The sequence below is a fragment of the Electrophorus electricus genome, chromosome 3 (assembly GCF_041902795.1).
Source record: "Electrophorus electricus isolate QZ-2024a chromosome 3, ASM4190279v1, whole genome shotgun sequence".
Taxonomy (NCBI): domain Eukaryota; kingdom Metazoa; phylum Chordata; class Actinopteri; order Gymnotiformes; family Gymnotidae; genus Electrophorus; species Electrophorus electricus.
In genome coordinates, this window is record NC_137499.1 from 35,231,959 (window position 1) to 35,351,761 (window position 119,803).

Consider the following 119,803-nt stretch of genomic DNA (forward strand, 5'->3'; position numbering starts at 1 on the left):
ATTTGTCACACAAGAATCAATTCCCCATGAGGAAAGAGACTGACAGGAACTAATAAATGTAGCTCTTGGTGTGACTAGAGTGTATCACAGCAATAACAAACATCTCAGAACTAGAATAAAAGAGTGCAGTAGAGAGTGCTCTGGCAAATATTATTGTTCTGTAATGTCATATGGGAGCTTCAACAGTTATCCAAAGATCCCTACATTAAAGATGTCCAGGACAGTCACATTTTCTGCGGCCGTTTACTCTTGAATTATTCTTGTAGCATGTAGACACATTATCTGCACCACAATGACCACAGTTAGAGAGATGATGAAGCTCGGAGACTGCAGGGTTTCTGTGCTCATCCGGCCTCTCCACCAGGTCATTCTGGAAGGCAGCTGCCCCACATTCTTCTAAAGAATACAGAAAAGATGACACACGAGTGCTACAGACAGAACAGAGGTTCTGCGCTGGTAATAGCGGGACACAGATGTGTGAAATGCTGTAATGCTTGTCACAAACACATACCTCAGCACATCATTTAGACTGCTTCTTCATTTAAGTGAAATATTTAAATCAACACATGGAAAAAATAGATCAAGTGAATTTCAAAATTATATCACACAGACATCACATAACAGCCCCAAAGCTATTCACTTGAACCAATAATATATGTTACAAGGCCTGTCAATCATGGTAACTCAAGAGCTACCTAACTATTGTTAAACTACAGGTTTACATGTTAATCCACAACATAGCATGTTCATGTAAGATAATGCTGACGTCATTACATGCTGTTGTGCATATAATGGATAGAAGCGGTAATCTAACTGTCTGTAGCAGATTACACTGCAGGATTATATCAAAAACTCAACACAATGAAAAAGTCAACACATCCCTTTGCTGAAATGCAACAAAGAAAATATTAACTATGTAGTTAGTCAGATGGCTGGTGCAGAATAATCACTGAAAATCTGTGTGTGTGTGTGTGTGTGTGTGTGTGTGTGTGTGTGTGTGTGTGTGTGTGTGTGTGTGTGGGTGTGTGTGTGTGTGTGTGTGTGTGTGCGCACGCGAGCGAGAGCGAGGCACTCCATTTAAGAGTTTGTAAACGTATACACAAGTTGATTGAATCTGTTTATAAATTACTGCATAGAAAATAGTTATCCCAAAATGTACCTAAGACAAAATGAGCTGTAACAATCATCTTAACAAAGCCTCACACTGAACACAATCCACATACATTTTTAAACATCATCATGGAAATGTTTTCAACTTTGGACATGACTATTTATTGATATAGTATATGTTTGTTTTGAATTTTATTACACGTCCCTAGCTGCCCATACAGTGAAGCTGAATTCTGAATCAGTGAGGGCTTCACAGAGGTTCCAACCATTTAAACACACTGCTCACATACTAAATGCATAAGGAACTGACTCACCTGAACTCCTTTCTGTTGCTGCATGGAGACCCGCCAGTTTTTAGAAGCTGAAGGGGGGGGGGGGGGCGCGACTGGACGCCTCCATACCACGGGGGCAGGGTCCAAGATGACCTGCAGCCCTGCAGGAGTCAGACGCACCACACTCATCTTGGGGAGTGGTAGAGGTAGGGAGCTAGGTGGAAGGCCACGTGCTCGCATATCTGCCAAAGCGCAACAAATGTGTTTGCCACAAAAGCCCAGCTGATCTAAAGGGACCCTCACTGGAAAAGACAAATGATAAAAGTGGAGAGGGCAGAGATCTAGGAGAGAACACTGCTAACTGGCATTCAGCGCTGCATTCAGCAGCACCTGTCAAGAACCTTGTGGAACTGTAATTTAGATACCTGAAAAGAATTCCCTCTTTATTTCTGTAAACCCCTATAAATCCTGAACTAATTGGTATAAAGCAGTAAAGCAGGATTTATGTCTCATTTCCGACCATGCTGCGCACCCAGCTGAGACAGCGTGCAGGCGTTCTGCCAGGTTGACTCCCGTTACACTGTAGGATGCAGTGCTGGCCCCAACTGCCATTTAGCTCTTGGCAATGCACACACTGTTCCTATAGTCTTCTTCCCTCAGTTCACATAGCCAACTCCCAGTGACTCTAGCTGCACAGACATCAGGTTATATTCTGGGTTGACAATGGTACAATTGGAATGAGAATTGACTGGTATTTGCTGTTGTATTTTCAAGGAAATTATAACAAATACCAGCATAGCACAACTCATTCATACTGAGAATAACTACAATGGGTTATATTTTGGTGTAATTATTCTATATTTTTTATAATCCAAATTGGAATTACCGGAGGGATGTGTAATAAGAGCTCATGAGAAACATGAGATGTAAAAAAATAAATAAAAAAACTAAAACCCATCGCTGGTGTACAGGAGAATAAAGCAAATGCTAACTCTATTTATTTCAGCTCAGAGTGCACCTTCAGCTAAGCAGTCCTGTGGCAAATCCTGACCTTCCCCAGTGGGTGGTTGGCTCGCTGTATCTCTTCTTCCATCTGATCATCTGTTCTTCTCGATGACTGGGTACTCTTAAGGAGCTGACAGACCTGTTCCACTATGCCCATGTTCTGTAAGAAAGTGACCCCAAACTGCAGCTCATGTCGCTTCTCTCCCGCTTCCTCTTTCTCCTCTTCCTCAAGCTCCTTCTGCTCTCTCAGGATAGCTACGCTTTTGGTTCTGTGCACTGACCCACCAGGGAGGAAATGCTGAGACACAGATATGGACAAAGACCGGGTTAGATTAATCAGGATTTAATTCGAAGAAAATGTAATGACATCCAGTATTTGATATTAAAGATAATTAACCAGGGAAGTAGAATACAGAGATACAGAGGCCTTAGTTCCAAGATAGATCTGAGTGTCAACAGCATGAAAATAAAAGGGTAAACTAAACTGGCAAATGAGTGGAGAGAGGGCATGTAAACACAAAACAGAAGAAAGCGCTATAGAAAGTGCTGTCCTGGGAGACCAGAGCAGTCAGAGAGCTATATTGGCCAATGAAAACAAAATGCTGCCTGTCAGTGACGTAAGACCTAAATCAAGAAAAACAGTGTCACAGATTCCTAGAGACACTGAAGATAGTAGGACATTGTGACTAATGATAACAAAAACAGCACAAATATACTGAAGGGGTAAAATATTAATAGAAATAGCCTCGGCAGAATACAGGAGAGCATTGATCACTTGGTGAGAGCAAAATCCTGACTAGAAAATCTTGTACAACACAATACTAGATGTGAGTTGAAAGACCACCCGCCTTCTTTTGAAAGAAAAAGATTATAGAGAGGCCTATAATTTCTAGGAGCAGTAGAGTCAGGAGAGGGTTACTGGAGAACGCAACTGAAGGGGCAGTTTTCAGAGACTAAGAAACCAGGGTGGATGCAAGAAAATGGCTCGCAACAGAGAGCTCGGACCTGAAATGACAGTGAGGCAGTCTTTAAGAAGTGATGAGGGTGCTAGAGCAAGCAAGCGCATGCAGGTACTTTATAAAAAGTTTCATCAAGTGTAGTGAAAAAGAAGGTTGGAGTTAGCCTTTACTTAATCACAAAAATGAAAAGAATGAACAAACAAGAGTAGATGTAACAGAAAGTGGTAATGTTGATAGACTGCTGCTATACAAGATAAGGTGCAGTTCCTGCAGCTGCCGACTGGACGTGCACACATACAAATGACATATACACAAGTACACTAGAAATGCACCAAGCGTCCAAACATGATAAAAAACACAGCTACATAAACACTTCATACAGAAACATTTAAGCATGTAACACTGAGCTGACAGTATATCATGAGACATTTTTTGGGTGCCCACCTCATGCACTTCTCTTGAGCCCGAGAGGCAGCGGTCTCCTGGAAGAGCGAGCTGCAGTGTTTGAGGTACTTATCATAGTCTGTGCCATTTTGGCGAGGAAAGATCCTATAGAACCTGCCCAGGTGCTCATCTGCTCTCTTCTCCTGAGAAACCGGATTCATTACTCCACACCCAAATACAGCCTGTATTCTAGATCTGAACAATACTATGCAAAAGTAATATTGTGATACTTAGGGCTGTAAAATATATGTGCCTGCTAACTTGTGATAATACAGCTACATACTGGTTTCGAGATCTGAGGTATTTTTGGGTCATGTCCGGCAGCCAGTCCATGCTCCACTTTACTCACTATGCAAACGTGAAAAACCTGCACCTGTCCCCCTTGGAGATGGGCTGGAGCTTGCCCTGTAAGCGTCGTCTCTCTTCCACCTGGACCTGCCGCCGTTCGCATGCTCCCAGACTGACAAGAACCAGAGCGTCATACAGCAACTCATCCTTCACCTCCCGGTCCAGCCATGAATCGGTGGCAAAGCTGGGTGAGTGCTTCACCTGAACACAGAACACATGCAGCTATGAGGACATTAAAGGTGAAAGTGAAAACATCTAAATTGTATCTGAAATGTATAATTATATACTTTGGGGACAGAGAAATACTAGGCAAGTTGCATATATTCAAGATGTTTTCTATTGCCAACGACTATTCTTGTAGCTACAACTAGACATGTAAACAACAACTAAATAGCATGTGCAGATATCCAGCTCGAAAAGCCAGGGCTTAAAGTGATGATCGAGCGTGACATCGAAGCCAAGCAGTTCGCAGCAGGGCCCTGCTGGGTTAACCGCATGCCGTGGGAAGCAGGTGTGGTAGTTGTGGCAGAGTACTGACTGTACTGAAATCAGCACTTAGATCACCACATCCTCAATATCTGCCCAGAGCTTCACGGTGTCACAGTTCCTCTCCTCCAGTAGACGCCTCAGTGTGGACAGCTTTCTGTGAAGCACAGGCCAGGCTGGGAGAAGTCACTAACTGCTGGTGATCAGAGACCATCAGCAGTAAATAAGGGCCATGGGAGTGTAGTCTCTGTTAGTAATTGACTTTGTCAAAATAAGTATATGTAAAATAAGTGTAATTGGGGAGCTTTGTTTAGAATGAGCTTGAGGATCTCAGTGGAAGATGGACATTCCAGGATTACCATCCCACCATGTTTTGTTCCTTGTTTCTTTATAGGGTATACACTTACACTGTAGTTGTTAATCCACAGGATTTTAAGGTTGACCTCAAAATCCAAAGGCGGCATGTTTCTCTGTCCTATTCCATCACCAGATCACACTAAATTAAGCGCACAGTGGAAAATTACAAGCGGACCTCACCTTTTGCTACCTGTATTGTCGTCTCGCACAAAGTTCTCACTGTGTTTGTTGATTGAATAGTTAGTTAAGTGCATACAGACATCACCCTGAGAGAGTGCGAGAAAGAGAGATGAATGATTTTTGTGTATCTGTATTGTTGCTAGTAGGATGCTTTATGGAGGCAGTAAAATCTACAACTCTGGCCTGTGTAAACTGTGGCTATTTAAAAACTGTAAAGCACAGATATAGACATTATGATAGAGAGTGTGTTGCAATGGAACCGTCTCACAGCTGCCTTTTTGAACTACAAGAACAAAATGAGTAAAAGGTTAAAATTGACATTTTCATGCTGCTTAGTCATAGTTTTTCTTTGTCTACTTGGAAAACTGGGCCTTGGCCCTTTCCAGAAGTTACCCAATATGCACTACCATCATCTGTTTGTCTTCAAACTAAAAAGCCCTTGATTTATTTCCTTTATACTCCAGTTATATTGAGGACAATAATCAACACACAATAACCAGATACATTTAAAATGTACAAAGTAAGTTATTAACTCATCTGTGTCTGTCAATCAATTACAACCTGAAAATTTTAGAAGAGCCATGGTAGTCTATAGTTCTGGTTGTTTTTGAATGTTTACAAATTGTTACCCTTTAATTTCCAGACAGTATTTCTGTCTTTAAATAACTTAATAAGCAACAAACCCACCCTACAAAGAATTTTTTTACTGGTTTAGAGCAAGCCAAGCCATAAATCAGAAGCACGCTGAGTTACATCTTTTTACTGACCTGACAAGGCATGATCCAAAGAACAGTCAAATGTTAGTCAAATATTCAAACACTAAGGGGAAAATGGCACAGAACCAAATGAAGGGCAAGAGTGCGGCAGGCATTTGAGAAGGAACAACCATAAAAGTCATGATGTCCTTCTCTGAAATTCCAGTTAGCAACATGCTCTTTCAAAACATCCATCTTTTAGGTTCCACGCTGCATATCTCTATCACTGTTTCATTTTGTAAATAACAGAACTGGTATAAAACAATTTTAAAATCATACTGATTTTGTTATATAAAACCCATGTGTTTTCTTTTTTTGTATAGGTCTTTCTTTGTCTCTGTCTATACATTGATCTAATAAAATATTTGAAATATATTCGAATCCTCACTCTCCTGTACTTTCTTGAGCCTGTCCCTAACCAAGTTGCTGCGGTTTGGGTAGTTGTACTGGGTGGTTCAGAAGTGGGCCAGGCCTTCCTCATACAGAAACACCTGCAGTGGGTCACAGGATGTCACCAGCACATAGATGCGCAGGTCAAACTTGAAGCCGTCAATGAGAAATGGCTACAGGCGACAGCTGGAAAGCATCCTAAGACAGCATGGAAGAATCTTGGAAGATACAGAAAAATTTCAAAGGAACTGAATCTCATGAGACAGTAAAGCTTGGTGCTTCAATGACAAAGTCCAAGTTATGGATTTCCAGCAAGTTTTGGTGTTCTTAAGCGGTTACTGGCTACGTTTACAGGTTGCATATTTTGCCATTTCAATTCGCTTTATTGTCATTAAAGAACCACAATACTACTTTAATGTGGACCAAATTAACATTGTTAGAGTCAGATAGCAGTAACATATTATCTGATTTGAAAATATATTGAAATGCTATATTAAACATTACTTCTCTTACTTAAGCCCCATGGAAAAGTAGCCAGTCAATGATAAAGTGTTCAGTCAGTGATAGATTTTTTTTTTTTTTTTTCCTTTGGTGATCAAGGATCGCACAATATGTTGTTTGCTAACCATTACTGCTACTATATTCACCTTTGCAACATTTATATTATAAAAGGCTGCAATAAGCTCTGTAACTAATTACACTGATCAATGAGTATATGAAAGTATACTGACCCAATGATCCATTTAAGTGCTCTGTGGTGGTTTTGATGAACCACATGATCAAGCAAACATAAGTAACGATCATACCATTCCATTTCATGGATTGCAATGTGCACTGGTAGCAGAAGCTGCTTTTTGTGGTGCTATAGGAGTTCTGGCATTACAAAATACAAGTGCTCAGAAAGCAGTTTCTGCAACTAAGCATGAATCTGACCCTGGAAATGTAGAGCTGGCAGATCCTGTGCTGCTCGGGGCAGATGTCCCTGCTGCCCTTGATGAGGAAGATCCCACGGCTCTGGCAGCCTTGCTCAGGTTTGCAGATATATGTCTTGTGCTCCTGTTGTAAGCCTGCAAGTCACTGTAACTGCAGTAGTGGAAATAAAATGCAAAACCAGTAACTGTGAAGTGAAAGTCTGCTTAATAGCAAAATGGTCAAACAATATCACAGCATTTAGGCATGTAACAATGTTACTGCATATATAGAAACACTGCATATATAGTATACTGACACAGCAAAAGTTATTTTTTGCAAAGTGAATGGGGGAGGTAAAGGCACATGCTAGCTCACATATTTCACTCTGCTGGTAAGCACCAAGTATTTGGAAAGATGTTGTAGTCTTTGGGGAAGCATTTCAACATTCGATTCATATTGCGTGCAAGCATGTTTTTCCTGCAAATCTCACTCATGCCTGGAAAGTGATTGATCTTTTGAGAAGAAATTAACACTGAATATACCATCATACTGCTTTGAATGGTGGGAACTTTTTATATTTATAGATATTTATAGAGGAAAGGACTGTGTAATGCAATGGTATTAAGGTTTGGGCCTCAAATCCTAATTTGGTCCTGGATTTTGTAATCTCTTGTAGTTGATTAAAATGTTTAATGTAACTGGACACTTGAATGCACCTGACTCCTAAGTAAAGGAAAGACAGAAAATCTGTAGGACCTGCACCTTGACAACTGTGATTTGAATACCTCTGGTGTACTGGGTGATTACTTTTTATGACTGCACACATCATCGTGAAATCTACTTTGACATTAAGATAATACTTAAAAATAAGTGGACATACATGTTTTAGGTGCACCTGTACAAGTAAAAAAAATCTGTCTGCATGCGATTCCTGGGTTTGTGGTCATTTGCATGGGAATGGCTTCAGTGACTAAATATGAATGAGGTGAATCAGGAATGTACAATACACCTTGTAGAATTTCATGTCTATAAGGCAGTCCAATGTCACTGAGAGGTCTGTCCAAAACAGTACACTCTTCCGCATCCTCTGCTTCTCTAAGACCATACCCGTGTGCTGCGCATGGAACTGATCCAAAATAAAAAGAAATTAACAAAACAATCAGATTGACACGTGTTCTAACCAAGAATAAGTAACATGATCCTCTTTGCACTCCAGTTTTTGGAGCTACAAATCCCTGCAGTACTAATATTGCAGGACCACATGCACTGAGAGGCATCTACATTAACAAGATAAAGGCTTTTGTGTTAGTAAAAGTCAGAGCTGTGCAAGGTGCCTCTGATTTACAGACAGCATGAGAGTCATTTCACTAAATACCCAAACATTTTTTCAAGGCTTTATGAAAAAAGTAGGGTTCTCAATGCTTTGTTTGTATGTTGTGTTTATCTCCATATAATGAGGTCTGGTGGTTTCAAGCAGAAATGGAGGTTCTACAGGGCAGTCTAAATGCAATGTTGGTGTGTTTTTGTATATTTTGCTTTTTGTCAATAAACATGTGGGATGAGGTGCATACAGACTTGTGGTTGGCAAGACATGTCTGTATTAAAGGCCCAGTGCTATTACGCTGTAACTCCGTTACCCCCTTTCCTTATCTTTGTATGTGGACATAATGCTCATATTTTTAAAGCAAATACAAATTGAGTTCAAATACTGTTGTAACATTTTGGAATATACCTCCTAACTTGGAGTATGCAGCTATATTATCAGAATATAGCATGTTCATATTGTACAGCCTTATACAAATAAGCCTTCACTTGGAATAACCATTTTGTCATATTTTAAAATTATAATTCAGCTCAAACTAATAATAGAGATTGCAGATTCAAGTGGTGATGTCCATGTCAGCGGGCACTTTGTTATTCCGAATTCTGCATGTGTTCTAATGCAGTGGTGTACTGCAGTCGCACACGTTAAAATGCAAGGCTTTTCCATGTTATTGACATATGCAGTGAAGGGGGGGGGGGGGGTGATGTTTCTAGGAGGCGCAGTAAGTTAAACACACAGCTGGCCCTGAATACAGAGCAGCCAGTCTGCCTCACAGCCTGCCAGTGAGACAAGCCACACTTTTATTGGCCTTTCCCAGACAAAGGGTCTACCCAGGGTCCTAAAGACCACTGATTCACCCTATCCCCATGCTGTCTGCTCTGTTGGTACAGTGTGAATGTAGCAAATAATATAACATTAGACTAAATGTATTTTACTGTTCACTGCAGACAACTTCACATCATGACATTAGAATCAGCAAATTACTAAGTTGCCTATTTAGAAGTTAACTATTTTAAATATACATCATCAGTACATTTTAAATGTGCTAAAAATATATTTTCTATCCTTTGTACACATCTATTTATACAAGATCTGTGAACACTTCAGCCTGCTGACTACAAGGGAGCCTTGCAGGTGAGATGATGCAAGTAGCTCAGAAGCATTCCAGGTCACATTTCCTATTGTTACATGTAAAACTGTCGCATAATTAAACCCATACACTGCTTTTATTGAGAGTATATAAGCATACATCTATTCAAGTTAACTATTTGCTTAATGAGCTCTGATTAATTTCCTTACCATTTCATAACTCAAAATATGATTTTTTAAAATAATGCAAACAGAGAAGTATATCTAGAAATTAGAGCTTGCTAATTGCTCTTTGGAGTTTCTCCAAGTGCTCTTACAGGTATATCACTGTCCTGAACAAACTATTTTCTAATTTTTTAAAGTTGGGTCACAACTTCAACAGGGTGCAGAGCATCCTGGAAAGACCTAAACTGAATGCTAAATAATAACAAAATTCATTTCACATCTATAATGTCCAAGACATACACTGCCTGGCCAAAAAAAGGCCACCACCTGGATTTAACTGAGCAAATAGGTGAGAGCCTCCCACTGGATAATTACTGCATGGGTGATTATTTTTCAGATGGCAACAAGTTATTTAACCCTAACTAATGCAGTGAGTAGCTTCTCATTTGTTAAAAAACCATGTCGAAAGACACATCCTGTGGTCATGGAAAAGATGTTAATCTGTTTCAGAAGGGTCAAATTATTGGCATGCATCAAGCAGAGAAAACATCTAAGGAGACTGCTGAAACTACTAAAATCGGGTTAAGGACCGTCCAACGCATTATTAAAAAGTGGAAGGACAGTGGGGAAACATCATCTTCGAGGAAGTAATGTGGTCAGAAAAAAATCTTGAATGATCGTGATCAGCGATCACGTGTGGTGAAATCAAATCATAGAAAAACAACAGTAGAACTCAGGGATATGTTTAATAGTAAAAGTAAGAGCATTTCCACATGCACAATGCCAAGGGAATTCAAGGAATTGGGACTAAACAGCTGTGGAGCCTTAAGAAAACCACTTGTCAGTGAAGCTAACCAGCAAAAACGGCTTCAATTTGCTAGAGAGCATAAAGATCAGACTCTGGAGCAATGGAAGAAGGCCATGTGGTCTGATGAGTCCAGATTTACCCTGTTCCAGAGTGATGGGCGCATCGGGGTAAGAAGAGCAGTGGCTGAAGTGATGCACCCATCATGCCTAGTGCCTACCGTACAAGCCTGTGGAGGCAGTGCTATGATCTGGGGTTGCTGCAGTTGGTCAGGTCTAGGTTCAGCAACCTTATGTGCCCAAAGAATGAGGTCAACTGACTACCTGAATATACCGAACGACCAGGTTATTCCATCAATGGATTTTTTCTTCCCTGATGACACGGACATATTCCAAGTTGACAATGCCAGGATTCATCAGGCTTAAATTGTGAAAGAGTGGTTCAGGGAGCATGGGACATCATTTTCACAGATGGATTGGCCACCACAGAGTCCAGACCTGAACCCCATTGAGAATCTTTGGGCTGTGCTTGAGAAGACTTTGCGCAGTCGTCCAAATTTCCCATCATCAATACACGATCTTGGGGAAACATTAATGCAACTCTGGACAGAAATAAATGTTGTGACATTGCAGAAGCTTGTGGAAACGATGCCACAGCAAATGCATGCTGTAATCAAAGCTAAAAGGCGGTCCAATGAAATATTAGTGTGTGAGACCTCTTTTTTTTGGCCAGGCAGTGTATGTTAGAATTCCAAATAGCTTTTGGCATTCATTCTGTGGAATGTTATGCCTTTATGCTCCAGCATTAAACACCCAGACTAGTAACCATAACATATGTTCAGATGAACTGTTTTGTTCTGCATGAGTCACATTAAACATCTGTTGTTTTCCATTACATTTTAAACATATTAACTATATGTCTCAACAGCAGATAAGCATACTTATTGTTGTGACCTGTGGATGTACAAATGCTGCAACATTCGTTTGTAAACATCTCAGCAAGCATATTAGAATGGCTATCTGTTTATCCATAGTGAGATTACAGTATACTCACGCTCTCATATTTGCAGTTGGTGAAATTAATTAACAGTCGTCTGAAAGTCAGACAAAATATGGACAGTCCTCAACTCTATAAAAGACTAAATATTGACCAATACAAAATAAAGCGAAGAAAAACAACAAATAAGGTGCTGATTATTAAATGGTCAGACTTTTATAAGACTCATGTTGCTATCACAACTGAACAACAGTTCCTACTCACAGACTTGCCTAAACATAATTAAACAATTAATTCAGCAGCCTGATTCATGATCAAACTTTCATGTTCAGTTGCCATATTTGGTATGAATGACGTTAACATGTAACATGGAGCAGGGTAAAGTTCCACTTCTCGTTTGTACTGCGTGACTGGTGCCTATCCCCACTGTCTCTCATGCCACCTACTGGCCAATGCTGCACACTTCAACAGACCTGGAAGCCACAGCCCAACTTTCCATGACAAAATTTGGTTGAGCGTCAGAAATCAGAGTTCCTTTTGTAGGTCAACTGATAAGGGCTTCATAAATACCCAGACGAGCTCTTTTCATATAGTTTTAAAGGTTGAAAACCTCCTACTCATAATGTCAGGAAAATATTCACAGATATGAATGGCAATGGACAGATAAAAGAAAGTCCAAACTGCACAGAGAATGGGTGAATGTGTAAAGAGTATGTTTCTTGCTTTGAAAACTGAGCAGGCATGAAATAATGCTTTTAAGTAAAAGGTGAATGAATACAACAATGGGAGTAAGCTAAACTAATAAATCCCCTTATAATTCAGATATGTCACATTCAAATAAATTAATTTTTAAAAAGCCAACACAAAATTGTTGACAGCATCACATTTTGATCAGACCCCCTGTAAAAATCATACACTCCGACAATAATTAAGCAGAGGTTGATCTGATTTTCCATGGTTGGGGAACAGACTCTTAAAAAGGCCCAGCTCTTGTAAACAGCATCAGAGGACCTCATTCAGATAGACCTGCAGTGTGCACATGGCGCTTATTACTCCTGCTCTTTTTTTTACTTTTACTGCATGGAGAGCACACCACACCACACCGTAAAGAAATCTGCAATAAACAGTCTTCACCAGAGCTACACAAGAGTCTTGGCTTTAACTCTACTTCCTCGGGAGTCCTTCAGTGGCCCCTGAATGTCATGGGGAACGTCAGATATTTTAACAGGGGGGTTGCAATTCAATGGGTGCAAAGAGATGATATACTTAACCCTTACAAGACAGTTGTTACTGATTAAAAAGCTCCAAGCATCACATCATTTTAGTCAGATGTACTGCTAATCCTCTGGATTTTGGTGAGGATGAAACATAAGCATTGCTCCACAGCACCCAGGTAACATGCCGTTTCGCTCATAATAACATGGAGGTAGGCATTAAACAGACATGTTTATCAAATTGACTACCGGATATTCTTTAACACCTCCTCGAGTTGATGGCTCCCAGGGTGCACAAGTGTTTGCCATCCCGCGTCCACTCAGTCTTATCTGGGTAAGCGAGCCCTTAACTGGATGCAGACATCAAAAGCGAGCTAATAAATGAGGCAGGTTTGTGGGACTGAAACCCCAGATGTAGCTTTCATCACTCATGCGGTTCTGGAGACCTGGGGGGGCTTGGAGACTTGCGGATGCCTGACGCATGGGCGGGTTTTATAGACAGGTACTGTAACCGGAGAGGCACGCTGCTGCCAGCCATATCGTCACCCACTGTCTTTACAGACAAGCAGCTGCCCATAAGCCATGGCTGTCTCCGGGCTTAAGACCGCCACTCACGACCTCCCTCGATCTTCAGCCCTCCAGACTGGATGATTCAGGGACAGTGTGAACAAGATCACACGCAACAATGCACAGAACACCCATACTTACTGCATCATGGCTGCAGCAATGTGGTAATGCAGTAATCGTGTAATATTTGTAGAATGTCATTGAAGAATGTCACTCAGAACTGTCGTATCTATTACTAACCACATATGACAACAGAGACATTGTTAGCACCTTTAGTGAACCACTATCAAAAAGAATGGATGCCATTAAAGGCCCTCCTAGTACCTCCTTCTCTTCTTCTTCTCTTGGTGTTGCCCCTCTCTGGTGGTGTGGTGAGATGGGGAGGTTTCCACCTGATCTCCTCCTCTCCCTCTGTTATATGCTGAGGGTCTGACACCTTTAATGAGGGCCACTGTTCACCTGGCCTTTCCTTTGTACCACTCATTCTGAAGAATGAGTATAAAAGAAAGGAATAAAACACAATTTATCTTCCAAAGATATAATATATCTATATGTTTGGGCACATGCTGCAGATTCCAGTTTATCATGTGATTTTCAGAACTATCACATACTTTTTAATTCCCCAAATAAACATTTAAAATGTCCAAATACAATCATATCTTCAAAAAGGTTCAAATAGGTCTCTGGTATTATATTGGAAAATCCATAGCATACATTAATACTTTATCACACAAACAAAAGACAGCATCATTTATATGGTCCTGGCCTAACCCTGGAACCCACTAAGGGAGCAGATCTGATGAAGGGAACACAGTGGTGTAGCTGGGAAAACTCTGAATCCAGCTTAAACAGAGAAGGTACAAGCCGGAAGTAAGAGAACGAAAATAAGCAGCATGTAGCTTGTAACAGACGTTTAAAGAATCAGTGCATGGTGGCTTGGTGGTTAGCACGTTTGCCTCTCTGCACTAGAGTCTTGAATTTAAGTCGATATCTGGGTGGAGTTTCCATGTTCTCCCTGTGCCATTGTGGGTTTCCTCGCACAGTCCAAACACATGGAGGTTTTTTTGATTTGATACTTTTGTCCTGTGCGTGTATGTGCGTGCATGTACGTCCAATGATTGTTGGTGCTCTGTCCAGGTCTGAACCTCCTCCCCTTTCCCTGCACACAGTGCAGTCCCCCACGGGGCTGCGGTTTCTGATTGAGTGTGTGTGCAAAATTGGCTGCTGCTTCTCATCAGGTGTGTGTGTGTGGGGGGGGGGGTTGGTTTTTTTTTTAAAGGTGTTATTTCTAAAAGCATCCTTGAGTTTCAGAAAGGTGCTATATAAATGCAGCTAATAATAATATACATTTTATTGACAATAATAGATTCAGCAGAATAGGTTCTATTTGGAGCTGCACAGAAAACTATTTAAAAACACAGCCAACTTGGCAAATGAATCTGAAATCTTCAAAGAGGTCATGAAGCCAATCTATTTATTGTTCTCTATCATACACAGAGGACAATGTTATGAGCATTATTCAAGCTGATCAACAAGACAGCACAAGGTCTTATCTGTGACATCAAACAAAGAGCTGTCAGGGAAGCTGCCAGCCACCTTTTATGGCAGTACTGGTGCCGTTGTGGTTTATCCTTTAACTAACACACCTTTCCCCCAAAAAAAATGTAAAATTACTGTGTGGAGTACCTCAGCTGAGGCAAACGCAAAATGCATCTCATCACAGGATTACAGAAGTCTTAGAGTTAAATTTGGAAAAGTCACAATTTTAATATATTTTTTTTAAACTTTAAAATCTTGGCCTGAAAATACTTTTGCAATGAGCACAACAGCTAGAAATTTTACTGGAAATTGTTAACATCTCAAACAGGGGTATGAGACAGGTTTTTTTTTTTCATCAATACAGCATATCAATTTGCAAGCTAGATAAATGGCAAGCCATGCCATAATGAATTTAAAAGCACTGAATAAAACCCATGACGTATGGTCTACACAGTCATGTACCATTTTTATAACCTAAACAATAGATAGTAATTGACAAGCATTTCCAATCTTTCACACTGTCATGTTACATTGTCATGTTAACAGGCTACTTCGCCTACTAGTTAATCTAATGATAAGTCAATAAATACATTATATATAAACAAACAAATAGATAGTATGTAAATAACAAATCGACATTTGGTATAATAGGGTGACGTTTGCCATGGTGGATTTGTAAAAGAAGAACTCACAAGACGTACTTTCAACAGCAACACCACCTTGGTAACTACAATTTCTTGAATGTAGGTTTTGTCCAGAAACCTCATCCTGAATCAAACAATTGTGTTACAATTGCATTTTTCCTTACCTCATCATCACTGTCCAGAGACCGGATATGGGCCTCAGTAACAAGGCGTGCAGTGAAACTGGTCAGCGTAAAACCAGCTAGATAGCTAGTTTAGTCAAACAGCCGTGTCTGTTTTATTTTTAGATTACATAGGCCTAATAAAAAGTTGTTATTACATAGGCCTATTTTATGGAGCATACGTAGGCTATAATTAAGAAATGCGTAATCTTCACGGACGTAAAAATGTTGCACTGAAATTTTACTTTACCCCCACGAGCAGTCCATAATTTTCTTCACTCAACCTTAGGAACTCAGATTCTAAGACTCATGCTAATGTGCACAGATAGCCTACTTTCCGACACCCTCGTTTCTATGGAGGATTCAGAGTTCTTGGGGGAGAAAGACAATCTGTTACATCAACTCTCTGATTACTAACATTCGAGACCCGCACCATATCAAATATGCATATCATTAGATTTACACACTGGCCGATTCGATGTTTGAACGCAGGCTATGTTATCTAGCATGTCAGCCTACACGTTTTATTTGCATACAACTAAACATTAGTCACTTTTTCGTGGAGAGTTGATGAACGTGAAATCCCTTTGTGATCAAACTGCCATTTCTAAATAAATCCTAAATAACAATTTGAACAATATAGTAGGCTACCTTAGGTCTGTTCAAAACTTTGTCATTTTAACGAAATGTAGTATGGAACAACACTGCTACTCTACACTCTTTCTTCGCATGTCCCAAGAAAAAGTCAGGTTTTTTTTCTCGTGTGTGCCTTGACATCTGATATAAACTCGGGTGAAGGAGAGACGCTATTTCCCCAGAAGCAATAATAAACAATAGTGAAACAATAGCTGCTAAACATCTGATCCTCTTTATATAGAAACCATAGGAGGCAGTATTGAGTAAAATTTTCCATATTTCAAGGCTAATCCTAGGACTGGAGATTTTGGTGGTATTTTGCGTCCGCATCTTGAGGTTTTCCATGTTCTAACCTTGCCATACATTAATAAATGATTTCTATAAATCAGCTGAGATCACTAAATGAGTAATTGACCAGCATTTCACAGTAGCTCCTTAGATGTTTCAGCAGATCTTAAGCCCCTGACAGCATGACTTTCACATTTATTGAACATCTTTAAAGGCTAAGGTTTTTGCTTATGTAATCATATTTAAGATAAGATAAGACAAGACTTCCTTTATTTATCCCCATGGGGGAAATTCATACAGCAGGTCCAGCACAGAATAAACAAAATTAAAGGTAGAATTAAAATAAAATAAAGTGTGTGGGTGTGTGTGTGTGTGTGTATGTGTGTATATATATATATGTATATATATATATATATATATATATATATATATATATATATATATATATATATATATATATATATAAACCATTACTATATTATACACAATTGCCACAGTACCACTCCATCCCCTAGTGATATACACTGACTAGTTATAGGAAGTGTAAAGAAAGTGATAGTGTGAAATAGCTGCAGGTATACAACATTGAGGACTAATTGAACAATATCAGTTCAACAGTGGTATATGGTATAATATTGTAACATAATGTATAGTATACAATAGTAGTAGAACATATATATATATATATATATATATATATATATATATATATATATATATATATATATATATATATATATATATTAGATGAATACATCTAATATGTGTGTGTGTGCTGCGTGCGTGTGCGTACACACACACACACACACACACACACACACATATATATATACAATAATAATAATAATAATAAATAGTGTGCAGTTATAATATAACAGTAGTATATGTAGCTACAGGAAAATATATTTAGGAATAACTATAAAAAAAAGTCTAGTGCAGTAGGAAGTCTTAGAGTTATTGTATGAGGAGGGTACTGGTCAGCATGACGACAGACCGTGTCCTCTATTATATAGTCTGATTGCAGTTGGAACAAAAGAACATCTGAAGTATTCCGTCCTACACTTAGGTGGAATGAGTCTATGACTAAATGAACCGCCCAGCTTCCACAGTTCCTCTTTGAGAGGATGAGAGAGATTGTCCTCTTATTATTATTATTATTATTATTATTATACAAAATTCAATGCTCTATAGCAGTTCTTTAGTTTTGACTAGAAAGTTATGTGTTCCTTGTGGGGGTAACTTTTTGGTATGTTTTGATAGTTTTCTAATATTGAATTGGCATATCTGATTCCTAGTAATTTAGATATCCCATTCCTCTTTAAAGCACTGGACCAATTTGCATGGTCTCTGACTAATTTTCTAATTTACTGACTTAATTATATATATTATGTACACAGCTTTTGTAACACAAGGAAGTCCAAAATCTTATTTTTATTGCAAAGCTTATATTGTTACCTGCATAATAGTCATTATTTTGGTGATTTATTTTTGCCCAATGCCATTTTTTTTCCCAGGGGCATGAAAATGTCTGCCTGTCAATACTAACTCTAAGGGCAATACGTATGGGTGAATGACATTCAGGGCGAGGCCCGCCTCCTCCTGTCTTCAATTGTATGGCAGCCATTTTCTCTTCCTCTCTGAGCAGGGCCTATAAATTACGGTGCTCCTTATCCCCTCCTCCCCTCTCTCCGGCCCATGCTTTCAATTAATCCAAATGATTTCCACGAGAAATCCGATGGACCAATCAATTTACCTGCACATTTCAATACAATGCCTGATCCATCCACCACCTCTGTGTGCCTCCATTGCTCCTGTAAAAACATTATTAATTGCCGCTCCAGCAAGTCATCCATCTCTGCCATCCCCGGCGCCGGGCCGAGCAGGCGGTGTGCAACCCAGGAGCATAATAACACTGGGACTGACTGACTGCTCACACTCCACACATCCTGTTCAGCCTATTAAAGCAGCAGTCCTCGAGTTGACACTAACTCACAAAACTGACACTGGGCTGAGGTGGGGTGGGCTGATGAGTTTGTAGAGGATTTGTGGCAGGTTGGTGGCAATAGGTGGGGGTAGCATTATTCATTGATTGTTCTTCTAGGAGCAGATGAAAATCTGGTGAATTCTGAAGGGGTCCAGGGACATCAAACCATCTCAAGTGTATGCTTCAAGAGATTCACATTTCTGTGGGGAAAAAAAAGAATGCCACCCCTGGCTCATTTCTGGAGTAGAAACCCAGCTGTCCTGAAGTATTACCTACTTGCATAAGCCTGTGTTGGGATTCTCACTAATTACATACTACCACTAATTGTACAATTACTAGTAGTACATTCCCTGGTAAAAGGGATTTCAATTTATGGTTTTAGGCTAAGACCTGATAACATAGGTCTAAAATCACCTAATAGTCCATCCTTGGGTCTCATCAATATCAGTGGAATGAGTCTGATTTATAGAGAGCTATAACTGAGCCTTCCCCACCGGTACCTCATCCTCTATTCCAATTACAGCTAAGAAGTGAGCAGCTGGTGTGCCTGCTCATTTTCTGAACATAGCAACCTATACACAGAGTGGATTAACCAGTGGTAATCACTAATAAAGCTTCAGTACATACATTCACATTGACACAACATTGAAAGGTTTAGCACCATTGACTTGATTAATGATGGTTAATGAGATGCAATAAAAAGGGGTTGCTGGTTTTACTAGAGGATGAGTCTCAGAACAGAAAATAATGAGTAAGGTTAAATATTCCCCATCTGCTTTTCAGCTTGATATCCTTGCTGAGCTCAGCTACATTATTAAAATGGAACTAAATACAGACCTGATCTTTGCTTTAAGGGAATATGCCTTTTTTTTGTTATAATTATCTGACATATGAAGATATCTGCTGTAGCTATAATTTATGTCATTTGGATCAAGTATTTCACTTTTGAGTTTAATTTTGATTCATGCTTTTGACATTTTGAAAGGACAGTGTTATTAAACATTAGCATATGGGCTACACCTAGAGGCAATCAATTAGTCTTTCTCCTGTGTCAAACGCACAAAGACCCAGAAATATTTAACAAAAATATGGACCTTGTTCTTAAAGGTATATGGTAATTAGAAAATAGATACAATGGGCTATTTAAAACCTGGTTGTTCTTGTTCTAAAGTTGATGTCTGATGATTTGGGTAGGTTATGTTGGTACTAGAACCGCAGCTAAAAGCTACTTCTATGAGGCAAGCATGTGACTCTATAACTGACACCTGCTCCCTGCCTCCCACCCACAAACACTACCAACACTTCACAAACCTCCTCATCTTTTCAGTCTCTATTGTGCCATTTTTTGTGACTTTATCCCACTGAAGGCAATTTACAAGGAGCAGTCTGGTTTCCCTTTTGCTAGTCTCTTTGAGGGAACTGGAAACTGTTTAATGGCATGATAAGTTAATACTTTACCTTCCATGTCAAACATATGAATCACAGATATATTTCTGTTGATCCAATAACATGGACTTGAGAATGTGAATGTGAAGTGTATTCAAAACCTATCTGCTAGAGCTTGTTGACAATTTTGACAAAAGAACAAGTACTACTGTACACAGATAAACTATAACAATAAACAAACTTCCTCTCATTTTGAGTGTATCATTAGCGATAAATTACCAACTGGTGTCACTCTTACTGAAATATGTAAGCAACAATACATTCAATTTCTATAGAGCCTTTCAAAAACCCAAGGTTGTTTTACATGGGGGGGGGGGATAAGAAGGATAAAGAGCAGTAAAGAGGAATGTTTTCATTTGGTTTTTAAGAGAAGAGCAGCTGTGGATTATGGCAGGAAGATCCAAAGTTTAGGAGCAGCAGCACTGAAGGATCTGCCACGCATGGTTGTGAGTCAAATTTGTGGGGCAGTAAGAAGACCATGTGGGTATGTCATAAACAACAATTAATACATTTGGTCTATTTGTAAATTTCACAAAACATTTTGTTGTTAGTTTGTTGAATAAAATTGTTCTGCAGCTGTATCTAGAATAACTCTGTGATTACTCTGTTTCTCTTAAATAGGTACGCATTAGCAGCATTTAGGCCATCTTGAAATTAGCTATGAGAATGGGAGAAATTCAAGAGTAACTTGTGCAGGTAGTGAGAAACTATAACCCAAGACTTCACTTTATGGCATATAATAACTGACTTTTTCTCATTTTACTGAAAAGACCTTATCTTGAAGACCTTACAGTTAAGTGATAGTTGATGCTACTGTACATTTCAAATTCCAGCAAGCCAAGAGTGGACATGGATGCAAGCCATGACATATGTAAGCCATGTAATGAAAAAAATAGTGAAAAATCATATATACTTAGTTTACTTTGACTCTGGTAGTTGTAATTTCTGTGTTGGTAGAGTATCATGCTCCTGCACAAGGAAACACCACTATTCTGACCAACATTCATAACCTCTGTAATATGTCAACTACAGCTCTTCCTACAGTGAAGAGACCTGAGGAACCTGAGAAACCTTAGAATTTTCAATACTGACTGTCTGAAAAAAATACCAAATTAAATGAAAAATACCAAAGTTTTTATAAATATCACATAATATTGCATGGCCCACCACTTGTTCTCCAATTAGTATTTTGGGCAAGCTTGCATATTTGATGTTTAGTTTAAAGGCTTTTCAAAGAACATATAGTGTATCAGTTCCTACCACATTTGTTTACTAAAATCTTTCTTTCTGCACCTTTATGTATGCACATGTCAAATTTGGTGCATTAGCCTACTGGCCCTTATTTCAGCTAACAGAGAATTTTGCTGGTTCCAGTTTGTTAAAGCTCTATAATTTATTACCCCTGTCATCGGTAACTTATCAAATCCACCTCCCACTGAGAGAGAACAGCTGCACACTGCCTAATGCTAAAGAGCATCACTTCAGCATCATCATAAAACCTTACATTTCCAATCTTAAAATGCAGGCCTGCTCTCATGGATTTTTCCTGAGTGACCTTTTTTTTCCAAAAGTATTAATTAATTATTTAAATACACATATACATATACACACACACTTATGTATATAAACAGGCTCTGACTCTCTGTGATGCAAGGCTAAGTAATTAATTATTAATATTATTATTAAGGAAATCCTGTTCCAGACCAGTTGAAAAGAGTAATAATGCATTTATTTGATGTAGGCTGTACGTAAACTATTTTGTGAGTATGATTGAACTGGTAGTCAGCCACGATAAAACCTGGTTAAGAAAGACAAAGACACACATTGTTTTCAATTGACACTGCTTCTGGAGTACCATGTGCAGGCTTGTATCCATAATTAATAATTATGAGGGCCATTTGCTATTTTGCAGTGCTATTCAAGTTCATTATTCTTCACTTTGTTTCCTTAATCTGAAATCTGTTACCGTGTTAAAGTGTTAAAGAATGAAGTAAAAAATAAACATGGATGCATACTCAATCTTAGGCTATTTTAGAGGCCTCTGATGAGTAAATACATTGCATTTGTTTAGCTTTTGCTAGCTCCCAGACTAGCATTACATTAAAATTGTCCTTGACTACCTTTGCTAATTTAAATGCTGTATACCTGTTTGTTTAATAACCATTTATCCGCTATTGCTCAGTAATGGGTTGGCTGTATATCATTTTTACAAGGTAATTTGTAATTTTCAAACCATAAAATAAAAGCTATGACCATTCCTCTTCTAGACAACCGCAGGTCTTTGGCAGACCCATGGCCCGTCTAAGATTAACGTGCATGTCGCCACCTACAGCAGTGGAAAGTGTGTTGCATGCTAACGAATTTAAGTTTATTTAAGGCGGAACCTCCGGTAGCGGGCCCAATGGTCGCAGGCAATACCGGATAAGTTTCTACATTTACCGGCAAAACTATCCAATTAAATTAAAGAAGAGCGGAAAGGCCCGCCTCATAAACCGATTATAACCAACCAAGATATGCACGTCTTCTTGTGAAATACCTTATAGGCTATGGTTTATACTTTGGTATCGCGCACTGCCAATCACAAAACGATGTCGCTTACTGCTGTCCAATTGCTCTTGAGGACGTAGCGCATATGCTTATAAATGACAAGGTGAGTTTTACACAGTACTCATTCACTGTAGCTTCAAGCTTGTCCCCCAGTTTCCCGGGACTTTATATATCTATATCTCAACTAGGTGAGTCAAAAGTGTTTTTGTTGGCTACATTTTTAAAACTAGTTAAGTAACTATCATGCGTCTATGCGCTGGTGTGCCTAGCTACCTTTAAATTCTAGTAATTGGCATGAGAGGTTAGGGGATACTTTTAGGCGGCCGTTCATTGAAGTGAGACTTCTAGCAAGGCTGTTAGCTAGACTCCTGCTAAAGTCGTTGTTCAAAATGGTAGCGTTAGCTAAACAACGTTCACTGTCACGTAACCGCAGGTAAATGCATACAAAATCAAAACGTAACAAATGCGCACAAGTGGTTTGTCGTGACCAAGCTAACCTAGCTGTCCTAGCTATCTTACTCACCGTCTCATCTGACGCTGGCAAAATGTCTGACTTTAGCTGCCTAGCTAGTTGTAGCGGCCTAGTAACGTAATGAGCCGACGCGTTTTACAAGTTAGGCGCCTATCTACGGTACGGACTGGGATAGTCACGTGACTATTATTTTGTCGCTTTATTAACTAGTTATGAAACGGTGTAGATGGCCTCTGGCTCTCAGAGGACAAACTACCTAATAATTAGGTATTGGTGACCTTCACTGGTTGCTAACGGTGTCTAGATTCCTTCATAGCTATCCGGTTGAATCTCGTGGAATCTGGACGCTGATTTCTGTAATCAGTTTAACCAAGACCTCTTAGCACAGTATACATTTTGACTGAAACTGTTCATTTTGTCCGTTGTTTGGCATTTAAGGTAGGTTACATGGCTAGAATGTAACTGCATCACCTGCAAGCATTTTTTTTCAAGACTTAAAATATTACACTTGTAATTAGGATACAAATGTTGGGCTCAAAAATAAATGCTACATCACAAACCTTTTGTTTAGCATAAACAGATTAGCTAAAATATCATGCAATCTGCATCACTAAACAACCAGACCTACATTGCTAATGCTGCTACATTCTGATTTGTACAAAAATTATTTTGAAATTCAGTAGAGACCCTATGCTATGCCCACACGTTCTCAGTCTTTTACACTGAGACTTTAATCTTATCACAACTAAAATGAACAGTTGTGGCAAAACAAATTTAGGATGGGTGTTTGCTTGTCTGACTTTTAAACCCATCTTCCTCACTTCTGCAGGCTTCAGACATGTACGCCTGTGCTAAGTTTGTCACCTCACCTTCTGTGGTATGTATTGCTCTGGGTGATCAGTTACTACAATAGGGAAGGTCAGGAATATTTTATAGTCAAATTCATTTAGCAGTGTCTCGTGTGGGGGTTATTTCTACAGTATTTGTCCAGAAATTCAATTCTGAAATTGAAGCCCAATAATAACCTTGCTTACCATCATAATATGCATGTGGTGTGAAAATTGAGTTGACACTGGTAGTGTGTTTGTTTTTGTTTTTTCCCCTCTCCTCCCCCCCCCCCCTTATTTTGGTGCCCATCTCTTGCCTGTGTGCATGCTCCCTCCCTCCCAGCTACGTGGAGGCTCGAAGATCCTGGCCCGGCCTATGTCAGTGTCAGTCTTCAACAGACCTGAAGTCAGAACTGAGCAGGTATGAGTTCACAGTTCAAGAGGAGAGCTGATTGAAGGCGACAGGCTGGAGCACAATGGCTTGGCCTGTCTCTGCTTTGCCAATAATTACATGATTGTGTCTACTGTAATTGGGAAGGTGGTCTTTCAAACAGTTCTAATGTAATGTCTGCTTTCATAACCTACCTCAACGATGGTCAAACATGGCTAATGTGAGTTACTCTGACAACTCCTTTAAATCCCCACATTTCATCCCTTAGGCAGCCCTGTTGCCAGTGAGTGATCAGTACCTTCTGAATGTGAGCCGGAGCTTTCAGACCAGTGCTGTGTCCAGAGACATCGACACTGCAGCCAAGTTCATTGGTGCTGGGGCTGCCACAGTAGGTGTGGCCGGATCAGGAGCTGGAATCGGAACAGTTTTTGGCAGCCTCATCATTGGCTATGCCAGGTATGTTCTCCCAGCACTGATGACCATATGAAAGGAAGGAAAAGGCTTGCTGCAGAATCTTGATGCCAACTAATACACCATTAGTTTACCAGGAAATTTGCCCGTCAGCCTTTCTTGCTTAAACATGGCACAATGCAGGAATGCTTTCTGCATTAGCAACAAGCAATATTTTAAAAGTAAAGTCTTGTAGTGTTGTAAATAGTGCATTTGTACCTCTGTAGGAAGTGCTGAATTATCAAGTTATTAATGGTTTTGTTGGTATCAAAGTGCCCAAAGCATAGAAATGGTGTGTTTTTAAATTAATTGTGCATGTCTCATCTCAACTGTACAGCCACATTAACCATCTCATCTGCTTCTGTTTGCTGTCACTGCCACAGGAATCCCTCCCTGAAGCAGCAGCTATTCTCTTATGCCATCTTGGGGTTTGCCTTGTCTGAGGCCATGGGGCTCTTCTGTCTCATGGTGGCATTCCTTATCCTGTTCGCCATGTAATCTATATGCCTGCGTGCCGTCCTCCTCCGTTACCTCCCTGAGTTCAGGGATTGGAATCTGACGGGCAGCTCATGGGGCCATGGCGTTGCCATTCCAGCAAATTAGTAGAAAGCTCTATCTTTTTATGTTCCTCTGTATCTTTTCCTCTTGAAGTTTTATGTGAAATCTCCAATGCAGTTTGGACAGTCTGTCTAAATAAATGATTGGGATAACTATCCACCTTCTTTGGCTTACTCTTTTTACTGTCAAAATGGTTGGAGCTTCATATAATATATGCTGAAGGGGCCACATCACCAATCATATTTGCATCATTAGCCTAGTAACCTTATTTTACACAAAATTTATAAACTTACTTAGGAAGCATTGTTGGATTGTCAAAGGGACACGGGTTTCTATTTGACATTCTTCCTGATTGATCTTCAGTTTTGTAAAATTAACATGCCTTAGGTCCAAATATTCCTCAGTTGTCACTATTTAAAAAGAAACAAATTGAACTGCTGTTAACTCTGGAGTAGTTACTTGACTGCACACAAAACTAGCTTTAAAAGCTGTTCTTTTAATCTGTCACTGTTTTTTAAAAGGGGAGGTGCGAGGTAGTGGGACACTTGCCCTTTATTGGGGCAAGCCAACACCACCCTGTGGCATACTATATTTTCTATGCACTTATTTTTCACAAAGTCTGAGCTAAATCTTGTTGGTTGTTCCATTTCTTGGTGGCTTGACTCAAAGGCCAAAATACCTGAGATGTATTGTCACTGAGAGCATAGGACTTGTATGCCAGTTTGTTTGCAATAAAGGTGTGTTTTACAAAGCTGTTCTATACAGAGGGATGAGTCTCAGATGTGTGGCCCTGAGTGGTTGATGCATGGCACCACTCCTTTTCAAGTTACACTGCCTTTCAGTTTAAAATGTTTTACTTAGTTAAAATTGTCACTCAGTGTAAAATGAGGCTTAATGTGTCCTGGAAATGCTTGAGACCCAACCGGTAAATTCATGGTCAGCATATGAACTACAGAGCAAATCATCCTAGTATCTTTTGAAGCACAGTGTACTTTTCTGAAACAATGTATTAAACACATTTTACAACATATAAAGTTCAAATTTCATTGTAGTTCCATATACAATATCTACAGTAAAGCAGCAGCCTAAATGCAGTCAAATTTGAATTTAGACTTTGAAGTTTGGGCACAATGTAGAATTTATACATTTAAAGCATTGTTCGCATTCTGTTGTACGTAGAATACCATCGACGTAGCCGTCTGCACGTTCATTTAACACGAACTTTCTAAAGTTGGAGGATTTGATGTTGCCTGCCTTTTCAGTTTCGTTTTAGGAGTGCGCCAGTAGATGGCGCTATTTTTTTCCCCCTTACACGAGAAGGAAGTGGGTGAACGAAATAACACGGTACTGAAAAGACTAACCAAAGCTTAGAAGGGAACGACGTTGGAGTGGATGATTAAAAAGGTGTATTTTTTTTTGTTTTGTTTTATATTCGGAAGGTATTTTACGTTAAACTGTTTGGTCGCATTGATAATTCAGGTGGCAAAAAAATAAGACGGTATGTTTCAGAGTGAAAAAGAAACTAGGGACGATGCCGTAGGCGTCATTTCACTTCGTACCCTGTACTGTAACGTTTAGTATATCAGGTTCCTGAGCAAAGAAATACAAACTGAAGGGAGACTCTGGTTGAACTGACAACTCAAATTCCAGGCAGTTTGGGGCCACATCAAACAGAGCGACGATGGCTGACAACGTTGGAGAAGGATCTAACGGTGCCATTGGGACAAGTCAAGGAGATGGAGCACAGTTGTTATCGAGTTTAGGTAATTCCTTGCCGGGGCACTCGACGAGCGGAGCCAACACGGCCTCGTCTCCTCCGACAGCCGTGGTGTCTCCTATAATAGCACATAACATCACTTCAGTCATGGAAAGCGGACTCGGCGTTGGCGTGCTGAGCCATGCTGTGAGCTCGACCATCTCGGCGACTCCCTCGTTGCCACCAAGCATCGGCTTTGGGGGCACTGGAGCCCCTCCAAGTCTAGCCGGAGCGGGCCTTCTATCCCAAATTCACGCCACATCCTGGGACCCCACTCTGAGCACCGACTGGGACAACGAAAAGGCGTCGCAGCAGTGCATTCTCCGGATAAAAAGGTAACTAACGTTGTGGTAATATTAGGTTGCTAGTTATCACACAGCTTGCAAGCACAGCTTGCAAGCCTAGTTAATCTAGTGTCATTTTAAGCCTTGTGCTTGACTGAATCAAAGTGTTATTTTGCTAGCTAGCTAGTTAGGTTAGCTAGTTAGCTCGGTCGCTCCAGCTAAAGTTATTTAGCTAGCTAGACGAGTTTGATAAAACATGTTGACAGTTAATTGTTCCAACTGGCTGTCTAACGTTAACAAGACTTACGTTAAGGTTACATTAGGAGAAAACCTTAGTTGGTAACCTTAATGAGTAACTTTATACTTGAGAGCTCGCTGGCTAGCAACATGGCATCTAGATTAGCTAGCATGCAGCGTTAAGATAAACATGCTGTTGTCATAGCTAACAGTAGCAGTTGGAAGCGTTGAGCTAAGGTGGCCAGATTTGTCAGCTCTCAAAAGAATTACAAGTGTAACGTAAACTGCCATTATTCAAACTAGTTTTCTTCGCCAGCAGTCGTCTATATTTGAACTGCCCAAACTGCTTGCTAGCTAGCTAGCGGTTAGATTATTTCGCATGTCACGATGGTTTAAAATAAATTGTCTGGGGATTAATTAAATCTTGCAGGCATTAGCATGTAATGGAGCATCTTGCATACAGCTACGGTAGTTACTAAGGCTGTAGCTAGATAACACGTTGAGTGAAATATACTCCGATATCACAGTATACATTGTGTAACCTAGCTATCTTAAATTAGAGTTTACATTGCCAAAGATTTGTCTAAAATATGTCATCAGCCGTTTTATTAGAAACGTATATATTGTATTTACATCCACATTACTGGGCAACTACATCTGTCTTATGGGTGAAATTTCCAAGCACACAGTTACACACTAGCCCATCTGTTCCATGCAGTCTGTCTGGTACCCTCTATCTTGTTAATTACTTGTCAGTTTCTGACCACAGGACCACTGCTGAGCAGATATAAACACACTTTAACACTGGTAGTGGCTGGTTTGAGCAGGCACAGCAGTGTTGTGTTTTCTACTCATGTTAATATCACCGTTGGATGGAGCTGGCTATATCTTGCCAACAGCAAAGCCAATATCTAGCCAATGGTCAGAAACTGACTATTGCTAAATGCAGGTGATGTATTTACTCATCTTATGGGAAGTTCAAGTGTTGAGTCCTGTTTGGTATGCTTTTATAATAATAATGGCTTACAAAGCAATGTTATTATTCCAGCACAAGATGCGAATAATCGCTTGAAATAAGATAAACAGTGTGGTGTTGCACAGCCGGTCTTGTACACTTTTCAGTTGAAGCCATTTCCCAGTGTATTGGCTTCCCTGCAGTATTTATAATGGGGAAGGGAGCATGAATGCCCACCCGTCGAAGCCGTCTACCTCATCTTTTATAAACTGCCAGTAACTCATTGTTATCCACCGCAAACTGTGTTGATGAAAATGCAAGAAATATGGGGGGCAACATTGCAGGCTGGGACAGAGAAGCAGAGAAGGAAGCAGTCCTACTGTTCTCTCCACCTCCCACCCCCTTTGAACACAGACAGCACAAAGCACAGCACATGCTTAGGCCTTTGCATTGCAGTGCTGAACAGAGTTTGAATGGCTGCTCCCATAAGGAATTAGGATGCAATTACTAAAGCCTTTTATTTTTTTATATGCTTGCATAGTGGACAAAGGAAAGAACAAAGAGAACTCGTATCTTGTTTTTCCTCCTGTCTTACCTCTATTTATTTTTTTCAATCCTGTATCTTGTTCTTCCCATATAGAGACATTATGTCCATCTATAAAGAACCTCCCCCTGGTATGTTTGTGGTTCCTGATCCCCATGATATGACCAAGGTAAGTTTGGAAGGAAGGTTGTTATGTTTAAAAATCTCCAACCTTATTTCAATAACTTGTGTTTGGGTGATGTAGGCAACAGTATTGGCAGTTATTTTGACTTTCGAATTCATTTTGTGATGTCTAGTAAAAAAGAAACAAGCAAGCCTGTATGAAGAGCCATTGACACAGAAACATTAAAATATTTCAGAAGTACTTTACAGCAGCATAAAACCGCATGCAGCAGAAAATCTCTATGGCGCAATTAGAAATTAAAATTTCACATTTTGTTGCAATTGTTAGTCTTATATAGCATTACTTATTTTGCCTTATATAGATGAGTTCTATGACTTTTACAAACACAGTGCAAGTTCATACTGGAGGTGTGGTCTGTGCACACATGCTGAAGATGTAACAATGTTGTATGAAAGAGAAAAAAATCCTGTCGTATCATGCAGAAATCAGGCTCTGTCTTAAGTACAGAATACTCAACTTAGCCTAATAGACTACAACAAGGGCCCATACCTTCAATAAAGTATTTCAGTAACCTCATTGTTCAGCCTGGTGAGATTTATAAATTCAGATGGATTGTAAAACCTGAACCAAGTACCTTAACCGACTGAGCAAGTGGGGTAGGCTTAATGCTGAATTCTATAAAATATAGTCTTTAAAAAGGGGGGGTGTCTCTCTTTTTTGGCCTCAGTCTACTCTAAAAATCTCAAATGCACTCTGTGTGAACTTGTAGGGTTGAAGGGTTGGCACATCAAGTTGAGAATAAATCTAATATTTTAATCCAGACAACCTCAATTTATTAGTATTTAGCCTACTATTAGCAAATCTAAGATTGAGATATGCATGGCTCCATCGATTCCTTTGTTTACCACCATACATTAGGTATATTTCTGGGACAAGGTACGTGTTCTGGAATTTTGACAGATGTTTCTTCAGAAGGTCACTAGAGGGCCCCTCTGATGACCCTCCTTGTCCTTTTGTGCAGATCCATGCTCTCATCACAGGCCCCTTTGATACACCCTATGAGGGGGGCTTCTTCCTCTTTCTGTTTCGGTGCCCCCCTGACTACCCCATCCACCCCCCACGCGTAAAACTCATCACCACAGGCCACAACACAGTACGCTTCAACCCCAACTTCTACCGCAATGGCAAGGTGTGCCTCAGCATTCTTGGGTAAGTGGTGTTCCTCTGCCATATAACAAAGTAGTCCAATCACATTTTGAGGACAGTAACCCAGCCAAGATTGACCTGTTTAGGAACGCTACCAATCTTGAAAACATGATTTCAGCACAGCATGACTAACCTGTGCCATGTCTGTGACCTGTAGCACTTGGACTGGGCCAGCATGGAGCCCTGCTCAGAGCATTTCCTCAGTCCTTATCTCTATCCAGTCCCTGATGACGGAGAACCCTTACCATAATGAGCCAGGCTTTGAGCAGGTATTCAGGTCTCACCCACACAGCGTTAATGGGATATGCTGTTTACTAAATGAATGCAAAAAGAGTAAAAATAAATTACTCTCCCTAAGTTAGCACAGGTCTGTCACATTCTTGATATTTTCTTTGGATTTTTTTGGCGCTTGTCAGCACATATACTGCTATACTTTTAAATATGTAAGTCACTCTGGATAAGAGCTAAATGCTGTAAATGTAATTAGTACACAAGCTTATAACCACTCTATTAAGCATTGCTGCAAACTGGTTGCCATGCTTCTCTTTCAGTAAGCTTCAGATAGTTTAAAATGTTACCTGAAAAATATCTTAATGCGTTAACGGAAAAAAGGAAATCAAAGCATGTTACTCTGATCTTATTGAATTTAAGCTGTAGTCAAAGTGGAACTTAACTGGAAATCAAAGTCTTAGTCTTTCCTGCTGATCATCTTAAGTGTAGGATGTCAGATGTCAGATCAGTTTCTGTTTATATTAGGAAAGGCACCCAGGCGATAGCAAGAATTATAATGAATGCATCCGCCATGAGACCATGCGTGTAGCTGTGTGTGACATGCTGGAAGGGAAGGTGACATGCCCAGAGGCCTTGTGGTGAGTAATACTGCATCCTGACTACTTCACTAATTGCACTTTTCAGCTTGATGAGGCTGGAGTGGTTGTTTCTGTGGAGTCTACAACTGAGCAGTTTGCTTCACTGTAGTCATGGGAATCTACTAATTTCCAAAATAATTGAGAGCAAGGGTGGTTCATTTTTTAAAGTATTTAATTGTAGGTGGAAATGAATTAATTTGTAATTTATTTAAACTTGATGCATGCATATGACAGTCTCGTATGTTAAACAGGGTAAAGTAGCTAAAGAAAACACTAAGAGTAATGGAGCAAGAGTGTTTCATGTTGCTGGTTTCACAAAAGCAATAAGACACTTTTTTGTTTTTTTCTGATTTAGGAGTGTGATGGAAAAGTCCTTCTTGGAGTATTATGACTTTTATGAAGGAGTTTGCAAAGAACGTCTGCATCTGCAAGGACAAAACATGCAGGTATAGTGTGTATGTGTGCAAACGTGACTACTTCTGAATAAAAAATGTGGTTGTTTTTAATACATCTTGGATATTAAGTAGCAACACAAAGGAAAACGCAAAGATAAAAACAACTGCAGTGAGTGATTAATCAACCCAGTTGGGCTGTTGCACAATAAAGTGGAATCCTTCCCACTCCATCTCAGGGCCAAATGTAGTCACACTGAGTCCAGTTCCTCAATGCACAACCTTGTTTGCTTTCAGTAGTCACAGTGAGATTTTTCACAAACCCTTCCACACTGCTTGTGGAATAATGCAGCTAATCAAAGTACTGTAGTGTTTTAGCCTTTCAACTCAATTGAGTAATATCTTAGATTTTTTTTTCTTCAATATGTTGGGACAGCAGAATGAGTAATGGAAATTCCATAAGCTACTGTTTACAAAATTAACTTTACCAGTTAAGATACCTCAAGTATTCTTTTTAGAATTTTTAAAATGGAGTATTGATGCTTCTTTATTTCAATACTAAGAATTTAACAGTAATTTAACAACTCTTATTACAGCCTGTGCAATTTGTGATGTGTAAGGCTTCCTGATCACCACTGTAAATATGTGTTATGCTAATCTTTCACCCTTACTGTTTTGGGTTCTCTGCAGGATCCTTTTGGGGAGAAGAGGGGTCGTTTTGACTACCAGGGTCTGCTGGCCCGCCTTGCCGCTACTCACAGACGGCTGCGGGAGAAGTGTCCAACCGAGGACAATGAGGGGGACTCAGATTCTGACACTAGCTCGTCTGGAACAGATCCTGACAGCCAGGGCAGCTCCCAGCCATAGATTTCCCATGTGGGCTCAGTGAGAGTCTGAAAAAAGCATTTCTCTTTCCTGTAGCTCTGGACGCTTTTAAGTAAGCAAAATGCACAGAGTGCTGAAAAAAAGTTCTAGAGTCTGGTTCTGAAGCACCGGGGTTAATCTAGCCCCTGTTTCATTCGATTGTTTGTTTTTTCTCTCTCTGCCTGTACCCAGTGGCTGCCTTGCTTTCTTTTCTTACCCCTCTACCCTCTCCTGCTCTGAGGGAGAAAACTCCTGGTAGTAGTGGGATTCGGACTGGAGGGAGGGAGGGAGGGAGGGAGTGAGTGTGTGTGTGTGTGTGTGTGTGTGTGTGTGTGTGTGTGTGTGTAAGAGAGAGTGAGTGAGTTTCTGCGTGAGTAAGTATACAAGCAAGCTTCTCAGCAGGACAGCACACACTCTGCCTTTTGGAGCACAAGTTTGAGTGCTCATTGCTTCTCACTTTACCTGGTGGTCAGAAACACAAAGCAGAGGTAGGTTAAGAGCTACTGACACCTCATTAGAGAGCAGGTTGTCATACAGTTAGTGCGCCTTTACATCTTCTGCAGACCTCTTTGCTAGTCTCTTTATGCCTGGTTCACTTATGTCTTGAACAGTTATATCAACATTTATATCACCACATTTAATTGAATCATTAAAAATATTTTGAATATTATGAATGGAGTCATAATTTCAACATGAATCTTTACATGATTTAAGAAAAAGAGACACTGATGCAACTAAAAAAAAAATGTACATACTTAAATATTGTGCATAGAAAAGTTTTATTTTAATGTTTATTGTGCATTAAATGGTTTTGAATGGATCTGGTGTGATTGATATCCTCAACCAGTAAAGTGATCAGTCATTGATTTGGACTACATAGCCCTTATGAGAAAAGTTGTACAGTCAAAATACATTGTTTATGTTGTTTCAGCCCAATTAAATATGTTGGTTGGATAAGAAACATAAGGGCTCTCTGTTCTTTGTGATGTACAGGAGGATACCAATTTTTTTCTGGCCTCTTTTTATGATTCAGACTAGTCTCTGTTCTAGTGTCTTTGTCCTAAAGTATATGTTTTAATGGGAAAAGCATGGTAGCTTGTTCCTTGTTTCTAGTATGGAGTCTGCAGTGGTCTTCTGTCTTGCAAGTGTGCAACATCATTGTTCATTATTCTGGCTTTCAGGGTCACGATTGCAGAAGTACTGCCCCTACTCCAACATTTTGTTTTTATACCACGACTATGCTCATGTCATGCGTTAATCACTAGGAAGGCTTTCTTGTGTCCATCTCTAATAAATTCAGTGCTAGAAATTCTCTTATAGGAATTTAACAGGTTGTCCAGCAGCAACCTCAAATTTGGACTGAGTGAGAAGGAGGAGGAATGTTCACTAAATACTAGTGACTGATCAGTAAATGGTGCAGCTGGACAACAGTAGATCATAGTGAGGGAGTTGGCAAAGCGCCTCAAGTCTGCCCAGAAAAAGATACAACTCTTCAGGCATCTGTGAGAAGACCAGGGAAGTGCCAGACCTCTGTCCATTTATAAGGTATGATCTCGCTCATGCATCGTTGTCTCATGCATCAAGAAAAACATGAAAAGTACTGAAATCTTTACTATGACCTTTCGGGTCCATTTTAGTCTAGACCACAGAACTTGAGACCCTGTGTTTTTGCATGTACTGCACTTTTTAAGCAGTTTGTTGTCCTTTGAGAAAATAGCATCCAATTTGACTAGGCTTACTCCTTCACATATTTCATACACAGAATTTAAAACCTTGTACACACTCCCTGCAACAGAAGACAACTGTCTATTTGTGAGTTTGACCTTTTCTGTGATGTAATGCCTTCCCCTAGCTGGCAAAATGCAAATAAAATTGTGTAAATAGTCTAGTGTATGAATCCATGTACATTTAAATATGCTGATGTAAATTCTAATTAAACAGACTTTTTTCTTTTCTTGACTCAAAAAAGTTTGTTTATGGAATGTTTATTTTTCACAGATTTGATAATTAAGATGTCAGAATAAATCCAAATATAAGGTATAATGGAATTTATTTTAGAATAAATATCATTTATTCTATTAATAGCTATTCAATTTAATGACAATTTACATTCTTTGCATTTTTTAATGCTACTATAGATGAGAAGTATATAGAAATATAAAACAAGTTGAATAAATGTAGCATATTTTCTAGTTTTAAATTGAGTTTTACATTTTTTATTTAAATTAATACCTTTTGGGCAGATATCTAGGAGTTAAATTCTCTAATTACATAGCTCTGTTTCTTATAGTTTCATAGATATTTTAATTACTGTAGTAAAGAAATACTGCACCTTGAAACGTTACCTAGGTTTAACTAGGAAGTAATTGTTACAGTGACTGCTTCAACTGAAACAATTTAGTCATTTTTGTAATTGCATAATCTAATAGTATGTATGAATAGGTAGCTCCCATTGATTGGTTTGTGTGATTGTTTGAGATTTAGAACTTCATATTCTTCCCAAACTAATAAGGAATGTATTATTTTTTAACTATATTAACAAATATTTTTAACATCTACCTTGCTCACATATTCAATGTTAATAAAATATATTTACTTGCCGTTTGTAAATATGTAAATATTTCTTATGCAACAAGATGATATTATGCATTCAAGTTCAAATTGTTTAGTTATAAAGTGCATTTAGCTGTAGATTATTGCTTTATGCACAATACAATTACAGAGTAACAATATACATTGAATATATACATTGAAATAGAAGTATTTAAAGCAAGTACTGTTACTACCCAGTGTGCTATAGTTACCAGACTGCTCCTATTTATATGAAACACAAAACTTATTTAACCTGATCTGACAGCATTTATGACACAAACCCCTGAAATGTAACAATTTCACATTAAGAATCCTTTGTATTAAGATATGTTTATCATGACTTGTTATAACCCATGACATCAGGATTAATTAGTGGTTTTCTGGATACAGCCTGTGCGAGTCCGTTGATGGTACATATTGTTTACAAATGCTAAGCAAATGTGAGATAAGCAATTTACAGTTATATGACCAACAAATCAAACTTACTACAATTTTAAATTTTAACATTTCAAGTCAAATCTAAATATGTTAGTCCAAAATCAATGACTTTAGCTACCAAACTATGACCACTATAGATACAAGCCATTCATCTTTCAAACATGAGACAAGTATGTTAAGACAATATGTACAAAGTGCTTCTATATATTAAACTCCCTCTGTTAAGGTTGACAAAAAATGTTTACTTCATACACTGCTCATACAGTGTTGAATGAACTATTACAGTCTTCATTTGTGTCTAGATGGGACATTACACTGCAGATGTTAATTCAACACATACACACCCATGGAGGATTTCCAGAACTTCATTGGACAGTAGTGTCTTGGTATTGTATATAAGCTATTGCTTAAGTATCTGTTACACAAATTTAAATCAGTCCTTTTGAAGAGTATTTGGATACTGTGGCACTAAGTACAATTCCTTTAGCAGAACCTTTACCCCTTCAAATGCAGATCTGTGTTGGTGATTATTGTATGCCACAGATCTTAGTGGGACACTTAAAACATGGCTTAGGTGCTTCTGGACAGAATTCCACTGCTAAATCCATAATCACGTATTTGTAAAGACCTCAACTGATCTATGAGGGACCACTTACTGTGCTTCTACTCCTTTTCTGTCACCTGTTGTTATTAGAATACATCCCAGCAATTTTCTAATCATGCTATACTGCAACATTAGAATTTTTCAAAGAAATAAAAAACTAGAGTTAGTCCTAAATCAGAAGCAATCGGACATCAAGCAACACCAACTAACATTGAAAGAGATGGAGCCACAGCACATAATTAACCTCACTTGGTACTTATCCAGAAGTATATGCTACAACCTACCAGTGCCAGATATCTGAAGGAAACATCTACCGCTGGCAATGCTTGCTTTCTTTAAAGGCAAAATGTAAATGCTGAGCCTGTCATGAGTCATTTTTTTCTGAGTATTACTAGTTAAAATCCAGCAAATCTTTTAAAGGATTCCAGTATATTTGAGCTTTCTGTTAAATTATAGTTAAGTTATAGTTAAATTATTCAGCATGGAGCTGTTTGTCACTAAGTAAATCCAGAATTCTGATTTAGTGCCACTTCAAATTAGAAAAAAGCTGATTTAATTTCGTCTAAAAATTATGGTATTATCATGTATATCTGGATGAACTGAAAGCAGACATGTCTTAAACGGTGCATAACACATTCTCGTTTTGAAATCAACATCTAGGCTATTAGAACTTTTAATTTCTATCTTTGAGGTGGCGATCATCCAGAGTAAATTATTTCGTCACTACAACGTTTATAGTCGTCGTATAATAAAATAATGCTTAATCAATTCCCGTGGCATCTATTATATGATTTGTCCGAAAATTCCCTATGTTTTTAACTCGAGAAATCAGTTTACTGTTACGTCATCTGCATAACAGCCCTTGCGCCTAAAGGAGGAGCTCCGATGTAAGTTACAACTGTGGCGTCACAGCCGCTACCTTACTGCGGGGATTGAACTTAGGCTACTTGTACAGATGGGACAAGTAATCGAACTTCTGATCGACCCACGTGAAAGGTCTACAGAAACCAAAAAGAAGAAAAGTAAAAGAACGACAATGAAAATGAAGTAGCATACCAGGAGATTTCGTTCAAGACTTGAAGTTGAAGGTAAGAAACAATTCAAATGCAACACATAAACAACACTTTTCAACAAAACATCAGATCACAATGAAATGCAAACAAGTAAAAGTTTTGCTCGTTGAACGTTATTGAATAATTTTCAATTGTTTTCCGATGTATAGAAAAATAAACATAAGCTGCCGTGGAGAAAGTTATTAATAACCTGACAAAGATGTACGTTCCTAAATCGTTTCCCTGCTTATGTATTTTTGTTCCGCTTTGCTTAGGAGTGGTTTAGAAATTGTAAGTTACTGTTTGTCAGGAAATAATTCTCTTCACAGTTTAGCTATTCTCTATACTCGACAAATGAACGAATTACTTTAGAATTATCGGTGTGGGGACACATTCCTCTTTACTATGGAAATTTAGTTAATTGCACCTGGGTGCTTATTAGTTTTTCCTCATTACTTCTAATTTCAACTTAGTTCATTGAATCATAACAGTAATGTTGTAGGTTTTATTAAATCAGCTTCCAAATACCTAAACTGTGAAAGGCACAGAGTTTTTTTTACGCAGAGCATTTAACAAAGGAAAATAATGCCTAGACATGTTGTTTTACGTGTTGTGCACTCACATTTTATTTACATTTAAAACGGTGTTAATGCAGTTCTTAAGCATATAAGAAACATTCGAAAAACTATATATATACATACATATATATATATATATATATATATATATATATATATATATATATATATATATATATATATATATATATATATATATATATATATATATATATATATATATATATATATATATAGACTCTTTAGTTAAGACGAATTTCGTCAATAACAAGGCAAAGTTTAACGCTATTATACATTCGTGTGCTTTTCCTTGGCGTTTTCAGTGTCATGAAATGTTCTGTAAATACTTGGGTGCAGCTCAGTGTAAATTTGCATTTGCCAACAGTATCTACAGCAGACATCAATGAAACATTCGAATATGAAATACGTTTGAACAAAATCTTTGTTGTCAGTGTAATATGCGAATGCTAAGATGAATAATAAAATATAGTAATTGTTCTATGGTTTCTGACATCGTACTGGATTTATTAAAGAAATTATGGCTAATAGAAACGAAATGCAAAACGAGAAGATGTAAAAACACGGGGCTTTAGTAATCTTTAACAGATTTTTTAAAAGAAAGAATAATAATAATTTTACCAGGCGCCAAACACCTAAACTATCCCAGTGTTTCAGCCATTTGAATATAAACAAACAGCTGTTGAAATAGAGCTAAAATCATTTACAAGACAAGACTCGGGATCATGTGAAAATTTGTGCGGAATTTTATTGTACTCTAAACGAGGTTTTATGCACCCACTATGTACTGAAAGCCTGCATTATCTCAAAATGCCCGCTTGGTGGGAGCAGCCACGTGCAAGTCATTCAGTTTGTGTCTAATGTTATGCAATGTACAAACCACAAATAGTAAATGATATTTAGTTTAGGTAAACGGCAGATTATCGCCGTAAATCTACATACTTGCATCATAGTCTTCGTTTAATTGTTGGCAACGATAAATCGAATTAAAATCGCAAGTAATCTCGACGACCCAAACTCAAAAAGAGTTCATTTTTGAAACATTTGTCCCAGCTTTCTGTTTCCTTTGAAAACCTGCTCTTTATTTGCTCTTAATACCTGCAGCGTGAAACAAACTGTTTAAAGATAAGTTATGCTTAAATGACATTTGTTGAATAGTAATGATTCAAGCAGCATTTCAACTAAAGGGAGAAAGTGTGCGCACGGGGGTGTGTTAACTACGTCACCGGGTTTCAGGCGAGACGATTTTCTGATTGGACTGCCCATCCCCCCCAATCCCTCTCCATTTTGTGGAGAGTAAATTGTCGATACTAATGTTTTGAAGATGATCGTCGGAAAACTTTGTTCGCTTCGTTAAGGGATACAGACCTGAATCTTACTTAATTAATATATCAGAGGAATTGGTCTGCAAGTCAAGTATCATCAGTATGTACAGCTACACTATCTCTGCAATGTCATTCTTTCCTGCTTTTTCTTTTTTGCTCGGTTTCTCAGAATAATCTGATTATTTAACATATAAAAAACGTGCGGTTCATATTTTGTTGATTAATTATGCTTATGTATTAATATTGATCCAATTCTTGAGTTTGAGTCTTGTCTAATGTTATGTAAGGAAGTGCCAAATATTTCTTTGGAAGAACTGTCTAAATATTTTATGTAGGTAATTGTAATTCTTTAAGGTTTAATTAATCTTTTGTTTTACTTTGTTAGTTCTCTTTTTTTATCTATTTGCAGGTTTACATACATCATAAGTTGGTGACACATTAGTACAAGAAAATGAAACAACTCTTTAAATAACAATGCTATTAATGCTTATTATGTAATTTGTTTAAAGCTTATTTGTTTATGAAAGTTGTAAGTTTTCTCAGTTTCCTGGCATAATGAGTTTAAAAATAAAGTTTCATTGTAATAAACAATTGAAAATTTGTTCTTAGATTTATTTTTTTTAAGTTTTTGCAATGAATAATGTGACTCTGCTCATACTATGTTAAACAGATCAATGAAAAGGATTTTTGTTTGTCAATAGATACTACGGAAACCCTCCCAATATAGAAGACAATGTTTTTACATCAATGCTCCAAAACACTAAACAGTCTGAACAGCCATACAGTGCATCACATTTGAGGGTCCTAACTATTCTCATTGGGAAGATATCTCATGAATATGTTCCTCAGTTCATTACATACTAAAAGATAGAAACTATTTCTTTCAACAACTGTGTCAATAATGATTCTCAAACCTTTACAATGACTTTTTTCAGTTTAAGAAAAGAATGAGTTCAACTAGTTTGGTCATTCCGAATGATACAAATAGTAAACTTAGTAATTTATTCTAAAATATGTTTTATGTTTCTGAAACATTATTGTGTATATATAAATCAGTTGTTGTGAAAGCCAAATTCTTTTATGTACTTCCAATATAATGATTACTATCGTTTAAAGCACATTTGCTACATCCTCTGCTAAGTATAACTTAGCGAACAGAACATTACAGAAAATCCTTATTCAGAAAAGGTACTTTATAGCCTATTCTATCTTATTCCAGCATACTTCAAAGACTTGCATAAGATACTTCAAAAAATGTAGTCGAGATTAAAACATAATGGCACCCAAAAGTAAGAGAAATGGCCTTAGATGTGATAATTTAACTACAATAGCACAAATCTTTGGCGTTTTGTTTAATAAATCTCATTCATTATATCACATAATACCAATTTCTGCTGTATTTGTTCAAATTATTATATGTCAGTGATGTGTGACCATTAATTCTGTCTTTACAATTTAATTGAGTTGGGATTAAAAGCAATAAAATGTCATAGACAGACCAACTATTCAGGTCTGCAAGTGGTGTAAGCTTTCCAAATGTTTAATTAAATCTACATAATTTAGACAATTACCTGAAGAACAATTCTGTTTGGTTTTACAGCACTTAACAAAATCATTGCATTCCACTAACAAGTTAAATATTGGTCACATATTATTTTGTGCTTACTAAACACTTTGATCTAAACTTGTCACGGTGGAATCTTCAAATTCTTGTTCAACAAATCAATCGTTTATACACACTTTACTGTAGCTTATTCCAAAATTTAGCCCTAATATTTTAAATACTGTATTTATTACCTTTTCATGTCTGTAAAACATCAGTGTATAATACAATAATAGGGTTACATGTTAAACAAAATCTTAACTTTAATTTCATCATCCTGCATCTGCTTCATGTAAAGCCCAATCAAAGCAAAGGACAAAACATTAAACAAAGAGGTTATCTGTTACTTATAAGATCTCTGGAGTAGAGTATTTGCTTATGCACAGAACTCCAATTCAGTAGTCTTTCTGCCCCAATAAAAACATGAACCCACCTCCTTCCTCATCCACTTCCACTATCCCAACCCCCCTCCCTGTGTGTGGTCAGGTCACAATACCAAAGCTAGTAAAGGCTGTGCTTTGGTTCTCTGGGTGCTGTATTCACATGGAGGTCCCTTTAGAAGATATTCTACCTGTATCTTATTCAGCTCAGGGAATCTCTGCAGTTACCTGGAGTTACATTGACTCAAATTGCCACTGCTGGTATTAGCACCGTTGTTTAAACTGAACCATGTGCAAGTTATTAGACTATACCAAGTTCAAAAGTTAGATTATAGGCATGAGAACTATAGTGAGACTGTGGGAATGATATAACAAGGTAAGTTAGCATCTTGATAATACAAACACATGGCCAGTTTCATAGTGATCTATCGAGGGTATACACAAAACTGAATAGAGAATTGTGCTTTTGCAGGCCAATATAGAGAACTCTATGGGTATCTTCAAATTCTTGGTGGTCAGTGGTCTTTTGATGGGCTTCTTTTTTTGTGAGCCAATGCAGAAAATGTAACACATATCAACTTTGTAGGACTTTAAGATCCCTTTGACATCCTTTTAGATATTGAGAAGTTACAACTTCAGGAGTCCTATGTGGATTCATGTGATGACCACTAGTCCAGCTCTTCCAGTGCACTTACAATGCCTGAATCCAAAGATTGCATTTATATAGGCAAAGAGCAGTAAAGACTGCCTTAAAATGTGCCTTTTATTTGCTGCTATGTCTGTGTTAATGTAAGCTATTACCAAGACAAATATCTTGAATGTGATATCTTACTTTGTTAATAAAAAACAGCCTCATTCCTGAAAGCATCTCTCAACATTCAAAAGAGACATACAAAGAATAGACTACTACTACTACTGATCAATGCTTAACCTAAGACTTGTTTATTTACCCTTCCAAAGGGAAAACAAAACTATCATTGTTAAAATTCATAAGACAGCCTTAAATAAGCAGCTTTCTAGACAGTCTCTAATTTGTCATTCATCCTAGACAAAGATTATGCTTTAAACTTCAGTTGTAATTATTTTCCTGTCTTGTACACAGCTATTTATAGGTATATACATGTAATCTGTTTTAAAACAAGGTATATAACTCCTAAGTAGACTGTGGCTTACTTTCTCTGTTACTTATTTAATAATAACTTTATTTGTATAGAATTTTCTTAAACAAAGTTTACAAAGTGCTTTACAGAAGATAGAGAATACATAAATTAATAAATATTTACAGCTGTTGTTCACTATAACTTACCAGCACTGAGACGACAGAGGAAATGCAAGTCTGTAACGCTTAATAAACTAAAGCATTTTACTAGTTTATGTGCTAATTAGTATTAGATATTAGGTTAGACGCAGCTACTGCCTTCACTTAAAAATGCTGTAGAAATCACAGTAGAGGGCTTTTTAATAAGCTAGATGTCTTCTAAAGCAATCAAAAGATCACGATACAGCAGTTATCAATTTGTTTCAAAACGCATGTAGGTCCATCATTCGTAACTAAGCACTCTCTGGACAAACTGCTCGCCACCTTGTATGCAGTATGATTTTAGCTTTGTAACCAAATAAGCAAATGTTGCGTTCTTCTGCGTTCATTTTTGAAGATACTTTAAGGAACATGAAGCTTACGGTCTACTGTGCTGTACTTTTAAAATCAGTATAGCAGACAGCAGACATTACATAACAAAGCAATGAATAATATGAGCACCCATGTTTTCAAGACTCGCATAAAGCAATGGAACCTCGTCCGCTTAGTGTAGCCTATGCGAAGCCATTTTCTTAAAAAAAGAAAAAAGAAAAAAGAGGTCGGTGCTGCCGCCACGTGTACAACCTGCAAGTCTTTCAGAACTACTAGTCCGCTTTAGTATCATAGTACAGATTCATATTTACGACGTGAGCAGGAATATTCAGGATTTGTGAAATGTCACGTACATTTGTATACAGAAGTCAACAACAGTAACGTTCGAACAATTTGTATGAAGAGGAGCTTGTGCAACAGTTGATTCGCCCACTTCCTGATGGTAGGCGGGATGCTCCGCAGCAGGCCTCGCGCTTTCAGAGACCTCCATTTTGACTCGATTGTCAAGCTTGTGCCTGTCTTAGAGGCCCAACCTTGGAACACTGCAGTGAATCTTAAATAAAAGTTATGAAATTGCAGAAATAAAAGATATACACGAAAATAACTAGTGTGAGTTACTCCGACTACCGATATGTTACAATTTATCAACGTTGCTAGTCTCTCGAGGGATTGACGAAGTAACACCATTTTTCAATTTAGTATAATTAAATGTTTCGATGTGAGCACAATATCCAGCACATAACAAGTAAGCCCGTCATAACTACTTTTGCTATATACACAGACTATATGAATGAATAAAAAAAAGACATTTTATTATATAGAAATGTAGGCCTATACCAATTCCTTTGGGCAACGTTTGTGTAACCTAACAAGCTTTACGTCAACGTCCAAATATTTGCCATAGCTCCACACACGCCTTAGTGGGCTATGCTGCGCGTGGGGAAGTAACTTTACGAGGAGCAGATCTGCATTTCACTTTCCTTATTTGTAGAAGATATTGGCAAAATTGGAAAAAAGAATTTACACATCATGGCCTTTAGTCTTCCGCTTTATTTAATTCCGAAACATATCTGCTAGTGTAAACGTACCGATTGTGGGAACCAATCAAATTTTATTTCACGAGCAACACTACATTCAGCCAAAGCTAGCTCGCGTATATGTGGGATACGTGTGTGCATATAGCCAGTACCCATAGCCTAATGCACGGTAGTAATAGCGCAGTGAAGGTTCGCTTCCCTAGCACACCCATATGCTGCTGTGCTAGATACACATCGAGAAGGACCGGCCCCTTCTCTAGCTACTCCGAGAGACCACGTGGTTTCCTCTTCGCAAACAAAAAAAATTAGTAAATTCGAGTCGGTTTAGAGGCGGTGCCATCGCCAGGCAGTAGGATCTGTATGACAGTGCAGGGTACAGCTCTTAGGTTGAGGGGCAGAGAGAACAGAATTTCTCCCGATCCCGCCATACTTCTACCACTATTTCACCACAACCATCAGCAAATTAATTCAGACTGATAGGGGTTTCCACACTGTGCAGGAAATTCGGAAGGATTGCTACATGCAAGGATTCTTCACTCCTCCGCTGGACTTCATCAGGCTGCAACATTACTGTTAGTCGAACTTTCCCCCTTTTATGTAGGATTCTGCTTTGAATTTGAAATTCTTTCATTTTCGATCACACTTAGTTGAAAATTGCCAGTTCTTTTCATTTTTGGCGGTGTCAATTAATTTTTGAAAATTCGCTGCGCTTTGTCGAAGTTTTGTTTTGATTTCTGATTTTTTTTTTTTGTGAGCGCTGCAATTTTTCCACGATGAACAAGCTATACATTGGAAATCTGAATGAAAACGTGACCGCAGAGGACTTGGTTAAAACCTTCGAAGACTACAAGATTCCTTACTCTGGACAATTTCTAATGAAAACTGGCTACGCGTTTGTTGATTGTCCGGACGACCAATGGGCTATGAAAGCAATTGAAACATTTTCTGGTAAGTAACTAACTTAATGGGCTCATTATTGTCGTTTCACCTGATCAGGCTCTTCTCCCGTAAAATAAATAAAGTGCTCTTTCACAGTCTCCTGAAGTCTTTATGTTTTTAGGAATCAAATTCCATTTTATAAAGATCTGGGGACTATGTGGGAACGTGAACCAATACGGGTCTACGATTAGTAATTTAAAGCAATGGAATGTGAAATTTCTTTGACCAGTGGTGTGCAAGATAACTTTTACACTGATGAGCTTTCCAAGACTGTTTTAATGTACATTAACAAAGACTTTCTTTTGCTCTGTTGACAGTGTTTTCTAGTTATGAAGACCTGCTTAAATGGATACCAAGATTAATGCAGATTTGGCTTCTTGTTCATTGTGCATGAGGCACTGAAACCTGCCTCTAGACTCAGTATAACCTACTCAGTACAGCTATAGAATCAAATCTCACCCCTCCCCCTTTTGGCTAATAGGCCACTATAGTAACACAAACACGTTTCATTTAGCCTATATTGTAGGAAAACGTAAAAGAAATGTGTATGCTGACCTGGATTGGCGATATCAATGCAAAATGGACCACAGTTATTTATACAATACATTTTGCTTGCATATGACTTGCTGTCCACAAAAATGTCTCTGCGATTGTCCACATATGTTGCATGTGATGTGTGCTCTATATAGCACGAAGGTCGCCATGCTGTTACAGTATTTCATGTGAAACATTCGCAAGCAAGAACGTTAGTTTACGTCTACCTATGTCTGTTTGCAAAGTTTTATATACACATGCACAAAAAAACAGCGAGTAAAGTATATGAATGACTTACATAATACAAATGGCGAGAACAGCTTATGTAGCTGACCAGTGAACCTTGAAAGTGCAAGAAGAATGTTGCATGTTTGAATGTAGTTACTGGAACAGTTGTTCTTTTAAAATACTTTATCGTCATTGTGTAACTTTCCAAGTTCCTATAAGAGTCCCGTATATGCCATTCACAAAACGAGTTATTTAAATACTGTTTAGAAAAAGGTAATTCATTCACATTGAATGAAGCTAACTTGTATCTATGTCAACGTAGTAGCATATAGAAGCTTACATTTAGGATATCCTATATTAGTGTTAGCTGTAAAGCTTGAATTATGGACTAAGGGCCAATAAATGGAATCTGTGGCCTCATTTTGTAAAAGCATTTTCTTTTTCTTTTTAGGTAAAGTGGAACTTCACGGCAAACGAATTGAGGTCGAACATTCTGTTCCTAAGAAACAAAGGTATTTAGCTTGCTCCTAAATACTTACCCAGTTGTTGGAAATGTGAATGTTTTCTATGTATGTGGTCGCAGTGTGGATACGATTCGCCATGCTGTTCTCTTGTTGAATTCGAAATTGTGGATCTATTGGACTACAACATGCGTTTTACTCCCTTAACTTTGGGTCAAAACTCGTCGTTTTTCAGTTCGATACAAACTGTTAATGCCAATGGGAAATTCTGATTTCCCATAGCTAATAAAGGAGAGAAAAACATATAATACTGCACCGTGTGCTTTTACAGTAATGTTTTCTTCTTTGTTCGTCTTTGGGTATAATTCTTATTTGCGATACATAAAATAGCCTTATGGTGGTTGTATGATCATTACTTGAATGACTTGTTTCAAACACGAAAGCAGGGCCTTGGCCTAATGCGAGGCCTAGGTCTCGGTGGATCTTTTGTTGAATGAGTCATAAACACTAGTATGTTTTAGCTTGAAAGATAAACGGACCAATAATCTGTTGGAAAAAGTCAATTAAGTTGATATGGTATATTATTCTTTGACGCTTTAATTTGTTTTGGAACACAGTTTTGATGTCTTATATTTACTAATAAGTACGCGTGTTACTGGAACCCTACAATTGCTAAATACTTTAAATGCTGTTTTGTAACGTGTGTGTGTGTGTGTAATTCTTATTGTTATTTATTTATTTATTGTAGATATGTCCCTGATCGTTCGCTAGTTTAGTTAATTGTGCTTATACAAATTGTGACCATTCTGGCGGTGTCGTTTGTAAAGTGTCTCCAATAGTTCGAATATTTCATGGAAGATGTACATCCAATATTTTGTCTTGTAAGGATTAGCGCGAATTGGGTTGGGAAACGGTATAATGTTTTAATAGCCCAACAGCCTCTGCTCTAAAGGAAAAAAAAAATCCAAGTCGCTCCACCCTGGCCACCTTTTCTCACCCTATTCTCAACACATTAGAAAATTAGCATAACCATTCAACCAAGATTGATTCACACATGAATACCAATGCAGTCCTGCTGTTAGCCTGTATGAAATCGAAGACTAGTCCATATAAAATCCAACAATTTTGAAGGTAAAACGCTAAGTGAACACCTTGATGACGAGGCCCACTTTGTGGGCTCCTTTAAACAAGCCATTCCAGGTAGTCCGAACGCCCAAACGCTGTACCCGGTCGGTCATCTTTGCGTACCTGAGCACTAAACGTATTTATTCAATAGGTTTATTTTTTATTTATTTTCTGGCCACATTTAACATAAACTACAATGTTTACTCAGACATCACACGATACACAATGCCCTATATAATCGTTAATTTTAATCTATGGCCAAAACATTTTTTCCGTTTTGAATATTTTTGAATGTTCTCTCCTTTATTGTCATTTAACTAACGATGGTCACTTTGTGCAGTTCATATCTAGTATGTTAGTTTACAGACTACCCTTCACTATCAGATGTAATAGAACAATTAATAGGTTATTTGGGAGCTTCTCATTTAAAGCTGTGATTTGAGTGACACGTGGTCGCCATCATTGCGAAGAGTAATCCAACGTCAGCAATAGAGGAAAATGGCGTACAATGCAGCTCTATCGAGTACTCCATTTGGCACTTGTGCTCACATACCAGGCTACGTGGTCTTTTTTTTTTTTTTTTTAGAAATTCATTGTTATTTAAACATGTACGCCATGTTGAGCTCTAAAAGCAAATGTGTAGACCAGATTATTATTATTATTATTATTATTATTAGCAGTAGTAATAGTAGTAGTATCAATATACGATAGCATATGTGTTTAACCCACTTGTAACCAAGAACCGAATGTTTTCTGTATTTTAAGGATTTGGCATTTTCTCCCCGTTTATTACATTTAAGAATGTACTCATACACCGATCATTCAGACCGCTGTGTATTTAAGTTCCATGTAGAAGGCCAAGGCTAAAAATGCTGTAGTTGTAGGGACTGTACGTAAAACGTGGATTAGGGCAACGATTCAGTGGTGTGAGCCTCAGACGCACAACTAATTCGGCCAGAGATACGTTTCAATAGCAGTATTACAGGTAAAATGTAAACCCGTTCGTTAAAGTAATCACTAAGTGCGCCCTTGTATTTCATACAAGTGTGGCCTAAATCGGGATTTTTAAAAGCTGCATGATCTAACTTTTTCTTGCTTGTTCTGTGGGACTCGCAAATTAATGAAAAAAAGTTGACGCTTTCGGGGGATGGTATAGGGAGACGTACTTTTGGAATGATGAGGCCATTTTTAGGGATGGCGATAAAAAATGGCTTCATCATTCAATCCCTGCACAGGCCTCTTGTCCACATGTAATGACCTGCTTAATAAACTTGGGTAACCTGAAGTGTGTATATTTAAAACTTTTAAGAGAGTTGTTTAAAGAGTAGGCGTAATGTGTGGAAGTACTGTATGTATTAATGCATACTGATGTATGCAAGTGTGTGTGGCACACCCGTGTTCATGCATCCAGTCCTTCCATACTTTAAGTGTGAGGAATGTTGCATTTGTATGAACAGGCCTTTTAAAGTTTTCATACTTGGAACAGTTAAGACAACGGGAACTCCCACGTCACCCACTGAGAGCCAGGTGTTGAGAAGCTTAACAATACTCCATACATCTCTCAAATGTTAGCCCTCGGTGTCACCATGGGTTGATAATTATTTACACCAACCAGGTTGATGCTGCTTTGATAATTGGCAATATTTAAATACTAAAATTAGGATGAATTAATTGGCTGGAGTATCAGAGATCAGAGCATGTTTGCTCTAGAATGTGATTAATGTACCTTTTTTATACAACTCGTAACTTTGCATTCTGATGATGTAACGTAGTATTTTTTTTTTCCTGTTTGTTTTGCTGTGGGGGTTTTTTTTCCTGTATAAATGTTTGTAGCTAAATAGAAATCTTCTCTAAAATTTGATATGAAGGTGCATTAGTTGGTATTATCTGATATAGAGTATTGTATAATAATGAGGCGTGAGGGCTATTGGTGATTTGAGCAGGTTGTTGTCCCCCACACACATGTATTCACACACTCCTGTGAATGCACACCCTCAAGGTGCTCATGATGACTAGGGAAGTAACCTTCACCATTAATGACAGAGTTGAATGTAAAACATATCAAGTTCGTACTATATCAAATTCTTTAACTTTAAAATCTTTGCATAGGTCAGTTTAGTCATATAGATATCATGGAAAGAGATTTTTAATGTATTGGTTTGGAATGCGTAAGGGTGTAATAAGTGAAGTGCATGTGAGATTAAGTTTGAAGAGAAGCCCCCTTGTGAAGTCACCTCTCCAATGCCCCCAGAGCTTCAAAGTAATATATAAAATATGCTTCAGAAATGAAGTCACTACTGTGATTTGGAATTTTGTTTTAGTAAATTTGGCAATTGATAGAGGCCTGTCCTTTAGAGAAGTGAAGCTGGATGGTTTCCCCACCATGAGTGGATGGGGTGGGTTGGTTGGGTGGTATTGGTGGGGTTTGTCTGTCATAAATGTTTGGTGAAAAGGACTATACTCCCCAGTGACTGATTACATTCATTACAGTAATTGTTTGTTTTGTAAAGCTATTCTGTAATTGTGGCCATTTTGTTCTTTGTTCAGCCTTCTATTATGAGTGACATGTATTTTGGCATTTGTAGAATGTGATGGACTGTCATGTACAATGGTCTGTTTTGAGTTGTGTGTAATGTTTTAGGGATCAGAACTATTTTAGTGGGTAAATGGGGAAAGTGATCTGTCTGTTGGGCTATGCTTAGTATGAACTATAAGTGACTAAGTAGGCAGAATTCTCTCCTATAGTAAAGATCCTCTTGGAGATTTGAAAGTTACTATGGCCATTCTGACTTTGGAAGTCAGATAAGAGTGTGCAAGGGTAAAACAAAAAGGTACGAGCTGTTAAGTGTACTTTGGTAGGCTTAGTAGCAGTAGAATAAAATTAGGCTGCATGTTCCAAAGTATTTCGTTGGCTTGTTGGGTAAATGGAGATAAGCTTGCAGTGAATGTATGTAATGGGAGTCTCTAGCCAGCACAGTTGCCTGCTCAGTCTCTCTCCTCCCTCCTTTTCTCTCTTACTTACTCGCGCCCCGTCTTTCCTCCATCTCCAGTCGTAATCGTAGTACTACAGAAGGCAGGGGGAGGGTTTCCAGGCAGAGGGGGGTGCGACCAATCAGGAGCCAGGAACACCTGTGTGAAGATTCTCAGAAGCCGTTAACGGTGTTGCAGGAGAGGCCGTCTCTCTCTCTCTCTCTCTCGCTCCGTCCCTTTCTCTCACACACATGTGCATGCTCGTTTTTCTTTTATTCTTTCTTTCTCTCTCTTCCTTCTGTGTTTTTCATTTGTCACTCTAGCTCTCTGTGATGCATGCATACACACACACACACACACACACAAGACCAGACACCCATGCACACCCACACACAATGGCAATGCATCTTCTCCATTTGATTGCGTTCCAGATGCATGCAATTTTTCTGCCAGGCTAGCAGAATGTACATGCAGGCGTTCATTCAGCTGGGTCATATGACTGGTGTGACCCTCGGTGGGCTTGCCTGATCAGGAGAGGGGAACTGGAGCGGGGGGTGGGGTGTAGGGACGTTGTACAGTGACACTTCCTCCCTTCCCTTTTCTGCCATTGTGGATTGTCTTAAAATGAGCACTGTAGCTATGGGTGTGGATAAGGAAAGAAATTAGATAGTGGGAGTGAGAACCATGTCTGCTCCAATGTTTATTCATTCACAGTGACAGAACAGTGGGCTTAAAATGTGTGCTGCTGTCTCTTTAAGAACACTCCTCCCCTTTTTAACCCCTTCCCCATGTGCCTTCTCTTCCCCTTCCCCATTTTGAACCATCTGTCCTGTTTTTTTTTTTTTTTTTTTTGTTTTTTTTTAAGCAGGCTGAGACCCTCCGTCATAGTTTATGCAGCTTTAGGCTAGGAGCCCTGAGTTGCCACCAACCAATACCACCCCAACACATGCACACTGCATCAGATGCAAAAAGAAAGCATGAACCTCTACCTTTTCCCTGCAAAAAAAAAAAAACCCCAAAAAAACCAAATAATTGTTGAATATGTGTGAACTGTGGTAAAATGTTTGGAGCAATAAGTAGGAAAAAGTGTTTAGGACTGGTGAAGGAAATCCTCAGCAGTGCGGCGGGTGACTACTAGGGAGGGAGTCGCCTCTTGGTGCAAATCAGTGCAGAGACTTGCTGGTTCCTGTCCACTCGACAAGCAATAAGGCCGGCCACTTTCCCACATTTGTGGAGTATGCTTCAGTACACACTAAAAAAGAACAATTAAAACACAAGATGCATACTGAAAACGTGATCTAGTGTATGGAGTCATGTTGAAGTACACAAAAGGCCTAAATGCATAAAGGCATAATAAAGTAGAGTAGGAAGAGTGACAAGCCTGCAGGTCTGAGCAGGCAATGGGGTGCCAACATTTTGTGGGTCTCATTGCTCCATCTTCTGATGTGAGCATCAGTCCAGTAGAGCACCCTGTGGTTCTGACTATTGTGTTGAAAAGGGAAGATTTGTCCTCTAAATACAATGCCATCTAAGAAACAGAATTGTGAATTGCGAACATCTTTGCTATAGAGTGAGTTGCGTGAATAATTGTTTGTGGATTTTGTGAAGTAGCCATAACATCCTCATAAATGGTACAAGCGTTAGATTAGCAGGAAATGGTCTTTTAACTTGTGCACGTTCGTTGCTTATTATTGGCTTGCTTCAGGTCACATGGCTAATAGTCTAACATGGCAGTGGAGAAGGAAGTAATCTTCATCTACAGAGCCATAGTACAAAAGAATAGGGCTTCCCCAGTCCCCTCACCTCTGTGAGCCACCACCTTAGTGCAATGTCCCACACAAGCTGCCTTTAACTGATTATTCTGATTGCTTTATTCTTATAAATATTAGTTTAGACATTAAACATTTTAAAGGTTTATTCAATCAATTTGGATTTTAGCAAATTTACCTTTTAGTATTGTTAATATAATTGTATCTTTTTGCTTATGTGCAGGACCATGGATTTGAGTTTGTGTTAAAAAAAACAAACAAACAAAAAAAAAAATCCTTTGATCAATACATTGCTGAATTTGTGTGAATAAAAATGTGTAGTTTTATGCTCTCTAAATTGTAGAGTAAATGGAAATGTTAGTTGGTCTTAGTTTTGCTATTTTTCTGATATAATTAGAATTTGGTCTAATTTAAAATAGGCTGGGAGAAATGAGGTACAGAGTGAATGAGATGCTGGGTGGGGGTGACTTCCAGAGAGGGGAAAAATATTCATGGAGGTTTTTCCCTCTGATGTATGGGCCTCAACACCCCCCTGGTGTTTCCCTTTGTGTTTCTGGTGAACTGGCTTTTCTGAAGGCATAGCCATCATAAACACTCACGAAGGAGTGGACGGGGAGGGAGGTGCCCCCACAACTCAAAATTCTTTACATTTTTTACGTTGTATTTTTTCAAACCGAGAGGCTGGTGGAGGTATACTGTGTGTCTAGGCAAACGAAAGGACGATGTTTACAGGAAGTAGCCAGAAAGTATGTTTTTAAGTTGACTATTGTATGTATTTTGCCAGTGCACTGATTTGCTACATGTTAACTAATGCAATGTATAAATATATTAACTGTGTATGCAGTATTTGGTAATAAGCTGCTAGCTAGCAGAGGTCCCTTTCCTGGCCAAGAACACAACTTGGCAACTTGGTTAACAAATTAAGTGTTTGTTAGACCGTGACCACATTGAGTAGGAAAAGTCTGCCTGTGGAGATACCAATGATGAAATGAAAGTGACCTCATAAACAAGTGTCCTAATTTTTTTTAATCTCAGCAAGTTTAGTAAAATGTGTGATAAAAAAAGTAAAAAATTAACCTACAGAAAAAAACCTACATCTGATTATCTTGCTTGGTTTAGTGGGAACCCCTGAGTAGATAAGAGTAGAAAATGAGTGAGTACATAATGTTCCCACAGGTTTAGCTGTGCCACTTGCCAAGTTACTGTCTCTTTCTTTAAATAATATTTGTGTGTGTGTGTGTGTGTGTGTGTGTGTGTGTGTGTGTGTGTGTGCGCGCGCACTATTTTAAATGGTAAAATTACCCTAGTTAAAATGTTGCAGTCTGTTTTAAATATTCTTTGTTTATAATTTTTCAAGCATAGTGTATTGTTGTAAATACCTGTCTTGTTGAATTAGTTTTTCTATACACACCGAAGGCTGAGCAGGCTCTTTTCTTTGTCCAGTTAAGAACAAAACATTGATTGATCAGCATTCAGGTGGGTGGATACAAAGGAATGTTTATGGGTAATCTGGGTCAACATTCACTGAGATTACTGGATTAAAACATCACACTTAAAAACAACAACAACAAACAAAAAAAAACGGATTTAAAGGCATCAATTTCCTGTATTATTGAAAAGTGCTAAACAAGATTTTAACACTTCCAGCCAAGTGATTCTGGATATCATTCAGTGGTAGCTGGATCCAATTAGAATCCTTTCCGCTCACTTCCAATGTAAGTTTGTGCAGCGTCCAAAGGTGCAGTCGTATTTGGCTAAACGCAAACACGTTAGAAGCAGCTATTTATCATGAGTAATAGATTTAAATCATTTTGGTAAAACAATTTGTATTGACAAACCACAGTTAAATTGTTAAAATCATATTTCTCATGCTCTAAACTTTTGTTTATTATGCTCATCGTTAATTTGACTGAATGCTCTATAGTTTGGACTTGGCCTACGGCTTTTGCAAAGTGGCACAAATGTCTGCTCACACCCATGAAGCCAGGGGTGGCTGGGGGGAGGGGGGGTTGCTTTTGCAACGTCTTGAACCTTTGCAACAGTCCAGTTTGAACAGGCCTCAGGTGCCTTTGCAGCAGGACACCTGGCATGGATACTGCCATTGACATGGAAGTCTACATTTCACCTGTTTTGGGGACATGCTGTTTTCTTGTGCGTTTGTAACTTGTGCGTTTCTGTGACTCGTCTAATCTCTACCTCACCCTCTTGCTTTCTAAACAGACAGATTGACCAGTTATAACTAGCTGTATAATGCATAATGCATATGTAATCACTAATATTTGTTTTTTTGCAATAGAGCACCAAAGGCATTCTTGATTACACCAGCAGTCTTTAGTACATAAGAACAGATCCTAGAAATTATCATTGTGTGCTGTGACTGCTTTCAGCTGTTCCTGGTGTGTGCTGTGACCATTCTGATACCATGCATTCATGTGGTTTTACAAGTGTAAGGTCACAATACTGTAGCCTTATCTTTAGCTATGTCACTCTGTAGGTATTTATCCATATGTTTTATCATATTACAAGTATCCGCATAATCAGACATCTCCATACTGTGCAGCCACAATTTTATCACCCACCCAGCCCCCACCCCCTTTTTAAAATATATATAAATATTTTTTATAGTATTAGTTATAAGAACAGAGATGCCCCCTCGTCCAGCCTTGGACCACTTTTGAAAAGCTACTATGGAAACAATACACTATAGTTTCAAATGTTTAATCATTGAATTTCATTAAATAAGTGTGACCAATTATGATCTTCCACTGCGAGTTTGAGAACTGAATGCAAAATTTTACCACTGGCAACCTTTTGATGCCTTGCCATAAAATGTTATTTGGACATTTCAGACACTGAGGCAAGACTGTGTATAAAAACAGGTGTTTGGGCATTGTGAAAACCTTGTTATAGTATGAAAGCAGTCCAGTTATTGTGGTGTATTTTGTCAAATAATTGACAATTTTAATATTCCAGCTCAGACATAAATAACTTTAATGCATAGACTGATTTGAAATCATCAGAAATTTGAAGAAATGATGATCTTAAAGCCAGAAAATAATCGAATCACAAAGGATGGATGCTAATTAAAGGAGACGACACCTCCAACTCAAATATTCACGCAGACTTGGTCTGCTTTGTGAACATGTTTTGACCCAGCGCAAGCATGTTCTCTCTTGAGTGCAGTTTTTCATATTTTATCAGTGTGAATGTTCAGTGAGGACCAAATCAGATATATCTGCAGTCTTGATGAGCAGAGTTGGTTTATACTTCATTTTATAAGTTTTATTTCTCTCTCTCCCTTTCATTTATATGTTGTATTTGTGTGAGGCATCTTGGATGCACTTTTGACAAAGGTGTAACCAAAATGTGATCTTTTGTCACACAGAAGAGACATTGTGTAATATTTAGTGGACTGTGGGGGGGGGGGGGGTATTTTATTTTATATATATATATATATATATATATATATATATATATATATATATATATATATATATATATATATATATATATATATATATATATATATATATATACACACACACATTTTAAAATAAAGTAATTTTGAGAAATGTTCCCCCCCCCCCACTTCTGTTGTCCTCTGGCTAAGGGGAAAAGCCCTGCCTTTGCAGAGGATTTCTAAATGCTTATACAGGATATAACATGACAAACACTACACGATAGTTTACTTTCTTTGCTGGTTGTTTTTAGATTTGTCCACAATTTTATAAGACATGGTATTGAGCATACTAAAAAAAAATGCAGACCATTTGTAAATTTGCTTCTTGGCAAATTTCTTATTTGTCATGAGTGTATTTTATGATTTTTAAGATCATACAGGGAACTTGCTTTCCCTTTAGCTTTACCTTTGCTATTCATCTGAAATCATTCTTGAATGATTTCAGAGACACCTGAACATAGCAACACAATTATTAATTAAGTGAGTAAATTCTTGGAAGGAGAATTTCACGAGTAAAACATTATATAAATCTGTACTCTTGTGTGTTTTTTGTTTTGTTTTGCTTTTTGTGAGCTTGCTACCTATTTTCTGAGACACTTTAAAAAAAAAAATCCTGGGATGTTTTTATAAAGAAAGTTTTCAATAAAACAAAGTTTTGAGAGCATTATTTTCATGGACCACTAATTTGGTTTATAAGATGGTCCTAGCATTAGGGGTGTAGGACATTTCAGTCATAAACATTGCTGTTTTCAGATGCATCATTCATGGGCTGTTCCACATAAAGGGTTAGGTATTTTAAAATGAAAGTATGTGTATGGGTCTTTTTAAAACTACTGTGTAGGGTATAGAAGGAGTTGTTGTCTTACAGGACAATATAGGAACACACAGCACCAAGAGAGTGCAGTGGACCTCTTTCTTTTCGTTATGCTTCTCTTCCCCTCACCTTTTCTCATACATCCATACAGTAGGCTCCTGCTCTACCCCACTCAGTTAAAATGGAGCCTCTGGGTCACATGGATTCCAAACAGGCATGTGCTGGTGTGATCATGCTATGTCCTCCTTCTGCACGCACGCTCGCTCATGCTAAGGGCACAGGGAGGGGGAGGGGTTGGCAGACCCCCACCCCTGCTGAAACACTTCCTCCTCCTCCTCCTGCTCCTCCTCCTCCGAACCTATATAGAAGTTCCCCTAACATAGGCATTTCATGAGCAGAAGACATGGGGCCTGGCCTCACCAGCTCTGGCTTTGCTCTGTATATGTTAAGATGAGTTTGGTATTCTATACTAGAATAATGTCACTTGGGAGAATGGTTTGGGGTTCAGCTCCTAACAAAATTTATTTATGGATATGATGTGTTCTATTTGGCGCAGAAAAGATGGGACCGGTTTTTGGTATTATGACTTCGTAATCCATATAATGGGGTTAGTTTGTATGATGTATTTTTGCTGATTTGTTTTTATTGGATATATTATACTTTCATTTTTGTTATTGTAATTTTTTGTGTAACTTGGAGCATAAAAATATGGTAGTTTTGCTTTTTGTCCATAACAGATCTGGTTAAAGAGCACAACCTTTTAGATGTCTCTTCAAAAAATAAGAAATTGTTCAGGTCGCCTTTTGGACATATAATGGTGTGTATTATCCATATTTGAACATGCCACTAAATTACTTCCCTCATATTTTTAAAAGATTCTTTAATCATATTCTGATGGTTTTCAACAAATACACAATGGAGCTTTTGTGTTCTATTCCAAACAATCAGAAATGTCAGTTTACTACTTTAGTGTTGTGGAGTTTAAGTATCAGACCTTGTATTGATCCTGTCTGAAAAAGCTACTTTTGACACTGAAGAGTTATGGGCTGGAGCATAATGGAATAAGATCATGTGTTGGTTGATCTGATCCCACTGGTTTTTTCTGTGTTATTGTTGTTGTTGTTTGTTTGTTTGTGTTTGGCATGGTGTTTTTTTTCTGCTAGGTTCTTCATCTTAATTATTAGGAAAAACTGCAATCCTAATCCCCAAAAAGCAGCAAAAATCTAATTTTAGTCTAGACATGTCCCTGGACAGAGCGAGAATTTGGCTTTAATATAAAAAGAGGTACAGAGAACACTGTAGAGGGGCGGACTGTTAGGTGGTGTTTACTGGTTGTTCCCAACACTCAGATGCACATAGCATTTGAAATTTTGAACTTTCTGGACTTTCTATAGGTCTGTTGGGTTTACTGATTCAAACGGACATAATGGATTTATCATACACTCTTAGAAAGTAACCACGTTGTGCTTTCTGAAAAGGAGTTAACTGTGGCTCAGTTTTGCTTCCCTCAAGATATTTCCTGAGAGAAGGGACTTGTAGATTAGAGGGATATTTGCTTGGTATATTTCACATTTCAAAAAAGACATGCAGTGTTTGTGAACTATATATAGAAATGGTGAAGGAATATGTTCTTGGGGGTGTTGAGTTGGAAGACTTGTTAATGAATATAGGGATCATCTGCATCTTGAATATTGATACAGGTAACTAACATCTTAGTCCATGCTTTTATCCATCAGTAATATTCAGTATTAGATATTTGCATAATCTGATTGAATCAAGTTTTTCCTAGTTTAGTCTTCTGGGTAGATGAAGATTTAAAGTGGTTTAAGGAAAAGGAATGTAATCGGTTTGCTTTATGAAAGTCTGAACATGGAATGTTTCGCCTCAGTGGTAATAGCTGTCCTAGAGCTATTTAACTCATTTGAAGGTTGTGCATATTTTCCCCAGACTAAGTTCTGTGTTGTGCTCACTTTATGTAATGGTCATTTTTATTTTTTACTTATTTATTTGTAAGAGCCAAATGATAGACTTCTCCTAAATTAAAGTGCTCCTGCTTTGAGCTGAAGGCTTGATGATCCTTTCCATTAGCTGTGGTGCATGTAGTTTTCTAAGAATTGTTTAACCACCTATGAGACATTTGAAAGATGACTCCAAATTCAAATACTTTGATTTTCCCATTTACAGTACTCTGGACTCGGTTCGAAAAGCGTGCGTTTCAGTCAGCACTTAAATCACACGTGATGAAGAATGACCCCTTCTTAGTTATTTGCATTGTATCAAAACGTTCCCTTATTGTTTAAGCTTCATTCAGGGCACTGTAAATGAGTTCCGAAACCGTCCTCTCTCTCATGCTAACGTACGTCTTCTACCTCCCCCTCGCCTTTTCCTGCAACAAACCCATCTTCTTGCTAGCAAATCGGAGGGATGTATTAACCCTCCGTGATGTAAAAAGTGCTCGTCTCTCTCACACCATTTGTGAGACAGGACTATATTTCTTTGTGGGATTTGGGTAAGGTTTTCGTATAATTACTCCTAAGATAAAGGTTCCTCCGGTGCCACTTTTATATTTCTCGAGAGAGAGCGCTAGATGTAGCATTACTGTTATGCGTTGCGCTTCTTTACGGTGGGTATGTAACCATGGACTACGATGTTTGAAAGACGACGGTTTTGCGATGTTTAGTGGTGATTTAAATAATCTAATCAACAGACTATTTTGTATAAACCAAATGAGACATAAAACTAATCAATAGGTTTAAATAACGTTTAAACAATACGACTCCGTAATCGCTCGTCTCAAATATAAGCCAACATTGTGCTATAGGTTATGGTGTTTGCGCGGTTAGCTTTTAAAGTCTATTTAACAGCTAAATGATCCGCAGTGACTTGAATCGTTTTAGGAATCTCTTATTAATGAAGACTGGGTCATGTGCTGCGTATTGTGGTGTATAGGTAGTTGAAGCGTGGATGCACGATTCTACTGCGGTCCGCTTTTCGACCAACCCCCCTTAAGCTTCTGGAGTGGGCGGTGCAGTGACTGCGCGCGCCGCCTCTTTCACGAGGCTATAGTATTCTCGAGTAGTTCACTGACTTTATGAATGGAGGCAGGTCTCCACTTCGCTGCCTGCGCAAGCCAGAAGCAAGCATTGCTCTGTGTAACGGGGGGCGGGGGGCTTAGAGAGTTGCAGAGAGGCATGAGATAAAACTACAGATCATTTCGCTCTCTACGCTTCTTGGGAAGCGGTCTTGTAGTATTTTAACCAACATTTTTTTTTTTAAATAAAATGAATTGTGCATTGACCATGGTGTCGCGATGAATAGTGTGGTTATGGTTGGTCTGCCTTTTGAAATTAAAATGTGTAACGAATAATGTTACTGAAGGTGTAATGAAAAGAAACAATCCTATTAGTGCACAATGGAGATCGGTTTGCGTCTAAAAAACGACAATGTTATGCCCCAAACACGTGTTTTTACCATTTGAGTCTTTAAAAAGATCAATGTGAAACGATAAATACCATGTAATGGTATTCGTTTGACTGAGAAATTGCCAGCGTACTTCGACACACAAATGTAATTAACCAGTTGCTAAACAAAAGTCTCCATGCATTATGTGTCTATAACAGTATCACGCGTGATTCATTGTGGTAATTGGGCGTTGTCAGAAGATGGCTGCTTCTGCTCGCTCACGTGCTTGAGACTAATGTCAATTGCACTGAACCAGAAAATCCGGCTTTGTAGCCTATGTGACGAGATAACTGGTCTAAATGTAAAGTGTAAAATGCATCAATTTCCATTCTCGCAATTGTGACGGAATTCTTCAAGATAGGCGTTAAAAGTAGGCTTATTATAGGCGTAATCTGTGGCTCAAATAGGCTTACAACACCCTACGTTTACGAGTAAAGCGGTGCTGTAATAAGGGCAATAATAAAGTGGAAGTGTGGGGAAATCAGATTATGGCGTTTCACTCGAGTAAGATCGTTTATGGGGTGTTCTCTTTACCATTCACCTTTCGAACCAGGTCTTTGTAGATTTCTCAACGTACGCCAAAGAAAGCTATTCAGTAACCTACGTGTAAGGTATGTTACGGGGATTTTCGTGCGAGAGCACCATGGCCTTCTCAAATGGAAATAAAACAGCCTAGAATGTCAATTATTTCACTTGTCCGTCATAAATCTGAGACCCACATGATTGTGTAATGCGGGATAACATGGCTTTAATTATCGTGACCCATCTATTCAATTAAGTTATTACTACTAGACGTTTGGACGCGCAGCGCAGTTGTGTGCTATTTGCCCGTAGTGATGATGGCTATATAAACCTAACTCCAGGGTTGGTTTTTAATTTACCTAGCTTCTTTAGAGTTTTTAATGAAAAGACTTTGATTAATTGATGGGCCATATTTTAATTGAGGGTGTGGGTGCAGACCTATTACGAGTTGCACAGTGACCTAATGTTTGATTGTGTATCAGTTATAAGTGTCATCCGTTAAGTTTGTACCTTTCACCAACCCACTATCATACAATGATGCTGATATAGATACCGTTTGCTATGTTGAGATAAACAAAAGTAATTATTTTTCGTGCATTCCAGAATTTCGTCGGAAATCGTCTGAATAGCAAAGTAAATGACTTAGTTGTGCGCCTGGAAGAGCAAAGTGCCATTTTAGCTCTACCACCTCGGTTGCTCTCGAAATGGCGCGTGAGAGAGTGCGGGCGCGTGAGAGCAGATGGTATTGTTGTTGTTGTTGTTGTTGTTGTTCAATGTATTACTTGGTTGTTGTCTTAAAGTTAACTATATTTATTAAATATTGCATGTGGTCAGCTTCAAAATAAGACAAATATCCAAATGTATGCTTATTCTATTAATGACACTTTACCCTTGCACCAATTATAGAACTGTGCAGAGCTTTCTCTGGGTCGGAAGAGTTTATAATTCTGAATGGAAGAATTTATTGATTGTGGCTATTAGTCAACTTTGTGCTTAAAGTAAGCCGCCCCCAATTTTAGACAACTGCTTATCGGAGTCTGACTCATTTAGTAGTCAGGCATAGCGTCTCGTGTTCTTACCCAGAGTCACAAAATGGAGACCATCACAGCTTCCATCTTGTGCTGACTTCACAGGCAGTGGAGCGAAATGTGAACTTTGACCCATTCTGAGGGTATGTCCCCTTAATATCAATAAAAGGATACAAAAGTTTTGCAACGACATGTACTCCACATACCACCCACGGCACGGAAAGCAAGCCTTGAAAACGCTTAAACAAACGAAACGCCGAGAAGACCAACATACGCAAGTCTTCCAATACGTAGCGTCTACAGACGCAAATGTTCTACACGCAAGATGCATCCCTTGACTCGGTTTCACGATGCATGTGCAACGGATCTGGTGGCATCGGCATAGATCACAAATCAAAATTTGATGGAATTTTTTCATTATCATTACGGACAGCGATATATTTCGTGAGAGCGTCAATTTCGACAGCCCCTTTGTCATGCCATCCATACATGTAATCATTTTGTTCTTAAGCTAAGTCATGTACATTTGTGTTTGTTGTTATACACTGTGATGGTAAATATCACATAATTATTTGTTTTCGTAATTAACAATACCTAAAAATACTTAATTAACAATACTTAGTTTTATGTCCTAGAGCCCTCTTCTCCCTTGGTGGAACATGGCGTCTCTAACTCAGCATAAACTGTGGTGCCTTTGTTTGCCTGTAACCCCAACCTCTATCTTGGCCTGCTCTTTAAACCATCAGAACATTCCCCCATTTTGGGGTCAAATGTTGTGATGTAAGGTTGGAAGGTTGAGAATTGCTCACACAAATCTATTAGTAGATGAGCTGGAAATCTTTCTCCTAACTCTCACTCTCTCTACCATATGTTGCCAAATTCCAGTGCTCCCAAGACAAAAGAGAAATAGAGGGAGAGGGAGGAGCTGTTTCACATGATAATGCAGGAAAGGACCGTAGTGTGTGTGTGCTTTTTTTTTTTTTTTTTTGGCCACCCCCACTGGTTGCTAGTTCAGAAGCATTCCTCAGCTGAGGATGCTCTGTGTTCATTGTAACTTGACTGCAGTAGTATGTATGGTTGTCCCTAGAATCCAAGACATGCGTACGTGCACACACACACACACACACATATAGGCACAAGTGCATTTCAAAATGTATATATTTTTTCCTTCCTTAAATCAACTTGTTTTAGCCATAACTCATATTTTTGCATGTTGAATTAAAAATAGCATAAAAACGTTTGTGGTGGTGAATGGGATAATGACTTTGGTTTTGTGAGAGAATTCATTTTAATGCATGGTCCTTTGTTGAATATGTAAAATTGTTTTATGTTGACAGTCATCTTGACTTTATTTTCAACTACTTAGAGTAATACAGGAAAGAACTGTGGAACTAGGACTCCCAACCAGTCTGCATGGAATCAGCAGGAGGACATAAGGCATGGGACCTGGGCCTAGCTCAACTGTTATGTAGTAGCTAATCCACTTAAAGATTTTATCAGCGAGTCATTACGAAGCTCAGTATGGAATGAGATCTGTAAGGGCATTTTAAATCTTGAATTTTTGAAATATTCATTTTTATTTCACCATTTGAATTTCCAGAACAGGTGTATCAATTTATATTTAATTTTATGATCTGTGTTTTGTATATAGGGTTTTAAAACTGAATTCAGTGAAACGAATAAACCAAAAGTCAACCCTCCACATACATTAGATTTTTGTCCACTGAATTGCAGATTCAATTTTGGGACATTGTCTTGAGACTTAGGAAAACTAAATTGGTCCTCAGTTAGTCACCTTTATTACAGGCAATAAAAACATAGGAAACTACATGAAGCACAAGGCATATATTCGTTCTTACGTCATATTAAGTTTCCACACTTTCAAAACAAACCTACAGCATAGTTATAATGCAAGGCCAGGGTTAGAAATGATTTGGTAATAAATTAAAAACTGTGTTTTTTATGCTATGGCAGGTTTGCTTGCAGAGTATTTGTTTTATTTATTTATTTTTACTTTGAACTAGTTTTTCCCCCCTCTGTATTTTTTAATAATAGTTCTGGGGCATTTCATGAGGGCTAATGTAATCATATGTTTCAGAATCACCATATTAGTTTTCTATTAATTTTAGGTTACAGAAGGGTCCTAAATGAAGTGTCAAAGTTAAATGTAAATTTGAAGAACTGTTTAAAATGCATGTGGAGTTTTTAATGTTTTTGCTTTGTCAAAGTTCCAAAACCTTGCATGCAGATGCATATAATGCAAAACGCATTCAATTTAATTAAAATTAAATGTGTGGACTTAAATGATTAAATTCAGATTTATGAAAAATTTCAAATCAGATCAGAGGCCACAAGTCTCATTTCAGTTATCCCATAGTGGTAGCTGTTTATGGAGAAAACATTTCAAAACTGATACCTTTTTCTCTGAATATGCGAGCAAATCGAATCTAGGATGGATGACGGCACAATTGTGTGAATGGAAGGGAAAGATGTGTTGTGTCTCTCCTCTTCGTCCTAGTGTGGCAGTTGGGAGGGATTTGGAATTATTCATCTTTCCTATTTTATGTTAGTCTTGCTTGTTGTCTTTTTTAAGTTGAAAATCTTGCATAGAGTTGTTGCTCGAACTACAGCAGACATGTTTTCAGCTCATAAGCTGTGTGTTCCTGGTGCTTCTTACTACTTTGCTGAATTTAACTGCCATTTCTGTGAAGGTCAAAGTATTTTCTCTCTCTAGCTATGCTTTCTTTTTTTTTTTTTTTTTTTTTTTTTTATACAACATTCCAGGCTACACCTATTGAGGAAAAAAGTCTGTACGTTTTTTGACTGTGGTTCTCAAACTGTTGTTGTTGTTGTTGTTGTTGTTGTTGTTGTTGTTGTTGTTGTTTTAAATTTCCACATGCCTGATATTGGATAACCTTTTTATCTTTTGTGGTCTTAGAACTGTTTGTTAACTCAACAGGTAAAGAGGGCCAGCTCTATCGTTCAGTTATGCCAACAAGCAGCAAATGGCTAGTGTTTCTAGCTATAGTGCTTTTCTTCCTGGTAGTGCACAATGATTTTTTTTGGATATGACGGAGCAAGCAAGACACTGATTATGCCCCGCCATTTCTCTCTCCCCTTTCAGGCATGCAAAGGGTTAATGTTGCATCACCATGCCTTGATTGTCAAGCTTGTAGAGTAACCTTTGACCTCTTAGTAGGGTGGGGTGAAGAAAAGAAAGCAGAGCTGAGTGGGGGATGGTGGCACTATCAGGTACTGTGAACACACACAGAGAGAGAGAGAGAGAGAGGGAGCGGAGAGAGAGGGGGGAGGGGATGCTAGCCAGACCTGCTGAAGTTGCCTCTCCTTTGCTGCACCATTCCGTGCTGTTCAGCATGAAGAGAACCCTGCGAAAAGCTTCAGAGAGGAAGAGTACTAATCTGACATTTGCTCCTCAGTGCCTGTGTAACCGTGTTCAGGGTGTAAAATGCAAAGCCACAGATCTTGGATCTGCACTCGCACTGCGAAGTTTGATACGTGGGGCCCTCTGGTGTGTGTGTGTGTGTGTGTGTGTGTGTGTGTGTGTGTGTGTGTGTGTGTGTGTGTGTGTGTGTGTGTGTGTGTGTGTGTGTGTGTGTGTGTGTGTGTGTGTGGCCCCTCTGTCCCACCCCTGAAGAGGACTGTGATCCAGTTGTTTAACTAGGATTCGGGGTAGCAATTTCATCGACTTGAGGAGCCTCTGTGTAAGGTGGCCTTGCCCACCTAGGTTGTAATCAGCTTAGAGTTTCTCCCATGTACCCCTGCTAGGTTGGGGGGGGGGGGGAGACTGTAAGAGGTCACTACTTTCCTCCCCACCAAGCCCCGTCAGCCTGCAGTCTACCACATGTACTAGGGACATTACTGGGTTCCTCCAATCGGATACTTGCATAGCCTCCCGGAGTCTGTTAGCTGGATTTGTGACTTCTCTAAGGAGGTCTCATTGCCAGGCCAGGGGTGATCTGCACACTGCTCAGCTCAGGCGTGCATCCACTCTCCTACCTCAACTTATCAGCTCATTATCAAGCCATTCACAAAAGTCATGCCCCCCTGCCTGTTATCTCTATTAGATAAACCTGTTGGTTTTTGCTTTCTTTTGAATTTGCTCAAGCAGTTCAATGAATGAGCCATTTTTGTTTTTCTCTTGGGTGCTAAATCGTTTTAGTAAATACAGTAAATATGAATCGCACAGTATGTAGAACAGATTATGTAAAATAGTTTGTTATTCATGCAAGTTATTTTTCACTTTTCATTTTATTTTTAACAAACTAAAGCACTATATGCCTTATTTAGATATAAGCCTCAGTCATAGCTGACCACAGTAACTCCTGTCAATGAATTGTAGTTTATTTAGATCATTTTAAATGAATTAACTAATCATATTCACATATTGAATTTCTAATTTGGACATTTTTCATTTTAATCAAAAGTGTAAAAGCACGCGGTAGGCAGTGTTTGTCATAAGTATGCACTTTTCATTGACCCTAATTTGCATTATACTAAACCAGCCAGAATATCTCCTCTGAAATATGTCTGACTACTAATAGAGACTAAAGAGGGGAAAAGAAGTGTCCCAGAATCAGGCCTTTAGTTTGGCTAAAGCTGAAGATAGTGCAGCCTTGCTGTTTCTATTCCACTGTCATGAAAACTATAAGGCAGAGACTACAGCCATCTTTATTTAAATAAGAGAGGGACAGATCTTGACCCATAGTTGGGTTACTTTTATTATGGGGGTTTCACCAACATTTGAATTGGAGCTTCATGTTATTGGTGATGGTGCTCCTACATGACACAACCAGAATTGTTTTGGAAGTGTCTGTCCTGTTCAGAGTAGTGTTTGGGTAGGGAGAGCTGCTTAAAGATTGATGCAGAAGGGGCCCCCCTCTACTCGGAGGTGCTTTTTGCAGATCTCTCAGGAGTACTCAGCACCACATTTGCCACCATATTAATGGGAGGAGCCCTTGTTTAACTTTGCTGTTTGCAGCCCGTTTGTAGACCAGACCAGCCGCACCTAAAGCTTTGAGTTGAACTCCTCAAATGACACTCGCCTATTCGAAAGGTGTTTTGGTTTTTATTCCATTTGATAGGTGGCTTTATATTGGATGCTGAGAGGAAGCAGTTCTGTTTATCTTGCTCTAGTGCTCAGCCTCCGTTTCTTTCTGTGCATACGTGTGCATGTGTTGGGGGAGAGTTGTAGCAGGAATGTTCGCTCCTATGGCTGGAAGTCCATTGTTTCTTCCTCTCGCCTCTCCCTTCTTCCCGCCGTTTTTCCGCCGCCTCCCCTTAACCTTTCAACTATGCTGCCAATTGGTTGAATGAGAGCCAGCTAACAACAGGAAGTGGCAAGGCAAAGGTTGATTTTATGCTAACCATGATTCTTGTCTAGGATACTTCCTGCGTGCTATGCTTTCTGTTTGACCCATCACCCATCATGGGTCTCATATGGTTAATTAGTATGCGCCTCTTTTAAATTGTTTTATTTTATTTTTTTTGTGTGCATGTGATTTTTTTTAATTTGGGAGCTAAACAATTTTTTCATAGTCCTTGACATTATTATTATTATTATTATTATTATTACATTGTTACATTCATATTACATTCACATCCATTCACATACATTTTAATGGAATTTTTAGTAGAGATGAAATAATTATCAGTATATTCAATAATGGTAGATTGTAATAGGCTGTTCTCTGCAGGACTATCCTCTCTAAATAACTAAGCTCTTGATTTTGTGGGATATCTGTTTGTGTATTGTCCATCACAATGTGTCACTTTTGTGCTTGGCGGGAGACATTTAGCAAGAGTAGCACATTAAGAATGCAGACAAGAAGCTATTTATTTATTCAAGTAAATATAGCTTATACATAAACTAGCCAGAATGTCTGCCCTGAAATATGTCTGAATGTTGACCTATTCAGATCTGTATTCTTATTGTCTTTTATCTCTGCAGTGAGATGTGCCTGACCTGTAAGGTTTGCCAGTTAATTATTTTCCATTAAATTGTCTGGGAAAAAATGCTTTGGAAAAAGGACTTGTTGTGAAGTTGAATAAGAGTGGTGTGAAAATAAGACCCACAAGCTTATCCTCTTGTTTCAGCATGAAACCTTGTCAAAAAAAAAAATTAAAAAAAAAATCCCTTGCTATTAAAAGGAACTGCATTTTGCTGGATGATTGACCTTGGACTTGTAAAGTATATCACTACGTTACACTTGTAAAGTATATCACTACATTACACTTGGTGCTCCAACAGCTGTGCAGTTTCCATTTTTGGACATACAGTTAGGCATCCTCGGAGTCTACTTAAAAAAAGAAGGGGGGGGGGGGTTGGAGTGTTGTGAAACACACACATTCACAAGCCTGCCAAGACTCTCCTACAGCTCCTCAAGAACAGTGTGGACATGGCTCTGTCCTGCTGGTTGTATGGGTGACTGTCTGTGGGGTTCTTGTTTTGGGGACAACAATTTGCATTCCTTATGTACATGGTGGATTTTCTTATAGTCAAAGCGGAGTGAGGAGCACTCTGTAGATGGGTGGTCAGGTGTATTCTGATACCTGTTTGCTAATTGTTTAGTTTTTATTGACAGGTTTGTCAGGTGTTGTGTGTGTGTGTGTGTGTGTGTGTGTGTGTGTGTGTGTTTGGAGCAGGATGGGGTGTGGTGTTGCATGATTGTGCTTCTTGTGTCGGCTGTGTTTAAATGTGTGTTTATAATTACGAGGCATGGAATGTGTCTCATTGTCTGCAGCTCTGAAGGGGGTGGGGGGAGGGTGAACTGTTGGTTCCTCCACATCACATCAGCTGAGACTGTCCCATCATGCACTAGGCCGGCTCCCGCGCTTTCAGCAGCAGGAGGGTCTCCAGGGGAGCTGGCCTCTGTAACGGCTGCTCGGTGATGCACCTGCTTTGTGGCTTTGTTTGGCTTTATGTTTGCTGGGGTGTATGCATTTTGTATGTTGAGAGCGGCAGTGTATATGTGTATGCGGAGGAGTGGGATGTGGCATGTAACATGAAAGGCGTTGGCTTTGCGTGCGCACGCGCACGTGTGTCTGCATGCCTGTGCCATGTGTGCGGGAGCTGAACACTCGTAACATTGACGAGGCACGTCGCTGGTTTTTTTTTTTTTTCTTTTCTTTTTTTTCTCTCTCTCTCTTTCCCCTCCCCGTGACGATGGCTTGGGGAGCTGAAGAGAGAGCTGTCAGAATGCTCAGCATGGTGGAGGATAGGCAGACCATAAAGCGTTGCACGTGCACGCGCTTCGGCTTCCGCTTCAGCCTTATTTTTATTCATCTGTGCAAACGTATCTTACTTTGAGCTGTATGCTACTTCAGATCTTTAACATTGACTAGCCCAGGCACAAAGGGCTGATCCTTTGAAATGCAGTGCTTGACTCTGCCCCCAGTGCTATAGGACAATACCACAGAATAACCCCCATCCCCCGTAGAACGAATCTCACTCTCTTACTCCAGGGTGTTCTAAAGAGCCTTCACCTTTGAGCCTTTCAGAGAAATACCGCCCACCCTCTTCTATCTTCAGTTATTGTCTTCCAATATCCCACCATCTTTCTCAGGAATATCTGTTAGTAAACACTCTTTGGCTTCTTCTGTTTCACAACTGTAAGTGGGCTGACATGGTCATCTTGCTTCCTGTCTGCTCTGTTGCCTCTTTACTGAGGCTCTTCTGGCAGGTTCTGTCCTGTAAGATTAGTAGTGTTCAACAGGTTCTGTCTCACACCTCAACGTGCTTACTTAAGACCACGGCAATTCAGTACTGGAAGCAACATGCAGATCTAGCTTTGAAATTGTAATTAAGGCTCCCCCATGCCGCCCATCTCCACACAATAGGGAGGGACACAAAACAAGTGTCCTCCCCCTTCCCAAACCCCATCCATCTTTTTTGTCACCACACCATTACTATCCTATAGCTTAAAGCATCAGAAATGTTTTGGGTCTGATGGCCTATGATGCAAAAGGTTCACAAGGGTAGGTGGGTGTGTGGAAGGGAGGGGGAATGTTTGTTGGAAATTGAAGGCATGGTGGGACGCGCACGCGCGCGCGTGTGTGTGTGTGTGTGTGTGTGTGTGTGTGTGTGTGTGTGTGTGCGCGCTGAAGCATCAGGATAGGAAAGGCGTATAGCTGGGTGCCATTGATTTAGCACTAGAGCAGGCTAGCAGTTTTGGGACTTGTACATCAGATGGTTAAGTTGGACCATTACCCGTGACAACTGTAGTTTCCCCAAACCTATAGAGTCCTGAAAGAGTGTTTTTGGAAAGACGGCGAAGAAAGCATTTAATTAGGTAGATACCACATGGCTCATGAGCGAAAAGAATCCAACAAAATGGCCGACATCATGAACTCCGACATCTTGTTTGAAGAAACCCTCAAAGGACCTGATCCTAGATGAGAATAGTGCTCCTGCTTTTCTGTCTGGATAATTGGTTTTGCATACAAAAAAACCTCAACTAAGACACACACTCAAGTTATAGTGATTTAAATTGTCTAATCTCTTTGGCCCTAGGTGAATCTTTTGTGACCTGATTGGCTATATTGCCCAGCAGATATGAGGGGGTGCAGGGTGTTCTCTCCATTCTTCAACCAGTGGGTGTGACCTTCTAGGTTCAGAGGTCATAAGGGTGTCTGCTTTTAACCGTTTCCCAGACTTGAGAGCAGGGGGGGACCCTTTGGCATGAACTTCCATGTTCTTCTGCCCTGGCTCTCAGATCAAAGACTCCCTCTGGAGGCACCATCATGCAACAGCAAGGGTTGAGAAAAGTCTCTTTTTTTTTTCCACCCCTGAACATCAGATAAACGGTTATAAAGCACCAAGCATGTAGCCTGTAATTGTAGTGTTGCATTATGGTGCTGCTGCCAGTTCACCTTTAGGCCACTGTGTTGCGATGGCCCGGCATGATGGACACTGTGTGTCGGTGGGCGATGGACAGCATCATAGTGTGCTATTGCCTTTTTTTTTTTTTTTTTTCTCGTCAGCTTATTGGTTTCCACAGGTTTGGAAAGGTGATTTCACTCTCCCTCTCTGGTCCTATCTGTTTTTCTTTATTTGCTTCTTTATCATGTTTGTGTCTGACGGTCTCTCTGTTGCTCCTTCTTCCCTCCCTTTCCCTCCCTCCCTCTCATGTGCTGATTGCCTTCCAGGGCAGCTGGCAGTGTACTACAGTCGTCAGTGTCCGGTTTCAATATACCCATTCAATCTCCACTCGCTGACCCCCCCCTCCGCTCGCTCCCTCTCCCCCCTGCTCATGCTTGCCACATGCAGCAGACTCTGCGCGCTGGTACACTCGCGCGCGAGCGCACACACACCCGACTAGTGTTCCCCAGCTGCTTCCTCCTTTCCCTGCATTAGCTGCTCACTTATACATGCGCTCCGTGCGCAACTATTAGCTTTTTCTTTCCATTTTGTTTATTTCCTGTCCCAAGGTGCGCCCACGTATATATGGAAGTCATGTACAAGTATACCTGAAAGTTCTTGGTCGGTGGGGGGGGGGTGTAGTTGTGTATGAAATGTGTGTTGTTGTTTTTTGTTTTGGTTTTTTTGGTGATATGTCATTGGCTTCTCTTTGTATTTATTCAGCTGCTGACATTAGAGAAATGTTGAGCTCTTTAGGAAATTGGGCATTGAATTCAGTGCATGCCATTGCATTTCAGAGCAAAGGACTAAAGCAGGTGAACACTGAGCCCAACCGCTGAAGTCTAGCTGATGCACCGCTCTGTCTTTATATGGTGTTCACATTGAGAAACAAGGGTGTAGCCATGCATCCATGCAGAATTCAGTGGCAGGAGTCAACTGTGCAGAACTGATCGTCAGTGTTTAATTAAGCAGGGCCTACTAATTAATGTGGCAGGCTAATTAATAGTCCTGATGCTGGAAGAATTAAGGTTTTTTGGCATTCTTCAAATGTGTCTGAAACCACTTTGTCATCTGTTGCTCAAAATACTTAAATTCTTTCTTGTTTAATTTTCCATGTCATCAAGTGTTGGGTCATTTGCTTAAATGATCATAGTTGTAACCTTCTGGTGTAGTGGAATGCATTTTATAAAATGAAGACCAATTTGGACAAATTTTCATGCAAGTCTGAGCAGCTAGATGTGACTGGATGACAGATACAGTGAAAACTTTAATTCTGAACACTTTCTTTCAGTGACAGGCAAGAATATGTCCAATCACCTCATTGAAAATGTCTGTAAAATCCACCTCCTTTTCTTTCCTAACTGATATTTCTTTACTGGCTTATGTTTCACTTCTGAAGTGTAATATTTTGGTTTGTGTGAACAACCTTTTATTCGTTTGAATAATTGGGCTTTGATGCATTTAATTGTCTAACCAGTTTTTCTGTCTCTTATTACAGGACCAGAAAACTTCAGATTAGGAACATTCCACCCCATTTACAGTGGGAGGTGAGCCTGCCTTCATTACCCAATGAACTGATCTGTGTTCTCCAGTTTGTCATAAAATGAAATCCCTATAGATGGATTGCTCCTGTTTTTAGTAACTGAGTTACTCTAGAGCTTCATCAGGTCTCTTTGTAGGCTAGAGAGTTGATTTCCACAAACGTGTATTTCTTAAAAGATGTTCTGCTAACTTAAAATATAGTATTGTCTAAATTCAGTAAAATATTTGGAAATTGAGCTTTTTGGAATATATATTTTGGAATGGGAAATTAAACCTGGCATCAGGCCGTCTACACATGTAATGCATCTGTTGTGATAAATGTTCAATTAAATATGACCACCAAACAGGGGCACCCCCCCACCCCCACCCCCATTGAGATGAATGTTCAACTGCTTAAAGTGATTTTGAGAAAGTGGTAACTGCCTGGCAGATTCTGCTTGCCTCCGACAAGAAAAGAAATTTTGTTGCAGCTTCAGTGCCATTTTAATGTTCTAATGTGAAATTCTGTGATTCTTGATTAAATCTAATACTCTGGTACTTTTTTTCATCTGTATCTTGTCTGACAGACCTAAACGACGTTCCTATGCTCTTGAAGCATATTTGAGGAAGTAAAACCTCAAGATGATTATTAATCTAATTTATGATAAAATAAGAAATGGTGCAGTGTGGTCCAGTTGATGTTTGTGTGCCTGTATATGAATGTAAGCGTGGGTGTGTATGAGCTCTGTGAAGTGCGGGGCGTGGCATGGCGCACGCTGCCTCTAATGGCTGCTGTAGTGAGAGGCTGTTGTTCTGGCTGGGCGGAGTCTTACTCCGCTTGGCCGTCCTCCATTGGGCCACGCTGCTGCCAGCCTGCACTTCCTCTTTGAGCCACACGAGAGCGACAGGCGCTCGCAGATGGCATGGGGGCGCTGGATTTAAGCGGATCCGGAGGGCTGTTCGTTACGCCCTGATTTTGGGGAAGGCCAAAGTGAAGAGCTGTAGCAGTTATTGTCTGTAGGTTTTCTTTCCAGTTCTGCCTAAATAACAGGGTTCAGCATTGCTGCTTTTCATCAGTGGTTTCAATGGTGCTTTTAATTTACATGATTCAACTTCTCCTTTTATCTTATCCAGGTGCTTGATGGTCTGCTTGCCCAGTATGGCACTGTAGAGAACTGTGAACAAGGTACAAAACAATCCCACACAGTGCCTCATGGACCCACCAGCAATACACGTACTTATGTCACAAGATTTCAGACATGAAGCATTTTAAAATCTGTTAAACCTGTTTTTTTTTTTTCTCTCTCTCTCTCTCTCTCTCTCTCTCTAGTTAACACAGAGAGTGAGACTGCTGTGGTCAATGTCACTTATGCGACGAGGGAGCAAGCCAGACAGTAAGTGAACTTTGCCATTTGACCACTTTTTTTTTTCTTTTCAGCCCACTACCTGAATTTGACCTGCTGTGGATGCATTACTGCAGTCAGTTCAGTGTGAATTCATTTTTAACAGAAAACAAATTGAAGTTTCATACGTAATAGCAATGGGAAGGTGGGAATGTGGAAGTTTGAAGATGTACGTTGTAAACCAATCCCAACTCAAGCTCCTCACAGTGCACCCGCTGAGTCTTGAAGCCCAGCACTTTAAAGTGTAGTTAGAGTTTATGTGGCTCAGCTGTGACTCCTAGTGGTATGTCAGCATTATCGCACTGCCAGTTTGAGTTAATAAAGTCCTTTATTTGATGGTTCATTGAATCTCAACTTGAGCTGTCACCGTTAAGTCAAAAAACGTTCAAAAAGGATGAAACTCCATGACTGTCCTATTCCTGTCTGTGGTGATCTGCATAATAGATTTATTGTCATCTTGGCTGCTCACTTTGCCTTGTGAGTTGTGCTTCCATTACATTACTGCATTTATGCAGTGTGTCTTTGACCCCGTGGTCCCTTTTCCGGTTTAAGACAAAATCATCCCTGGTTGTGTCCTGATTATGCAGTTTGACTGTTACAGGGCCATCCAGAAGCTGAATGGGTACCCGTTTGAGAACAATGCCCTGCGCGTGTCCTATATACCAGATGAGAGCTCAGACGCTGACTCCCAGCGTGGCCCCGACAATGGCCGTCGCCCTGGTTATGGTCCGCGTGCCAATGCCCGACAGGGCTCCCCGGGCGCCTCGGTGCCCTCCAAGCACCAGCATGCTGATATCCCCTTGCGTCTGCTTGTGCCCACCCAGTACGTGGGTGCAATTATCGGCAAGGAGGGTGCCACCATTCGCAATATCACCAAGCAGACCCAGAGCAAGTGAGTCCATGATGATGATGGTGATCATGTAAAGATGCCATCTTATGCAATGATACTTTACAAGTACCTGTAAACATATTTAAATAGATTATGCATCATGCCAAGCAGGATTTGGAGTTCTTGCATGACTCATCCCTGAAATGCTTGCCTTCTGTCGCTGTCAGGATTGATGTGCACCGTAAGGAGAATGCCGGTGCAGCCGAGAAGCCCATCAGCATCCACTCGACTCCTGAAGGCTGCTCAGCTGCCTGCCGCATGATCCTGGACATCATGCACCAGGAGGCCAAAGACACCAAGACGTGAGTGAGCACCACATCTAGCCAGACGGCTCGCCCTGCCAACCCAGCTCAGGAAACCTCTCCAGTCAAATTGAAGAGGGGAAGTTTTCTCTTGCTAGGAAAAAATGAGACCTTGAAACCATATGACCTCTACTGAGGGCTTTCTGTTTGTTAGAAGAAAAACATTACAGCTGGCTAAGTAAAAGGCATTATTTCCACAACATTGGCCTTCCATGTGAAATGTATTAGGCAGCACAAGGTCACGGAGAGTGCTTTTCGGAATCAGCTTTTGATCTAATGGAGCCCACTCCATAGAATAGTTATTCAGTTCTTAAACACCATATGCAATGGCACGTAATGCCCTACGCATTGCTGAGCTGAGCAAGCCCAACTGTGGTAACATTGTTATTAGGGGCTGCTGGGAGGTACTGTTCTCAGATCAGTCTTGCTCATGGCCATCTCCCCATTGCCAGAGCTGACGAGGTGCCTCTGAAGATCCTCGCCCACAACAACTTTGTAGGCCGTCTGATTGGCAAAGAAGGCCGCAACCTGAAGAAAGTGGAGCAGGATACTGACACCAAGATCACCATCTCTCCGTGAGTGTGTTCGCGAGGGGCGGGGCTATCTGCCCGTCGTCATGCTTGAGCACGTCTCAGAGGCTTGCACATGCGTTTCTGAGAGGTGTGCATTGTATTCTCGGAGCAGGTTGCAGGACCTGACACTCTATAACCCCGAGAGGACCATCACAGTGAAGGGTGCCATTGAGGCTTGCTGTCTGGCTGAGCAGGAGATCATGAAGAAAGTGCGAGAGGCCTATGATAATGACATTGCTGCCATGAATGTAAGTGTGTGTGTGTGTGTGTGTGTGTGTGTGTGTGTGTGTGTGTGTGTGTGTGTGTGTGTGTGTGAGAGAGAGAATGAGAGAGAGAGAGAGAGAGAGAAAGAGAAAGAAAGCAAGAAGGGGGGGGGTATTTGTAGTCTGTGGGCACCACTGTTGGAGCATGTACACTCCTCCATTCAGATGTCCCTTCTCGTCCCTCTTCCAGCAACAGACACACCTAATCCCTGGCCTGAACCTGGGAGCTCTCGGCCTGTTCCCTCCCTCGTCCTCCATGCCACCTCCTCCCCCTGGAAACCCTGGACTGGGTGCCCCCTACGGCTCTTTTGGGGTAAAACGTGCAACTTGGAGGATGTAGAAGTGGTTGTAATGTTTGAATTCATAACACCTTGCAGAAAGCAATTAATGTATCTGGGCCGTGTTTGGTCCACTGGATGTATGGGGAGACCAAGCTTTGGTCAGCCCTATTACTTTGAGCCCATTCAGCCTGCCAGTCCAGAACAGACTGTGTGTTCTGCAGTAGATGTGAAGGTTCTGCTAGGCCTTTGTGCAGCATATGGACAAGTAAGTTGCATGACTTGACTCGTGAGCATATGCACTTGCCCCATGCAGGCACCCGAGCAAGAGACGGTGCATGTGTACATCCCAGCACAAGCAGTGGGAGCCATCATCGGCAAGAAGGGCCAGCACATCAAACAGCTGAGCCGCTTCGCTGGGGCCTCCATTAAGGTGAGCCTGTGTGACAATAGAGCACTGTTATTAACCACTTTTGCTAGTTGCATGAAGACCTCAGTAATGCATGAGAACTCTCTTGCAATCTGTGTAGCTTAATTAAAACTGCCTGTTCTGAAGATTCCACAGGCCAGACATCAGTACGAGCGTAGTGACCAAGACCAAGGCAGACTGTGCTTGCTCAGCTCAGCTTCCACAAACAGCCTTGGGCAGAGTTTAGCATGTTGATGCCAACTCCTTTTTAGCTATAGGTTTTAACAAATCTTGCTAAAAAAAAAAAAAGAAATGCGCGCACACAAAGAAAGACCTGAAACCTGATCATTTTAATGTTTCTCCTCTTCAGATTGCACCAGCAGAGACCCCTGATTCCAAAATGCGCATGGTGATTGTGACTGGCCCACCTGAGGCTCAATTTAAGGTATGCTCACCTTGGCATTTATTTGTCCGCAGTGTGGCTGCCACTATTGCACTCTTTGCCCTCACACTGAATAACGTCTAATACTGGTGTCCATCAAATGCTCACTAGAAACACAGGTACTAAATTTTAATGACTATTGGTAACATGGCACATATTTTGCCCATTTCTGAGGATTTTTCTTTATTGGCCGCTTGTCTTTCAGCGGCGGTTAACAAAGCATCTGTGCCATTTTGCGAGTGGTTTTGTGCTTTGTTCTAGGCTCAGGGCAGGATATATGGCAAGCTGAAGGAGGAGAACTTCTTTGGGCCCAAGGAGGAGGTGAAGCTAGAGACGCACATCAAAGTGGCGGCAGCTGCCGCTGGCCGAGTGATCGGAAAGGGAGGGAAAACGGTCTGCGATTTATCATTTCTTTCCCTTTTTTAAATGAATTTGGCAATATTACAGCCCTAGAAAGAGAGGATAAAATAATGGAAAATTTATGCAAAGGACCACATGACTTGACTTACTCTGTTTTCGATTTGAAAAACATGGATTAGATTTTCTGTACTGTTTCAGGGTGGTGGTGATCTGTAATCTCAATATCAACTGAGAGTGAAGGAAAATGATATATTTACTGCCCAAGTAGCCTAAAAAAGTCAGTGCACTAACTTTTGCTTTAATGTCTTTTGGGTCACATTGCAGAAATTACTTTTTAAATGTTCTCTCTCTCCCTAGACCGAAGGGTTGATTAGTTTGGCCCCTAAGCAAGCAGCCCACAAAGTAAGGTTACAAGATGCTGAGCTTGTTAAATGTCCCCTGGTAGGTAAACGAGCTTCAGAACCTCACGGCTGCTGAAGTTGTGGTTCCCAGAGAGCAGACTCCTGATGAACAGGACCAGGTTATCGTCAAAATCATCGGTCATTTCTACGCAAGCCAGGTGGGTTCCACCCATGAGCCTGCATTCTCGTTTGCTTTTCTTTTTGCCTTATTAATGCTGTACAAGGACTATAAAGTCGGTCTATGAGATGACTGGAGTCAACAAGCTTTTGTTCTTTGCTTTTAGCTGGCTCAGAGGAAGATCAGGGACATTTTGACACAAGTTAAGCAGCAGCAGAAGGGTGGTATGGGAGGCCCCGCGGCACCTCACCCACACGGCCTGTCGGAGCTGGGGCCCCACCAGGCAATGCCCCAGGAGCCCCGGAGGAAGTAAGGGGCCCAGGCCTTAGCTGGACGGACGGACGGACAGACGGATGGATGGACAGACGGAACAGAGACGGCGGACGGACTGAGAGAGCAACACACGGGCCCAGTGGCAGACAGGGAGAAATGAGCGCAAAACTGAGAGGGAATAAAAAGGAAAAAATGCCTGAGAGAGGACAAACGTTTATAGAAATGAAACTAGAAACATGAGTGATTTAAAATAAGAAGAAATTAACAAGGAGAGAGAGGGAACTAGAAAACAGAGACCAGATGCCAGGCCAGGTCGGGTGACTGGGGATGGCAGGGGCTCCTGCAAGCAGTGCCCTGTGCTGAGAGCTGCTGAAATAATGGTTGAGTGTCCTGAGGAATAGTTCTAAGAAGTCAGCGCGCTCAGGAACCTCAGCCATCGCCAGTCACTCCAATATTTTAAGGGTGTTTTTTTTTTTTTTTTAAGATAGAGATATATGTATAGAAATGTTTATTCAGAGGTATTATTAATGAAATGCAGTGAGGCAGAGATGGAAGGGGTAGAGCGTAGAACCCATTTGTACTAAATCAGCCAAATTATAGAAAATGAGGGGAGGGGCCATAGCTGTTAACACTGCTCTTTAAGTCCCTTGCAGTAAACTGTTGGGGGTGAGGGGAAAAAAAACAAAAAGAAGAACAAATGAGGTTGTAAATATAATCTTCATGAATATGTATTGAAATACTGTGTGCTTCCATAAGCTGTCACGCGCTCAGTTGGTCAGGATGAGCGAGATTGAGGTCTCCTTTAAGGTGAGCCTTTGGCTTGTGCATCACTCCTAGGCTGAGTGGCGATTTGTCTGATGGTCCACGCAGTGAGGGTACAGTAAGTGGGCGGGCCGAGGCTGGTCCTGCAGTTCTATTGCAGCGGCTCAGCTCCGAGGCGCATATCCCCACCTCCAGCCCTAAACCACGCCCGCGATGCTCGCTGGTGCGCCGCCCACACCCAAATGGCATATTTTATATATATTATATATATATGATATGTGAGTTAACCTGGCCCCTCGTAGGTAAGAGAGAAAGGCTGGGAGAAATATGGCGGGAGAGTCTGTTTCACTGAAATCTTCCAGAGGCGCCGTTTTCTGTACCATAATTTCATGCTGTTGCATACTACACTTGAATTGAGTTATATAGAACTTGCCTTTTGTGCTCCCTGTTTTCTGTACTCTGGTTTTGACCATGAATTATTTGAAAGCCACTGAGAGAGAAACTGGACCACAGAGCAGGAATGTACAGTCTGAGTAAGAGCACTGACCGAGGGTCAGGTTCCTTCCCATCAGTGGTGGTCTTGGTTATTTGAAACCTGTTCCTTAATCAGTTCTCCTACTCATGAATTGCTGGGCAAGTAGTTCAAATGCATCAGACTCCATTGTGAGAGTGGTTAAATCTGATTTTATGGACCACAGGAGCTGCTCCTAGACCTCCATTATTTTCTTGGAGACTCTTAATGTGTTTGGGCCTTAATTTCAAGGTTGCATGAAAGACGGACGCCCCCAGAATACAGCTCACCACCCTGCCTTTAGGTCAAATGTCAACAGCAGGTGAGGCTAAAATGGCTTCTGCGCTCTGTCTGTTCCTCACTCTGTTCGACGTAGGCCAATGAGGTTGCCAGAAGCCTGGCCTTCCTCACTGATCCTAGAACAGATTAGATGAAATGAAATTAAGAAAAAAAAAAAGAAACCTACCTCAGGGTATTGTTACCTCAGTATTCCTAACAGCTTTTTGCTTTTCTTTTTTGGGGGGAGGGTGGGGGTGGGGTTTGTTCTTTTTGTTTATTTTTTTTGTTTGTTTTTTGTTTTTCATTTGTTTGTTTTTTTGGCTTGCTGGTGTTTTATATAAAAGCTGATAGTCCTGAATAATATTTTATTTTTTTAAGGAAGAAATATTTTTTAGTTCTTGTCAGATGTGCTTTTTTTCCCCCCTGTTATAATTTTTTTTTTTTTTTTTTTTTTTTGTGTATGGGTGTGTGTGTGGGTGTGTCAACACCTTTTTTTTTTTTCTTCTTCTTCTTTTCCCCCACCTATGCTCAGGAGGATCCAAAGGCAGGAGTCCTGACTGTTTTGGTGATTACTGAATCAGTGCTGACCAATTCCCCACAGCTGCTTTTGGATCTGTGATGGGCTGCAACTTGAAATCACTGGCCAATGGGAAGCGAGACACTCCATGCCATCGCGTAGTGGTGCTGCCTACTCATTGCCACATTTCGACTTGAATCAGAATTTGATGATTACATGTGTTTGTCATACACGCTTTCCTTTATTATATAGAAAGCCGACAGTGGTCCTGACTGAAAGAAGCTTCTTGTGCCTCTACCTGCCTCCATATCATTGGCTTCTCCGGTGGCTCGGGCTCTGTTGCCGGGGCGGTGTTATGCACCATGTGCAGTGCCATGACCATTATATTGGCCGATCGCTTGTTTACTTGAGAGGGCCTGGGCCACTGCTGCTCACTGGCATAATCCTTGCCTCAGTAGCTATGTTGAGCTTAAAACACTGAATGTGAAATCTAGCACCTCTTACTTTGAGTCTCACCCCATTGTCTAGTGGTATAGGTGTGTGGGTGTGTGAGTGGGAGTTTTTTTGTTTTTTGTTTTCTTAAAAAAAAAGAATGGAAAAATTTAAAAAGTTAAAATGTATAGTCTTTTGTTGGGGGGAAAGTGGTTTGGGTGTTTAAGAAAAGGCAGAAAATAGACCTCCTATCCTATGGTATCAGTTCAACTTTTTTAAAACAAATCTGAATTTAAAAAATACTTTGGAAAACGGGAGTCAAAACATCAAGAAAAGGTTCACATAACACAAACAGATTTAACTTGTATATAAGATGCTAAATGAAAACAGTTGAAAGGGTTTTTTTTGTACTTTTAGAATAAAAAACAATTGGGCAAAGATAGGTAATGATTTAAAAGCTGATTGATGATTGAACTGCCAGAATCCTTTTCAACAGGGATAAGTACACACAAGCACCTGTGCAGGGTTGGCTGGCGCCGTTTGGTGTGCTTGCTTTCATCCACGGGTCAAAGTCTTTTGTGTTTGATGCCTCCCCTTTTCTCAGGAGACAGCAGTCTTCTGGTTTCTGCTTGGGTTCCAAAACTGTCGTTGATGTGAGGTCAGTGGTCTCCACAGAGGCTGAACCATGCTCCTCCTCAGGTGGAAATCTGTCTCTTTTCAGCCCATAGATTTCTGTCAAACACCAAGACACGGTCACAACTTTTATTTTGTTCAGACTGCAGCCATTTTGTATGTAAGGTTGTTTTGTTTTCCCTTTTGTTTGGTTTTATAACGGCAAGCTTATTTTTGGACATGACATCTGGTTACATACTGTTTCATTAGTTTTAGAGAAAAATATGAAAGTGTGTCTATACATATATAAATATATATGAAAATCTCCAGGAACTTGGAAAACTGTGGGGGGGAAATTGAGGTGTTAAACTTTAATGAAAGGAAGGGTATAAAAAAGCTGAGGGAGAAAGGCCAGACCAACCATTTGTCATGCAAAAGGTAGAAAACTAACTTGAACACTGATTACAGTTGGTTTTTTCTGTCCTTTATGATTTTGCTGGTTTTGTCAGACATGCTTAATGCTACACCCCTCTTCTCCTTTCCACTTTCTCTTTCTCCATTTCTCCTTATTCATCCCCCTACACAACTCGCTCCCTTCTAGATTATTTTTGGTTTGTTTGTTTTAACTGCATTATTTGCTATAGAAAACAAACATTTTGTCAGATTTTGCAGTAGATCTTCAGCCTCTCTTATGCTGGTCTTGGTTGTGTCCGTCTTCTCGGTTCTGCTCAGTCATTTGATGATTATTTTCAGGATTTGTTTTATGGTTTTGCTTTTGATTGGATCATTTATTTTTCTCCCTGGATCAGGTTCCTTTAGGAAAGCACAGAGATCTCTTATACTGCTACTAGATCAATTGAAATACTAACCAGTTACTTATGATGCAAGTAATAACTGTGCCAAACAGATTTTTTTTTTTTCTCGTACTTTAAGACCCAATACAAATTGCTCCCAGCCTGTATTGGGTGTAGTGTTAAGACTGACGCTCTGAGAGGTTTCCCCTTTGGCACTCGCTCTGTTTAAAAACACACAAACAGCAACAGCAAAAAATGAAATCCTCTCACTCTCAACCTGTCTGCAATATGGACTCTTGATTAAGCAAATGATTTCAAATCCGCCACCGCATGTTCTTTACTTATGCAATTGTGTGACAAAGTTAAATTACTGGCTGGCTTTTGTCACAAGGACTGTTAAATGTGTGGGAAGCCACCTTAGGATGACATGATGAGCCTACCCATTGCAGTGCACAGATTTACGCTTAGACAACAGATCCAACCTCAGACTAGGTGGATGTAGGCATCAAATAGATGCACACCGCAGTTGTTTCTCATCGTGCTAGTTTCAGGCCTTTGCTCAAAGAAAACATTTGGGTGCTAATGACGAATTAAACCTCACATAACCAGGAAATGCTACCTCAAGACTTAGCCATAAGATTGTTTTTATCAGTGACACAAGAGCGAGAGTGCATGTTACTTTTTCACTTTAATTTCTTTAATTTATTGCTTTTTTTCCATTTATATTTGGTTTTCTCTTTATCGTAGCGTTAGGGCTGTAACAGAATGAAAGGAGGCGGTGCTATGGTGAGTAGGCGGGGCTACGGTTGAGCTGAAGGAGAGGTGAAGCTGATCTGGGTATTTGGTATTGGGTGGCTTTGGTTTGTAGTCCAGGAGGAGGCGGAGTAAGGGAGGACTGAAGACTACATTTGTAGAACACTGTAGGATTGTAACATCTAAAATGGCCATCGCAAAACTTCATGTAGTCTGTCATCACATTTTGTCGCAGAGCCCCAGAATGCTGCTCAGTAATAAACTCAGTCCTTTCTTATAGAATTAATGAATGGGTTAAATAAGCTAGGGCGGCGTTCAGTAGTTGCTTTATACTGAACTGTGAATACCCGCTGCGGGAGTCTAGGCTTGCTTTAGACTAATGGATTCTACTGATATTTCAGTAGATGATGCATATTGTGTGCCTGTTTCACAGCACTCGGTATCCTCTTCCCCTTAAACACACTGCGCTACCTCCTCACCATGCAAGCCTTGACCTCCCATTACACAAATGCACCCTTTGTATAGCCATACAGTTCCCTTTGTTCCATTGATAAGTTGTCCTTTCACACTGATCTGAGACTAGTGTTGCTTTTTCTTTTTCTGTAATAACTGAGATTAAGATGTGGATAGATGAGTGGAGTCCTGGATCAGCATCACGGTAGCTTCAACCTGAAGACCCTCCCATGATCAGCTCTCTGCCTATAGGCCCCCCCCACCCCCCTTTAATCTTCACTTCCTCAGTCGAGGGGCACCATACCTGTAACCAAGTAATTTTTCATTTTTTTTCTTTTTGTTGATCTACCTCTTAGAGAACAAATGAATAAATAGAACAAAAGTAAAACAGAAAAAAAGGATACAAAAAAAGTTTAAAATATTCGAAAATGTTCAAACGAAAAATAAGTAAATAAATGACTTAAGCAACTGGGTAGCAGCATCTCCATATACTGTAGTGGATAGTATATTGAAGGGGAAAAAAAAAAAAAAAAAAAAACTTCCAAAGAATTTTTGTTTTCTCCATTGTTTAGACATTGTTCAGAAATGATTATGAAATGGAATTAAATGGAATGGGAGAGGGGAAAATAAGAAATGTCAGTTTCATTATTCAGTCTCTTTTTTTCCATTCCTCATTAGACTGACTTACTTTAACCTTGCGATTCTTTTCCCTTTATTTGGTTTATTTTTCTGATTGCTTTCTAAAATGACATAGGATTGTATCTCTTGTTTGGATGCATTAGAATTTCTCTCTCTCTCTCTCTCTCTCTCTCTCTCTCTCTCTCTCTCTCTCTCTCTCTGTGTGAACTGCAACATAGTACTCGAAGAGACAGAGCAGCATGATACTGAAATGATTTCTCTTTTTAATGTCTATTGATGCAACAGGCAAGCAAGGGACTATTTAGCTGACTAGGGCACAGTTAAGGAGGAGGAAGAGGAGGAGGATGAAGAGTAACTTATCAGATCTAGCCACCCCCCCCACCCCAGCCACTCACCCCCTCTGATAGCAGGTGCCATGGACACTATCTGGATTTTCACCTTCTGCCTGTCCGATTTTCTTTAGTTCATCCACATTTGTTTTGAAACTCCTTGTAAACAATACAGAGCATAGATATGAATGTGTTATTAAAAGATGAGAAAACCGGTAATTCTTCTTGTCTGGACTCCGTTTTTCCGTTTGTTTTAATAATGCCTCATGCGCCTCAACAGTAAAAACAATTGGCATGGTTCAGACAACAGAGTTTAATAAATGAAATGTGTACCACGTGTTTAACTTCATTACCAAACTGCACTTAAAATGACCAAGTCCATGTAACATTGGTGAGTACTGACATTTTGAAAGAAATGAAGAAAAATGATCAATTATCATACATACAACCACTACAAAAATTATCCAAATGTTTCATCCTGCTTCAAGCAAATGAAGCCTAATGGGATACTACATGGAAAAACCACAAAAGGTTTGAAGTATCACATGAAGCAAACATTTTATTCGTTTTCACTGGTAGAATTGTCAGAGTAAAGTATCTTTTTAGAAATATGAACAGCAGAATACATTAAGAGCTGCCAATTGTTTACAAATGTGAAAAATTATGAATTACTGGTATAGTATTGCACTGCCAAATGCAATGGAATTATGAACCAAATTTCTAATCTCAGAGAGAACATTTTTATTTAGTACAATACATCGAGTGTATTCTGATTAATTATAGTCTTAATTTAAAACTACTTTGTAAATGAATTAAATTAGTCCAAATGGTAGAATATTTGGTAGAGCAAATGCATAGAAGCTTTCCTCTATTCATTTTAAAAATGAGATTCAGACCAGCTAAGAAACAATAATATTTAGAGTCAAGGCTGAAGAAGTTTAGAGTTAACAAAGATTCCGACAGAATGTATATGGCAGGGCTTCTAAAGTATTGTGTAAAAATGCTTATTTAACGATTTTCAAGCGTAATACAAGCTCTAAAAAAACAAAACAAAAACCCTTTTCTAATTGGTCCAATTTTGACCAATGAACAACGGGCGGGTTTCTTTTAAAAACAAAAAGAAATGGCGTCAGATAGAGTCGTTGGGTAAGCGACGCAGTTTATTCTTTAATTCATTAACAAGCTAGCTAATAAACTAAACAAATATTTTAAGCGTCTTAAAATGCATACTGCGTATACACAGCTAAATGTATTAATTATCGAGTATGAACGTTAACGCATCATTCTCCATACAAAGCACACTAGGTTGGCTGATGTCGTTCTCCTGCGAAGCTAACGTTAGCTAGCTAGTTAGTTTCAATTACACTAGTAACCGTAGCTAGCTAGACTAGTTATGGAAATAGCACACGTTCTCATAAATATTTTTGATAGCTACTAGCGCAAGCTGTTTTCTTGGAGATAAATTTCCTTTCCTATGCACATGATGACTAGTCATAGTGTTTAGCTAGTTAAGATATCCAAGTCGGCTGGCTAGCTAACTAGCTTGCTGACGTTTAGGTAACTCGTTTCTATATGCAGGCTTCTGGAAAGAAGCGACCCTTCTCATTTGAAACCATGGGATACCACAGAGCCCCAGGAGGCTGGAGAGGTTATGACTTCCTATTTAATGGTAAGCATCTGCTAGAGTATACTTGAATACATATGGTGTGCACATCTATAATTTGGGATATGATGCACTTTTATATAGTAACCGAGTTTGTTTGCTGGTTTATTTGCTTGTATTGCGTAGGACTGCAGACGGAAACAGAAGCTCATGTGTCAGCAGCTTTGTGTTTTGGATGATATGTTGAAGTTGCTTGGCGGTCTAGATTCCGCAGAGCAGTTCCTCAGAGAGACCTGCCCACCTAACCCAGGTAACGTACATACACATTTATTAGTCTGCACCGTTTAATCATCTGAATATGTGGGTGTTAGAAAAATGTTGAGCACTGTAATTTACCATGTTTAGAGGAATTAAAGACTTGGCATGTATCGTTATGGGGTAGTGGATAGGATGCAAACTGAAACTCTTTGCAAAAGTATTAAATCCCTATATTGTGGAAGCTCCCATGTTTATGTAGACGAAAGCTACTTCCTAACAAGGACACAATTGGCCCTTATCCGTTAGTCATTAAAAAAGAGCTCTGGATAAAAGATCCCCTTAATTAATTTACTATTGGTCAGAATGAGAATCTGAGGAAATGAGAGATTATATTATAGATGTTCACAAGGAAAAGGGTAAAAGTAATATGGATGTGTTTGGAGCTCTGTGATGTACCATGTTTAGAGAAATTAGACTTGAGTGTGTCCTTACAGGGTAGGGGATAGGATTTACACAGAGGACTTTTTTTTTGCTGAGCACCACAGATTTGTTTGTGTGTGTGTATGTATACACATGCATGCAGGCAGTGAGGCCCGTATTACCTGGAAGGCTTTGAAAACAGAGTATCAGGAGCAGGTTGAAGAATTGGAGCATTTGATGGGCACACTGGGGAAGCGAATGGGGGATCTGCAAAATAAACGACAGACAGTGGAGACCCTGCTGATAGCCCTGGACAAGAAAGTACTGTGACCAAATCTTGAATGTTCTTTCTTGTGATCTCTTTTATTTTTTCCTTCTGTTCATTTGAGTTGGTTTAATTTTCTGTGTGAAAACCGTAAATGTGTCACACGTTTCAATTTATTGTGTAATCCACAATACACTCAATTTACTTTGTTTTAGAGGGAGGAGTGCAAGGAAAAGCAGAGAATTGCTGCAAAGCAGCAGCAGAGAGCTGTGGTAAGTTTATACATAAAGACATTACCCAGCTGGTAGAGGGCAGTGTTACTGAGGTTTTATCTTATTAATCATTATATAAATTCTTTACTGCAGTGCTGTTCAACTTATACAAGTTTCTAGTACATTTTAGTATTTTTCTTTCTTACACAAAATATTCACCTTCTCTTTCTCATTCATGACTCCTGATCATATAGTTCACAGGCTCACAAACAAATTCACACTTTCTTTCCTTTACAGAAACAGATTAATCTGCAGTTGGAAGAATCCCTGCAGACGGCGCAGAATGCCTTGCGTGTTTGTGAGAAACGTCTTTCCAAGCTCAGAAGTGATGTAGATGAGCAACTAACTCATGTAGCTGATTGGACAGTCATTATACACAGGTAAGCATCCTCCTCCCAAAAAAAGATGAATGGTTCTGGGCATGAGAGAAAGAGAGTACAGTTTTTAAAAATATATTCAAGTTTAGGTCTTAAATTTATGAATGTGATGTTCTGAGTTCTACGCTAAAGCCTACATTATTTACATGAAACTATGCTTACGTGCAGTGGAGAGGCAGTGGTTAAGGTATTCGACTAGTAATTGGAAGATTTCCAATTAAAATCCCCACCACCAAGTTGCCACTGTTGGGCCCCTAAGCAAGGCCCTTTAACCCTCAATTGCTCAAGTTGTATTCAGTCATAATTGTAAGTTGCTTTGGATAAAAGCGTCAGCAAAATGCCATAAATGTAAATGGAGCTTTCACTTTATTTTGCTTAGATTTCAGTCTTCCACAATTTGTAGAATAGCAAACTACTTATCCAGACCAGTTTGCTCTGCTTTAGTAAACTGTACATGGTTTAGTCACAGCTGCAGTGAGATGTATGTGTTAGGTGTAGAAATGAATAAAAACTGCGATGGCTCACCCAATCGGTAGTTTTAATTATAGTTTTAGGAAATATCTATCAGTGCAGATCATTGTGGTGTGGGAATACCCGAGGGCGCAGCTAAAATGGAGGTAAAATCTGTTGGGCTGAATGGCTATATGGGGCCAGCTCCGTGACCTTTATGATGTGGCCACCACCTCCTTCACTGTGGATATTCCATTATTAAGCATAACTGTGCCTTTCTCAGGTTGCAGAATGTGCTGACGGTCACTCAGACTAAAATGCAGTACAAGCTGCTCTTAGCCAGCCCTTCTGAGTTGTGTCTAGAGCTTCTGCCCCGCTCCACTGAACAGTCACTGCACCCTCTCTGTCTCTCCGTCACCATGACATGTGACGACATCTTCCACCTTCAGGTGAACCATCCGGATTTGATTAAGGTTTTTTTGTCATTTGGCTCCATTGTGCAATGAGTGTAAAAGGCTCTACTGACACTATACCAAGAGACAGGAACGAAAGCTGTTGCCTGTGTCTAAACTGAAGTCTATAGCTCTCAACCCTTACAGGTGTTTCAGGGCACAGCCGGTGTTTTGGAGGAGTCAGTAGAAGGTCCTGTAAGAGAGCTGAATGCTGCCCTACTGGAGGTTACACAGCGCTACATTAGTCAAGGAGACATGCTTGCTGAGATCCAAACATTGCACTCGAGGTACAGATACCAGATTAATTCAGAACTGTACTTGTCTACTGAAATACATAATTCACCAAAAAAAAAAAAAAAACCTAACTATTCATATGAAGGGAAAGGTAGAAGCCATCATTTAGTGTGTTGTCATTTGGATCTTCTGACAAGTTTTTGTGAAATATTTATTAATCATACATATAATTATATATTTCCTATTTTTAAAAAATATTACTTATTCACCACTATGCAATATTCTCACAGGTTTGCGATTGACTGGTGTCCAGCCAAGCGACTGTTGATCTTCCTGAAGTCTGCAACCATAGTGTGCCACCTGAAGCTGGATGAGGGCTACCCCTCGAGTGGGCAAGCACGACTGCTGTCTGTGCGCAAAGACGGCCACCTGCTCGATGTTGACACAATGCAGGTAAACGCGGGGACATTGTCAGGGGAAGAACTTCTCAAATGTGCTAAAGAGCGCTGATGACATTTGAATGCAAATTGTTCTGTGTGTATTCTGCTTAACAGAGTTAGGCTCTGATTAGTCTCAAAATAGAGTAGGTATTACTGTATTCTTGAATTTCAACAATACAGCATTGCCTGTATACAGCATCTTGCAAAAGTTTTTTTTATTCAGCCGTAACTAAGTCATCAGATTCATCTGCCGTACAAATGACAAGACATATTTAGTACTGTTATGTTTTAGTTTAAACTATGGACCAATTTAAATTAATACTAGTTTCACAAGTGTTCTATGGCACAAATTGCAAACTGAAGCTCTTTACAAAAGTATTAAACCCCTATACTGTGGAAGCTCCATGTTTATGTAGATGAAAGCTACTTCCTAACGAAGACACAATTGGCCCATATCTGAATCATTAAAAAAAGATTCTGGATAAAAAATCACCTTAATTCATTTACTATTGGTCAGAATCAGAATCTGAGGAAATGAAAGATTATGTTATAGATATTAACAAGGAAAAGGGTAAAAGTAATGCCGATGTTTTTGGAGCTCTTGGTGAGCACTGTTGGATCAGTGCTGCATCAAATCACCCAGGCACTGCCTAGACAAGACTGTCCCTCAAAACTGCATCAGAGCAAGAAGGCATTGTGAGGGAAGCCCCAGAGAGGCCAACAATCACTCTGAAGGAAGTACAGAGTTTAGTGGCTGAGACTGGAATAAAGGTGCACCAGTCAATATAGGGGCAATGGTAGCTCAAAAGCCCCACCTCTGCCAAGTTAACCACTGTTGGGCCCCTGAGCAAAGCCGCTTAACCCTCATTTGCTCAAGCTGTACTCAGTCACTTTGGATAAAAGTCAAATGCCATAAATGTAAATCAGTATCAAGAGCTCGGCATACAACTGGTCTCTGTGACAGGCAGGTTAGAAAGAAGCCATTACTGAATAAAACCTCAGTGATTGTTTGGAGTTTTCCAGAAAGCATCAGCCTGCCCCAGATAAAATGTAGGACAAGGTTTTATGGTCAGATGAACAAAAATTAAAACTGCTATGTATGGTGAAAAAATAACAATCCTCCACAACCACCACCTCAACAGTGAAGTATGGAGCATTCATGTTGTGGGGTACTTGGCCTCTTGATAAAAATGAAGGATGGGTGGATGGGGCAAAGCTTGGGAGAAACTTCCCCTTTCAGCAGGACAATGAGCTGAAGCTCAATGTCAAATGAGTAGTTGAACACAGGAGTAGTTAAACTTAAATAAAAAGGTCAATATAATAGACCAAATTAAAGACCAGGTCTCAGTCCAGTCGAGTTTGGATTTGAGTTCACAATCTTTGTCCAACAAACATAAACAACCTTGAGCAAGTCTGCGAGGAAGAAAGGGTAACAATCACAACCCATTTATAGTATAGAAACTACAAAACAATTTTTGTGGGGTGTGTGATGATTCAGTATTTTACTGCTATGTATAGTTGAAATATTTCACTGCTCTGATTTCAGCCCCCTGTAGTGAATCCTGCTCTAACAGACTGGCTTGAGTTTCTCTCCTCCAACCCAGCCTTCTGAGCTCCACCTGCTGTGCCAAGCTAGTCTGCTCAAAGAAGCTTCTAAACACTTGTCATGTTCAGTCCATGCAGAATTTGTTTTACTAAGGTTATGTTTGAACTGCACTAGTGTATACTCGTGCACTAGTGCAGATGATGAACAAATTATTTCATGCTATTAATAAGTAAGGTAAGCTTTGTGGGTTTTGTCAGTGCATGTTTTTGTTTTTGTGTGGTGTTTTTTTTTTGTTTTGTTTTTTAATTAATTGACCTATTTTCTCTGTGTGGATATAGAGGAAATTGATGGAAGTGTTTCTTAAAACTAACCTTGTATATAATAAATTCAATTTTATCTTACTAAATCATTTTCTGTTTGAATAGTGTACAGTGAAATTGGCGTGTTTGCGCTTGTATGTTTTGTTTTTTTTTCTGAATGTATGGTGTGTGTGTGTGTGTGTGTGTGTGTGTGTGTGTAATATATATATAATAATAAAAAATAAAAAAAACCGTGCCAGGTTTAGCATTTGAGCTGTGGATTGTTATGAACAATTTCCTTGGAGGTGCTGTACAGTGGAAGAAACGGCCGGAGTTTAATTTCTAATCTTGCATGGATGACGTTCAACACTAGGAGGCGGCAAACACCACAGCAAGCACCATTTAGAGGAAGCAGCTCTTCCACCATCAGGTGACTGATTAGATAACAGGGCATGGTGTTTATAGCCACGGGATTGGTCTGTTCTTTCCCTTTCTATTTATTCTTAAAACCACTTTGTTTTATTATACGTTACCCACATTATTAGGGTTTGTTTATCAGAAAAACCTTGTAGTTGTACAGTTGGAGATTCTAAGCCATCAGTTGGTGTCCGGATGTTGGTAAGCATCAGTGGTCAGTTGCAAACTGGGTTTAGTCTGTAATTGCTTGATATTTGGGGTTGACTGAACCCAGCAATGGCACTGACACACAAACTTAAGCAGCGTGGCTGTGACTGATGCTAATCATTTTAGCACAACACCTACTTGCATGTTAAGGTCACTGATGTGTTGAATGATCCTCCACGCAAATAATACCTGATCTGCTTTGTTAGTGTTTTAAAAAATTACCTTTCATCAGTCTAGGGTGTTGCTAACATTATACACGCAAACAGATGGGTCTAATGACACACCTATAAAGGCAGCTCTAAGGTAGTCCAGGAGTACAAAGTAGTACAAGGCAGTTGTTTCTAATAAAGTGCCTAGTGAGTGTTGGTTGAGAAAATGAATATTTTCCTTCATCTCTTTCCTCTTTTTCTACCACTTTTTACCAGTCGGTTTCTGCTTATGAAATACCAGATCAGGTTCTTGGAGTGTTTCTTCCTCTGCCTTCCCTCAACTTACTCTTAACTGCGCCACACGTTAACTCTCCATGGCTCACACCCTCTTTACTTTGCTCCTATTGGCTATTAAAGATGGGCAGCATTTTCCTGACTGAGCCAATGGAAAAAGGCCATAAAAAGTTGGTTATGAGGGCAGACTGACCCACTTCTGTAGTCCATGTGTGAGGAGGAGGAGAGAATCTCTTCACTCGCTGAGTCACGTTTTCCCCTTTGCCGTGTGCTGTAGGAGGGGGTGCTGGGCCTAGGGGTGCACAGTAATAATCCGCTCCATGTCAGAATCTGTCTGAAGACAAATTGATGAAAAAGAAGACAAGGTGGGTGGTGATTGTTAACAGCTCTTATGAAAGAACCCTTGATTTCCAAAGGAAGGAAGTTCTCATCGCCTGCTTTCATGCAGGCAGGAATGATTTTTACTGGTCCTTTATTGTAGGGTTTTTGAAAAGCTTTTGATATTGATATTTAGTAGTTTAATTAGAATAATTTTATTCTATCTTTATTGTAGCTTGTTAGTCACAGAGCATTGTCACGTTTGCTTTATATTTTTCACCAATCTTTATAATGGTATTTCCATACATATTTATGAGAGAGGGTTTTTGTTTTGTTTGTTTTTCAAGATTTTTCATCCTTAGTACAGTTCAGGAGCAAATATAAGTAAGCTTATAGTTATGTTTTATATAGACGAGTCATCTGTTCTTCAAAACTAAGGACACAGTGCCATGCCTCTAACTGAACCATTATGAGACAAGAAATACAGGGCAGCCATTTGCCCAGTGGTGAGTAACGGGAGACAGGCAGTGGTAGATAGGTAGTTAGCTATGATTTATCTAAGTTTGATATACTTGGCTGGAACTTGAGGCTCAGCCACATATTGTTACAAACTCCATTTGTTGGACTTGATTGCAATTAATTGGTTTTGCATGCAAAGAACAAAATAAGCTTGGTTTTTCTCAACCATTTCACTGCGAGTTATACTGTGTATGACTATGTATGTGACAAATAAACCGAACTTGAACTTAATCCCAAATAGAGGTTTTTGTCAAATGCATTTTTTCCTTTAATGGCTGAAACAAGAACATCTTCATTGACACAAGGATAATAAATCTCTGTGGTTCGGGATCAGGCCTGGAAATTCATACCTAAATTCCAGTCTTTTGGAGGACCATAGTGTTCACCCTGCTCAAAGTCACTGTTGCTATAGAGCCAGGGCTATTTTAAGAGGTGCAGTCTCTGTTATAACCCTTGTTCAGTTGAGAGATGACAGAATCGGGACATCAGCATAGAGCAATGGCAGAGCAGACGCTTGACTTCACAATCTCACATGTGAGTGTAGTGATCTAGTACTTGTTTTTACCTTTTTCTGTATTTATAAACTCACATATATGAAACACAGGACAGTACAGATTAAACTAAAACAGATTAAGACTGACTTGGAGAAACTTGATTAAAAGAAAGCCTTTTAATGATTTATTTAACAGATGTAATGAATGCACAAGGGAGGTATAATTTGTAAAAAACATTTTTGCTTCATTTTTTATTTTCCTTCTGTAGCATCGGTTGCTGTATGATCGTGCCTTAAAAGTGTCAGTTTGTAATTACTGAGTCCATGTCAGTATATGTCTGGCATATAATTAATTAATTTCTGATCATCATGCTAATTAGTGCAGAGCTCTTGTCCCATTATTTATAACATGAATTAGTTCCAGAGCTTGTAAGAAAATCTTTTTCAGAATCCAATGCAAAAAGTCTAGATGCTGAGGTGAAACTACGGGTTTTTTTTTGTTGTTTGTTTTTGTTTTTTTTGTCTATTCTCTTGGAATTTAGAATCTTTGGTCACAAAGTGACCCTGGTTGTTTTCAGTGCTTCCAGTACAAACACTAGGTTATCAAAAGATAAGCTAACAATAAAAAGAAAAAAGTTATGCAACTTTTTCAGAAAAGTCTAAGATGTAAAACATATCTGAAATACAAGTTAAATATTCTACAGTATACATATACTTGACATACATATTTGTGCCCACTTATCTTTGCATTGAGTGTTTAAACATTAAAAAAAATATATTATTGAATATATTATATTTTTAAACATTTCAAGTATATTTAGATTTATGCCTATGTACACATTTATACAAAGTGCACACAGATGTACATCCACAAATAAGATGTCTCTCGCCTAAACTTGTTTTCCTGTGCATTATGAGTAGAGATGACCTGGTCATTCTAGTGTTTGCATTAGCCACTTCAAGGAGCCCAAACCTGACTCGGGTAAAGGAATTACAGAATCTCTCACTGTGGTTCCTTGCAAAGGGCATCTGCACTGGTTCCGTATGGCTTGCCCTAGTAGACTGGAAGATTAGGATGGTTTGGACTTTTGAGTCTGTGCCTTGCTTTGTCCTTCAGTTTAAAAAAGCTTTGAAATATCTAGAGCATTGGTTTTCGAGTGTTAGAAAAGTCAGGAGGGGCATATGAATTCTTTGAGAGGCAGAATTTTATCAATCTTTTCATGTGAGGCCGAAAAACATTGTCATTTGACCGTTCTGATAACACTTGGTACCCTTTGTGTCCCTTCAGGTTCATAATCAATAATTTTTGAGCACCATCCATGCCAGTCAACTCTTGGAAGGTAATACTCTTGGAAAGAGCACCAGTGTTTGATCTTGCAAAGCCTTCCAGCAGGCACACCACTACCCACTTCCACTGACTCAGCTGAGTGGGAACACCTATCAGCAGCCACGGGCATCTCAAGCATCGATGCGGAAGGAGAGAAGCTTCTCTGAGTGCATATTGTTAAGGGTGCGGAGATCTGGCAGTCTCAGCAGGAGTTTGGTGAAATGAGAGGCATCGCCAGGAGCCCTCTTGTTGACCAGTGCACGAAGGGCTCGGATCAGGCTGTCCTGGAGCATCTCCACCGAGTTTACATTCTCAATGCCAGAGCGATCTGGACAATGGGGATAAAGTAAACAGGAATAAATGTTAAATATACTACATAAAATGATATTTACTGCAACTTTGGCTTCTACTTGCTATCAGTGTTCATTAGAGGAACGATGAGATGCTTGATGTCTAGTTTTTATTTATCAAAAGAGCCATTTTTGCAGTAACCTTAAAATATTTGTTCTGTAGTTAAAGGTCTTTAAGGAAACCTGTGACTCTTACCTGCAGACACCAGTACCACAGCAGTAAAGAGTCCCAGCTCTTCTGAAGAGAGCTCTAATACATTGAGTTTCTCGCTGAAATCAAACATGGTCCCCAACAGATCTCCCATTCCCATGCCTTTCAAAGCTTCTAGACTATAGGTGGTGCCAGAGATGAATGTTACAGTCTTCTCTTTGACATTAAACAGGGATGCAAAACGAACCATTAACACCTATATAAGGAGACAAAGAAAGATAAGCAAACAAAATGGTTAACAAATGTTTCTGTCCAATACTGTGGCAACATTTAAATGCATACCTTCAATGTATCTCTGGATCCAAAAAGATGGATAAATCTAATTGAACAAAATCAGTTCCTGTGTGTTTGCACTAAAGACACCGATGACCCAGCTTATGTATGTTGTAGTGGCGCATGTATGTTTTGCTTCTCCTGATATTCCTACATTCTTGTCAATGATCAGCACACTTTATCACCTTGTCAACTCTGAGCTAAGGAGTTCTCTGGTTTCCAATTGCTGATATCACACCTGCTGTTATCTATGATGAACCAGTGCTATCTTTCATTATGGGCACATGTTTGTGAGAAATCACCCTAAGGAATAGTAATTGTGACATTCTGTGTTTGCAATGAGTGTGCTATTTAAAGATTAAGAAGAATGAATTGATAAAAGCAATATTTTCAGTTCCTACAAGCCCAAAATAATACCCGAGGGCTTGCATATCTGACAATATTTTTATAAATAAATAAACACACACATACATACATACATACATACATACATAAAATGTCATTTAGAACCTTTGAGAATTTCAGATCTTGGAGTTTGTGTCTGAGTAGTTATGTGAAGACCTCTAATGCATAGTGATTGTTTTTAGCACTATAGAGTTCCCCTTCTATGCTAGAATGCACAGCATACATTAATAGTCTAAGATTGCAAGGAGTTTATTTAGAATAACAGTCAGTTGGTGGCATACCTCGAAGGTGCCGGCCTTCAGCAAGGTGACTTGATCATTTTGGGACAGAGAGCTAAAGCCTGGGATGTGTTTGGCAAACTCCACCACTTCACGCACAGCTGGTGTGAAGCTTAGTGAAAAGTCTTCCCAGATCTCCTGAGGAGTCTTGTTGGGATCTGTGTGAGGATGCAGATTCATTGGACAAGCCTAGAAATGGGAGGACAGAAGAGGAAATTTGTCAGAAAAGTTTATAGTTTTTTGAATTCAAATGAGAAGACTGATTTGAAACAAGTGAGCTCATTTTCAGGTTTTTTTTTTTTTTAAAAACATCAGTCACTTGTCTCCTTATTCCACAAAACTAGGTGGGGCCTACTAGAGCTAAAATGTCTAAAATGTCTCTTACAATGTCACCCTGTTTCCCTCAGAAAAGTGTGAGACAATATATCTCTCACTCTATCTCAGAAACCTGCTTGCGATGACAAATAGGAAATCACCAGCAGAATATCCTTGTGGTTCCTCCATGGGCAGTTCTGCACCTGGATATTGCTGCTGATTTCTTGACTTTGGTGAACACCATATACGTTGCTGTTCTGGAAGCGTCGACCATTGTTCTGAGGTGGCAAGCCTTGGTGCTGCTGGTTGGAGACTGGTGAGGAATGGATATGGCGTCCATTATCAGGTGTTGTTTTGAAGCCATTACGCTGCAGGGCTACATTATTGTCGTGGTGATAGATTGTATTCTGGCCATTGACATGGTAGCCAGCCAAGCAACGATTGCCACTGTGGTCATCCAGATCAACGCCATTGTGAGGCCGCAGTGCTAGACCTATCTTATCGTGGGCATAGACAAAGGTCTCGCGGTGTGCTCGGGTAATAGCGGAGATGGTGCTGTCAACACCAGGACTAGGGCACGGTGGTGGGGAGGTGGCAATCATAGGATGGCTCTGAGCAGGAGGAACCAGGGGCGAGGCAGGGGCAGGGGGCGAGGGGGAAGGAGCTATGGGCACAGCAGAAGGTTGGGGCTGAGGGGCCACTGTCAGACCGGGGCAGGGGGATGAGGAAGATGATGATGATGCTGATGATGAAGAGGATGGGGTAACTGATTTAAGACTAGCCAGCTGAAATTCGCTCTGCAGCTGATTGTTCACCATGTTATTCATGGCACTCTGCATCTCAGCCAGCATGCGCTGCTTCTCACGTTTCGGGATGCGACCAAAGCGGACAGCTGAAAGGACAATACAAAAAAGTTTATTGTACTTGGCGTCTTGATTTTGGCAAGTGGGATTATGCTAAGAAAAAACTTTTTTTTTCATTTTTCGTGGAACTCACCATCACGAGACATGCCCACAGACAAACATTTTTTGAAACGGCACTGCTGACAGCGGTTGCGGTTGATCCTCATAATAGTACAGGTTTCATTCTTCAGGCACTTTTTGTACTGGATGTTCTGCTGGATGCTTCGACGGAAGAACCCCTGTCAAAAGTGAATAAAAAAATGGTTTGGAGAGTTCAAAGCTAAATATAATATTTCCATGTGATATGCAAGTAAAAGTTTTACCTTGCAGCCCTCGCAGGCATGGACACCATAATGAAAGCCTGAAGCAACATCTCCACACACTTTACAAAGCAGCACCATCCCATTCAGCTCTGGGAATTAATTGATAAATAGATTAGATTTTTATTTGTTGTTGTTTTTATATTTTATATATATATATATATATATATATATATATATATATATATATATATATATATATATATATATAAACACACACACACACACATACAGAAAACGTAACAAGATTGGCTTAGTTACACACTTGTAAGTGCAGCAACTGATTTGTTTGGTGAGTTGCGTGCATTGCAGCCTTCATCAAGACCCCTTGGGGATCCTCCAGAGGATGATGAACTCCCATCCTCACCGGAGACCGAGCTGCTGCTGCTGGTGTACATTCGTGAAGAATCATGGGAGCCATTGGGGGAAGGTGGGAAAGATGAGCCAAAGCAAGGCTGAGTCACTGACTGCAGGCTGCTGTTGGAATTCTCACTGTACATAGATACTGGGCTGGTGCGGTTTGGGGAGCCTCCACATGATCCAATGTATGAGATTACTCCCCCTAGTGAAGAGAAGGAGTGAAATCATTGTTTGTGTGCTAGGCTGTACCTACTGAATGCAGTTTCACAATGAACCTTTGCAACACAAATGGTGAGTTGGCAGCAAGAAGATGGGAGTGGACCTGTTAGATGTTTGGAAAACACAGCCAATTTCTAAGAACCGCTGTTAACCACATAAGGCTATCTAATCAGTAGCGTCCTTGTCCTACAATGTTTTGTGTGTATGATTGTTGCTGTCAGGGCCTTAAGCCACGTGTGCATGCCCCGCCTGTCTTGTATCACCCATGCGTGCTATGCAGTCAGCACATTCATGAAAGGAATTCAGATCCAGTTTTTTTTATTATTTCAGCACACATGTATGCACAGGCGTTGTCTTACACATGTATTGATCTGGTAGTCACAAACAGCTTCTTCTTAAACACAAAGTTGAGTCTCCGCTGCATGGAAGACACTAATAGGATGTGCTTGGGCACGTCCCATGAACTGCCCTACCAGTATAAAAAATTTTCTGTTTCATCTGTAAGAACCCACCTCCCCCTTCACTGAGTGCCCCTTCTTCTTTCATTTCTCTTCAATTTTCTAACCTTAGAGGCACAGTCTATTTCTTAATCATAATCATACAGAACATGACATACAGTAAACTCATGTGTAAATACAAATTTGACAAGGTGATAAGGTTCACTTTTGTTTAACTATAACCAGAAGAATGTGGACTCTATTGCTCCTCTACACATTTCAAAAAAACTGGTTCTATAACTGCTGTATACTAGGACAAAAAGCCAAAGGGTCACTGTGTCAGGTGGAATCGCAACAGAAACACGTGCAGTGGCCTGTGCTTCCCATTGCCCTAATTCACTCCTCGCATCATTCTCATTCCACGTAGTTTTATTTTTAACCCTGCATTTCTGTACTCGAGCCTAAACACAACCGCATAGTACCATCATTAAAATATGTTTTTGCTTGTACGACTTGGGCTTTATCAAGTCTGTCAAGTTGTCATTTTAAACTTCCTTACCAAAGGCGCAATACTCAATAATAATCATCTTAAATAACAAAATATTTATTTGATGGAAAACCCGCGTAGCAGACCACGCAACCTTGTAGAACGGCTCAAGCGTATCATCCAAGCACACGCTCATTCCACGTGCGCCTCAGACATAAGACTTCACAACGAGACCGACCTTCACAGCAACAACTCAGACAACTCTCTTGCATTTCATAAATTACTGTTAATTGTGTTACATCCCGCATTGCCTACAAGTCTTCTAATCCAAATGCACTGAATATACGAGTCAATTGTGTATTACATTGTTTTTTGGCGAGACAATAATTATGACACGGTTGACATTGGATATACGCTCAAATAAAAATGTTTCGGAGATAAATAACCTACACATCTGTTATAAGCCAGTTTCAAACGAAACAAAACCAGATGTACTATAATAAAAGCATATTGACGTTGGCGTTTTGTTTTTTTTTCCGACACAGGCTGTTTGTTGTCTATGTATTTATGTCAAGAGGAAAAAAAAAACTGTTACGTTGACTTGGATTGATTTCATGTCCTAGTTTTGAAGCGAACACGGGTTAACGTGAGGTCCTGCCCACTTCTCAGTGCATGGCCTTTATCTGCCCAATCACCGCGCGCACATGGCTTACATTTACACGTCATAGGAACTCGAGCGAGAGGGCTGGGGCGTTCTGCAGTGCTATTATGTAATGAGCGCTCGCGTTTACCAATAGATAGAGGTAGAGAGGCGGAATGAAAACAAAACGCACATGGTTGGATCCGGCGGTCCATGTGAACCGGGCAAGGACATGAGTTGCTGCCTTCACCACAGTGATGTTTGTGCACCTGACTTTTCTGTCCTGACCTACTTCCACGAAGTCTACGAGAACACAGTGTTTTAGATTAAACCGCGACGTCCTTGGCTTTACGCGATACGGAAATCCTTTAGATATTAGTAATTAAGAATAAACTATATGTATCCCTTTAGATTTGCCTACTTCGTCGTAATGTACAGCGTATTAAAACTCAACTCTTAGGTCGCAAAAACATAGTTTAAAATGTTATTAAAAGTATGCAGATCGTAATATTAACTGTTCGTTAGCCTAAAATAAACCTATTGAAAACTCATGGCTAATGTACGCATCAGATCCTGCAGAAACTGGATGTTATACATTTCAGTTCACTTAATTGTTTTTAAGGTATGGAGGGAAAATAGAATGTGATTTAACCAGATTGTACCCTTCATACGTTATAACCAAGTAATAAACAATAGAAATCAAACCCTGCGTTTAACTCAGTGAAAATGTTGAACAAGGTTGCAAAAGATATAGACAGAGCATTGAAACATATATAAAACATTATCGAAGCACGCAGATTTCTTACCCGTGTTGTTATTTTTGTCCATTGTAGTTGTCATTTGTATCCCAGTCATACATGTGTCGACAAGAAAGTTAAATATAAAGCCTACAGAAAGTGCATTCTCTGAAGCCACACGTGTGGAGAATAAATTTTCTTCTAGAAGGTGCTGACGGATATTGGGATCGAACAGTTTCACAACATAGCGCTTACTTTCTAAAAATATGCATACTGTATAGATAGCCTACATAGCTTGCAGCTATAAGACGATGTGATAATAGGTAATTATTTGAACGCAAACTAAGGTATTTCAGCCCGCGTCGCGTTAGTGTCACTCGTGCTGTCTGTGCCACTATAAACCGCTCTGCCAAGTCGTCCCGGTTTTGCAAGGCTGTCTCATCTCATACGACACATATGCGCACTGAGCGCAGGCGCAACGTGGCCACTGGCTCTGCACGAGGCTCAAAATGTGTCCATGTGACCCGGTTGGTGGTGGTTGGGAGGAGGGGGGGGCCTCGTGGCCCAGTGACACAGTTTCTTGAGAACACATTTCAGTACATTTTTAAATCACGGCGTATGGTTTTTACAGCGTTGGGATTTGTAGTTCTTAGATACTCTCCAGGCCAGATATTCTCTCTTCTCTTTTCTGTACACAGAAAACAGTATGACTGTGACTAGTTATCTTTCTTGGGTGTGCGGAGCTGACAAAAAAGTGTGTTTGAAAGGCTACCTTTTCGTCAGACTTACGGGTTTCACACAAATATGGGCGATATAATAATAATCTCGAAATCAGGGGCTAATAGACAGGATAGGCGTCAATGAAATAGTTTTACCCCATATCTTAATGTCATAAAAGGATGCGTTTGATATCTGTACCATATCAAAGATCAGTTCTGCTGATTTTAAAGAAATCACATTTATCGTTTGTCATTTTAAAGGTATAACCTACGCAGCGTGGAATGCTACTATTTTAGGAGTCTGAAATTTTTTAATGTTTTTAGGAGTCTTCTTTTTAAATGTAATTTTATCACAGACCGCCCACTGGATTTATACCCTTGGTTTAATTGTCACAACACAGTGTTGTCGGTGGTGAGAAATAACCTCAACAGTCAGACTAGACTACATGCAGAGTGACAGAGGCTGTACAAACCCAACAGCATTCTATCTTTGACAATGGTTTGAGGCTATTTATACTTCAATGTACTTTCTGACAAATGTGTTTCATTTTCTTAACCCAAAATAGATTTGATTGCACTTTAGACATAGCTGGCACATGCCACAACAAACACATAGTCAGCCCCAGTTCATATGATGTAGGCTATTTCTCCTCAAAATAATTTACCTCTGAGCATGTGCCCTAAATAGGATTTGTCCACTGAGAGTGGCTGACCAAGTTCACTGGACTGTTGTCCTCTTTTTTTTTTTGGCAACAGCACGTGTCAGAGAACAAGACTTCTAGTTTAAAAATAGAAGGTCTTGCAGTAAAATATCTGAAAACATAAATTCATTAATTATATTTAAATTCAAATAGACTACCATTCAGCAGCCATTTAATTAAAAATACCTACTCTGAGTCTGTACACACAGAACACATAAGTGTAAAATAGTTGACTGTAGGTCACCCTCGTTCATATAGTCGGTTAGGACCATGGTGATTGGATATTGTTTAGATGGCAGATCATTCTTAACTCATCATGAACAGTAGACGAATGTTTGTGGATGTTGAGCCAGTACACGTCTGTCAGCACGGCAGTAATGCTGGTGCTTTTTCACGCGTTAGTGTTTTTCCTGGGTGGAGAGTAGTTCAGCCAGCCAATCCTGCCAAAACTGATCTTGAGGAAAGAAACTGTTTCGGTTACAGAGTTGTCATGCAAGTATATAGTGCACGTGTACAACGTGTTTAGTGGTGTTTAGAAGTGGCTTGTCAGTGTATATGAACGCAACCCTTTATCGAAGCACCGAGGAACTCGGTTGATAGCTGTTAATATTTTACTTGATGAGTCTAATTACAGATATTTTATCATTCTTTCCTTAAGGGACTGTATGACAATAGACGTGAATATGGTTCTTGTTTGTTTTACCAGCCTACTGATAGCACCAGGCTAGTTTTGTACTAGTAATTGTTATACTTACAGACACTCTGTCAGGTTGGTTGTGCGCACTTTGCTGTGCGCGCAGTGCAAATAACGCTCATCTTAATTCCACGCATTTACGCTTTTTTGACAATCTGTGTTGATTTCTTCGATGAATCACTAATGTTTTGTAGTATGCGAGGCTTACTGAAAGCATCAAAGCCGTATAATAAAAATGGTTTCCGGGGAATATGCGAAGCACTCCGTCACGTTTGTACAACACGTTACCTACCTAAATAACACGAGACACGGGCGCACGAGGCGGCTATTTGAAGGTACTTCTCTGTAGGTCTAAGCATTCACTCGGTGATAATACCTGCAATGAGATCCGAATGTGGTCACGTGAAATTCATTATTGAAGATAATTTCTCTTAGAGATAAAATTATTTGATGTAGTGTGCTCAATTTTAGCAATGGAACGCAAGGTCATACGCTGTGTTACAAGAAGAGATAATACAATTGAGTTTCATATTCTTTTCCCTTTTTGAGTTTTCCTTCTCAGGGTACATTAGTTTAGTGGGCTGTATATGTTCGGGCATTTTGACTCCAAGAATAAAACAAATGCAGAATCTCAAACCAGTTAGAGCTGTTCGATATTTTTTAAGCCGTCATAAATGACAAGACGATATTTGCAAGTTACTGCCTAGTGAATTTCTTTGTCAAATCGCCGGTGGACATGAACGAGGTTTCCTCGTTTCCGTGCACAGGGATAACTCGTGTTCAAAACCCTGGCGATCATACTTAAGCTATACATCCATGCTGTTTGCCCACGATGTCCGTAAGGCGCAACACCACCCGTGTCTGTCCTCGTGATGAAGGACGCCCTAGCTGGGTGTTCAGTCACTCTACCGCTGTTATCCTCAACAGAGCATATACCGCAATACAGCAAGCTCAGGCGAAAACTAAAACTTGAAGACTACACTATCGTGTTAAACTAAATAGCCAAGATCCAGCCTAGGAGTCGTTATATACACGACAGTGAACAGAATAAAAAGCCGGGCTACCTTTATTCTACATCTCCAGGACAGTAGTCTAGTGCTTTTGACACACCCGAATTAGCCTAACATAACCAAACCTCGCTATGGAAATATTCTAAACTATTTCTCTATTAAACTTAAATTGTAAAATTACGAGGTATTTTCGAATAAATCTAGGTCATTTAGCAAGTAAAGCCGCCTCCTAACCTACTGTCCGCGTGACTCAGTAGGCTACAGCGCAGCGGACTTTATTGGACGCTGTAGAGAAATCTGCAGGTTTGGTGGAGCTGATTCAGTGAGATGATCTTTGTTCAATACCTTGTAACTACTAAAGATCATCTCATGGGCTAATGAGAGATGTAACTATCTAGGTTATTCTGCCGTTTGTGAAGAGAAACAAAGCATGCCATGGAAATGTTTGCTTCTCGTTTTAAAGCACTAGACTATTAAACCCACTAGTATTCATAAATTAATGAACTGCACTACGAGCCCCGAAAGTAGATCTAATGTCATATCGCACGCAGCCCGTCTAAACCCATCGATAAATTATGGTATCGTGTCATGTTTTGCTATTTTCCTACACGCCGCTGTCGCAGGATCCCCCGTGCGCCATGTGAGCGCTCCAGCACCGAGGACAGTGCTGCAAGCACCGGCGCGTGAGAAGGGAGTGTCGTCACAGAGTACTGCGGTTGGTGCACGCGGTCACCAGGCTGGTCCACGTGAGTCCACGCTATTACGACTTAACTGTACCGTCGATACGGAACAGCGAGCTGGGCGGTGACCCGGCGCTCTGTTTTCGAGAAATCAAGCAAGTAGTGGGTGACTGCGGCTCCTCTCCAAAATAAACAAATCGTATGTGTAGCAAAGGGTATGCTGGCGGCTTGTTGTTTTTCCACAGAAGCTGGCTCCTTCATAGAGCATCGTAGGGAATCATTATAAATCTTAAGAGACACGTCCGGTTCCTTACAGATAGGGTGCAAGCCTATTCCCAGTGACTTGATAAAAATAGCCACCGAGCTTTTGCGGAACAACAGAAAGTCGCCCACAATTCTGTCCAACCAATTCGCTATTACGTATCCTCTCTAACTTGTCAGAATTAGCCTACAGGTTTACTTACCAGAAAATAAATCTGCTCCATTGCAGATGTATCATTTTTAGCTGTGGCTCTAAACTAGACTAGCATAGGTCGTAGCTAGCTAGTTAGCATTTTGGTTGTAGCGTAGACCTGCAGTTTAAATAAACAAAAGTTCACTTTCGCGAAACTTGTTTTAAACATTTGGGGGTGCGGAACTAGTACAATTCACACAAACGTCCATCATTCATATCGATTAATTTCATTCTGAAATATGTCATATTTATAAATAAGGGCATATTTATTTCCGTTGAAAATGTGCCGCTTATTTACATCTTCAGCTGTTTCATAAGGCAGAATGAGCCTGAGCTGCGTATAGTTAGCCAAGGGTACCCTCTACTGGATCCAATTGCACCGCTCTCGAATTTATGAATATTATCTCATTAATTGAAAAGCGTAGTTTACCAATCATTAACTCGGTTCGGGCAATTCGAAGATAAGTTGAGACACCTTGTGGTTTTTCTTCCAATATGTTTGTGTATAATATATAATAACCCACTAAGATGGGGGATGGCAGAGAAAATGGCCAACAATCGTCTAGGCTAATTCCGTCGGGGAAAATAAATACGAGGGTGGAATGAAAGGATGACGGCTCACAAGCTGTGTAGCCATGCTATTACATTAGGAACATCGCCTATCGTGATACGCACAGTTTTTGTCTATTAAGAGAACATCTAACGATTATCAACACAACACAATACCAAATGGCAATTTAAACTGACAGGCGTTTTTGCGGATACGGGATGGGCCACGGGAGCGCGCCGCTGGAAAGGTATGACTACAGCGCGGGCCAGAAAAAGGCCGCCTCCGCATAACCGACAGCATCCAATCAGATTGGAGCGCAGGAAATTCAACGCATGCGCGGTATTTATATTTTTAAAAACACTTCAGAAGCTTGGGTAAGTAGTCGCCAGTAGAAATGTTCGTGCGGGCGTAAGGAACTTTAGATAGCATGCTATCGCACACGAATTGCAAGCAATTAAACAAAGCTTAAATCCTCTGTATAAATAATTAGCTTCGCACTGTGTATAGTTTAAAATGGCGTCACCAACTACGCTTTGCAGATGAAGACGCTGCTAGAAGTGACTGTCATTGTTTTTTCCTGAAGATCTAAAATGGTGGACACTGCTGCATAGTGCACGCAAACATGACGTTGGTTTCATATGCCAGAAAACACATTTTTCGCGCAAATTGACAGCTTGCTTTTGTGACAGCTCTGTAGTCGTATATGTACGCGCTTCTAGGTATGAAGTATTGCAACACAATCATCAGAAATGTATATCTCTAGCTAAATAAACATGTTAGCCTAAGTTAGCTTAACTTGTTAGCTAGCAGGCTAGGTAGTTAACGTTAACCATCTTTATTGTTTTGAAAACCCATGCGAGCATGTCGGTTTATTTGAGCTGACTGGTTTCGGCTCGCACAAATACTAAGTAAGCGATTATAATTTTTGGAAGCAATTAGCTATTGGTCTTCCAGTGATCAACTACAGTATCGCAGTAAAGAGATTTCCAGAAACCATTTAGTCCTGCCTTTAGCACCGCTTTCTAAGGATCGGCTACTACATCGTCGAATTAAACAGTCTTCTCTAATTTTGATTCTGTAATGCAGTACAACATCGCTTCGCTGATTTTCTTTCAGAGCTAAGCATGGATGTGGACGGGGTGTCAAGAGCACACTGCAAAAAGACACTGACCCCCCCCTAACTGCAGTGGTGGGTGTTGGTAAGCCACTCTCACTCGCCATGACTATGCGAACCACTTTGTTTACAAGTGGAGGAAACAAGCTGGACACGGACATCACAAACCAAATAAAAAAACGTGTGACGTCTACTGAATCCCAGACTGCCTCAAAAAAGGGAACCTGTGAGTCTTCTGTCAGAGTTCCTGCTGTTCTGAGCAGCATTCACAATAGTAGCAGACAGCATCTCTACAGCAAAACAAAGACCCGCTCAAGCAGTCTGAGTGCAGTGGGCAGACTTGGTCAGTCTCCAGCAGTTAGAAAGGGACAAGAGGAGAACTGGGTGAACCTGGGGGCCTTGACACTTCCTCTGGCCAAGCAGATGGGGGCCGAGGGTACCCCAGTCAAAAGCAAATCACTGTTTGGACAGGCCAGTCACAACCATATGGGCAAGATGGATCTAGTGGCATCAAACAGCAGTAAACAGCCCAGAAAGTCAGGACCGGTGGGGGGAGTGGCAATGGCAGGAGTGCCCTCAACAGAACAAGGTCCTGATGGAAAACGGTGGAATGTGATGAAGGGCACTGGCCACTCTGCCACACAAACTGGCTGCATCCGACAGATACTGCTGCTACAGCTAGAACTGATTGAACAGCAACAGCAGCAACTGCAGAACAAGAACAAGGAAATAGATGACCTCAAGGCTGAAAAGGAGCTGGTATGCAAAGGCTTACTACAATAAAGAGTTTTTTAATCTGCTTATGTTTACACACATATTTTACCTATTCCCCCCATGCATATATGTCTGACCATGAAAATGGATATCAGTTCAAAGTTAGACCGTATTTTTTAAGATTCACCAAATTACAGCAGGCTTCCTTAAATTAAATCACCCAAGTTTAATAACTGAGAACATTTCTTTGAAATTTGTCAGTGTGTTTTATTCTAGGAAAAGTTTGAATTAAGGGCTGAGATTTTTCAAATCCTAGCTCTGCTGCAGTAAAATTTACCTTGTGTTTGTAATAATTTTGTAAGCTGATGGCACGCATTGAGCGAATGGAAAGACGGCTTCAGATGGTGAAAAAAGATGGAGTTGAGAGCCGGCCCACTCACACGCCTCGGCGCAGAGAGACTATGGAACTACTTTCCTCAGAAGGCACAGTACACTCTGAGGGGCCAAGCCACACCCCCAGACACATGCACTTTGGAAGGGGTGGCAAGGGCCTGAAAAGGTACAAGTTGCAAAACTTTCAGCTTCTTATGAAAAGTAAAATGTAAGGCCTGCAGTGTTTTTAAACAACAGGGTGTTGCTGACTTCAGTAGGTTTGACTTGGTTAAATTCTGTCAAGTACATAAACACAAACTCATTGGCACTTGTAGGAGGTTCCTATTTCAAGAATCCAGAATGGCCAGGTCCAGGCGTGGGCAGCCTAGAACACCCTCTCCAAGGGAAAGCCAAGTTTTGAAGGAGGAGTCTCAGGAAGAGGTGTGTCCTGAATTTAGGTCACATGGTTCTCCTCTCGTCGAATCAGAGGAGCTGCCTTACATGACTACGACTGAGATGTATCTTTGCTGCTGGCACCAGCCACCACCATCACCATGGCGAGATCCATCTCCTGTGCAACAGGATACAGTTGCTGGTGAGTTAAAAAAGACCTACAGGGATGCTGTGGGCCGATTTAGTTAATGGAAATCACACAAAACACACGCGCACACATTTGCCAACCCATCTCAAGACATCCTCATACTTGCCACAAGTAAAATAAACGTAGCATTTAAAGTAAATCAGCAGTGGGATGTGAATTTGTGTTCTAGAGCTAAAATAAAATAAAGTGCAGAAATATGATGTATTATCTACTAGATATTTAAGTTTATTGGTACAGGATAAGCTTTCCCTCTGTTTATGTAATTATGTATAAGGATCTTAAAGGCAAAATATATTCCATGGATGGCATTCTTGAGCAGAAAGGCCCATGGCTTTGGAAAGCAGTACATGTTGGGTCTTTTTAGGAGTTATTCTCCTGTACTTTAATGCAGAAATTATTTTTTACCATTTGGATGTTAGGACTGCATTAGTTCTTAATCCCAGTGAAAAGTTCAAGGTATCTTTAAAATAAGAAATCAGCAGAAGGCTGCTTTGTAATAACATATATCTTTGTAATGTCTTCGTAACACGTTACTCGGCCTGAGCGAGCACTGATGAATGAAATGCTGATGCTGATACAGATGTGATGTGCAGGCAGGGTGTCATATGACTGTTGTGTGTCCCTCCTGTTTTAGTCCCCTCCTGGCGAGAGAGCATTGTGGAACCTCTTGAGGAGAAAAGGGCAACAGACATCCCTGAGGTGAGGAACAAGTTGTTGCAAGCAAAGTCATGATTCCATGTCCTGAGGCCGACAAACATTTCTTTTTCTTTTTTTTTTTTTGTCTGAAAATCACTATGAAAATGTGTGCTATAAAACACTCGAACTAGATTGACCAAAATTTGTTTTTGACCACTAATTCTCAGATTACCTCAGTAATCTGTATTGTAGTAGCAGGGGGAAAAGTGCATGATTGACATTATTCCTTAAAATGAAATTTAGATTAAGACTTTGCTCGATATTTGATTCTGGGTTTTAAGATGATGACTTTAAAATTACATTGTTTCAGAATTTGGAAGACAGTGTCTTCTTGAAGCGGCATTCAAAATTGGAGTTGGATGAGAAGAGAAGAAAAAGGTAATGGTGATGAGGAAGCCGTTCAAGCTCATTGTCTTTTTTCAAAAATCTCCAATTGCCTCTCCTGCTCTCAGGTGGGATATTCAACGTATTCGTGAGCAGCGGATGTTCCAGCGCCTTCAACAAAGAATGAACAAGCGGAAGGTGATCCAGGAGAGTGAACCAGAGCTGCTCTCTTTCTACCCTGAAGCAGAAGATGGTATGTCAGTTATACCTCTACAGCTCACTGTGATGTATAAAAATGGCTCCTGTCTTGGAGCATCAGGTCAACCAACAGCATGCTTGTTTCTCTCCTCTCCCTCCAGTGGAGTCTATAATGATCACACCATTCCTGCCAGTGGTGGCATTTGGTAGACCGCTCCCTAACTTTAAACAACAGTGAGTTCTCTGATGCAAATTAGAAAATCCAATGGATTCTTGGCCATTACTGTATATAGCTAAGTGCAAAACACTTGGTTCTCAGTCAGGTAAATGTACACTTATGAAACTACTTTTAACAACCAAGTATTTCTGACACATTTGTATCACTTTTTTCTTTTCATTCAAGTTGGTTTCTATGTATTACGTATGGACGGAATAGTCCGCCTAAAGTAGATATGGAATTTTTTCCATTTTTGTGCAGGAATTTTGATATACCATGGTTAGACGAGCGCAGCCGCTACCGGCAAGAAGTGTCAAAAAAAAAGACGCCGCATCGGACCTGCCGCAAGTGAAGCTCCTCCAGGAGCAACCAGGGGAGAGGGACAGATGTGCTGCTCCTGTCTCTGCTTGCATCAAGGAGATTCTGCTTCAGCTCTGTCCTGTGGCATGTCTTGTGTGCTGTAGGATCGTCCCAGCAGTATGCACTCCCCCAGCATACCTTACTGCCTTGACTGCACTTTTGATCTATTAGTGGACTGCAGGGTCATTTTGTTTCCCTCTAAAGCCCTTATTTGGAACCCCTGAGGAAACTGTATGGCAGTCCAGCTCCAAGGTGACTCAAAAGCAAGCTGTCTGAAGTTCAAGTTTATGGTCGTTTCAACAGTGCAAAATTATAATACTTGTGTTCTGGTCGCTTTTGCATCATCCTGTACAAGCTTTCAGAAGGGTAGTATGGACCAAAAATTGACATGTCGAAGATGGAATGTCAGGCCTAATCACAATGGTGTTTTTTTTTGTTTGTTTGTTTTTGTTTTTTGCATTTCTGTCCATTGTGAATGGGTGGTATCTAAGAAAAGTGTATCTTGTAACATAGTGTTGATTCAAGAGAATAAATGTAAAATATTCTAAATGCATCTAAAGGAAATATTTGAAGTATTAAAATAAGTTCAAAATATTTTTTTTTTTCATGTGTTCTCCATTATTCTGACCGGTAGATTTGCAGAGACTAACTTTAAGGGCTTGATAGATACACTTTAAGCACAGGGTAACCAATTTAATTATATCAAGCATATAACAGTTTGCCAACTAAAACTGCTTCATTCACAATATTTTAACACTCCCCATGCACTCATGAAGCAATGTTATTGCTGCCTGTCACAAGATGAGCTTACATCTAACATGATTACTAGCTCAACTTTTTTTTGGGGGGGTTAGGTAGAGTTTATTAGTAGACTACTAAGGTTGAAAATTTATTGAAAAAATTAATGTAATTACAAACAAAAGCAACAAGGTCACCGGGGTCAATAAAGCTGCAGCTCGTGAATTTGCTGCACCAGCTATAAGTGTTTTAGCTGTGGTTGGCAACGAGAAATACAGTATATCCTTTAAGATCATGGATCCGTTAAATGTACATCGGTCATATTAGCGACTGTACGTTTAAACTAATTTAAACAGAAAACCCATATACAATATTCCTTAGAAGAAATGCTGTGTATGTTAGGGTTAACTATAACAAACACATATTTCAACCTAGCGGTTACTAGAGTAGGGTGGTAGAGGGAGAGGAAATGACGACTCTATTAACACCCACGTTTCCTTGCGCTTTTCCGGTTTTCCTTCCTTGTGAGTTAAGATGGCGGACCGGCGACGACGAAGACGGCGCGCGTCCCAGGACAGTGAGGAGGAGGAAGAATCTGGATCAGGATCTGAGAGCGGGAGATCATTTTCTCCTGGAGGAAAGAGTCGGGCAAGAATTCCCGAGCCTGTCGAATCGCCAGCTGTTCGTGTTGGTTCTAAAAGCGATGACGAATCTGAATGTGTGAGTGTGTCTTCCCTGCTACCATATTAGCTAGCAAGTCGTTATCGTTATGTAAATGGGTCAAAAACACCTGCGTTTCGTTATACCGTTGAAAAAATTGATTTTAAGGTATTCACTGGTTATTGTGCTCTTTCGGCCCGTTAGAGGATTTGTAGTATTTTTCCACAGTGTTTTTTTTTTTTGTTTAGGTCGCAGAGGCGCTCCTCATCAATTCAACACCACCACCATCAACCCGCTAGAGTCGGGATGTGGATCTTGTTCGGCTTCTTATTATCCGATAACATGTTAGCTAACGCGTTTTAGAAATGGGGTAACTGATTGCCATCTTGAATTAGATGGCTGTAATTTGATGTCTTTTGTACGGTGCGTTTCAGTAGAGGTGCTCCTCCAGAGTGCCTTTGTGTGGCAATTGACCACATAAACATATGTTTTGACGTATTTAAACGTTTGGCTTAAATGTTTAATGACAGGTACGCTCTTATGGTTACAGTCTAATTGTGTAAATGTTATTTGTGTTTACAAAAGTTCATGAGACAGCTAGCTAGGTACCTACCTACAGCCTGTATAGCTTGGCTTCCACTCTTGCCTGGAACCTTTCATTTAACAGACATTTTATCATCACTTGTTTTTAATCATTTTAGGCCTGTCCCTAGCAGTGCCTTTCTTCTGTCAGGCTTTAGCTTGTAACAACATGAAGTTCGGAATCACACCATAGTCAGAGCAGTGGTTAACAGAATGAGGAACTTGCTGTCTTTTTAACAAGGAATTCTTGTATAGTTTGTGTGATGTTTGCTGATGGTTTAACAGGAGTATGCATTTAATCGTTGTCTCCACCCTTTTCTAGGAAAGTGAGGATGCTGTAGGCGAAGGTGAGTGTTCCTCTCTCTACTTCGCATTTGGTGTTTGGAAGCAGTGAGCAATGGGCCTGATTCATAATAGGTGGCCTGGGTGTAGTGGGTCTGCAAAGCTGATTTCTTTTTTCCCCTGCAGCTGTCCTATCGGACTACGACAGCGCGGATCTGGAGGAGAACGGCTCTCATTCTGAGGTGAGTCACCATGGCAACACAAGCCAGAGGGCTGGTGAGGAAATCTGCCACCACACAGGCTTGAGCGGAGGGCCAAAATGTGGGGTTAGGACTGGGTGTTCTAGGTGGGCTTTCATTGGCATGGCATATATACACCAAGTGGTGTAGCCATGCAGGACAGGTTATTTGCATGTATTGTTTTGAGCAATCTTAATAAAAATCTTATAATGAGGTACTATGCGGTTAATTTGACTGTTCATTACAGACAGGCATATGAGCCATGTTGAAAGCTCCTTATTGATGAGTGCTCAGAATCTGAATATTTAGAAATGTTTGTTGATGGATTCAAATAAAAAATTTGGCTTTTTAAATGCCTCATGCAGATCAATCTAAAGTCTTTGACATGTCTTAAGACCTTATGTAAGCAGGCTTTATTTTGACAATCTCTGACAGTATCACAGCAAGTGAATCATACTGCTATATGTAGGTGCTTGTGGGGAGGCTTTTCATTTCTATACTGCTGTTTGCTTCATGTCTCATTGAAAAAAGGGCTAAATCTATACAGGCTCTTTTTCCAGTGTTGGCCATTTTGCTGGGTGTCCTAGCAACCCATATTCCTTTTGTCTCTTCTGCTGTCTGTGTTGGAGCTGGATGTTGAGCTGATTGTTTCTAATATTTGTAGGTTTAGGTGTACCTGAGTACTAAGACTTTAATTACTTTAATCTGAAATACTCTTGTAGATTGCAGTGTGATAATACAATTGAATACTAGATCTTAATTTGTCTGTGTGTGTGGTAATATCTCTCGCAAGGGTAAGACAGGCTGAAAATATATTAATAAATAGATACATGCATTTTATTTGGTGCAGGCTTACTGTAGTAAAATGTGTGCAAAATGGTTTTTGTTGTACAGGCACCAGAAGAATAAGACTTGTTGGACTAAAAAATAAAACAGATTATCTAAATTGAGTAGCTAGTTATCCGGTGGTTGCATTGATGAGTTGGAACACCCATCTACACTGACATTCTATCAAAAAATGTAAAAGGGGAGTGGGGAAATCCAAATCCAATATCTGGATGGGGAAACCAATGCCATCCATTCAGTCTGGTTGTGTCTCAGGGAGGAGAGGATGAGGAGAAGGAGGGGGAGCACTTCAGTGACGAAGAGGCTGCGTGCCCTGCCACAGAGCAGAAAGATGCGGCGGACGCTCCTGCCGAAGAGCATGCAGAGGATGATGGCGATGAAGGAGAGGAGGAAGAAGAGGGCGTGCTGAAGGAGGTGAAGGCAGAGAAGAAGGGTAACATAGCGGGGGAGAGGCAGAGCGGAGACGGCCAGGTAGGGAGTGAAAAATGAACTGCTCTGTTTGGTGTGCGAGAATAATTGGGTCTTTATGACCTTATGTTTTGGATGTATATTTCAAACATTGCTAGCCTTTCTCAGTACAGTCTCTAATGTCCTGTAGTCTAAGGACTGGGTGTTAGATGCGGTGTCTGTGCATACTTAGAGTTGCGCATGAGCAGTGTGGTGCTAAAGCTTGGGTTATTAGTAGCTGTGTGGATCCGCACTAATGGAAGGGGACCGGCCCTTACAGGAGAGTACCGATGATCCTGAGAATAAGTCGTCGGGGAAAGCTGGTCAGAAGTTGGATGATGACGAGGACCGGAAGAATCCGGCCTACATTCCACGAAAGGGCCTGTTCTTTGAGCATGACGTAAGAGGCCAGACTCAGGACGAGGAGAGGTGAGAGTGCTGGCAGAGGTCAAGTGCAACTGTGGTACGCTTCATGTACTCAGGCATCTCAGTATCCTGGCCACTGAGAATAAAGGATTAATTCATTCTCGGGGGGGTGGTTCTCTCTTTCACTTCTTCCTTATTATTGCTGCACCCTCTTTCTCTATTCACAGGCCCAAAGGCAGACACAGGAAGCTGTGGAAAGACGAGGGGCGCTGGGAGCATGACAAGTTCAGGGAGGAGGAGCAGGCACCAAAGTCGCGTGAGGAGCTTATCGCCATCTATGGATACGACATTCGCAATGGCACAGGCCCCGGCGAAGGCAGGCCGTACAGGTCTCGAAGACCAAGGTGAGTCCAGGAGAAAGACCTTCAGAAGAATGCTGTCCAGCTAAGAAGTGCCTTCCATCTTTCGTAGATTGCACAATAGGCTGCATACACTTTGCCATGTAGTTGGAATGTAGTTTACATACTATATAAATATTTAAATCCTTAAATATTTACATGACATTCAGAGACATCCATGGCTGGAAAGCATCTCCACTATTTGCAGTTTTGTTTGCATGACATGCTTGTCTGTGTTTGCACTGTTCCCTTCTGTAGACATATTGGGTCACCAAACCAAGAGCCCAAGCGTTACAGAGATGGAGAGAAACCCCCACGTGCATCCTGGCAGGGTCCGACCCGCAGCGTCCCACCAGCCACAGCAAGCACGGCAGCAACCCTGCAGGCGGGTGCTCCCTCCGGCCCTCGCCCTCAGGGCAGGCCCTCATCCCAGACATCTTTGCGCAGTTTCCAGGCTGGCCGAGGCCCCCCACTTGCCCCACATCGCAACGAGGGCCGCGGCCACACCCGGGCCACTGCGGACGGCCCTCCGCCTCGTGGCGTGCGACCGCAGCCTCCGGAGGGTGAACGAGCACCCCGGCTGAGAGGGCGTGGCCCCCAAGGTCCCCGCATTGAGCGCCCTGGCCCCACTTTGCCAGTCGAGGCTGCACGCAGTGAGGATGAAGACGAGGGCGAGGTCCCCATCGTCACTACCACCTATACTGCTCACCAGCATAGGGTGGAGCGGGAGGCCACGCCGTCGCCACGACGACAGGATCCTGGACCAATGGCTGACCCGACGAGTGGGGCTGGGCCCACGAGGGAGTCATCGCCACCCCCTGAGAAGCCTGTGGAGAAGAAATCCTACTCGTTGGCACGTAGGACCCGGGCGAGGCCCTCGGACCTCAGCAAACAGGCATCTCTGGAGGACTCTGCACCTCCCCTGCAGCCCACCCCGACGCCTGTCAAAAACGAATCTTGGCAAGGGGATGCAGGCACGCAGAGCAGCCTGTCAGGACTAGATCAGGATCTGGCCCGTCTGAGCCTGGCTGGGCAGAACTGGGCCCAAAGCCCGCCTTCTTACCTGCGGCCTGAGATGAGGGGTATTCCTGCTTTCATTCTGCTTCTTTAATCTTTTGTCTTTCTTTCTTTGCGCTGCCTGTTTCTTTCTGTTTCACTAATAATTTAGTGTTCGTTTCCTTTTCTTATACTCTGTGTTTCATAAGACTTGCGCCTTCTTGTGTCAGAATGTGATGCTGGAAGTGCCAATAATTGCTAGTCCGAGTGGCAAAGTTATACTCAGTTATTTGCGTTTTGTCATCAGGTTTTTTTTTGTTTGTTTGTTTTTGTTTGGTTTTTTTTTTTGTCCCTTCTAGGCATCCCTAGCTCTATGCATATGGGAGGTGGTCCTCCTCAGTATGCCAACATGGAGGACATGGTGAGTTCCGATCCAGCTTAAGTTTTTTGACAATCTTATGTCTTTTTATGCAGTATCCATACTTCCACAGTTGGATATTATGGATATTTCTACAACTGCCGCACATTGCAGTTTAGTGATTGCTGTTGAGTTCTGTATGGAGTCTGGCAAATTGAGAGATAGCATATGCTTCTTGTCCTGTTCCCTCCCTGGCAGGGTGTGGGTGGAGGGCGGGCTAAGCGTTACTCCTCCCAGCGCCAGAGACCAGTGCCTGAACCAGCGCCAATGCACATAGGGGTGATGGAGGGCCACTACTATGACCCCAGTGAGTGCACTCCCGCTATGGGCCTGCGGATGGCACTGTGGGATTTTTGTTTTTGTAAATAAATTCTAACACTTATTTATCTATTGCAGACACATGTACTGCATTTCCTAAGGATAGCTTAGTGTGTGTAGCACAATAAAAAGTTCCCATTTCAAACCTGCTGTCTGTTGTTGTGGCTGGCAGTGTCGTTCCAGGGACCAATCTACACGCACGGTGATGGGCCTGCCACAATGCCCCCACAGGGGCTGCTGGTCCAGCCAGAGATGCACCTGCCACACCCTGCACACCCGGGTGAGGCGCCAGCCGTCTCTCTTGGGGTTTTACTTATTGCTTATTTGAAATGTTAACACTTGTAATATCTTTTAAAAGGATTAACATTTTTGTGAAAAACCACAGCTGTGTGTAGCATAAGTCATGAATTTGTTCAAAGCTGCTGCTGACAAATCAACAGTAATTTCTAAAATGTAGTGCCTGATAATGATATAATACTTAAGGAAGCACTTGCCCGTCAACCCACTATATATATATATATATATATATATATATAAATAAAAAAAAGTGATGATTGGCCAATAGTCTTTGCTCCCTTTCTTTCAGGTTTGCATCCACACCAATCAGGAGGGCCCATGCCTAACCCTGCACTCTATGCTGCTCCACCTGTTTCTATGTCGCCTGGGCAACCACCACAGCAACTGTTGCCTCCACCTTTCTACCCCCCACCTGGGGTCATGACCTTTAGCAACACCAACTACCCCTATCCTGCTGGAGCTACCCTACCACCCATGTACCCCAACCCACAGGTAACACAATCTTTCTGTCTCATTTAACTTTTTTAATAAACCTCAGGGTTTTGTGGTCCTCTGTAATTTTATTGTTCTGTAAAAGATTTTTGTTGTTCAGGTAGCATTATTGCTAAACAAGTTTTAGTGAGTTAGCCTGTGTCAGTTCATGTTGGCGGTGAAGGCCATGCAGGGGTGGGGACTCCACAGTAATTCATTCATTCTTTGCAGGCACAGTCGCAGGTATACGGTGGCGTGACGTATTTTGACACAGTGCAGCAACAGGCCCAGCCCAAACCCTCCCCCCCACGACGCACCTCACAGCCAGTCACAGTCAAGCCCCCCCCGCCAGAGGTAAGCCATACACAAAGCACATCATCTGCTTTATCTTGCCATTATTATTATTAGGGGTGTAATTCATATATATATATATATATATATATATATATATATATATATATATATATATATATATATATATATATATATATATATATATATATACATACATATACATATACATTTTTTATGAGTGTATGTTTAGAAAAGATCTATGTTTATGCATATCAAAGCTGTTACATTTTTTTATGTAAGAAGAATTACTAGGCAAACTGCTGAAGTGAAATAAAAGGGCTCTACCTGATTAATGAGGATTTCCAACTGTTAGCAACAGCAGCTACATGGCCCTTCTTGTAACACAGTTGGAGAAATGCACAGCAAGCTGTTTGTAGCAGTGGATCACAGCTCTGTGGGTCTAATCTGAGCTTCCTCCTCCATCCTGTAGGACCAGAGCAGGAAGTCCAGTGAGGAGGTGCGCTCCTAGCTCCTATTGAGAGGAGAGGAGGCCTTACCGCTGTCTGCCTGGACCAGTACCACTTGTGGATGCGAAGAATTCAGTTTTTGTTTTTTTATCTTTAGCCTCGTATTTGTTTGTTCTTTCCTCAATGTTTCATTTTACTCATTCGGTCAGCCTTGTTCACATTCAGCCTCCTGCGAGGTCTAGTTCACGATATGCTTTTTGCTTGCATCGGTTCTTGGCTGCTGCAGGTATACTCCCCAGCTGGTCACCAGGGGGTGCTGTCATCTTGCTTCTTTATGAAGCCACATCCTGGCCCTTGATGGGAACATGCTATAGAAGTCCTTTTAACCAGCCCAGCTTGATGTATCCGAAAGTTTTGTGGCTGGTAACTGTTCTCAGAAATCTATTTGAACATCCTCATAAATCAGTTGAACGATTAGTTTAGGTCAAAAAGTTGGAGAATGGCTAATTGTATGAACTTGTTTTTAATTAATTGCAGCATGTCTGTGCATTAAAGAATCCCTGTGGGGGTCTAGGCATGTGTGCCAGCAGTACAGTACATTTCGGTCATGACTGAAGGCTTCAACTGCGCATGGCCGGGCCTTTGTGTTTGGGGTTTTTTTTTGCTTTTGTTTTGTTTTGTATTTAAAAAAATGTTGTTTTTTTTAACTACACTACCCCATTCATCATGCTTGGAGAAGAGCGACATCAATCTGGACCTATAGGACTTTTGAGAAGCCTCTTTAGAAATGATTTGGTCAGCTGCAGTAACATGCTTGTTTAATGTCTATGTTAACGATAAATTCATTGAAATTTAATATGGATGTCTTGCATGTAGCGCCTTCGAGTTTGCAGTCACATTAAGCATTAGAAGGCACTTTTTGGCCTCGCATTCTATGCATATACTTTGGTTCACTGTTTCTATTTTTTCTCTCTCTCTCTCTCTCTCTCTCATATGCACGCTCTTGCTCTCTGTTAGTAAGAATGAATAAGGAAATACATCAGCTTGAATATGGTTTCCATACCAGGCAGAGAAGGCAGGAGACCTTGAGCTGAGGATCTGTATGATCTTTTTCATTAGATAAATGGCTTAACGCATGCATGCATGCATGCATGCATGCATGCATACATACATACATACCACACACACACTCTATATATAATATTATAATATAATATTTGCAGCATAGTAAGGGCATACAGAACCACAGACACAAGGACTTCCCTTTTTGTAGCCAGTACCAAGCGCATCGCGTAGCAATCTGCGATACTGCGCCTTTAATTGTCAATCAGAGCTTTGACGCAGCAGCCCCATTGAGTTGCGTTACAGACTGTTCAAACGAACTGTCTGGGGCTGGTGTGGGGTCTCCAGGGGCTATTGGAGGTCATATCTCATATTATTAGTTGACACCGGTATCTTCGAACCATCTTGTGTTTGTGGGGGTTTCAATAGAGCTCCACCCATATACATCCTATAGATCTATCCTTATGGTGCTAGACCCGTGTGGAGAGGAGGGTGAATTCCTCATTCTTCCCACCCCATCCACGATGCACCTCTGAGACTAGTATTTTTGACGTACTGTGTTGAACTCAATACTGTAAAACCAGAAAGAACCGTTAACTTTGCCTGATACTGACGTACTTGACAGTGCTAAAGCTTGGTGATAGCTTCCTAATATAAGTGTATATAGGAAAAAAAAAAAATCTATTGAAGCCTGTGGTTTAAAGGTAATACTTTCAACTTGGCCACCAGTGGAATACTGTCACCATGAGCAATGCCGGCAGGGACACCTCGCCTCCTTTTTTTTTTTTTCCCCCTTTTATCTAACAGCTTAACTGAATTCATTCACTTGCAATCATTGATATTTTGTCAGTATTTTTTCCTTTTATATGTTATATATGCTTATTGCAAGAGGTTGGGTTTTTCTCTCTCTTTTAGAAGCTCTGTACAGGCATGCATGAGAACATGGATACATGTCTTTGTGAAAGCAGTTCTAGACGGATGCCCATGTTTGCGAGACAGTTGTGCATGTCTTGCAGGGGACGGTCCTGCAGGCAGCCTTTCAAACGGCCAGCTCACTTGTTCCCAAGGATGTGCCCGTATATCTGCTATCCTCTCTTTGTTTTCAGTGTTGAGATGTGGCTTATGAGAAATGGTGATTTGATGACATTACTTTAAATGCCTTAAACTGAATTGGTTTAACATATCTGTTCTGAATGACTAGACCTGCCAACACTGTGAGGAGGCTTGTATGTTTCACAGGTGTTTGAATATATTAAAGTGTTTTGATTTTTTGTTTGTTTTGTTTTTGTGAAAAATTTTGTCAAGAGAACTATTAAAATAAGACCCACGTGGAAGGCCGTGTCATCGTCTCTTGGGGAGGGCTGGCTCTTACGTGATCATAGCGAAGCAAACCTGGCCCCGTTTCTGGTAGCGGAAGTGTGAGACAGCTCGGTTTTGTCGCAACACAGAGTACTTCAACTTGCAGCCAAAATTGCGCAGATGGCAAAATTCCACACCCCCTTATCCGCAAGCAGATAGTTTGTGTGATTTTATATTCAGTCCCTCTTCAAAGCTCCAAAAACCAAGCCTTTATCGTCTGGACCTGAGCTGTTGCCTCAGGACTGTGAACCCCAAGTGATCAGCTGGCAGCTCACTCTGTCTCTGGCATCATGTCACCCCATGTCCCTTGTCATGTGCCAGACAAGCGGGAGAGCCTGCCCTTGTCACGCTGGCCATGTGGGGGAACTGGCCTGATGTGAGACCCGCTGGCTTCTAGCTAATGTACTGTTACTGTGGAGCGCTCCCGAGCCAAGGGACGCACACAGGACCTTGCAGCAGTAACGATATTGCTAACCTGTCATTGCATCTTTTTGGTATTTAGCCAAATGTAGCTAATGAATAATTTAGCTATCTAATTATATATGTAATATGCAATAAAATGTATAAAAAAATG

At 40.2% G+C, this 119,803-nt stretch overlaps 7 protein-coding genes, 1 long non-coding RNA gene and 1 pseudogene across 15 annotated transcripts; 6 read left to right on the plus strand and 3 right to left on the minus strand.

Annotated features, from left to right (window-relative positions):
* Positions 1 to 243: 243 nt before the first annotated feature.
* LOC113569854 (tubulin polyglutamylase ttll6-like) lies at positions 244 to 18,508 on the minus strand (annotated as a pseudogene).
* A 4,197-nt stretch (positions 18,509 to 22,705) lies between these two features.
* atp5mc1 (ATP synthase membrane subunit c locus 1) lies at positions 22,706 to 25,478 on the plus strand. Of its 2 annotated transcripts, XM_026997942.3 has the most exons (5): positions 22,706 to 22,811; positions 23,925 to 23,972; positions 24,266 to 24,343; positions 24,582 to 24,769; positions 25,147 to 25,478. In XM_026997942.3, the coding sequence occupies exons 2-5, from the start codon at positions 23,934 to 23,936 to the stop codon at positions 25,259 to 25,261; spliced, it is 420 nt and encodes a 139-aa protein (XP_026853743.2). In that variant the 5' UTR covers positions 22,706 to 22,811; positions 23,925 to 23,933; the 3' UTR covers positions 25,262 to 25,478. The 2 variants fall into 2 exon arrangements, with proteins under 2 accessions (XP_026853743.2, XP_081567418.1); XM_081711292.1 differs by lacking the exon at positions 23,925 to 23,972 and having other exon boundaries at positions 22,770 to 22,811.
* A 1,162-nt stretch (positions 25,479 to 26,640) lies between these two features.
* On the plus strand, positions 26,641 to 33,518 carry ube2z (ubiquitin-conjugating enzyme E2Z). Its single transcript, XM_026997940.3, has 7 exons — positions 26,641 to 27,412; positions 29,194 to 29,266; positions 30,243 to 30,430; positions 30,585 to 30,696; positions 31,184 to 31,296; positions 31,652 to 31,742; positions 32,379 to 33,518. Exons 1-7 carry the CDS (start codon positions 27,003 to 27,005, stop codon positions 32,553 to 32,555), a joined length of 1,164 nt encoding a protein of 387 aa, XP_026853741.3. The 5' UTR covers positions 26,641 to 27,002; the 3' UTR covers positions 32,556 to 33,518.
* Positions 33,519 to 44,158: 10,640 nt separating this feature from the next.
* Positions 44,159 to 83,189, plus strand: igf2bp1 (insulin-like growth factor 2 mRNA binding protein 1). 3 transcript variants are annotated; one of them, XR_014122832.1, is made up of 16 exons: positions 44,159 to 44,757; positions 45,962 to 46,022; positions 71,498 to 71,546; positions 72,655 to 72,706; positions 72,851 to 72,914; positions 73,525 to 73,815; positions 73,980 to 74,114; positions 74,567 to 74,689; positions 74,799 to 74,934; positions 75,140 to 75,262; positions 75,544 to 75,660; positions 76,007 to 76,081; positions 76,340 to 76,471; positions 76,884 to 76,997; positions 77,124 to 79,463; positions 79,552 to 83,189. XR_014122832.1 is itself a non-coding variant. In XM_026998020.3 (15 exons), exons 1-15 carry the CDS (start codon positions 44,583 to 44,585, stop codon positions 77,268 to 77,270), a joined length of 1,794 nt encoding a protein of 597 aa, XP_026853821.2. In that variant the 5' UTR covers positions 44,159 to 44,582; the 3' UTR covers positions 77,271 to 83,189. The 3 variants fall into 3 exon arrangements, 1 of the variants encoding a protein (XP_026853821.2); XR_014122831.1 differs by having other exon boundaries at positions 77,124 to 78,825; positions 79,315 to 83,189; XM_026998020.3 differs by having other exon boundaries at positions 77,124 to 83,189.
* LOC145657031 (uncharacterized) lies at positions 80,327 to 86,391 on the minus strand. The gene is made up of 3 exons (XR_014122834.1): positions 86,289 to 86,391; positions 85,775 to 85,859; positions 80,327 to 80,463 (listed from the first exon to the last, which is right to left on the minus strand). It is a non-coding gene; the product is annotated as an uncharacterized LOC145657031 (long non-coding RNA).
* si:dkey-225f5.4 (outer kinetochore KNL1 complex subunit ZWINT) lies at positions 83,710 to 90,137 on the plus strand. The gene is made up of 10 exons (XM_026998012.3): positions 83,710 to 84,457; positions 84,890 to 84,980; positions 85,101 to 85,224; positions 85,756 to 85,913; positions 86,073 to 86,129; positions 86,367 to 86,509; positions 87,240 to 87,405; positions 87,556 to 87,695; positions 87,933 to 88,095; positions 89,629 to 90,137. Exons 1-10 carry the CDS (start codon positions 84,435 to 84,437, stop codon positions 89,692 to 89,694), a joined length of 1,131 nt encoding a protein of 376 aa, XP_026853813.2. The 5' UTR covers positions 83,710 to 84,434; the 3' UTR covers positions 89,695 to 90,137.
* A 2,345-nt stretch (positions 90,138 to 92,482) lies between these two features.
* nr1d1 (nuclear receptor subfamily 1, group d, member 1) lies at positions 92,483 to 101,918 on the minus strand. 3 transcript variants are annotated; one of them, XM_081711295.1, is made up of 8 exons: positions 101,761 to 101,918; positions 96,971 to 97,267; positions 96,709 to 96,797; positions 96,480 to 96,624; positions 95,645 to 96,375; positions 95,172 to 95,357; positions 94,198 to 94,408; positions 92,483 to 93,979 (listed from the first exon to the last, which is right to left on the minus strand). In XM_081711295.1, exons 2-8 carry the CDS (start codon positions 97,203 to 97,205, stop codon positions 93,783 to 93,785), a joined length of 1,794 nt encoding a protein of 597 aa, XP_081567421.1. In that variant the 5' UTR covers positions 97,206 to 97,267; positions 101,761 to 101,918; the 3' UTR covers positions 92,483 to 93,782. The 3 variants fall into 3 exon arrangements, with proteins under 3 accessions (XP_081567421.1, XP_081567419.1, XP_026853755.2); XM_081711293.1 differs by lacking the exon at positions 101,761 to 101,918 and adding an exon at positions 99,655 to 100,181 and having other exon boundaries at positions 95,687 to 96,375; XM_026997954.3 differs by lacking the exon at positions 101,761 to 101,918 and adding an exon at positions 99,655 to 100,163.
* A 2,709-nt stretch (positions 101,919 to 104,627) lies between these two features.
* On the plus strand, positions 104,628 to 109,583 carry msl1a (MSL complex subunit 1a). Of its 3 annotated transcripts, none has more exons than XR_014122833.1 (9): positions 104,628 to 104,767; positions 105,510 to 106,266; positions 106,584 to 106,780; positions 106,929 to 107,188; positions 107,829 to 107,893; positions 108,201 to 108,268; positions 108,343 to 108,467; positions 108,574 to 108,735; positions 108,891 to 109,583. XR_014122833.1 is itself a non-coding variant. In XM_026998025.3 (9 exons), exons 1-9 carry the CDS (start codon positions 104,643 to 104,645, stop codon positions 108,979 to 108,981), a joined length of 1,761 nt encoding a protein of 586 aa, XP_026853826.3. In that variant the 5' UTR covers positions 104,628 to 104,642; the 3' UTR covers positions 108,982 to 109,583. The 3 variants fall into 3 exon arrangements, 2 of the variants coding, with proteins under 2 accessions (XP_026853826.3, XP_026853825.2); XM_026998025.3 differs by having other exon boundaries at positions 108,574 to 108,646; XM_026998024.3 differs by lacking the exon at positions 104,628 to 104,767 and adding an exon at positions 104,774 to 105,112 and having other exon boundaries at positions 108,574 to 108,646.
* A 654-nt stretch (positions 109,584 to 110,237) lies between these two features.
* Positions 110,238 to 119,204, plus strand: casc3 (casc3 exon junction complex subunit). The gene is made up of 13 exons (XM_035529264.2): positions 110,238 to 110,447; positions 111,292 to 111,316; positions 111,438 to 111,493; positions 112,592 to 112,807; positions 113,064 to 113,212; positions 113,377 to 113,553; positions 113,806 to 114,629; positions 114,903 to 114,964; positions 115,160 to 115,268; positions 115,452 to 115,559; positions 115,866 to 116,068; positions 116,279 to 116,401; positions 116,832 to 119,204. The coding sequence occupies exons 1-13, from the start codon at positions 110,262 to 110,264 to the stop codon at positions 116,868 to 116,870; spliced, it is 2,277 nt and encodes a 758-aa protein (XP_035385157.2). The 5' UTR covers positions 110,238 to 110,261; the 3' UTR covers positions 116,871 to 119,204.
* Positions 119,205 to 119,803: the final 599 nt, after the last annotated feature.

Coding starts and splice junctions, on each gene's coding strand:
- atp5mc1 (XM_026997942.3), top strand. CDS start 23,934: ATGTACGCCTGTGCTAAGTTTGTCACCTCACCTTCTGTG. Junction 24,344..24,581: donor CTGAAGTCAGAACTGAGCAG/GTATGAGTTCAC, acceptor TTCATCCCTTAG/GCAGCCCTGTTGCCAGTGAG. Junction 24,770..25,146: donor CTCATCATTGGCTATGCCAG/GTATGTTCTCCC, acceptor TCACTGCCACAG/GAATCCCTCCCTGAAGCAGC.
- ube2z (XM_026997940.3), top strand. CDS start 27,003: ATGGCTGACAACGTTGGAGAAGGATCTAACGGTGCCATTGGGACAAGT. Junction 29,267..30,242: donor ATCCCCATGATATGACCAAG/GTAAGTTTGGAA, acceptor CCTTTTGTGCAG/ATCCATGCTCTCATCACAGG. Junction 31,743..32,378: donor TGCAAGGACAAAACATGCAG/GTATAGTGTGTA, acceptor GGTTCTCTGCAG/GATCCTTTTGGGGAGAAGAG.
- igf2bp1 (XM_026998020.3), top strand. CDS start 44,583: ATGAACAAGCTATACATTGGAAATCTGAATGAAAACGTGACCGCAGAG. Junction 72,915..73,524: donor ACGAGGGAGCAAGCCAGACA/GTAAGTGAACTT, acceptor TGACTGTTACAG/GGCCATCCAGAAGCTGAATG. Junction 74,115..74,566: donor GAGGCCAAAGACACCAAGAC/GTGAGTGAGCAC, acceptor CCCCATTGCCAG/AGCTGACGAGGTGCCTCTGA.
- si:dkey-225f5.4 (XM_026998012.3), top strand. CDS start 84,435: ATGGCGTCAGATAGAGTCGTTGG. Junction 86,130..86,366: donor AGCAGCAGCAGAGAGCTGTG/GTAAGTTTATAC, acceptor TTTCCTTTACAG/AAACAGATTAATCTGCAGTT. Junction 86,510..87,239: donor TGGACAGTCATTATACACAG/GTAAGCATCCTC, acceptor TGCCTTTCTCAG/GTTGCAGAATGTGCTGACGG.
- nr1d1 (XM_026997954.3), bottom strand. CDS start 99,703: ATGACTGGGATACAAATGACAACTACAATGGACAAAAATAACAACACG. Junction 95,358..95,644: donor ACCACAAGGATATTCTGCTG/GTGATTTCCTAT, acceptor TCCCATTTCTAG/GCTTGTCCAATGAATCTGCA. Junction 94,409..95,171: donor TGAAGGCCGGCACCTTCGAG/GTATGCCACCAA, acceptor CTCCTTATATAG/GTGTTAATGGTTCGTTTTGC.
- msl1a (XM_026998025.3), top strand. CDS start 104,643: ATGACTACAGCGCGGGCCAGAAAAAGGCCGCCTCCGCATAACCGACAG. Junction 107,894..108,200: donor GGGCAACAGACATCCCTGAG/GTGAGGAACAAG, acceptor ACATTGTTTCAG/AATTTGGAAGACAGTGTCTT. Junction 108,269..108,342: donor GATGAGAAGAGAAGAAAAAG/GTAATGGTGATG, acceptor TCCTGCTCTCAG/GTGGGATATTCAACGTATTC.
- casc3 (XM_035529264.2), top strand. CDS start 110,262: ATGGCGGACCGGCGACGACGAAGACGGCGCGCGTCCCAGGACAGTGAG. Junction 110,448..111,291: donor GCGATGACGAATCTGAATGT/GTGAGTGTGTCT, acceptor ACCCTTTTCTAG/GAAAGTGAGGATGCTGTAGG. Junction 113,213..113,376: donor CAGACTCAGGACGAGGAGAG/GTGAGAGTGCTG, acceptor CTCTATTCACAG/GCCCAAAGGCAGACACAGGA.